This window comes from Nerophis lumbriciformis, linkage group LG32 (genome assembly GCF_033978685.3).
Source record: "Nerophis lumbriciformis linkage group LG32, RoL_Nlum_v2.1, whole genome shotgun sequence".
In the NCBI taxonomy this organism is placed as follows: Eukaryota; Metazoa; Chordata; class Actinopteri; order Syngnathiformes; family Syngnathidae; genus Nerophis; species Nerophis lumbriciformis.
Genome location: NC_084579.2, coordinates 29,635,533 through 29,751,394, shown reverse-complemented (window position 1 = coordinate 29,751,394; position 115,862 = coordinate 29,635,533). Strand labels below are relative to the sequence as shown.

General features: G+C 40.0%; 1 protein-coding gene across 1 annotated transcript; it reads right to left on the bottom strand.

The window, feature by feature from the left end:
* Nucleotides 1-2,919: 2,919 nt before the first annotated feature.
* ntrk2b (neurotrophic tyrosine kinase, receptor, type 2b) lies at nucleotides 2,920-100,075 on the bottom strand. The gene is made up of 18 exons (XM_061927027.1): nucleotides 99,845-100,075; nucleotides 82,379-82,453; nucleotides 59,995-60,066; nucleotides 59,846-59,914; nucleotides 57,303-57,454; nucleotides 57,015-57,151; nucleotides 42,243-42,375; nucleotides 38,067-38,372; nucleotides 37,968-37,985; nucleotides 37,844-37,852; nucleotides 34,836-34,870; nucleotides 34,488-34,587; nucleotides 28,943-29,131; nucleotides 22,662-22,792; nucleotides 22,398-22,570; nucleotides 19,115-19,355; nucleotides 10,668-10,826; nucleotides 2,920-4,315 (listed from the first exon to the last, which is right to left on the bottom strand). The coding sequence occupies exons 1-18, from the start codon at nucleotides 100,033-100,035 to the stop codon at nucleotides 4,130-4,132; spliced, it is 2,376 nt and encodes a 791-aa protein (XP_061783011.1). The 5' UTR covers nucleotides 100,036-100,075; the 3' UTR covers nucleotides 2,920-4,129.
* Nucleotides 100,076-115,862: the final 15,787 nt, after the last annotated feature.

The window sequence follows — 115,862 nt, the reverse complement described above, 5'->3', positions numbered from 1 at the left end:
CGTGAGTTAACTCTGCGATTCCCATTTATAGAAATTGCTTCCAAATTTAGGAATTTAAAGTGTGCTTCTTTCCGATTTATCGATTAATATTTACTATGGTGTACCGGTAATTGCTTTATTGAGAGATAATCGTTCGCAGAATTGTTTCGTAATTTACTCTGCAATTCCCACTTTTAGAAATTGCGTTCAAGTTTAAGCAAATTAAGTGTCTCTTTCTGATATATCGATTAATACAGATTATCACGTACAGTAACTGCTATATGGTGAGATTATCGTAAGCAGAATTGTTTCGTGATTTACTCCACAATTCCCACGTTTGGAAATTCCGTCCAAATTTTGGTGATTACACCATTTTTTCCTATATATGGATTATCACGTTCAGAAACTGCTCTATGGTGGCATTATCGTTATCGTAATTATATCGTGAGTTAAACTCTGCGATTCCCATTTATAGAAATTGCTTCCAAATTTAGGAATTTAAAGTGTGCTTCTTTCCGATTTATCGATTCATATTTACTATGGTGTAGTTGCTTTATTGAGAGATTATCGTTCGCAGAATTGTTTCGTAATTTACTCTGCAATTCTCACTTCTAAAATTTGCTGCCAAGTTTTGGCGATTATGCATGTTTTTCTGATATATCAATTAATATAGATTATCACGTTCAGTAACTGCTCTATTGTGAGATTATCGTTATAGTTGGCGGAATTGTATCGTGAGTCACTCTGCGATTCCCACTTCTAAAAACTTGAGTCCAAGTCTATGCAATTACGCATAATTTTTTCCTGATATACAGTATCGAATAGTATGGATTATCATGTACAATAACTGCTCTGTTGTGGGAATACGATTATCATTGGCGGAATTGTATCGTCAGTTACTCTGCCATTCCCACGTTTGGAAATTCCGTCCAAATTTTGGTGATTACACCATTTTTTCCCGATATATGGATTATCACGTTCAGAAACTGCTCTATGGTGGCATTATCGTTATCGTAATTATATCGTGAGTTAACTCTGCGATTCCCATTTATAGAAATTGCTTCGAAATGTAGGAATTTAAAGTGTGCGTCTTTCCGATTTATCGATTAATATTTACTATGGTGTAATTGCTTTATTGAGAAATTATTGTTCGCAGAATTGTTTCGTAATTTACTCTGCAATTCCCACTTTTAGAAATTGCGTTCAAGTTTAAGCAAATTAAGTGTCTCTTTCTGATATATCGATTAATATAGATTATCACGTACAGTAACTGCTATATGGTGAGATTATCGTTAGCAGAATTGTTTCGTGATTTACTCCACAATTCCCACGTTTGGAAATTCCGTCCAAATTTTGGTGATTACACCATTTTTTCCCGATATATGGATTATCACGTTCAGAAACTGCTCTATGGTGGCATTATCGTTATCGTAATTATATCGTGAGTTGACTCTGCGATTCCCATTTATAGAAATTGCTTCCAAATTTAGGAATTTAAAGTGTGCGTCTTTCCGATTTATCGATTAATATTTACTATGATGTAATTGCTTTATTGAGAGATTATCGTTCGCAGAATTGTTTCGTAATTTACTCTGCAATTCCCACTTTTAAAAAATTGCGTTCAAGTTTAAGCAAATTAAGTGTCTCTTTCTGATATATCGATTAATATAGATTATCACGTACAGTAGCTGCTATATGGTGTGATTATCGTAAACAGAATTGTATCGTGGTTCACCCTGCGATTCCCACTTCTAGAATTTGCTTCCAACTCATGTTTTTCTGATGTATCAATTCGTAATATAGATTATCACGTTCATTCACTGCTCTATTGTGAGATTATTGTTATAGTTGGCTGAATTGTATATTGAGGTACTTTGCGACTACTATCCCCTAAAATGATTTTTAAAAAAAGTACAATAATATTGTTTTTACCAATATAGTGTCATTCTGCGATTCTCACCCCTAAGAGAGCGAACGACTCAGACATGGTGAGGTAATGTCAAAAAGCATCGAGCCAAAATGACAAAAAAATGACATCATATCATAGCAATCCCCTCATACCATACAAATAGGACCCATGTCGGGGAATGACATCAGAGCAATCCAATTGGATGCTTAGTTAAGTGCTTTGAGGCGATGCCGTGACATCATTGATTCATCATTGCTTTGATCTTTTTGCAAAAAAACAACAAAAAAAGTTAGTGTTTTTAAAAAACAAGTTTCAGGTCTTTTGTGTGGACAAAAGCGCTCAGGCAGCGTTACGCCCCCTCATTGCTACAAATGCCACAAAAGAAGTTCAAATTATTACCAGGTTTCTCTTCTTCTCACATGGACTTGCTTGAAAAGACACACAAATACGGGCCACTAATGACATAGAACAAATGCTGCTGGCTGATTCAAAACTTCGATCCATAATAAAAGAAATCATCTTTTTTTTCTTTATTTTAGGGAGCTCCTCGTCCTCATTTTCTGTGCTTTTCATTAAGTACATTAATTACAGCTAGTTGGAGGCCTCCCATCAACATTTCAAACACTTCTGGCAAGATTAAATAAATGACATGTACAAAGAGGGGCTCAAACATTAAAATACTTTAAATATTTGTACCCCCAGGAAGGTTTTATATAGTATATTATAAAAACTATGTTTTAAGTTGGTACATTTTAAATATTTTTAATAATTAAGATTGAATTCATTCAAAAAAACATCAGTATAATACAAATATTTTTTTTCTATTTATGATTTTTATTTAAATGAGATTTGATCTCACTTTGCTGAGGACATTTTGATTAAGTTAAGTTTAATTAGAGTTAAATTACTTAAAATAGACCCACGCATCTACATTTTTTGGGATAAAATTTGAATTATAAATAAGTAAAATGTATATATATATTTATATATTTATATATATATATATATATATATATATAAAGAAGGGGAGATATTATACACCATTTTGATAGTTGTCATATTTAAAAAGTGGACAATCATAAAAGTCCTCTAATGTATTCCAATTTTGTAAAGAGTTGACTTTTTGGAGGTATTTCAATAAGTGCCTTATAAATAAAAACTAATGTACCAAATATTCTTTACTTTTAGGGATTGATTTGAAATCAATCGGAATAACAGTAACTCATAAGTAATATATAAACATGTAATTTAGAGCTACATTTTGAGACTTAAAGCTGAAAGAAAAATATGAATGAAAAATAAATACTATAAAATAGTTATAAATATATACAGTTTTCATGAAATGCTATTATAATAAAACATTTGGAAGATGTCTCAAAAGTAATGTAATGTATTCAGGTAACTGTCAACAGTTCAAATGTCAGTACTCAGTATTTCACTGAAAATGAGTAAAATATTCATGACAATAACTTTCACTGATCTGATTAAAAAATAATTAATAAAATGTAATAAAATAAAATAATAATAAATAAATATTATATAATGAAAATAAATAGAATCAGGGATTACATTTCTCACAAACACGACAATATCACTGAGAAATAAATATGATATAATATAATCAGAGTAGAATATATATAATATATTTATTACATAACAATATTTAAATGATATTCTTAAAAAAATTATTATGAAAAAAGGTATTGTTCGAGCACACGGTTTGAATTTTTAAAATATTACAATAAATCTCACTGTGGGATATGTTTTAAAATTATGAAATTAATTGAGTCAACATTTGTAATTTTCTTGAAATATTCTTACGCACATAAAAAAACCCGGTAAATTCGTCAAATCCTTTTTGTTCATTTGCGGTAAATATGCATTAGGACTATGCCTTGGTATTTGTGTCATTGACGGTCTCGCGTCAGCCACAATGCATTTTGGCGCCCCTTGTTGACAAACGCATGACTTTTTAAACGGCCGACTGTAAACACCCCGAAGGGAAGCTAAAGCAAAGCAAAAATGAGTCCAAATTGAAGACTTTTCTCAATGAAATGAGGACAATTAACATTTACAAGAAACATTTACAGCCAGGCACTGTACACAGCCGCACGCCCCCCCTGCCTCATCTATTTTCTCTCTCTGTCACACACACACACACACACACACACACACACACACACACACGCACGCACGCACACACACACACGCACACACCCACACGTACTGTACAGCGCCTCCTCAGCCCAGTATGTCCAGATAGACGGGGGAGGCCTTAGCGAGGCTCTGGAGCATGGCGTGGATCTCCTTGATGTTGAGCCTCATGTAAGGCTCCCTCTGCCAGCAGCCAAGCATCAGGTCGTACACCTCCTTGGGACAGGTGCGGGGCCGCTGGAGCACACGTCCCTGCGTGATGCACTCGATCACCTGCAAGGTGCACGCCTTATCATCAAATTCACATTCAAGCTACGACTTTAGGTACAATCTTCTGGCATGAAATAATAAATAAATACAAATAATTACAAAACCCAAAACCAGTGAAAAACAGAATACAATGATTTGCAAATATTTTCCAACCTACATTCAATTGAATAGACTGCAAAGACAATATACTTAATGCTTGAACTGAGAAATGTTTTTGTTTTTTTCAAATAATCATCATCTTAAAATTTATTGGCAGCAACACGTTGCAAAAAAGTTGGCACAGGGGCATTTTTACCACTGTGTTACATGGCCTTTCCTTTTAACAACACTCAGTAAATGTTTAGGAACTGAGGAGACCAATTTTTGAAGCTTTCAGGTGGAATTCTTTCCCATTCTTGCTTGATGTACAGCTTAAGTTGTTCAACAGTCCGGGGTCTCCGTTGTGGCTTAATATTGCCACACATTTTCAATGGGAGATAGGTTTGGACTACAGGTAGGCCAGTCTAGTACCCGCACTCCTTTACTACAAAGCCACGCTGTTGTGCGGATGTTCTCCCGAAATGTGTTTGTCATTCTTGTTTGGTGTGGGTTCACAGTGTGGCGCATATTTGTAACAGTGTTAAAGTTGTTTATACGGCCACCCTCAGTGTGACCTGTATGGCTGTTGACCAAGTATGCCTTGCATTCACTTGTGTGTGTGAAAGGCCGTAGATATTATGTGATTGGGCCGGCACACAGGCAGTGCCTTTAAGGTTTATTGGTCTCTGTACCTCTCCCCTTAAAAAGTCATAAATTTTACTTTTTGAAACCGATACCAGCACGGTGGAAGAGGGGTTAGTGCATCTGCCTCACAATACGAAGGTCCTGAGTAGTCTTGGGTTCAATCCCGGGCTCGGGATCTTTCTGTGTGGAGTTTGCATGTTCTCCCCGTGACTGCGTGGGTTCCCTCCGGGTACTCCGGCTTCCACCCACTTCCAAAAACATGCACCTGGGGATAAGTTGATTGGCAACACTAAATTGGCCCTAGTGTGTGGATGTGAGTGTGAATGTTGTCTGTCTATCTGTGTTGGCCCTGCGATGAGGTGGCGACTTGTCCAGGGTGTACCCCGCCTTCCGCCCGATTGTAGCTGAGATAGGCTCCAGCGCCCCCCGCGACCCCAAAGGGAATAAGCGGTAGAAAATGGATGGATGTATTGGAAACCGATACCAATAATTTTGAAACTGATACCGATAATTTCCGATATTAACTTTTAAAGCATTTATTCATCTCTAATTTTTATGTATTTTTAAATCAGATTTAGTTAGTTAGCTGGTACTTAATAGTTAGCAGGCTACTTGGTAGTTAATTAGCAGTTCATTTGTTGTTAGCTTCTTCCTGGTTTATGTTGATGTAGGACTACTGGACCGTACCATTTTTCATTCAGGGATGAGGGGAACGGTTTCAATGTGACGCAGAACTACTAAAATATTTCAATTCCCACCTCATGGAAAGAAAAAAAATGTAAAAAGAAAAAAAATTTATTAAATTGTTATATGTATCCAGTCTCCTCTCTGAGCTGCCACCTTAACGTGGTAGAGGAGTTTGCGTGTCCCAATAATCTTAGGAGCTATGTTGTCCGGGGGCTTTATGCCCCCTGGTAGGGTCTCCCAAGACAAACTGGTCCTAGGTGAGGGATCAGACAAAGAGCGGCTCGAAGACCTCCATGAATAATAAAAAACAAGGACCCAGATTTCCCTCGCCCGGACGCGGGTCACCGGGGTCCCCCTCTGGAGCCAGGCCCGGAGGTGGGGCACGATGGCGAGCGCCTGGTGGCCGGGCCTGTCCCCATGGGGCCCGGCCGGGCACAGCCCGAAGAGGCAACGTGGGTCCCCCCTCCAATGGGCTCACCACCCATAGCAGGGGTCATAGAGGTCGGGTGCGATGTGAGCTGGGCGGCAGCCGAAGGCAGGGCACTTGGCGGTCCGATCCTCGGCTACAGAAGCTAGCTCTTGGGACGTGGAACGTCACCTCGCTGGGGGGGAAGGAGCCTGAGCTAGTGCGCGAAGTGGAGAAGTTCCGGCTAGATATAGTCGGACTCACTTCGACACACAGCAAGGGCTCTGGAACCAGTTCTCTCGAGAGGGGCTGGACTCTCTTCCACTCTGGCGTTGCCGGCAGTGAGAGGCGACGGGCTGGGGTGGCAATTCTTGTTTCCCCCCGGCTCAGAGCCTGTACGTTGGAGTTCAACCCGGTGGACGAGAGGGTAGCTTCCCTCCGCCTTCGGGTGGGGGAACGGGTCCTGACTGTTGTTTGCGCTTACGCGCCAAACCGCAGCTCAGAGTACCCACCCTTTTTGGATTCACTCGAGGGAGTACTTGAGAGTGCTCCCCCTGGTGATTCCCTCGTGCTACTGGGGGACTTCAATGCTCATGTTGGCAACGACAGTGAAACCTGGAGAGGCGTGATTGGGAAGAATGGCCGCCCGGATCTGAACCCGAGCGGTGTTTTGTTATTGGACTTTTGTGCCCGTCACAGATTGTCCATAACGAACACCATGTTCAAACATAAGGGTGTCCATATGTGCACTTGGCACCAGGACACCCTAGGCCGCAGTTCCATGATCGACTTTGTAGTTGTATCATCGGATTTGCAGCCTCATGTTTTGGACACTCGGGTGAAGAGAGGGGCGGAGCTTTCTACCGATCACCACCTGGTGGTGAGTTGGCTGCGATGGTGGGGGAGGATGCCGGACAGACCTGGCAGGCCCAAACGCATTGTGAGGGTTTGCTGGGAACGTCTGGCAGAGTCTCCTGTCAGAGAGAGTTTCAATTCCCACCTCCGGAAGAACTTTGAACATGTCACGAGGGAGGTGCTGGACATTGAGTCCGAATGGACCATGTTCCGCGCCTCTATTGTCGAGGCGGCTGATTGGAGCTGTGGCCGCAAGGTAGTTGGTGCCTGTCGTGGCGGTAATCCTAGAACCCGTTGGTGGACACCGGCGGTGAGGGATGCCGTCAAGCTGAAGAAGGAGTCCTATCGGGTTCTTTTGGCTCATAGGACTCCTGAGGCAGCGGAGGGGTACCGACAGGCCAAGCGGTGTGCGGCTTCAGCGGTCGCAGAGGCAAAAACTCGGACATGGGAGGAGTTCGGGGAAGCCATGGAAAACGACTTCCGGACGGCTTCGAAGCAATTCTGGACCACCATCCGCCGCCTCAGGAAGGGGAAGCAGTGCACTATCAACACCGTGTATGGCGGGGATGGTGTTCTGCTGACCTCGACTGCGGATGTTGTGGATCGGTGGAGGGAATACTTCGAAGACCTCCTCAATCCCACCAACACGTCTTCTTATGAGGAAGCAGTGCCTGGGGAGTCTGTGGTGGGCTCTCCTATTTCTGGGGCTGAGGTTGCTGAGGTAGTTAAAAAGCTCCTCGGTGGCAAGGCCCCAGGGGTAGATGAGATCCGCCCGGAGTTCCTTAAGGCTCTGGATGCTGTGGGGCTGTCTTGGTTGACAAGACTCTGCAGCATCGTGTGGACATCGGGGGCGGTACCTCTGGATTGGCAGACCGGGGTGGTGGTTCCTCTCTTTAAGAAGGGGAACCGGAGTGTGTGCTCTAACTATCGTGGGATCACACTCCTCAGCCTTCCCGGTAAGGTCTATTCAGGTGTACTGGAAAGGAGGCTACGCCGGATAGTCGAACCTCGGATTCAGGAGGAACAGTGTGGTTTTCGTCCTGGTCGTGGAACTGTGGACCAGCTCTATACTCTCGGCAGGGTCCTTGAGGGTGCATGGGAGTTTGCCCAACCAGTCTACATGTGTTTTGTGGACTTGGAGAAGGCATTCGACCGTGTCCCTCGGGAAGTCCTGTGGGGAGTGCTCGGAGAGTATGGGGTATCGGACTGTCTGATTATGGCAGTCCGCTCCCTGTATGCTCAGTGCCAGAGCTTGGTACGCATTGCCGGCAGTAAGTCGGACACGTTTCCAGTGAGGGTTGGACTCCGCCAAGGCTGCCCTTTGTCACCGATTCTGTTCATAACTTTTATGGACAGAATTTCTAGGCGCAGTCAAGGCGTTGAGGGGATCTGGTTTGGTGGCTGCAGGATTAGGTCTCTGCTTTTTGCAGATGATGTGGTCCTGATGGCTTCATCTGGCCAGGATCTTCAGCTCTCACTGGATCGTTTCGCAGCCGAGTGTGAAGCGACTGGGATGAGAATCAGCACCTCCAAGTCCGAGTCCATGGTTCTCGCCCGGAAAAGGGTGGAGTGCCATCTCCGGGTTGGGGAGGAGATCTTGCCCCAAGTGGAGGAGTTCAAGTACCTCGGAGTCTTGTTCTCGAGTGAGGGAAGAGTGGATCGTGAGATCGACAGGCGGATCGGTGCGGCGTCTTCAGTAATGCGGACGCTGTATCGATCCGTTGTGGTGAAGAAGGAGCTGAGCCGGAAGGCAAAGCTCTCAATTTACCGGTCGATCTACGTTCCCATCCTCACCTATGGTCATGAGCTTTGGGTTATGACCGAAAGGACAGGATCACGGGTACAAGCGGCCGAAATGAGTTTCCTCCACCGGGTGGCGGGGCTCTCCCTTAGAGATAGGGTGAGAAGCTCTGCCATCCGGGGGGAGCTCAAAGTAAAGCCGCTGCTCCTCCACATCGAGAGGAGCCAGATGAGGTGGTTCGGGCATTTGGTCAGGATGCCACCCGAACGCCTCCCTAGGGAGGTGTTTAGGGCACGTCCGACCGGTAGGAGGCCACGAGGAAGACCCAGGACACGTTGGGAAGACTATGTCTCCCGGCTGGCCTGGGAACGCCTCGGGGTCCCACAGGAAGAGCTGGACGAAGTGGCTGGGGAGAGGGAAGTCTGGGCTTCCCTGCTTAGGCTGCTGCCCCCGCGACCCGACCTCGGATAAGCGGAAGAAGATGGATGGATGGATGGATATGTATCCAGTGATTATACTATAAAGTTATTTTCCATTTAACTTCACCAGTTTTAGATTATTTTTATTCAAAATCGTTGAATTTTCACATTTGCCGTTCAAATACTGAGAAGAGACGGTGCGGTGCTCAGCAGCCAGTTGAGGCACGTCACTCAGTGCCTCAACATGGATTGCGGACTCGGCTAGCTGCTGGCCTGCTGTGCAGTGAGACCGTATTGCTATATGAACTATATTATACATTTCCATAGTTGAGTTAGCTGAGGTATATAATGTACAGTGTATTTTGTCAACAACTGTATGTGTGTAAAGTATTTCTTGTGCTGAGCAATCATAAAACTGCTGCGAAGACGCACTGTGTGAGGCTCGCAGTAATCCCGCCTTCTGGTGCCGGTTAATGCACCTCCCGCCGCAGAATGCACCTCCCGACGGTAGCGCCACACCAACCAAAGCCCACACCCAAACCCTCCACGTGCAAGACCGAATCCACCCAAAAAAAGTCGCTTAACAAGAAGCCAAAAAGTGCAAAGACAACAATGCTCGCGCCGGAGGAGCCGTGAACGACTGCAGGGACACAACATTAGGTACACGTGCAGACTGCAGCACGGAATTCATATTTCATTCATTCACAATTCGTCCAACACGAACACCACTGTTCCCGCACTTATAAGTAAAGGTAAAACCATAATAACGTTTTTTTTATTAAATGTGCTTTTTTGTGTGCTACAGTTTGTATGTGTAAAGTTAAAGTTTAGTTAAAGTACCAATGATTGTCACACACACACTAGGTGTGGTGAAATTTGTCCTCTGCATTTGACCCATCCCTTGATCACCCTCTGGGAGGTGAGGGAAGCAGTGGGCAGCAGCGGCGCCGCGCCCGGGAATCATTTTTGGTGATTTAACCCCCAATTCCAACCCTTGATGCTGAGTGCCAAGCAGGGAAGAATGCTGGTATGAGCTTTTAAACATAACCCGTTAACTGCTGCCAATCAAATGGTGAATAAGATACTCTTTAGGGTTCATATGTTTGTAAATCTGACTGTGATGAAGTCAGTGCCTCACCAGCCATCAACCTCACCCCACGTCACTGCTCCTGAGTATAAGTCGCACCCCTGGCTAAACTATGAAAAAAACTGCGACTTGTCGTCCGAAAAATACAGTACCATGAAACATGACTGGGCTATTTATTTTTTTATTATGGAGCGAGTAAATGGCTCCATCGTGACTCAAAAACAATTTTTTGTAACAGAAGCGGAAAATATTAAGGCATTCCGTGCTTGTTTTGGAGCTAGCTAGTTGTTAGCTTGTTCCTGGTTCATGAGGACAAACAGAAAATCACGGCACGCTAGAAAGCTTCGGTTTGTTAGTAAGCAGCTGGCTACATCCTGGTTTGATGACTCCGCAACTTAAATACTTGTGTATGAATGCATCTTTATTTGACAGCTAACCTCATTGTTGGAGAGCTGGTACCAGGGCTGCTTGCCGTAGGTGAAGATCTCCCAGAGGACCACGCCCAGACTCCACACGTCGCTCTCCGTGGTGAAGCGCCGGTACATGATGCTTTCTGGCGGCATCCAGCGGATGGGTAGCATCGTGTGACCGCCCACCTGCACAAAGATACACGGACGAGCGCGGCCATCAGGTATAAGAATAAGAATATACACTAGACCCCATTCACTTGTACAGTAAATTGACAAAAGTATGTGGACGTTCTTAGAATAATGATGTATATATTATCACACAACTCTTTTGCTTAAGGGACGCTGCTATGATTATTGTCAATTGTGCTGAAGTGGTATTTTTCTATGTCTGTGCAAAGCTGGCAATCCAAAATATTGCAAGCCAGTCTCGTATCAGTGTCTGTGTCCAGGAACACAAAAAAACTGACTGCCAAGGCCGAACACCGCCGTGACGCAGACGGAGCAGAGACAAGGCGATATCACCAGTGTCAATACATTTGCATTTCTTGTCTAACTGGAGCTGTCGAGATTAACCCCTCCCCTCAGCGACAGCTTCAGTGATGTAACCAGGGACCTCCCAAATAAATAGAGGAAGCACGTGGGCTAGACTTTAGAGCGAAGTTTGGATCTGTAACTAGAGTGCAGCCCAAATAACGTCTCACCTCAATTGAGCAAAATTTAACTCGGTCTCTGCATGATTCCTTGCTTCTCATCTGTTTTAATAGATGCCATCAGTGTTTGAACCTGACAGACGTATGCGGTCATTGACTTCATTATTCATTTAATTTTGGCAAGAAGAGATTCATTGAGATTGATCCCTCCATTAGGGAGGTGTAATCAGTACTGTAGTATACTTTTTCGCTTTGCGTGAGCTAGAAAAAAAACAATGGATTAAATAATTGATCAATTAAATAAACGTCTTTCTTATTTATGCTTGGAACTAAAATTAAAAAAATAATAATTGCGAGAATATGAGTGGCACTTCACAAAAACAAAAACGACAACTACAACATTTAAAAAAATCTAACTGAACAATAGCATTCAATAATAATTTTCTAATTACAAATAAATAAATACATCAAATAGTTGTTTTTTTAAATTAAAATTGCATTTCACCCTGTAATTAACTAACAGATATACATTAATACATTATTCCACTTTATAAAAATGGAATTTGGTTTTTATTAAATTTCAGCACAAGAAAATGTAAATGATTAATTGACTGATTAGGGTGGTTCTCAATTATTTTAGCTCTACAGAGTACTCATTCACTTTGCGTAAGCCAATAACAAATTTGAACGTGTCAATTCAATTTAAGACATCTTACTATTTCTAATTATGATTTTATTGATGTACCTATAATTTATATTTGTGTACAGTGAATATATTAAACCAAAACTGATGCCAAGTAATAGAAAATTACAGGCGTATCAGACAGGAAATCAATTAATGAGCATGTAAATAAACATATTAAACTAATTTAAAAAAAACTTTTAAAATAATTTTAAATGTTTTATATTTTATATAATTGACTTTAATATTAAGTTAATTTGACATAGAGAAATAGACTCCTGATTGACTCATTCATCTATTAAAGGTGCCATATGTAATACTTTCATGTCAAGTCATCATTAAATGGTTCTGATACGTCAAAAAGCATTAATACATCATGTTCTTTTCAAATACCTCTATAACTGATAACAGTAGTTCAGCCGGGATATGCTCACTTCAAAATTAGATTTACAGCCCCGATATCTTGTTATTGTTTTCATTTTGATGCCCCGCCCTCCACCGTTTGACCAATGAGAAAGTCTGTGAGTGTGTCATATGCAGGTTTCCAGTTACGCACCGCCACCTTCGTCTGGCTACTGCCACTGGTAAAGATACTAAACATGTCAGACCTTAGTAAATCTTTTTCTTTTTTTTTTTTCTTTTGTCCTTCTCAGGCAAATCATATAGTTGATGTTGATGCCCATATCGGCTGTTCAGATTTACTTTACAAAAGAGAAGTGTAGGATACTTCTCTTGTTGCCTTATTTGTATTTGACTTTATTAAATGTATTTATATTATCATTTGGTGCAGCCGGGCCGGAGCAGGAGGGGATAGAAAGAGAATAAAAAGAAGACAGAGGGGGAAATTGTGGGGACAAGAGGGGGATTAGACAGAGAGACAAAAACAACAACAGCAAACAACAACAATAGAGCAACATCAGCAAATATGACATGTACAAATATGATGGTAAAAGTGATAGAAAATAAGCAGTTAAAGAAAATAAAAAATAATACAGAAATGACAATGAGCATTATTACACTACAAATGGATCAATACAAATATCAATAGAAATAGCGCTATTGATAATGAACAATACCAATAATTTACCTCTTTTATCAACAATACAGTTGTTCAAATGCAACAATACATATACGTAATGATAACTTGAGATACGAAAGAATGCAGAAAAATGGAGGGGAAGAAAGAGAAGCAACCTACATTACCTTGTAGCTTGTTATAGTAACAATAGGTTAAGCTTTGTCAGTGTGCCATGTGTTATACCCAGTTTACCCTAGGGCAACATCGTTAATATATGTTTGATGAAACGTGATTATGTGCATGAGTGTATGTATGTATATGTACTTGTATATGTACAGAATGTGTATATGTGTTTGTACAATGAATGTATATGTACAGAATGTGTATATGTGTTTGTACAGTGAATGTATATGTACAGTATGTGTATATGTGTTTGTACAGTGAATGTATATGTACAGTATGTGTATATGTATGTTTGTATAATGAATGTGCGTGTGGATGTACGAACTTTGAGTATGTAAATATGTATTGTATTTGTGTATGTATGTGGGAGCGTAGATACCTATGTATGTATGTATGTGAGTATATGTGACTTTGTATGTACAATATATTTGACTCCCAGTGTACGTGGGAGCCAGAGTACGGCCCCAGCCTCTCCGAGAGCCCAACCCACAAACAGTAGGTGTGGTGCCCAGGGAACCAGGGACCACCGCCCCCACGCAGCCAGCGACAGGAACCTCAGAGCCCGCCCCACCGCGCCGTCCACAAGGGTCAGCAACAGGCCGCAGACAGACGCACCTGGCAGAGGACAAGGCACAAGAAAAGCAGGGGACAGCTAGACCCCAAGCCAGTGAGAAACCACACCCCACACGGGCAGAAAGGCGGGACGCCCCGCCGGGGTGGCCCAGAGACTCCCCACAACCAGACGGGAAGACCGCCCCTGCCCCACCAGCAACCGGGCCCCCACGAGCCCACCCCCCACCCCCGGAGAGCTGGCGAGGCCAGTCCCCGGCCACCCCACCCAAGTCGGCCGCCGCAGGACAACCCAGCACGGGGCCACGGGAACCACCCACCCCACCCGCAGGGACCCCAACGATAGAGATGGAACAACCAGCAACCGCCCCGCCGAGTACCCCCCCTGATGGAGGGGAAAAAAAAAAAATAATAATAATAATATTAATAAAATATATTAAAAAATAAATTAATTAATTAAAAAAAATAATTAAAAGAAGATCACAGACATACTGACACACAAGGTCACTACCCCAGCAACTGGCCTACTCGCAGCACCTCGGAATACCTTGCAGCACCAAGCTACCATAATAGACGCAGGGACTAGACCCAGCAGGCCCCAACCAAGACGGGCACCCGGAAGGGTTGGACGGTGGGACCCGGGAGCTCCAGACACGCAGTCCGGATGCCGTAGCCTGAGGCGCCGACCCCCACCTGACAGGCAGGCCCAGAGCATACATATACATACACTTACACATATACTGTATATATACATACATACACATACACACACATATACATACATATACACAGTTCGTTAGCCCCGACAACCACCACGCGTGCTCGCTGCCACCAGTCACAACATCAGCCACCCCCCTGCACCAGACCCAGCAGCCACGGGCGCCCACACCACAAACAAACGGCAGCAGAAACAGCAGCTGCAATACCCCCAGACAGCCAGTACCACCCAATCAAATCAAAGCAAATAAAAAAAAACTGCGACCGGCAACCACACGCCAACAGGATCACGGAGACCAGCCAGCGCCAGCCCGCCAGTCAGCCCAAACGCCAACACGCAAACAAGAGACACCAACACCCCCCCCACCAAAAGACCCCACCACCCCAGCCCAAACCCGCACAAACACACCACCGCCCAAACAACCGAGACACAGCATCCAGACCAGACATGGCGGCCGCACCGCCACCACATCAAGTCACCAACAGAGACCCCACAGCGCAAGGTCGGGCCACACAGGCACGGACTCCACCCAACAGGAAGTGAGACCCGCGCGACGCCACACACAAATAAATAATAAGATTTAAAAAATAATAAGAAAATAAAAAATAAAATAAAATAAGTAAATAATAAGAATAAAAATAATAAATACCTTAGTAAATCTAAAAGGCTTCGTTACGATTCTCAGCTTATTCATGACAAAGCCAAGAACAAAACAAGGATTTGTATCAGGGATGCCTTTGAAAGATGGAGACGATTGATAGGTAGGTAAGGTTTTCTCGTTTTCTTATTACTTGTAATAAATGGAAATTGACATTTCGTATGTAAACTATATTGTCCAATACAGTCTATGACCTTGTCTAACAAAGCTCGTATGTTCGTGCAACGAATGCTTAAGAGCGAAGCACCATCACTGCTTAACATGCTATGTCATCCAGCTGTCAGGGCAAAATAAATATTGCACAAATAAAAGCTATGTGGATATGGGTAGTGTCAGTGCCTATTTCCTTCTCAATATGCTGATACGCCGAGGAAATGCCTTCCAACATTAGCACGGCTATTTGCGGTTTCTGGTACTGTATGTGCATCAAACACATATGGGGTGGTATTTGCTTGGCACAATATAATGCATTACATGTAATGATGTTCTACTTTGTGCAATGACATGGTAGTAGGCTACATGATTTATGCGTAACGTGGTTTTTGCGTGACGTGGGTTGGCTGATAGAATCACACTCTGCACTGAAAGATGGTGATGTGCGTACATGGAAGAGAATGTAGTGCGTCAGGTTGGATGCAACGTGGAGTTATGCTGAACGAAATGTGGCGGTCATTTTACTGTTGGCCTCGGCTTGCCATTAAAGTAGGCCTATGCGATACATAACATATTATATATTAATATATATATAATTATTTCGATGGTGGTCCGTGCGGTCAAACTAGACATTTTAGCAAAGTAATGGCAACAATCTGTCCCGACTCCCGAGGAAAATATTGCTGCGTAACTTTACAAATACATTTGGCTAATCGACATCAGTAAAATGTGGCATAATTACTTAGTAAACCATCTTGCAAGAAGCATAAAATGTGGCATAATTACTTAGTAAACCATCTTGCAATAAGCATAAACAAGAGAAACCTACTCGTCGATTGCCATTTGAAGTTCCTTGGAGTAGGATTCGGATTCGGCTGCGTATCTGGCAACCTCAGTCACGGAGAGTCGGAGGGGACTACAGAATTTTGACCGTGATTGCAGTACCATTTCTGGCCACATTACTACATATGACACCTTTAAGTGGTGCAATTAATATATTGTACTTTTTCACTTTGCATGAATGAAAAACAATGGATTAACTAATTGATTGATTAAATCAGTGGTCCCCAACCTTTTTGTAGCTGCGGACCGGTCAACGCTTGAAAATTTGAAAATTTGTCCCACGGACCGGGGGGGTGGGGGGTTGGGGGGGTGAATGGTATTTTTTTTTTTTTTTTTTTTTGTCATAAAGAAATACAATCATGTGTGCTTACGGACTGTATCCCTGCAGACTGTATTGATCTATATTGATATATAATGTATATATTGTGTTTTTTTATGTTGATTTAATAAAAAATAAAACATGTTTTTTTATTTTATTTTTTTTATTTTTTTATTTATTTTTTTACATTTCTTGTGCGGCCGATACTAATCGGTCCACAGACCACTGGATTAAATAACATGGCAATTAATTACCAATATATTTACTTTGTACTTATATTTCCTATTTATACCTTGAATTATAACAAAAAATGCCATGATGTGAGTGACACTGGATGAAAACAAAAACGATGATGTATATATATATTTTATATCTAACTCAACAATTGTAGTGAATAATACTATTCTAATTACAAGTACATAAATAAATCAACTACCGGTACCTTCCGCCCGATTGTAGCTGAGATAGGCTCCAGCGCCCCCCGCGACCCCGAAGGGAATAAGCGGTAGGAAATGGATGGATGGATGGATTATTTAAAACATTTTTTACCTAACATACATACTTTAATATATTGTCCCACTTAATTAAAACAAATAAATGTAATCACATTTTAGTTATTTATCATTTAAAAGCTACTCCTGATTAGCGAATTGATGAAGGTGTGTCCCAATACGTTTAGCACTATAGTGTACTCCTTCATTTTGGGTAAACCAAAAACAATCGATTAACTAACTTGAACATTTCAATTCAATTAAAAAAATGTATTATTTCTTATTATGATCAATTATATTTTTATGTTATTTATATTTGTATATATATTTAACCAAAACTGTTGAAAATGACGAGAGTATCAGACATGGCATCAATTAATGAGAGAAAATACATGAATTATACTAGACTAATTAAACAACTATTTAATAAGTAATTAAACATTTTATGATGTTTTATATCATTGACATTAAAATTATTTTAATTCTAGCTAGAAGAGAATACTCCAGGTCCAATCCATATAGTGTACTTTCTCTCTTTACATGAGCCAAAAACAATGGATTTAATAACTTATTAAATAAATAAACATGCAAATTAAGACCCTAAATACTTATTACCATCATATATATATTTTTATTCATATTTCTTAATTATGCCTGGAACTAATACAGAAAATGTGAGAATATGAGTGACACTGCATTTAAGAAAAAATGTAATTATTCAAGATATAATTTCATGTTTTAAACAGAAATACTTTAAAACATTATTCCACTTTATTAAAACAATTATTACATTAATCACATGTTAGTTATTTCATTGACTTTAATATTTATCAAATGTTTGGCACATGATTGATTAATTGACTGATTAAGGTGTGTGACTGTGTCTCAATACTTTTAGCTGTACAATGTACTCTTTCACTTTGCATAAGCCAAAAATAATATTTCAACTTGATTGAAGATGTCAATTCAAATCAAGAAATCGTATTACTTTTTACTATGATCATATTTATATTATATATTTATATCTGCACCTTATTGCTCTTTTATCCTGCACTACCTTGAGCTAATGCAACAAAATTTCGTTCTTATCTGTACTGTAAAGTTAAAATTTGAATGACAATAAAAGGAAGTCTGAGTCTAAGTCATATTTGTTCATTTATAATCTATATGCGTACATATACTTAACCGAATTAATAGAAACGTATCAGACATGAAATTGATTAATGAGGAAATGTATTAAATATTAGACTGATTTAAAAACAATTTAATAAATAATTTGAAAACATATCATAATTTTAAAAATATCATAGTTTTGGCAAGAAGACATTAAGCCCTGACTGACTCAGGTGCAATCAAGATAGTGCACCTCTTTGCAAAAACAATTAATTAAATAATTGATTATTAATGTCAATCGAAACCTTAAATATTTATTACCATCATGTATGTTCTATTTATATTTCTTATTTATACTTGGAACTAAAGCAACAAAAAATGTATGAGTGACACTGCCGGAAAAACAATTTGTTATCTATATTTAACATGTCAATTTAATTCAAATGGACATATGATCATATTTATTCATGTATAATTTAAATGTGTATATTTATTGAACCTAATAAAATTATGGGAATTTGAGTGACTGGAATGTTTACAATTTATTATTATATATGAATAATTCGGATTACTTGATTAACTGTTCAAACTATTATTATAAATTATACACGTTCATTTCAATTCAGAAATTGTATATTTTTATTCCTACGCTGCAACCATGAACAATGAACAGCAGAGGGCGCCGTGGCACTGCATCTGGGAATGAGGCGCCCATAACAGTCTCTTGAAATTGTGGCCTATATACTTAACTGTGGTACTCTAGTAGTAGCATTAGGTGCTGGAATAAAGAAAGTGTAATCCCCTCATGGCATTACAGTTGAGGATAATAAACGTCTCTTTTGACGCATGCCTCGCCTCCACGATGAAGTCATTCTAATAAAAGAAGAATTAACTCACACTCTGGGAAAGAATAAGCTGCATTTTTGCACCGTTGGCCCTTATTACCATAGAGACTATAAATGTATGCAGATGATAGAATTTACATTTAAATGGTGTTAAAACAGACAGTTAGAATAGTCATTTCTGGGAGAATACAAATCATCTTTTAAATGAAAAAAGGCTCCCAATGGACTCACTCTGTAGTAGTCTGTGCTGTAGACGTCTCTGGACATGCCGAAATCTCCAATCTTGACCAGCAGGTTCTCCCCGACCAGGCAGTTCCTGGTGGCCAAGTCTCTGTGCACAAAGTGCTGAGAGGCCAAGTAGACCATGCCGGCCGCAATCTGCTGGGCGATGTGCAGCATTTGGGACTGGGTCAGCTCCACCAGGATGCTGTGTTGACCGTCGGCCATAAGAACCGCGTCGGGCCCGTGGGACCTGCATGCAAAAACAACACCAAGTCAACGGTCAATCCATCGACTGATTCATAAACAGCAACAACTATTAGGAATAATATAACAACATTTGTCATGTCTATGGATGTTCTCATTCATCCAAGTAAGCTTCATCAGTTCTTGCTCATAGACTTAGATTGGTCAGATCCAGTTAAGAAAAGAAAATATGAATCATGCCGAAAAAAGAAAAAAATACATACATAACAAAATAATCATTAATAATAATATTGTTCTTGTTAATTATTGCTTTCTTTTGCAATTTTTTTTTTTTTCGGTTTCTCTTTATTCACAACAACTACGTTATTTTTGGTAAATATTTGGAAAATCAATAATATTATTATTTAATTATATACATTAACTATATATGGATTAATGAATATAATAAATCATAGTAATTATATTATTATTAATACTATAAGTAAGAATGTTAATAATATCATAATAATAATGTTATTATCACTATTAATAATACTAATGTAGGAATTGTAAATATAGTCAAGAGAAACTGCCAAAAAAATACAATTAAAAAAGAGAGAAAGCAATAATCAACAACATTATTATTATTATTATTATATCATTATTTTTTAAATAATTTTTAAAATTTAGATTTAAACAGGTAATCAAAACTCAAATACAAACATGAATATTGTAGATGTAAAAAAGTAATGAAAGAATGAAATCATAATGACCAAAAACAGAAAGTATTGGAAAAATAACAACAAATAATATTATGAATAAAATTTAACATGTTCAAAAAAAATAGTGGGTCGGGACCCCCTGGTGGGTGGCAAGACGCAGGGGAGATTTTCATTATTTGCGTCTACACTCGAATATTCATGTTAGGACGATACACAAGACTGCAGCTAGGTGGCAGCAGTGCTCAATCTAATCAACAGGCTCTCTCCTGGTTCTACCCGGTAGAAGTAGAAAGTACACAGCAACACATGTGTACAGCGCTAACAGAGTCGAAGAGATGGCGAGAATGGAAAGAAAAAAGAAGTGGTCAGCGGCATATACAAGAATGTAACTTACAGTGTGTTGTACTGATATATAAACAAACATGGTCAAGTTGTCAATAGTAATTCAATGCAGGGGAGCTGCAGCAAAATTCTGTCCGTGAAGGAGAACTTGACAATTGATAATTGAGAGAAACTGGCGTATGAGGAATTTAATGGAAAAAATGGCAACAAAAAAAAAAAGGAAAAATATAATATTCTGTATTGCTTAAAAAGGTGACGCAAAAATTCTAAATGTATTTAGAATGTGGGAAAATGTGTGTAGTTCACCATTTATTGATTTATTTATTTTTGATGGCATGAAAACAGTAAAAATCTCCCAAATGTGTGTTTTTATTCCTCCTCTTATTATTAGTATTGTTTAAATATTTTATATATATATATATATATATATATATATATATATATATATATATATATATATATATATATATATATATATATATACATTATATATATATATATGCAATGTTTGGACACACCTTCTTATTTCAATGCCTTTTCTTTATTTTCAAGACAATTTACATTGTAGATTGTCACTGAAGGCATCAAGACTATGACACCTGTGAAGTGAAAACCATTTCAGGTGACTACCTCATGAAGCTCATCGAGAGAATGCCAAGAGTGTGCGAAAAAGTAATCAGAGCAAAGGGCGGATATTTTGAAGGAACTAGAATATAAAACATGTTTTCAGTTATTTCACCTTTTTTCGTTAAGTACATAACTCCACATGTGTTCATTCAAAGCTTTGATGCCTTCAGTGACAATCTACAATGTAAATAGTCATGAAAATAAAGAAAACACATTGAATGAGAAGGTGTGTCCAAACTTTTGGCCTGTACTGTATATATGAACATACTGTATACCATTATCATTTCCAAATTTAAAATGTGTTACATTTTTAATTTTCAAAAATGCCATAAAAAAATACAAAGGTGTATTTTAACATTTATTGATGTATTTTGTTGCTAATAAGATCAGTAAAACATCGCCAACATATGTACTATTATTATTCAGACAACTATTTATTTATTCTTTTAAACATTTATTTTATACCTTTCACAAACATAATTTATTTGATCACAGCAAAAATATTAAAATAATGTGATTGTTTTTCTTCTGTTACGCTTTAAACCAAAAATTACATTAAAAATTCAATTGTATATTTTATCGTTCATTTATATTTATGTTTACGTGGTCAGTGTCAGAAAACCTCCATTAGAATTTTTAAATACATTGTTACAACAAAAAGTGCAATGACGCATGATATCATGTAGGGATGTCCATTAATATCGGCCTGCCGATATCAGCCGATAAATGCGTTAAAATGTAATATCGGAAATTATCGGTATTGTTTTTTTATTATCGGTATCGTTTTGTTTTTTTAATTAAATCAACATAAAAAACACAAGATACACTTACAATTAGTGCACCAACCCAAAAAACCTCCCTAACCTATTCATTCACACAAAAGGGTTGTTTCTTTCTGTTATTAATATTCTGGTTCCTACATTATATATCAATATATATCAATACAGTCTGCAAGGATACAGTCCGTAAGCACACATGATTGTACGTGCTGCTGGTCCACTAATAGTACTAACCTTTAACACTTCATTTGACTCATTTTCATTAATTACTAGTTTCTATGTAACTGTTTTTATATTGTTTTACTTTCTTTTTTATTCAAGAAAATGTTTTTAATTTATTTATCTTATTTTATTAATTTTTTTTAAAAGTACCTTATCTTCACCATACCTGGTTGTCCAAATTAGACATAATAATGTGTTAATTCCACGACTGCATATATCTGTTGATATCGGTATCGGTTGATATCGGTATCGGTAATTAAAGAGTAGGACAATATCCGAATATCGGCAAAAAGCCATTATCGAACATCCCTAATATCATGTGTTGTGTTCACTGACCCTTACCTGCAGCCTCTATCCTATCCAGAATTATTTCCCCCCTGTCTCTTTAACGTGCACGAGTGCAGCCCGGACGTATACCTGAGGAACTTGTTGAGGTCGCCATGTTTCATGTATTCAAAGACCATGATGAGAGGGTCGCTCTCCACACACACGCCATAGAAGGTGACGATGTGCTCGTGCTGCAGGTTGGTGAGCAGCTCCGCCTCTCGGTAGAAGTCTGCTCGCCCGCTCTCGCTGGCCTCCTTCAGCGTCTGCCACGCAGGAATCAATAGGGCTCGCTCACCGACTGACATGTGCATTGATCAGTCGTCAATAATTGGAGGAGAGAGCTGCTTCCGGTACCTTCACGGCCACATGGATCTTCTCGTAGTCAGGTGTCAAGTTGTAGCACTCAGCTAGAAAGACCTTGCCGAACGCACCTTCACCGAGCTCCCGCTTCAGCACGATGTTGTGTCTCTTGATGTGTTGGACGACTGGAATGCAGAAAAAGACACTTTAGCGCATGGGTGTCAAACTTGTTTTCATCGAGGGCCACATTGCAGTTATGGTTGCCCTAAGAGGGCCACTTTTAATGATGAGTACCGTATTTTTCGGACTATAAGTCGCAGTTTTTTTCATAGTTTGGCCGGGCTCCAGTGCGACTTATATATGTTTTTTTCCTTTTTTACTATGCATTTTCGGCAGGTGTGACTTATACTCTGGTGCGACTTATACTCCGAAAAATACGGTAATATATGAATATACATGTACGTTAGGTAAAAAAACCCCACAAGAGGCTGTATCATCCCTACAAGCCTGTTTCGCAGGTTTCCCTGCTCGTCAGGGGATTTGAATATACATGTGTGTATATATATATATATATATATATATATAATACATTAACAATATATTTTTTTATATAAGCCGCTAAAAAAATATTTAAATGTTACTTTAAAAACTGGCAGCTTAGTCACCAGAATTTTACAGTAAAAGCAGTTGGTTTTTTACAGCATACAAAAAATTGAATAAATGGAGAAACTATACCACTGTTTTTAGCAGTACAATTCAAGCAACAGAGATGCCTTTTTTTTTTTTTTTTTTTAACATAAAATCTTGTTGTTTTAATGTTGTTTTTATTTTCTGTTGTAGTGTCTTACTGTATATGAAAAAAAAAACAGTACCAAAGTTGATTTTACGGTAAAAAAAAACTTTAACCGTAAAATCTATTGTCAATTTTACAGTCTACAATTTGATTGATAATTTGTCAAGCAGATATTTAAGTAGTGTATTTATCTTTATTTGAACAAAAAATATTTTTGAGATACACGATAAGATAATATATTATGATTTTGATAATATTGAATTTTAAAAGATATGCAATTGCATGCAGTACATGATTTTTAATGTCAAAAGGGAAAGAACAAATGTATTTTGTAAGAAAAGATTAAGCATTTTATTAACGCATATTATTTCCAGGCTTTTGCGGGCCACATAAAATAATGTGGCGGGCCAGATTTGGCCCCCGGGCCTTGAGTTTGACACATGTGCTTTAGCACATCCTTTAAATGCTCCCAAAGGCATTCACAGCTATGGCTGCAGACAACCCCCTGATATAGTTTTTAGTAAGTCCACAGGAGGGCAGTAGCTGCATTTGAAGTATCATGAGTGGTCATCATCTGCTTTATCTACCCCTGGATGCAATTAAAAATGTGTTGCTACTCGGTCGTTAGCGTGAAACCAAAGCTTGTTACACCTAAACTTATCAGTGTTAATATTGTTGGCTGTTTGGCTACCATGTATTTAGAGATGGCCGATAAATGCGTTAAAATGTAATATCGGAAATTATCGGTATCGTTTTTTTTATTATCGGTATCGATTTTTTTTTACTTTTTTTTTTAAATTATTAAATCAACATGAAAAACACAATATACACTTACAATTAGTGCACCAACCCAAAAAACCTCCCTCCCCCATTCACACTCATTCACACAAAAGGGTTGTTTCTTTCTGTTATTAATATTCTGGTTCCTACATTATATATCAATATATATCAATACAGTCTGCAAGGGATACAGTCCGTAAGCACACATGATTGTGCGTGCTGCTGCTCCACTAATAGTACTAACCTTTAACAGTTAATTTTACTCATTTTCATTAATTACTAGTTTCTATGTAACTGTTTTTATATTGTTTTACTTTATTTTTTATTCAAGAATTTTTTTTTGATTTATTTATCTCATTTTATTAATTTTAAAAAAAAGTACCTTATCTTCACCATACCTGGTTGTCCAAATTAGGCATAATAATGTGTTAAGTCCACGACTGTATATATTGGTTGATATCGGTATCGGTAATTAAAGAGTTGGACAATATCGGAATATTGGGTATCGGCAAAAAGCCATTATCGGACATCCCTATATGTATTGATTTACTTGGACCCCGACTTAAACAAGTTGAAAAACTTATTTGGGTGTTACCATTTAGTGGTCAATTGTACGGAATATGTACTGTACGGTGCAATCTACTAATAAAAGTTTCAATTAATCAATCAATCAATGTTTGCTCTTTAACGCTATTACAACATTGGTTCTGTTATGGCTGTGTTGCACAACATACACTTGTCTTTCCAATTTTCATACATTCATGTCGTTATGTTTTTTTTGCAGTTTTGGTATATAAACACTTTAATTTTAATATTAATTTTGAGTGCATAAGAGAGTGGAAACAGTTCTCTTTGACCACATGGTCCCAAATACATTGCACAACATTTCAGCAACAGAACCAATGTTGTCATAGCAGTAAGATGAGGTCAATGTACACAGGTATGAGTTCACACCAACAGCTGCATTTTCAATGCTGAGTATTCATAATATTTCAAACGCAGCTGCTGTCATCTTGTGGAAGCAATACAAACTACACCGGGAAGTTGCCTACAGCCACAGCTGTGAATGCAAATATTTTTGACCTGGCACTTACACGAGACTTCAGTGGGTATTTTGGTTTGTAGGGGACTGAAATGAAGAGTTAATTTGAACAATAAGAAGTAGAGATGTCCGATAATATCGGGCTGCCAATATTATCGGCCGATAAATGCTTTAAAATTTAATATCGGAAATTATCGGTATCGGTTTCAAAAAGTAAAATGTATTACTTTTTAAAATGCCGCTGTACGGAGTGGTACACGGACGTAGGGAGAAGTACAGAGTAGGGATGTCCGATAATGGCTTTTTGCCGATATCCAATATTCCGATATTGTCCAACTCTTTAATTACCGATACTGATATCAACTGATACCGATATCAACCGATATATACAGTCGTGGAATTAACACATTATTATGCCTAATTTGGACAACCAGGAATGGTGAAGATAAGGTACTTAAAAAAAAAAAAAATAATAAAAAAAATAAGATAAATAAATTAAAAACATTTTCTTGAATAAAAAAGAATGTAAAACAATATAAAAACAGTTACATAGAAACTAGTAATTAATGAAAATGAGTAAAATTAACTGTTAAAGGTTAGTACTATTAGTGGACCAGCAGCACGCACAATCATGTGTGCTTACGGACTGTATCCCTTGCAGACTGTATTGATATATATTGATATATAATGTAGAAACCAGCATATTAATAACAGAAAGAAACAACCCTTTTGTGTGAATTAGTGTAAATGGGGGAGGAAGATTTTTTGGGTTGGTGCACAAATTGTAAGTGTATCTTGTGTTTTTTATGTTGATTTAATAAAAAAAAAAAAAAAAAAAACCCGATACCGATAATAAAAAAAAACGATACCGATAATTTCCGATATTACATTTTAACGCATTTATCGGACATCTCTCGTACAGAGCGCCAATAAACCTTAAAGGCACTGCCTTTGCGTGCCGGCCCAATCACATAATATCTACGGCTTTTCACACACACAAGTGAATGCAAGCATACTTGGTCAACAGCCATACAGGTCACACTGAGGGTGGCCGTATAAACAACTTTCACACTGTAACAAATATGCACCACACTGTGAACCCACACCAAACAAGAATAACAAACACATTTCAGAAGAACATCTGCACCCTAACACAACATAAACACAACAGAACAAATACCCAGAACCCCTTGCAGCACTAACTCTTCCGGGACGCTACAATATACACCCCCGCTAACCCCTACCTCCCCCCTCACCTCAACCCCCCCCTCCCCCCAAGCCCGCCCACCTCAACCTCCTCATGCTCTCTCAGGGAGAGCATGTCCCAAATTCCAAGCTGCTGTTTTGAGGCATGTTAAAAAAAAAAAATGCATTTTGTGACTTCAATAATAAATATGGCAGTGCCATGTTGGCATTTTTTTCCATAACTTGAGTTGATTTATTTTGGAAAACCTTGTTACATTGTTTAATGCATCCAGCGGGGCATCACAACAAAATTAGGCATAATAATGTGTTAATTCCACGACTGTATGCATCGGTATTGGTTGATATCGGAATCGGTAATTAAGAGTTGGACAATATCGGAATATCGGATATCAGCAAAAAAGCCATTATCGGACATCTCTAATAAGAAGTACACTACACTTTGTTGACCCCCTTTCCTGCATGGAGAGGTTACCAGGTGGCCACGGACAATCCCGAGAGAGGTACCAGTCTGGAAGCGACGCCAGCTGTTCTAAGTCGTGACCCGGTGTGGACCATTCCTCTATGATATGGAAGAAGACCCCCTACCCTCTCTGCTTGCCCCCAATGGACTGGACTCAAAATTATCAGGAATAATTCAATAACTGTACCGACTTGGCATCCATTGCAGCCCGTCACCCAGGAGGGGGATCCCCACATCTGCGGCCCCTTCCTAAGGTTTCTTCTTTTTGCCATGTTGGGCTTTTGGAGTTTTTCCTTTGCCCGTATGTGGGTTCAGATCAGGGGATGTCATTGTGGTTTGTGCAGACCTTCGAGGCACTTGTGATTTAGGGCTATTCAAATGAACTTTGATTGATTGATTGATTGATTGATACAGTCATAGTGGGGGGGGGGGGGGATTAAGGAGTATATTCGTAGCTATAATTCACTGACATTCAAGTATTTCTTTTCTATATATATATATATATATATATATATATATATAAATAAAATAAATACTTGACTTTCAGTGAATTCTAGCAATATATATATATATTTATTTTACTATATATATATATATATATATAAAATAAATACTTGAATTTCAGTGTTGATTTATGTGTAAATAAATGAACACTGAAATTTCAGTGTTCATTTATTTACACTTATACACACATATAACATTCCTCTACTCATTGTTGTATTTGAAAGTGCAATGCTTTGCAGCCAGTAGCACAACCTTTGAAGGAGCATAGGTATGGGCAGCATCTGGGGGAGGGTGTATATTGTAGCTGCAAGGGATTCTGGGTATTTGTTCTGTTGTGTTTATGTTGTGTTACGGTGCGGATGTTCTCCTGAAATGTGTTTGTCATTCTTGTTTGGTGTGGGTTCACAGTGTGGCACATATTTGTAACAGTGTTAAAGTTGTTTATATGGCCACCCTCAGTGTGACCTGTATGGCTGTTGATCTAGTATGCATTGCATTCACTTATGTGTGTGTAAAAGCCGCAAATATTATGTGACTGGGCCGGCACGCTGTTTGTATGGAGGAAAAGCGGACGTGACGACAGTTTGGAGAGGCATTGCCTTTAAGGCACGCCCCCAATATTGTTGTCTGGGTGAAAATCGGAAGAAATTCGGGAGAATGGTTGCCCCGGGAGATTTTCGGGAGGAGCACTGAAATTCGGGAGTCTCCTGGGAAAATCGGGAGGGTTGGCAAGTATGATACAGCATTATTCACATGTGAATAATATATATACAGTCTATTATACATACTACTGATGCTACTGTAGTATTGATATTTGTAGTTCATTTAGCCATTTCTATGCTTGAAAATGCATAATATAGGCAAAAGATTTTGTTGAATGTGCTTTAAAAATTACAAAAAAACAATACAAAGGTCCTGAGTAGTCTGGGGTTCGATCCTGGGCTCGGGATCTTTCTGTGTGGAGTTTGCATGTTCTCCCCGTGACTGCGTGGGTTCCCTCCGGGTACTCCAGCTTCCTCCCACCTCCAAAGACATGCACCTGGGGATAGGTTGATTGGCAACACTAAATGGTCCCTAGTGTGTGAATGTTGTCTGTCTATCTGTGTTGGCCCTGCGATGAGATGGCGACTTGTCCAGGGTGTACGCCGCCTTCCGCCCGATTGTAGCTGAGATAGGCTCCAGCGCCCCCCGCAACCCCGAAGGGAATAAGCGGTAGGAAATGGATGGATGGATAAAAGTGAAAATCAGCGGTGTGGTGAAGCTGCAATATTTGAAGTACAATGTGGCGAGGGACGTTAAAAAGTTAAGAAGTCAAACTGAGCTGCGTGGTTTTACAATTAATATAATTTAGGACGTGTTCAATTCTGCTGTCTAAAAAGCAGCTATTTTTGCCTTTCACAGCAGCCAACAGCGATTCCCGCTGAGTGAGCCTCCAGCATCCGGCCGGCATCAGACTAAATCCGGCGTCCAGCCCCCTTCATGCCGCCTATGGATTTATCCGAAAAGATGCGGGTTACCAGATACGTTTGCGGCGCAGTGCGGTGACTCACACGTGTCAGCTTTCAGCATGCTGCCCGATTTGCCGAAGTACTGCGGGTTCTCAATGACAGGAATCTTTGTCATCCCGATCATCACTGCGTCTGGACCCATTTCGGAGGACGACGGGGTGTTGTTGCCATTGGAGACGTGATGGAGAGGGCTCGCAGAGTCGTCGTCGTTGCTGATGACTGAGGAAGAGCCTGATGAGACGCAGAGGAGGAATAGGAGGCTGAGTGGGGCTTACAAATGTAAACATGCGGAAAAAAAACCTACAAACAACACAAGAGAGTAATACTGTAACAACTTAGCAACTAGCTTTTAAATACAAATATTGATGCATAGATGAGTTAGTTAGTATTTTATATTACATATTATATAGATTATATATTTGGTAACACTTTAGTATGGGGAACATATTCTAAGTAACAAAGACTTAGTTTAGAGTTATTTGGACTCTAGGGGAACATATAAGGGTTAGGGTTACTAATAAGCAATAATTCTGTGGTTACTGAGGGAAGACTCTTAGTTAATGGCTGTATAATAAGGCCATTGCAGAATAAGGCATTAATAAGTACTTAATAATGACTAATTAAGAGCCAATATGTTACTAATTTGCATGTTAATTAATGGTGAATATGTTCCCCATACTAAAGTGTTACCATTTTTTTTTTTTTTGATTGATTATTTACTTTATTTTTATTTTTTTAAACAATATCTAACATTTAAAAAGAAATTTAGCCCAACTGAAATAAAGTGAGTCTGTCAGTAGTTTAAAAAGTCATTACCTTTGTGAAATTTTGAGGCTTTTTAAATCTCATCACTGTGTTTTGTTTTTACATGCATTCAACAACTGGCCATAGATGTAAAACAGGGGTGTCAAACTCATTTTAGCTCAGCGGCCGCATGGAGGAAAATCTGTGCACACGCGGGCCGGACTATCATGGCATTAAAACTAAAAAAAATGAAGACAACTTCAGATTGTTGTCTTTGTCTTACTTTGGCCAAAAATAGAACAGACACTTTTTGAAAATATTACAATAAATATATAGAAAAAAACTACCGGCAGCGGTTAAGTATAGATCCATGTGTCATGACTGCGACCATGGCTTGGTTTGTTCTCCCGAGGTGCAAGTGAATTGGACCAGATGTGGCGTGAAGGTGAATACATGATTTATTTAAACACTATAACTACAAAAAAAAAGTACAAACGAAAAGCACGCACAGTGGCGGATAAACGACTTGGCTATGAAAACAAATACTTGCACAAAGGCAGAAACTATGAACAACAAAAAACACTAACTGTGGCTTAATAAACAAAAACTTACTTGGCATGGAACCGGCATGAAAAAAGAGCAGCAAGGGTCTTGAGGGTGTGTGGAGAGTGTGCAGAAGCATAAATGCGGGATGTCGTCAGAACGACAAACTGAAAACAATGAACTTAAATACTATAGACATGATTAGTGAAAGCAGGTGCGTGACTCAAAACGTGAAACAGGTGCGTGACGTGACAGGTGAAAACTAATGGTTGCTATGGTGACAAAACAAAACAAAAGTGCACAAAAAGTCCAAAAACAAAACCGAACATGACTAAAACAAAACATGATCACACAGACATGACAGAATCCCCCCTAACGGACAGATCCCAGATGTCCAAAAAGAAAAAAAATGAACAAGAATCATGGGAGGGCGGGGGGGGGAGACATGGCGGTGGGTCGCCAGACCAAGTGGCCCCGAATCCACCGAGGTATAGTCATGTGGCGGCGGCGAGTGGAACGCCGCTGCAGCAGGCGAGGTGGGCGACCCGGGACGGGCCACATCCGTGGCCGACGAGGAGGTGGGCGCACTTGGCGTGGCGGACGACCAGGTAGCGGCCATATCCGTGGCCGACGAGGAGGCAGGCGCATCGTCATCGTGGCAGGCGTGGAAGCTCGGCGTGGTGAGTCAGGCGGCGAAGTTTGGCGTGGCGCGTCAGGCGGCGAGCTCGGCGTGGCGCGTCAGGCGGCGAAGCTCGGCGTGGGTCTTGGTCTTGGTCTAGGCATGGCGGGTCTTGGTCTTGGTCTAGGCATGGCGAGTCTTGGTCTTCGTCTAGGCATGGCGGGTCTTGGTCTTGGTCTAGGCATGGCGGGTCTTGGCCTTGGTCTAGGCATGGCGGGTCTTGGTCTTGGCATGGCGGGTCTTGGTCTTGGTCTTGGCATGGCGGGTCTTGGTCTTGGTCTTGGCATGGCGGGTCTTGGTCTTGGCATGGCGGGTCTTGGTCTTGGTCTTGGCATGGCGGGTCTTGGTCTTGGCATCGTGGGGCTGCGACTGGCGGCACTTGACGTGGGGCTGCGACTGGCGGCACTTGACGTGGGCTGCGACTGGCGGTACTTGACGTGGGGCTACGACTGCCGGCACTTGACGTGGGGATGCGACTGGCGACACTTGACGTGGGGCTGCGACTGGCGGCACTTGACGTGGGGCTGCGACTGGCGGCACTTGACGTGGGGCTGCGACTGGCGGCACTTGACGTGGGGCTGCGACTGGCGGCACTTGACGTGGGGCTGCGACTGGCGGCACTTGACGTGGGGCTGCGACTGGCGGCACTTGACGTGGAGCTGAGACTGGCGGCACTTGACGTGGAGCTGCAACTGGCAGCACTGGAGCTTGGCGTGGAGCTGCTACTGGCAGCAGCTTTGGTGCAGGTGGAGGTGGCCTAGCTGGGGGTTGCGGCTTGGCAGGCCAAAAGACCGGTGGTGGTGGCCGAACTGGAGGCTGTGGCTTGGCAGGTCGAAAGACTGGTGGTGGCGGCCGTGCTGGAGGCTGTGGCTTGACATGGTGATGCTGAGCCACCCCACCAGCACAGCTCCCGACCCCAGCCCCCCCCCTCAAGGGGCGGATACCAGACGCGCTCCCTGCGGTCTGGAACTCTCTCTAGGGGTGGGCGGAGGGAGGTCAGGAGAGGGGCAGAAACTTCCCCTTTAAATTGTCCCAAATGTTTTTCTTTATCCCCCACCTGGGGTTGTGTGGGCGGAAAAAAAGAAAAAAATTGTGACGGGGGCGGGACTTGAGTCTTGGGGGGCGGGGCATGAAATCTGGGACGTGGCTTGGACTGATTAGATCTGATTTCTAAAAACATGTTTTGATAATGTTTTATCAAAGACATGGCATTAGAGTCTTTTGCTGGAGGCGGGTGATCAAAAGAATAAGTATTGAAAAAAAAATCCTGGTCTGTGGAGTCCTCTTGGAGCTGCCAGGCTGGCGGCCGTCTATTTCCGCCCGGAGGGGGAGGAGCTTGCGGGAGCGCCACGTGCTTTCCGCTCACGAAAGCTTCCGGGACAGGGATGACGCGTCAACGTCCCCGGGCCAAACGGAGCTGATCGGCACCAGTTTGCCGGTCGGACCCCACATGAGTTCCTTGCGCTCCGTGGGGGAATAGCGAAGCGTCTCGGCTTCCATGGCGCGCAGGACCTCCCACGTTCCTTCGTCCAATCTTGCGGGAGAACTTTTTTGCTGACGACATCTGTCATGACTGGGACCATGGCTTGGTTTGTTCTCCCGAGGTGCAAGTGAATTGGACCAGATGTGGCGTGAAGGTGAATACATGATTTATTTAAACACTATAACTACAAAAAAAAGTACAACGAAAAGCACGCACAGTGGCGGAGAAACGACTTGGCTATGAAAACAAATACTTGCACAAAGGCAGAAACTATGAACAACAAAAAACACTAACTGTGGCTTAATAAACAAAAACTTACTTGGCATGGAACCGGCATGAAAAAAGAGCAGCAAGGGTCATAAAGTTGTGTGGAGAGTGTGCAGAAGCATAAATGCGGGATGTCGTCAGAACGACAAACTGAAAACAATGAACTTAAATACTATAGACATGATTAGTGAAAGCAGGTGCGTGACTCAAAACGTGAAACAGGTGCGTGACGTGACAGGTGAAAACTAATGGTTGCTATGGTGACAAAACAAAACAAAACAAAAGTGCACAAAAAGTCCAAAAACAAAACCGAACATGACTAAAACAAAACATGATCACACAGACATGACACCATGAAGGAAAGAAGAAAGTGAATGAATGTTTATAACTGAATACATTTACATATGCATCAAAATGTGTTTTCTTTTGTATTTTTTTTTTTTTAATGAATTAAGTCACTGTTTTTCAACCACTGTGCCGCGGCACACTAGTGTGCCGTGACATACAGTCTGGTGTGCAGTGGGAGATTATCTAATTTTACCTATTTGGGTTAAAAATATTTTTTGCAAACCAGTAATTATAGTCTGCAAATGATGTGTTGTTGTTGAGTGTCGGTGCTGTCTAGAGCTTGGCAGAGTAACCATGTTATACTCTTCCATATCAGTAGGTGGCAGCCGGTAGCTAATTGCTTTGTAGATGTCGGAAACAGCGGGAGGCAGTGTGCAGGTAAAAAGGTGTCTAATGCTTTAACCAAAAATAAACAAAAGGTCAGTGCCCCTAAGAAAAGCTTAGGGAAGGCTATGCAGAACAAAACCAAAACCTAACCTACAAAGTAAACCAAAACAGAATGCTGGACGACAGCAAAGACTTACTGTGGAGCAAAGATGACGTCCACAATGTACATCCGTGCATGACATGACAATCAACAATTTCCACACAAAGAAGGATAAAAACAACTGAAATATTCTTGATTGCTAAAACAAAGTAGATGCGGGAAATATCACTCAAAGGAAGACGTGAAACTGCTACAGGAAAATACCAAAAAAGGAGAAAAAGCCACTAAAATAGGAGCGCAAGACAAGAACTAAAACACTACACACAGGAAAACAGCAAACAACTCCAAATAAGTCACGGTGTGATTTGACAGGTCGTGACAGTACACCTACTTTGAGACAAGAGCTATAGTGATGCATGGTTGGTAATGGTTTAAACGACTTTTTACTGTCAACTGAGTTTCGTTTTTTTAATGATTTCTGCTGGTGGTGTGCCTCCGGATTTTTTCAACGCAAAAAAATGTGCCTTGGCTCAAAAAAGGTTGGAAAAACACTGAATTAAGTAATGTTTATGACAACCTTTTTCCAAAACCCAATATAGATTGTGAGATATAACAGGATAATGCATACATTTATCATTTGTTTTCAAAACAGTTACAAAAAAGTGGGACCCCAAATGTTTACTGTGGGACCCCATTTCTATGACCTGATGGGGTCCCTGGGACCCCATTTTGTAAATTCCTAGCGCCAACACTGATGGAGTATTGGTGCATGCAAAACAGCAGCAGATGGCTGTGGCCTGCAGGCCGGTTCTAATACTAATCAAATATCATCCCGTAAGGTAAGGCCAATACCGGCCCGCGGGCCTTGACTTTGACACCCCTGATGTAAAACATTTGTTTTCTTTATTTTTTTATGCTACTCTGCATTGATGGTCTCTGTTGCACACTCCAGGGAGACAATATTCAATAAAGTAATTACTGGTAATAAAAAAATAATACCACATTTTTCGTTTGAAGTAATCAAAAGTCTTAATAGGTTTAATAAAACTTTACTCAATGCAAATGAAGCTAAACTCAAGCAATAAAACAAGCTCACCTTTTATTCCAAACTTGGAGTTTCTTCCATATTTGAGAATGATCACCATGAGAATGCAGCCAGTTAACGCCACTCCAGCAATTCCCACGATAACGTAAATCTGAAAGGGAAACGGATTAGCTATGTTGTAAACGTCACAATTGGCAAAATTGATTGATACAACAAATAATAATCAAATTAATCAATGCATTGCTTTTTAATGGGATGTTCTGAACTTCTATTTCGATATCAGTGTTGTATGGAGTGGACTAATGCCGCCTGCCTTTTACCTCATGTGCTTCAATTAATCAACAAAATTCTTAACGAGTGTGAATTATTATCTCCTCACAACGGATAAAAATCACTTACGGCGATACTGTCGTCCAGGGGGGGCAGCGGTGTGTCTGAAAGAAAAGAAAACCAAAGACAAAGATGGACGAGTGTTAAATTTGACAAAAAATATGCATAGAATTCAAATATAAATTATAAAATGCGTTGCGCTCTTTACAAGTATGCATACATTCTATATATATATATACATACATACATACATACATACATATATATATATATATATATATATATATATATATATATATATATATATATATATATATATATATATATATATATATATATATATATATATATACAGCTTTTGGTTCTATGACAAAAAAGTATGCATACATTTTATATATACATACATACATACATACATACATACATACATATATATATATATATATATATATATATATATATATATATATATATATATATATATATATATATATATATATATATACAGCTTTTGGTTCTATGACAAAAATACGAGTGTTTTTTTTTTTCTAAAGCAGTTAATTTTTCCATCCATCCATCCATTTTCTACCGCTTATTCCCTTTGGGGTCGCGGGGGGTGCTGGAGCCTATCTCAGCTACAATCGGGCAGAAGGCGGGGTACACCCTGGACAAGTCGCCACCTCATCGCAGGGCCAACACAGATAGACGGACAACATTCACACTCACATCCACACACTAGGGCCAATTTTAGTGTTGCCAATCAACTTATCCCCAGTTAATTTTTCATTTAGGAAATACATTATTATCATCATATAACCATTACATTTATTATAATATATATCTCCTATATGAAAAAATGTCATACAACATGCATTTTCTTGCATTTGGATCATTCCATGCGCAGGGATGCACTTCTGTTGTGATGGTCCACCGCCTCCCTGCAGAGCGTCAGCATGCTAAAATTAGTTTCTGTTGTCTAGAGCAGTGGTCCCCATCCTTTTTGTAACTGCGGACCGGTCAACGCTTGAAAATTTGGGGGGGGGGGGGGTAATGGTTTCTTTAATTTTTTTTTGTCATAAAAAAATACAATCATGCGTTCTTATGGACTGTATCCCTGCAGACTGTATTGATCTATATTGATACATAATGTAGGAACCAGAAATATTAATAACCGAAAGAAACAACCCTTTTGTGCAAATGAGTGTATATGGGGGAGGGAGGTTTTTGCACTAATTGTAAGTGTATCTTGTGTTTTTTATGTTGATTTAATAAAAAATAAATAAAATAAATACATTATTTTTTTATTTTATTTTTTTTATTTCTTGTGCGGCCCGGTACCAATCGATCCACGGACCGGTACCGGTAGTTGGGGACCCCTGGTCTAGAGCAGTGATTCTCAAATTCCCAAAAAACCTCCCTCCCCCATTCACACTCATTCACACAAAAGGGTTGTTTCTTTCTGTTATTAATATTCTGGTTCCTACATTATATATCAATATATATCAATACAGTCTGCAAGGGATACAGTCCGTAAGCACACATGATTGTGCGTGCTGCTGGTCCACTAATAGTACTAACCTTTAACAGTTAATTTCACTCATTTTCATTAATTACTAGTTTCTATGTAACTGTTTTTACATTGTTTTACTTTCTTTTTTATTCAAGAAAATGTTTTTAATTTATTTATCTTATTTTATTTTATTAATATTTTAAAAAAGGACCTTATCTTCACCATACCTGGTTGTCCAAATTAGGCATAATAATGTGTTAATTCCACGACTGTATGTATCAGTATCGGTTGATATCGGTATCGGTTGATATCAGTATCGGTAATTAAAGAGTTGGACAATATCGGAATATCGGCAAAAAGCCATTATCGGACATCCCTAATCATTATGCCTCATTTGTAGGTATATTTGAGCTCATTTATTATCCTTTACTTTTATCCTCTTTGTATATAATTTATTTTAGTATAATAAAAAAAAAAAGGCTATGAAATGAGCCTTATGATCCATGATAAGGTCCCATGATAAGGTCTTATCATGGACAAAGATAAGACCTTCTGGAGGAAAGTTCTGTGGTAAGATGAAACAAAAATTGAGCTGTTTGGCCACAATACGCAGCAAAATGTTTGGAGGAGAAAGGTGAGGCCTTTAATCCCAGGAACACCATCCCTACCGTTAAGCATGGTGGTGGTAGTATTATGCTATGGGCCTGTTTTGCTTCCAATGGAACTGGTGCTTTAAATGGGACAATGAAAAAGGAGGATTACCTCCAAATTCTTCAGGACATCCTAAAATCATCAGCCCGGAGTTTGGGTCTTGGGCGCAGTTGGGTGTTCCAACAGGACAATGACCCCAAACACACGTCAAAAGTGGTAAGGGAATGGCTAAATCAGGCTAGAATGAAGGTTTTAGAATGGCCTTCCCAAAGTCCTGACTTAAACGTGTGGACAATGCCGAAGAAACAAGTCCATGTCAGAAAACCAACACATTTAGCTGAACTGCACCAATTTTGTCAAGAGGAGTGGTCAATGTGGATGGCTACCAAAAGCGCCTTATTGTAGTGAAACTTGCCAAGGGACATGTAAGCAAATATTAACATTGCTGTATGTATACTTTTGACCCAGCAGATTCGGTCACATTTTCAGTAGACCTATAATAAATAAAATAAAAGAACCAAACTTCATGAATGTTTTTTGTGTTTTTGTGCTCCGATCACTCTATCACAAAAAAATAAGAGTTGTAGAAATTATTGGAAACTCAAGTCAGCCAAGTGTATGTATATATATCAAATATGAGCCCTCCTTTAAGGCAACACTTGAGTTAAAATTCGAGGCCTGTGTGTGTAATATTACACTAGCCAAAAAATAAATAAAACCTTTGCATTGTTTTTAATGAACATTTAGGCCTACTACACCACTGTATTTTAATATTGGTCATTATGGTGCTACTTGGACTGCCAAATGTTTTTTGAGGTGGTACTTGGTGAAAAAAGACTGAGAATCACTGATGTGGAGCTTCTGGCAAATGTTATTACTATTCATTTAATGGTAATAGTTTTTAAAAATGTCTTACCAGTCGCGTCTGGAGGAACCACGCACCCATCGATCCAATCAGTGTATGGACATGATTGATGGCATAGAAGAATTAATTTAAAGCTGTTAAAATGAAGCCATTTTAATAGTGAAAGGGTACTTACAATAGTAGGTATCGTCTTCTTCTGCAACAAAAAAACAAAACGTCCCGTTTGTAAATAGTTCAATACAGGCAAAGCAGTTCTATGAGGTTAAACAGCAACCTGTGTGGTCGAACGGTGGGTTGATAAACTGGGCCGAAACCTTCTTCTCGTCCCTCCCGTACTCGTTTTTGGCCACCAGCCTGTACACGCCGTTGTGGATGTGCGTGGGGTTGGTGAGCTGCAGGCAGCCGTGGTACTCGCTGTTGAAGGAATCGGGGTACATAGTGCGGATGTAGTTCTGCTCCTGGATGGTCCCGTTCTTAAAGTACCACTGCAGCTCCGGCTTAGGGTTGCCGGTCACGCTGAAGGGGATGCACCACTCATGGTCCTGCGTTGGCTCCGACAGGTGCACGATGACGGGGGCAACTGACGACGCAGGCAACCGGAACAGGAAGAGCAGTCAGGAAGTAAACAGAAAGAGGAGGAGCCAGGAGGAAAAAGGATAAGGATGGAGATGTTGATGAGGGACACCAACGTTAGCTACCGTATTTTTCAGACTATAAGACCCTTTTGATAGACACAATCCACACGTTTAGTCAGTGGCGGGCCGTGTGTTTCCCACCTAGGCCTTCAGTGATGTCCGACTTCAATGATTACCTCTCAAAATACCATAATTGATGTCACCACATGACCATTGCTGGATAAATACTATACAGAAACACATTTACGCACTACCGTGCATTGAATCACATCAACAGTGTACAAAACCGGTTATTTTCTGGTGCATTTAAAAATCAATTAAAACGCATCTGTCAGGTTTGTCACTGACAGTTTAGTTAGGTTTTGGTTTTTCCTGTCTTTGTTTCCTGTCAGCGCTCTTATTTTGGTTATTTCCTGATTATCTCCCTGAGTGCTTTGTCCCCTCAGCTGTGGCTGATTGGCACCTGGCCACACCTGGTGTCAATCAGCCAGCTGCTATTTGAACCTGCCTTCCTCTCAAGTCAGTGCTGGATTATTGTCACTACTACCTGTCATAATACTTGTCGTTGTAGCTCTGTCTACTTTTGTTCACTCTGCTCATGTCATAGTTCCTTCATGTCACAGTAAGTGTTTTTGTTTCTTGTCGACAGTTAGCCTTTGTGCTATTTTAGTTCATAGCCAAGTTTGTTCTCCACCTTGTGCGCACCTTTTGTTTGTACCCTTTTGGGGTTTTTTTTGCTATAGTGTTCAATTAAATCATGTTTTCCTGGACAAAGTCTGCCGTCTCTGCATCTTGGGGTTCGTCACCAACATACTCTGACAGCATCAGCAGTTAAAACGTATCTTATGTGGTACTGTCAAAATTAAAATTGCAAAAAACATATTAAACGTGTAAAAATAACATTTGAACTCACAACCAGTCGGACCTATTCGACGCCGTTCCCCATTTCATCGCTAGAACAGCTGAGCTAGATTCCGGGGTTGGCCGACATCGTCTCACCAGATGTGGTTTCTCTTTAAATATCCTTCTTGAAAATATATATCTGCCACCTAATCAACGTTTTGTTCTCCTTCTCTGCAATCCCGGTCTGGCTATGGCGCAACACTTCCCGCTTCCTGCTAAATTGAAACTTGTGATTGGATACTCACTTTGGAGTGACAAGTGAGTATCCAATCACAGTCTCGTTAACGTCAGGCTACTGTCAACAACTTGTGATCTGATTGGCTATCGCAACTGTCTCTCAACTATGTGTTCCCAAATTCATCCGCTGACGGTCCCGATGAGTAACCAATCACAGGACGCGTAAATGTCACGTTCAATGTGAGGCCATCTAGAAGCCCTTACTGACAACAACTCGTGATCTGATTGGCTATCGTAATTGTCTATCAACTGTATGTCCCCGTGCACTGTCAGTGAACGCATTGTTGATTCTGAAGGCCCCTGGCAGATTTGGTACAGCATGGCAACATAAGCTAGCTGAATTCTGATTGGATACAAACTACAACTAAAAACAACAGCACTGGAAGGAGCATAATATGACATGAAGAGAATATGAATAATTTTAGATATTTAGGGAAAGTAAATCAAAAAATTGTTTTTCTCTTTAATTATGATCATAATTTCTGGTTATGTTAGGCCAGCAGAGAAGGCCTTGCTGGCCCTGACGGCCCACCACTGCTTTTAATAGATCAGCTTTGCGTGTGCTATCATGTTTGCACATGTTTTAGTACATGCAAACTGTCAGAATAATTGTATCTAAGTTATCTAAGAATAAAAGCTGTCTTTGATCCGAGCAAGAAGAAGGCTTGTAAAACTCCACTGTGTAGGATGGGAAGCAACATGAAGGTGTTCTGTTTCTTTGATGTATTGTAATCCACAAAAAGATTTTGTCTTGACCTGAGAACTACAAAGCAGAAAGGAAGCAGGACCAGACTCCCCTCCAGGCGACCTTTTCTTTGAACTGTTTTTAATCAAAGGCGATGGCTGTTTACGACCCCCCTCCCTTAGAAACAGCTGTTGCCATGTAATCAGGGAAATTCCAAATAAAAGAGGAGGCGTACAATCTTTCGTCAGGAGCGTGGGACGACACTGTACAAGGGTACAGTGTCAACGCGTTTCTGCTCATTGAGACAAATTTAATTCGGTCTCTGTTTGATTCCTTGCTTCTTGTCTTGTTTAATAAATGTCATCAGTGTTTGAACCTGACACAAACCATAAGTAAATCAGGCCCTAAAACTAGCAAAGACTACAAATGGTGTTGGATATGATCAATTACGACGACAAACATTAGCACCTGCTAAGACATTTTTTATGGTTATCAAGTATTTGATTTTTGTAAGAGTGGGAATAATGGCGGTTCTTAGAAAGGAGGTGGACATTACCACCAGGACAACCATTTAAAATAACTAACAGTGTGGGTGTTTCCTGAGGTATCGAACACAAACATTAGTGCCAGAAAAATGGCTTAGAGTGGAGATGTTTCCTGGCGGTACCAATACGGAAACAAACATTATCAAGAGAAATGTTTAAAATGTTGGTAGAAATGTAAGTATTACCAATATAATGGTATATTGCGGTAACATTCTCGACGGTTAGTATTACCGTTTCAAATTTGAATAATCGTAAAACTGTGATTTTACCACACTCTCGGTGATACCGCTCATTTCCTGCAAAAGCGCCTAATCACTAGCTAGCATGAATACAAGACACAAACACATAACAAATGCCAAACTCAATCCAAAATAAGAAGATAAACATATGTAAATACTAAGAAGCCAGAACAATGTTCAATATTTTTGTGTTTGTGTTGTTTTTATTTGTTTTTATAAAACTTGGTTAAAATATTTGGTAACACTTTAGTATGGGGAACATATTCACCATTAATTAGTTTCTTATTAACATGCAAATTAGTAGCATATTGGCTCTTAATTAGTCATTATTAAGTACTTATCAATGCCTTATTCTGCATGGCCTTATATATAACCAGTAAGCCATTAATTAAGAGTCTTCCCTCAATAACCTCAGAATTATTGCTTATTAGTAACCCTAGCCCTAACCCTAACCCTTATATGTTCCCCTAGTGTCCACATAACTCTAAATTAAGTATTTGTTACTTAGAATATGTTCCCCATACTAAAGTGTTACCAAATTTAGTGTGTGTATAAGTACTTTTTGAGCACATTCAACAATATTGTGAAAATAATGATAACAGTAATAATTTTGGTCACCGTGATAACTGTTGTATGAAATGTTCATATCGTCAGGAAAGGTTGTACAAGTTGTTGAAGATGATCATATATAGTTGTAAACATTAGCAAAGATTGTAAATGTTATCCGAGGTTATGAAGAAACATTATTACTGGCAAATATTGGAAACGTTGGTTATCGAGTATGGGGACAGACATAGGGTACGAGTGGAAAAATCGTTAGGAGGTTCCAAGGATGATGACAACTTATGTTGTTACTAAAGTATTGAAATAAAATTGATGACTGGCTAAGTGTTGGCTGTGTTTTTGAACGGTATCGAGGTTTTGAGACAAACATCAGCACGAGCAAAACAAGGGAGAGAAAACATGTGGAAGCAGAGGAGCACGGCGAGGAAGAGTTATGGACAGGAAACATGGAGAAGTCAATAAGATCAGCAGTGGCAGTAATGAAAACAAACTGAGGAGCGCTCTGCTTCCACTGGAAAAAAAAAAAAAAATTCAACATTTACAAGACGACCTCAGAGGAAATTAAAACAAATGAAACTTGAAAATGCAATTTCCAAAAGACGTATGCAAATCTGGGTGAACGTTAACAGCAAACGGCCTTACAGAGAACATTCAGCTGTAGCATGGCCTCCGTCTGGCCGACCATGTTCTCCGCGCTGCACGCGATCAGCCTGCCGCTATCTTCGGGCGAAAGGTCTGAGAGGGTCAGGCTGAGCTTCATATCCATTGGCTTGATCTGTAAACATAGCATAGCGTTATTACTTTCTCCAAACATCCTCTAGTACCAAATTAATGTGATCTTTAGGAAACAATGACCGGTGGAATAAGCTACAGGTGCTTCTATTAGGCATTATGGCAGTGTTTTTTAACCACTGTGCTGTGGCACACTAGTGTGTCATGAGATACAGTCTGGTGTGCCGTGGGACATTATGTAATTTCACCGAATTGGGTTAAAAATATTTTTTTGCAAACCAGTAACCGCAAATGTGCCTTTGTTGAGTGTCGGTGCTGTCTAAAGCTTGGCAGAGTAACCGTGTAATACTCTTCCATGTCAGTAGGTGGCAGCAGGTAGCTAATTGCTTTGTAGATGTCGGCAACATGGTTTGTCGTGATCACAATGTGCGGGAGGCAGCGTGTAGGTAAAAAGGTATCTAACACGTAAACCAAAAATAAACAAAAGACAAGTGCCGCTAAGAAAAGGCATTGAAGCTTAGGGAAGGCAATGCAAAACAAAACTGAAACTGAACTGGCTGCAAAGTAAACAAAAACAGAATGCTGGACGACAGCAAAGACTTACAGAGTGTGGAGCAGACGGCGTCCACAAAGTACATCCGTACATGAAATGACAATCAACAATGTCCCCACAAAGAAGGATAGCGTCCACACAACTTAAATAGTTTTGATTGCTAAAACAAAGCAGGAATAGCGTTCAAGGAAGACATGAAACTGCAACAGGAAAATACCAACAAAAGAGGAAAAGCCACCAAAATAGGAGAACTAAAATACTAGACACATGAAAACAGCAAAAAACTCAAAATAAGTAACGGCGTGACGTGACAGGTCGTGACAGTACACCTACTTTGAGCTCTAGTGATGCATGGGTGGTTAGGATTTGAATTCATAACCAACAATTGCGAGAACAACTTTTTATCGTCAATATCGGCTGCTGAGTTTCATTTTTTTTATGTTTTCTGCTAGTGGTGTACCTCAGAATTTTTTCAATTACAAAAATGTGCCTTGGCTCAGAAAAGGTTGAAAAACACTGCAATAGGCTAATGCTAACTCACTACATTTCCCCTTTTAAGACAACATGTTACAGATCATTTTAGCCTGAAAAGGCCAAAATTGCTCTGCCTTGATCACGACATTACAATTGATATCTCAGTGAATGTCACAACCTAAAGAGCAAGGCTAGAATTAAGCAATTGCTTTCACTGTCTGGCACATGCTAAGGGAGTTAGCATTCTTAAATCAGCAAGCTTTCTGTTGTTATACTGCCCTCTGTCAGCAGTTTCTTTGAAGTTGCAGTTTGATGTTAGCGAACTCGCTATCAATAGTTGATGTTGTAATACAGTAGTTTCGCATTAGAAGAACAATTTAATTAATTATTGATTTTTTTGTGTTTTTACCGCAAGTTCCTTAATTTTACACTTTTTTTTCCTCTACGGTTTGCAGCTCAAGACTCGTGACTAGCATTCGCTAACGTCTCTGGAACTTTTTGGTAATGGTGTATTTTTACAACCAAATCTAAAATGTTGTAACCCATGAATATGATAAAGAGATTGTACATTATCCGACACTGAACGTTTTTTTTTAAACAAAGGCCCCATTTTTAAGTAGGGCATTTAGCCAGGACTATTTTTACCTGTGGATTTGTTACAAGTTTTGACACTCTGCTGTATTTTTGTCAGCAGGTTGCCGTTTGTCTACCGCCATAATGACCAACATCAAAATACAGTAGCGTAGAAGGCCTAAGTATTTGTTGAAAACAAGGCAGAGGTTTTATTTAACAACTATATTTAATATTTTGGCCACTGTAACATTACACACAGTTTGAACAGTAACACTGTGTTTGTATATATATCAAATGATTCTTTGGTGTACTACTAGTTGAAGCCCGCGTACCACCGTTTGAGAATCACTGGTTGAGACCATCCAAAACATATATTAACATTGTTGCCCTAGGGCAGGGGTGTCAAACTCAATACAGAGTGGGCCAAAATTTAAAACTGAACAAAGCCGTGGGCCAAGGTTGAACAAATTAACCTTTTAATAGGGACCCAAACAAGTTTTGCATTGAATATTGAACAAGCAAGGCTTATATAACTTTATAGTGACATGCAAAATCGAGTTTCAAATAATAATAAAAAAATATCAATGGCATATCAAATACAATTCAAATAAAAATTGTATTGAAAATAAAATAACAATGAATAAACCAACCATTCAGGGCTTTAAACTGCTCAGTTTGCAACACACTGATCTAATGTGCCCAAGCCAGATACCTGGCATCTTTTCTTGGATGCTAGTTCATTAATGTCAGGGCTCAGGCATTGAGCTGAGGCAACCTTCATTATCGAAAGAAGGTGTTCATCAGTCATTATATCTCGTAGTCCACTCGGACCACAGTCTTGGGGGCGTGCCTTAAAGGACTGCCTTTAACGTTCTCTATGAGCTGACGTCACGTCCGCTTTCATCCATTCTAACCATGTGCCGGCCCAGTCACAAGATATGTGCGGCTTCTGAATGAACACACACGGGAATGCAACGCATACTTGATCAACAACGATACAAGTTACACTGAGGGTGGCCGTATAAACAACTTTAAGTTTTGTTAGAAATATATGCCACACTGTGAACCCACACCAAACAAGAATGACAAACACATTTCGGGAGAACATCCGCACTGTAACACAACATAAACACAACAGAACAAATACCCAGAACCCTTTGCAGCACTAACTCTTCCGGGATGCTACAATATACACCAACAAACCCCCCCTCCCACCTTGTAGCGTCCTGGAAGAGTTAGTGCTGTTTGTTTGGTGTGGGTTCACAGTGTGGCGTATATTTCTAACAAAACTTAAAGTTGTTTATACAGCCACCCTCAGTGTAACTTGTATTGCTGTTGGTCAAGTATGCGTTGCATTCACTTGTGTATGCTTGCAGAACCCGCACATATTATGCGACTGGGCCAGCACTGTTGGACTGGATGAAAGGCGAATGTGACGATTTTTGGGAGGGGCACTGAGATCTGGGACTCTCCCGGGAGGGTTGGCAAGTATGAGAATTAGCGGTGAATGCGGTGTTACCGCGGCACCGCCGCTGAATATAATCGGCGGGCCAGCTCTAGTGTTAATTTGATATCGCCTCAAGGACCAAGTGAAATTACACGGCGGGCCAGAGTTTGACACCCATGCCCTAGGGGAAACTAAACTGGGTAACACATGGCACACTGACAAAGCTTAACCTATTGTTACTATAACAATCTACAAGGTTAATACAGTTGGTTTCTCTTTCTTCCCCTCCATTTTCTGCTTTCTTTTGCATTTCAAGTTGTTGGTTTCTCTTTCTTCCCCTCCATTTATCTGCTTTCTTTTGTATTTCAAGTTATCATTACATATACAGGTAAAAGCCAGTAAATTAGAATATTTTGAAAAACTTGATTTATTTCAGTAATTGCATTCAAAAGGTGTAACTTGTACATTATACTTATTCATTGCACACAGACTGATGCATTCAAATGTTTATTTCATTTAATTTTGATGATTTGAAGTGGCAACAAATGAAAATCCAAAATTCCGTGTGTCACAAAATTAGAATATTACTTAAGGCTAATACAAAAAAGGGATTTTTAGAAATGTTGGCCAACTGAAAAGTATGAAAATGAAAAATATGAGCATGTACAATACTCAATACTTGGTTGGAGCTCCTTTTGCCTCAATTACTGTGTTAATGCGGCGTGGCATGGAGTCGATGAGTTTCTGGCACTGCTCAGGTGTTATGAGAGCCCAGGTTGCTCTGATAGTGGCCTTCAACTCTTCTGCGTTTTTGGGTCTGGCATTCTGCATCTTCCTTTTCACAATACCCCACAGATTTTCTATGGGGCTAAGGTCAGGGGAGTTGGCGGGCCAATTTAGAACAGAAATACCATGGTCCGTAAACCAGGCACGGGTAGATTTTGCGCTGTGTGCACGCGCCAAGTCCTGTTGGAACTTGAAATCTCCATCTCCATAGAGCAGGTCAGCAGCAGGAAGCATGAAGTGCTCTAAAACTTGCTGGTAGACGGCTGCGTTGACCCTGGATCTCAGGAAACAGAGTGGACCGACACCAGCTGGACTGCTGCTGAGTGGTCCAAAGTCATGTTTTCTGACGAAAGCAAATTTTGCATTTCCTTTGGAAATCGAGGTCCCAGAGTCTGGAGGAAGACAGGAGAGGCACAGGATCCACGTTGCCTGAAGTCTAGTGTAAAGTTTCCACCATCAGTGATGGTTTGGGGTGCCATGTCATCTGCTGGTGTCGGTCCACTCTGTTTCCTGAGATCCAGGGTCAACGCAGCCGTCTACCAGCAAGTTTTAGAGCACTTCATGCTTCCTGCTGCTGACCTGCTCTATGGAGATGGAGATTTCAAGTTCCAACAGGACTTGGCGCCTGCACACAGCGCAAAATCTACCCGTGCCTGGTTTACGGACCATGGTATTTCTGTTCTAAATTGGCCCGCCAACTCCCCTGACCTTAGCCCCATAGAAAATCTGTGGGGTATTGTGAAAAGGAAGATGCAGAATGCCAGACCCAAAAACGCAGAAGAGTTGAAGGCCACTATCAGAGCAACCTGGGCTCTCATAACACCTGAGCAGTGCCAGAAACTCATGGACTCCATGCCACGCCGCATTAACGCAGTAATTGAGGCAAAAGGAGCTCCAACCAAGTATTGAGTATTGTACATGCTCATATTTTTCATTTTCATACTTTTCAGTTGGCCAACATTTCTAAAAATCCCTTTTTTGTATTAGCCTTAAGTAATATTCTAATTTTGTGACACACGGAATTTTGGATTTTCATTTGTTGCCACTTCAAATCATCAAAATTAAATGAAATAAACATTTGAATGCATCAGTCTGTGTGCAATGAATAAATATAATGTACAAGTTACACCTTTTGAATGCAATTACTGAAATAAATCAAGTTTTTCAAAATATTCTAATTTACTGGCTTTTACCTGTATGTATTGTTGCATTTGAAACAATTGTATTGTTGATAATAGAGGTAAATTATTATTATTCATTATCAATAGTTAGATAGATATATAACATATAATAGATATAAATAATAATGGAATTATAAATCTTTGTGTATAGTATATTATTGGTACAAATGTTTAACCAATGCGTGTACAGGGATGTTTCACAACTGTTTGTCTGTCTTTACTGTGTATATATTTGGACAGGGTTCATGTTGTGTAAAAGGTGTATTTATAATATGTTGTGTGAAGGAAATTTCATATTTCTATGAAGCACAAGATCAGAGCCCGATGTCTCCTGGTTTTACTACGTCTTGTATTTGAGATTGTTTATAGGGTTAGGCGAAATAAGTGCTCAACTTCAGCCTAAACCCTTTCGGTCTGTAAAACTGTCAATTTATGAATGTATAACTGCTTCTTTATTTTGTTGACCACTGACCGAAGAAATAATAAACTAACTAACTAATAGTGCTATTTCTATTTCTATTCTCCACTTGTAATGTAATAACGCTCACTGTAATTTCTGTATTAATATTTATTTCAATAACTGCTTCTTTGCTATCACTTTTACCATCATATTTGTACATATCCTATTTGCTGATGTTGTTCTGTTGTTGTTGTTATTGTTATTGTTGTGTTTGCTGTTGATGTTATCGTCTCTCTGTCTTATCCCCACAATTTCCCCCTCTGTCTTCCTTTTTTTCTCTTTCTATCCCCTCCTGCTCCGGCCCGACTGCACCAAATAATAATAATATAAATACATTTAAGAAAGTTAAATACAAATAAGGTAACAAGAGAAGTATCCCACACTTTTCTTTTGTCAAGTAAATTTGTACAGCCGATATGGGCATCTACAACAACTATGTGATTTGCCTGAGAAGCTGGACAGGACAAAAAAAAAAAAAAAAAAAATACAATCAAAGTGGTACTTTGAAAAGAGGCTTTGTTAGATGTAACGCATGGTGTGCTACAGAAAACTGTGGGTCAGGAGGTAAATATATATATATACAAACCCCCTTTCCATATGAGTTGGGAAATTGTGTTAGATGTAAATATAAACGGAATACAATGATTTGCAAATCCTTTTCAACCCATATTCAGTTGAATATGCTACAAAGACAAACTGATAAACATTTTTTTTTTGCAAATAATCATTAACTTTAGAATTTGATGCCAGCAACACGTGACAAAGAAGTTGGGAAAGGTGGCAATAAATACTGATAAAGTTGAGGAATGCTCATCAAACACTTATTTGGAACATCCCACAGGTGTGCAGGCTAATTGGGAACAGGTGGGTGCCATGATTAGGTACAAAAACAGCTTCCCAAAAAATGCTCAGTCTTTCACAAGAAAGGATGGGGCGAGGTACACCCCTTTGTCCACAACTGCGTGAGCAAATAGTCAAATAGTTTAAGAACAAAGTTTCTCAAAGTGCAATTGCAAGAAATGTAGGGATTTCAACATCTACGGTCCATAATATCATCAAAAGGTTCAGAGAATCTGGAGAAATCACTCCACGTAAGCGGCATGGCCGTGACCTTCGATCCCTCAGACGGCACTGTATCAAAAACCGACATCAATCTCTAAAGGATATCACCACATGGGCTCAGGAACACTTCAGAAAACCACTGTCACTAAATACAGTTCGTCGCTCCATCTGGAAGTGCAAGTTAAAGCTCTACTATGCAAAGCAAAAGCCATTTATCAACAACATCCAGAAACGCCGCCGGCTTCTCTGGGCCCGAGATCATCTAAGATGGACTCATGCAAAGTGGAAAAGTGTTCTGTGGTCTGACGAGTCCACATTTCAAATTGTTTTTGGAAATATTCGACATCGTGTCATCCGGACCAAAGGGGAAGCGAACCATCCAGACTGTTATCGACGCAAAGTTCAAAAGACAGCATCTGTGATGGTATGGGGGTGCATTAGTGCCCAAGGCATGGGTAACTTACACATCTGTGAAGGCACCATTAATGCTGAAAGGTACATACAGGTTTTGGAACAACATATGCTGCCATCTAAGTGCCGTCTTTTTCATGGACGCCCCTGCTTATTTCAGCAAGACAATGCCAAGCCACATTCAGCACGTGTTACAACAGCGTGGCTTCGTAAAAAAAGAGTGTGTGTACTTTCCTGGCTCGCCTGCAGTCCAGACCTGTCTCCCATCGAAAATGTGTGGCACTATGAAGCGTAAAATACGACAGCGGAGACCTCGGACTGTTGAACGACTGAAGCTCTACATAAAACAAGAATGGGAAAGAATTCCACTTTCAAGGCTTCAACAATTATTTTCCTCAGTTCCCAATCGTTTATTGAGTGTTGTTAAAAGAAAAGGTGATGTAACACAGTGGTGAACATGCCCTTTCCCAACTACTTTGGCATGTGTTGCAGCCATGAAATTCTAAGTTTATTATTTGCAAAAATAAATAAAGTTTATGAGTTTGAACATCAAATATATTGTCTTTGTAGTGCATTCAATTGAATATGGGTCGAAAAGGATTTGCAAATCATTGTATTCCATTTATATTTACATCCAACACAATTTCCCAACTCATATGGAAACGGGGTTTGTACATCACCTGCTAATTCTGAAGTCTTTTGTGGTCTTTATCATTAGTTTATGAACAGTGGATACCAAGAATATTTCTCATTTGGACATTGAGCTAAAAACATTTGGGAACTCCGGCCATTGAGTAATGTACTTTACTGAGTACTCAAGAAGAAAAAAGTGTCTGTAACTTCGTGGAGACCACACGTCTCAATGGAGACATTCACACTGCAGGGTATGATGCCTAGTTTTGATTGCTTTTGTTCAATCTGATTGTTTTGTGTTGTCGTTCACATTACCAAAAAAAAATATTTGTAATGTGAATGGAATGGGTCCCTGAAGTGACGTCACACACGCTCCAGCTGGGGTATTCAACTACATTGTATTGAACGGAAAGCTTAAGACCGAGGGGCCGGACTTCTCCCTTTACTATTAGTTTTATTTTGTATAGTTCGGAGAACCATCGTCCAATACAGTAGACATTTGATTCTGGTTTATTTTTTTGCCAGAGTTACAGGTGTGCTCTGCTCCGTTTTAGGACCTTCTGAAAAAATGTGAGTCTCTTAAAACACTTTTTGAACCTAATTTGTGGGCCACCAGTTGAGTAGCCCAAATGATGAAAAAGAGCGGACCTAAAATGGAACCTTGAGGAACACCACTAGTATAATTAAATAGGTTGAAAAAATGACTACTGACTGAATGTGAAGTAAACAAGCCACAGCAACATATTTCTTACACAAACCACATTACCAAAAAAATGTGTAACTACCAAAGAGGAGAGGACTTAAAGGGGTGCCTCGATGAACGCCTCAGTTATGTAACTCACAAGTTTGGACCCCAGTGTTCTATGTTTGCTAGCAAGGTTAAAATGTCAATGCAAGGATCCTGTTTACATTGGTTTAAAGTCAATACTACAGGAGCAATATAGTATTTTGGGGAATTTGCTGCAAAAATACGTCTCTCTGGGGCCAGTTTGGTGTCATTCCTGGGGCGAATTTGGCCCCTGGGCTGCCAGTTGAACAGCGCTGCGGTACAGCATGTTCTGTGTGTTTATGGAAGTAAACATGGCTCCACTCTGCTCAGCGGCCTTGTGGCTAGAGTGTCCGCCCTGAGATCGGTAGGTTGTGAGTTCAAACCCCGGCCAAGTCATACCAAAGACTATACAAATGGGACCCAATTACCTCCCTGCTTGGCACTTGGCATCAAGGGTTGGAAATGGGGGTTAAATCACCAAAATGATTCCCGAGTGTGGCCACCACTGCTGCTCACTGCTCCCCTCACCTCCCAGGGGGTGATCAAGGGTGATGGGTCAAATGCAGAGGATACTTTCACCACACCTAGTGTGTGTGTGACAATCGTTGGGACTTTAACTTCTAAGTCTCATTCCTGGCGCATTTGTGGCAATTTCAAGGATTCTGTGCAACAGGAGTCCACATTTTCTGAACTGAGTTATTCAATATAGGAGATTAAGAAGGAAGAGGGCAAGAATTATTAGCTCTTGCAGTTTGTGGTAGATTTGCTTCACTTTCTGTTCCGAGGAGCCTTTGGCCGAACAGTCGGAGAAGGAGTGATGGGACAGTGACTTGAGATATAAAACATCTTAATTTCGCCTCTTAAATGCCCCTTTTTTTTTTCTTTTTTTGCAATCGTGCATTTTGACAAATAATTTTGTCGTTTTTTTGATGACGTATAGGTCGAATGCAGTTGCACTGGATAAATATCGGCTTTATAGCCATATACAAAAGATCGGAATTGTACTGTACTTAAAACCTGAATCCATTTTTGGGGTTTTTTAATTAATATATTTTATAATGCCATTATCAACTTGGTCAGCGTGCATTATTCCTTTTGCTGTGACTTTGGTTTCTTTTTTAAGCCCCGCCTTCCTGCTCTGCCATTGGCTTCTTTTTAAGGCCTTTCACATCGGACTATATATAGTAGAACACTCAAAATAATTAATTAGAATAAGTAGTGTAAACTTAAAAAGTTGTTAAAAGTTGTACTTACTTAAAAATGTTGAGTGTGAGTAACATTTTCCTCCTTTTTAAGTTGATTAAACTTTTTATTTGTAATTAATATTAACTTGTTTGCAGATTATGTAGCTGCTACTTAAAATAATTAACTCAGTTACTTAAAACTCAGTGGATTGAACATAATTTTGTCTTATTTTGAAAGAACAAATCAATAAATCAAATCAAGAATAAATTAAGAATGAATCAATTGCATTATAGATTTGTATTATTATACTCTGTGTGTAAGTTGGTAATTGGTAAGTTTAATTCAATTATAATTTAAAAGTACATTTAACATAAAGTCCAAATATTTACAAATTGATATACTCAAATATTTGAGTTTATGAACTCAAAACATATGTGGCAACTGATTGCCTCACTTTTTTTTAGTTCTGCTTACTTATTCGGGTTTACAGTGTATAACTGTACCATTTTTAGGGACCAAAATTTAAAATAATTTTTCTACCACTTATTATGTTTAGCTGGAGCCTATTCCAGCTCCCATTTGTGTACTAGGCATGGAGTCATTTATTTACAGCACATCTGCTTCACAATCAGGATGCTTGGCTTTGAATCTCGGCTTGGACATCCCAGTCTGCACTTTACATCTTCTTTCTGTGCTTGTGTGGGTTTCCTCCGACAGTGCAGGTTCACTGGAGTCTCTAAATTGTCCTTAGCTGTGAGTGGTATACGGTTCAGGGCATATACCACGCATCTCACGCTAAAGTTGTCTGCGATAGGCTCGAGCTAACCCATCACCCTGAATAGGTTGAGCAGTGAAAAAAAAAAAAAAATATATATATATATATATATATATATACATATACACAGTTGTGGTCAAAAGTTTACATATACTTGTAAAGAACATAATGTTATGGCTGTCTTGAGTTTCCAATAATTTCTACAACTCTTATTTTTTTGTAATAGGGTGATTGGAGCACATACTTGAGCACAAAAATTTAGCTGTTTGGCCACAATACCAAGACATATGTTTGGAGGAGAAAAGGTGAGGCCTTTAATCCCAGGAACACCAAGCCGACCGTCAAGCATGGTGGTAGTAGTATTATGCTCTGGGCCTGTTTTGCTGCCAATGGAACTGGTGCTTTACAGAGAGTAAATGGGATAATAAAAAAGGAGGGTTACCTCCAAATTCTTCAGGACAACCTAAAATCATCAGCCCGGAGGTTGGGCCTTGGGAGCAGTTGAGTGTTCCAACAGGACAAAGACCCCAAACACACGTCAAAAGTGGTAAAGGAATGTCTAAATCAGGCTAGAATTAAGGTTTTAGAATGGCCTTCCCAAAGTCCTGACTTAAACATGTGGACAATGCTGAAGAAACAAGTCCATGTCAGAAAACCAACAAATTTAGCTGAACGGCACCAATTTTTTCAAGAGGAGTGGTCAAAAATTCAACCAGAAGCTTGTGGATGGCTATCAAAAGCGCCTTATTGCAGTGAAACTTGCAAAGGGACATGTAACCAAATATTAACATTGCTGTATGTATACTTTTGACCCAGCAGATTTGCTCACATTTTCAGTAGACACATTATAAATTCATAAAAGAACCATCCATCCATCCATTTTCTACCGCTTGTCCCTTTCAGGGTCGCGGGTGGTGCTGGAGCCGATCCCAGCTGCATTCGGGCGGAAGGCGGGGTAAACCCTGGACAAGTCGCCACCTCATCGCAGGGCCAACACGGATAGACAGACAACAGGGCCAATTGGTCATATTTTCAGTGGACCCATAATAAATTCATTAAAGAACCAAACTTCATGAATATTTTTTGTGACCAACAAATATGTGCTCCAATCACTCTACCACATAAAAAATAAGAGTTGTAGAAAATATTGGAAACTCAAGACAGCCATGACATTATGTTCTTTACAAGTGTATGTAAACTTTTGACCACGACTGTAAATATGGGAAAAACATCTCCTATTGATGCTTTATTTGTTTTATACCGCACAGACTTAAAAGTAGACATTAGATGGCAGTAAGAGCACATAGTCAGAGCTCAAATTACTGTTTTAATTCAATATAACTAGTAATAATAATAACTATAATTACAGAAAGACGTCAAGACGAGGCTTTCGCAGCTTACCGTGGGGTTCATTCTCCTGGGATGCAGACGGACCACTCCGGACAAAGCGTGCAGGTAAGAACATGATTTATTCTCAAAAATAACGCAAAGTACCAAAAACAGAAAACAAGCAAAAGGAATAATGTGCTGATCGCACTCGAAACTAAAGCTACCACTTAGCATGTACTAGAAACAAGCAAAACTTACGTAGACAAGGCTACCACTTAGCTTTGGCTCGGAGACAAGCGAAACTTACGTTGACAGGTTGCATGGAGCAAACAATGACGCCAGACTGAGCGTGGCGAGCAAGGTGAATAAATAGCTCTCTGATTACCGGTTGACAGCAGCTGAGCGTGGGACCACTAACCAGAGGCGGGTGAACCCAATTAATCCCCATGGTGACCAAAATAAACCCAGGAGTGCACAAAACAGGAACTGAAGCATTCCAAAACTAACAGAAAGTACAAAACATGATCCGGACCACGGATCATGACAAAAGAAACTCCACCAAAGGCTAAATTTATTGTCCGCTATCTGCTCTGTAGTCCACAAGTTGCAGACATTCTCCAAGTATGTTTTACGCATGAAACATTTTCATCCATTTGTGTTTCAACACATTTACGCGTGAAGAGCATCTATAAACTGTTAAGAGTAATATATAGCCCTAATTTTTGTTGGTAAATGTTGCGAGCATGCGCATAATTGGCGGGGGAATGGTTGGATTTGTATGGAGTGCCTAAAAAGTTTCCTGTGATTGACTGGCAACAGGTCCAGTTAGGGGTCGGTTGGTATAGGCTGCACATTGTCCTTTACCCAGAATGGTATAAGCAGGACAACAAATGGTTGTTTGTTTATTGATCAACTGGCAACGAGTAAAGGGTCAGTGACGTGCGGTGAAGTTCATGACTGGTGAGGCACTGACTTCAATACAGTCAGATTTACAAACATATGAACCCTAAAGAGTATCTTATTCACCATTTGATTGGCAGCAGTTAACGGGTTATGTTTAAAAGCTCATATCAGCATTCTTCCCTGCTTGGCACTCAGCATCAAGGGTTGGAATTGGGGGTTAAATCACCAACAATTATTCCCGGGCGCGGCGCCACTGCTGCCCACTGCTCCCCACTGCTCCCCTCACCTCCCAGGGGGTGATCAAGAGGATGGGTCAAATGCAGAGGACAAATTTCACCACACCTAGTGTGTGTGTGACAATCATTTGTACTTTAACTTAACTTTAACTTTACACATACAAACTGTAGCACACAAAAAAGCACATTTAATTTAAAAAAACGTTATTATGGTGTTACCTTTACTTATAAGTGCGGGAACACTGGTGTTCGTGTTGGAGGAGTTGTGAATGAATGAAATATGAAATCCGTGCTGCAGTCTGCAGGTGTACCTAATGTTGTGTCCCTGCAGTCGTTCACAGCTCCTCTGGCGCGAGCATTGTTGTTTTTGCACTTTTTGGCTTCTTGTTAAGTGACTTTTTTTGGGTGGATTCGGTCTTGCACGTGGAGGGTTTGGGTGTGGGCTTTGGTTGGTGTGGCGCTCCCGTCGGGGGGTGCAGTCTGCGGCGGAGGTGCGTTAACCGGCACCAGGAGGCGGGATTACGCGAGCCTCACACAGTGCGTCTTCGCAGCAGTTTTATGATTGCTCAGCACAAGAAATACGTTACACACATACAGTTGTTGACAAAATACACTGTACAATATATATACCTAAGCTAACTAAACTATGGAAATGTATAATATAATTCATATAGCAATACGGTCTCACTGCACAGCAGGCCAGCAGTTAGCCGAGTCCGCAATCCATGTTGAGGCACTGAGTGCGGGGCCTCACCTGCCTCTAGTGACCGCACGTCACTGACACCGCTGGGAAAGGCTCCAAGCTCACCTGTGACCCGCATGCACCTCCTGGTACCCTAGCACCTCCAAAACCCTCAAATCTAAACTCCAAACATCCCAGAACAAGCTAGTCAGATTACTTCTAGACCTCCACCCCAGATCCCACCTCACTCCTACCTACTTCTCCAAAGTGGGCTGGCTCAGGGTGGAGGACAGAGTAAAACAACTTGCACTGAGCCTAGTCTATAAAATCCGCTACACCTCCCTGATACCGAAGTACATGTCAAACTACTTCCTTAACGTAAATGACTGCCATAACCACAACACCAGGGGGAGCTCCACTAACCACGTTATACCCAGATTCCGATCTAACAAAGGTCTTAACTCATTCTCTTTCTATGCCACATCAATGTAGAATGCGCTCCCAACAGGTGTAAAAGAAAGGGCATCTCTATCCTCCTTCAAAACCGCAATAAAAGTACACCTCCAGGCAACTTCAACCCTAAACTAACACCCTCCCCGGATTGTTAATAATCAAATGTAAACAATCAAATGTAGATACTTTTCTTATGCCTTCTGATCTCTCTCTCTCTCTCTCTCTCTCACTATGTCCACTACTTGCTGTACATATCCTACCAAGTCAGACCTACACTGTTTCAATATCCATTTCTCTGTTCTCAATTGTTGATGACTGATGATAACAACCAAACCTAACCCCCCCCCCCCGTCCACACCCCGAATTGTAAATAATTCAATGTATACACCCTGATGATTATCTTGTGTGATGACTGTATTATGATGATAGTATATATCTGTATCATGAATCAATTTTAGTGGACCCCGACTTAAACAAGTTGAAAAACTTATTCGGGTGTTATCATTTAGTGGTCAATTGTACGGAAAATGTACTTCACTGTGCAACCTACTAATAAAAGTCTCAATCAATCAATCAATCAAACCCTGAACTGCATTAACGGTAGAAAATAATGACACGAGTACAAAGTTCAATGTAAAGTAGGCCTACTAGGGTACAGTGTTATTGTTGTTTCGGAATCTTTCAATATGTCCTCTGATCTTGTTTGCTTCTCGCCATATAGGACCAAAGTCCTAAAAAGTGATCGAAACCAAGAACCCAGAGCGACTCACCTCGTAGCGAGAGGAAATCATGTCAAGGTTCCAGTCGATCTCTGGCGAAGGTGAGCCCGATGCGCTGCACAACGCTTTGACACTACCCCCCTCTTTCTCGGTCACCACCGTGGGGGTGACCTCTACTTGGGGAGCCACTGCAGGAGACAAGCAAAGAGAGTCTTAAGAAGCTCATGTCGGAGGGAAATTTTAAACCACATCGATTGACTTCTAGCTTTCAGGAAGCGTCTGTCAGTGCCCCTGTATCGGATACACCGCGTTGCTTATTATAACGTGGTTTCATTTTACCGCAGTTGGGCGGGGTGAGCGTGGCGAAGGCCTTTGTTGCTCCTTTCTCGTCTTTACATTTCAACTCTTGGCCCTCCGGTTTCTCTTGGTTCCTAAGTTTGAGCCATACGTTGTCACACACACAATGCAGGGGGTTTCCAGACAGCATGAGCCTTTAGAATGAAAGAAAACAACACATGAGACGCAACGTAATAGTTTGAAACAAACGTGTAAGGCAAACTCAAGGCCCTGAATTTTACTGTAAAAAAACAGTGGTCCTGTTTTTCCCATTCCAATCACAGTAATATGCTGTAAAAAAACACTTTTACAGAATTGTCTGGATAAATTCTGGCGATTGAGCTGCCAGTTTTTACGGTAAAATCTCAAGATTATTTTTTACAGTGCACTCTAAAAAATATATAATAATCAAATGCATAGGCCTGTGATTCTCAAACTGTGGTATGTGGGTTCTATTAAGTGGTACGCCAAAGAATCACTTACATATTCAAACACAGTGTTACCATTCAAACTGTGTGTAATGTTACAGTGGCCAAATTATTAAATATAATTGTTAAATAAAACATTTGCCTTGTTTTTAATACATACTTAGGCCTACTATGCTACTGTATTTTAATGTTGATCATTATGGTGGTACTTGGAGTATTTTCTGAGGAGGTACTTGGTGAAAAAATGATCAGAACCATTGGCATGGGCAATTATATAATATCATTAGGCAAATCCTTATACATTTATGTTCATATATTACAAACCCCGTTTCCATATGAGTTGGGAAATTGTGTTAGATGTAAATATAAACAGAATACAATGATTTGCAAATCATTTTCAACCCATATTCAGTTGAATATACTACAAAGACAACATATTTGATGTTCAAACTGATAAACATTTGTTTGTTAGATGTAACGCATGGTGTACTACAGAAAACTGTCGGTCAGGAGGTAAATATCTATTACAAACCCCGTTTCCATATGAGTTGGGAAATTGTGTTAAATGTAAATATAAACGGAATACAATGATTTGCAAATCAGTTTCAACCCATATTCAGTTGAATATGCTACAAAGACAAACTGATAAACATTTTTATTTTTTGCAAATAATCATTAACTTTATAAATTGATGCCAGCAACACGTGACAAAGAAGTTGGGAAAGGTTGCAATAAATACTGATAAAGTTGAGGAATGCTCATCAAACACTTATTTGGAACATCCCACAGGTGAACAGGCTCATTGGGAACAGGTGGGTGCCATGATTGGGTATAAAAGTAGATTCCATGAAATGCTCAGTCATTCACAAACAAGGATGGGGCGAGGGTCACCACTCTGTCAACAAATGCGTGAGCAAATTGTTGAACAGTTTAAGAAAAACCTTTCTCAACCAGCTATTGCAAGGAATTTAGGGATTTCACCATCTACGGTCCGTAATATCATCAAAGGGTTCAGAGAATCTGGAGAAATCACTGCACGTAAGCAGCTAAGCCCATAACCTTTGATCCCTCAAACTGTACTGCATCAACAAGCGACATCAGTGTGTAAAGGATATCACTGCATGGGCTCAGGAACACTTCAGAAACCCACTGTCAGTAACTACAGTTGGTCGCTACATCTGTAAGTGCAAGTTAAAACTCCATCTAAGATGGACTGATACAAAGTGGAAAAGTGTTCTGTGGTCTGACAAGTCCACATTTCAAATTGTTTTTGGAAACTGTGGACGTCGTGTCCTCCGGACCAAAGAGGAAAAGAACCATCCGGATTGTTATAGTTGCAAAGTTGAAAAGCCAGCGTCTGTGATGGTATGGGGGTGTATTAGTGCCCAAGACATGGGTAACTTACACATCTGTGAAGGCGCCATTAATGCTGAAAGGTACATACAGGTTTTGGAGCAACATATGTTGCCATCCAAGCAACGTTACCATGGACGCCCCTTCTTATTTCAGCAAGACAATGTCAAGCCACGTGTTACATCAACGTGGCTTCATAGTAAAAGAGTGCGGGTACTAGACTGGCCTGCCTGTAGTCCAGACCTGTCTCCCATTGAAAATGTGTGGCGCATTATGAAGCCTAAAATACCACAACGGAGACCCCTGGACTGTTGAACAACTTAAGCTGTACATCAAGCAAGAATGGGAAAGAATTCCACCTGAGAAGCTTAAAAAATGTGTCTCCTCAGTTCCCAAACGTTTACTGAGTGTTGTTAAAAGGAAAGGCCATGTAACACAGTGGTGAACATACCCTTTCCCAACTACTTTGGCACGTGTTGCAGCCCTGAAATTCTAAGTTAATTATTATTTGCAAAAAAAAAATAAAGTTTATGAGTTTGAACATCAAATATCTTGTCTTTGTAGTGCATTCAATTGAATATGGGTTGAAAAGGATTTGCAAATCATTGTATTCCGTTTATATTTACATCTAACACAATTTCCCAACTCATATGGAAACAGGGTTTGTATTAACAGTTACATGCAGCCCTCTGAGGGCAATCACAACTGCGATGTGGGCCCTTAATTAAAATAAGTTTGACACGCCTGGTGTAAGGGGTCACTTACGAATAGTTGGCGTTCGAGTTCTGGAAAGTCCTCCATGACAGTATTGACAGGTTGTTGTCTCGCAGATTTCTAAGTGAAAAAAATAAGAGTCAGGCCAACAGTGTGAAGCAGTAAGGTAAAAAAAAAAGAATGTTTGTATGTTTTCTTACACGTATTGGAGTCTTGTGTTGTTGTAAAATGCGTCATAGGAGATAGCCATCAATCCGGTCTTTGTCACTGTTCTGTTGGAAGAGAAGTTCAATAAACATGTGATCGGGACAACATATACCAAACGGTGAAAAGTATTTGCAAGGCAGGCTACTTCCTAGTTTATAAACCGGTGGTGCCATCATAATTCTGGGCAATTAATGTATTCCTGTACCTTTACCCAGATCCTCACCACATGGGCTCTTTCATTGCAAATTTCGTGGAAATCCTTTCTTTTTAAAAACTGTTTCAATGCTACGACAATAGAACTTTCTTTAGTCGGCCCCGCTTATGTACACACCTTGTTTATATTGACCAACTCATCAAGTCCAGGCCCACCGTGTTCTTCTTAGAACTACACACTAAAAAATGTTCCATCCATCCATCCATCCATCTTCTTCCGCTTATCCGAGGTCGGGTCGCGGGGGGCAGCAGCCTAAGCAGGGAAGCCCAGACTTCCCTCTCCCCAGCCACTTCGTCCAGCTCCTCCCGGGGGATCCCGAGGCGTTCCCAGGCCAGCCGGGAGACATAGTCTTCCCAACGTGTCCTGGGTCTTCCTCGTGGCCTCCTACCGGTCGGACATGCCCTAAACACCTCCTTAGGGAGGCGCTCGGGTGGCATCCTGACCAGATGCCCGAACCACCTCATCTGGCTCCTCTCGATGCGGAGGAGCAGCGGCTTTACTTTGAGCTCCCCCCGGATGACAGAGCTTCTCACCCTATCTCTAAGGGAGAGCCCCGCCACCCGGCGGAGGAAACTCATTTCGGCCGCTTGTACCCGTGATCTTGTCCTTTCGGTCATAACCCAAAGCTCATGACCATAGGTGAGGATGGGAACGTAGATCGACCGGTAAATTGAGAGCTTTGCCTTCCGGCTCAGCTCCTTCTTCACCACAACGGATCGATACAGCGTCCGCATTACTGAAGACGCCGCACCGATCCGCCTGTCGATCTCACGATCCACTCTTCCCTCACTCGTGAACAAGACTCCGAGGTACTTGAACTCCTCCACTTGGGGCAAGATCTCCTCCCCAACCCGGAGATGGCACTCCACCCTTTTCCGGGCGAGAACCATGGACTCGGACTTGGAGGTGCTGATTCTCATCCCAGTCGCTTCACACTCAGCTGCGAACCGATCCAGTGAGAGCTGAAGATCCTGGCCAGATGAAGCCATCAGGACCAAATCATCTGCAAAAAGCAGAGACCTAATCCTGCAGCCACCAAACCGGATCCCCTCAACGCCTTGACTGCGCCTAGAAATTCTGTCCATAAAAGTTATGAACAGAATCGGTGACAAAGGGCAGCCTTGGCGGAGTCCAACCCTCACCGGAAACGTGTCCGACTTACTGCCGGCAATGCGAACCAAGCTCTGACACTGATCATACAGGGAGCGGACCGCCACAATCAGACAGTCCGAAACCCCATACTCTCTGAGCACTCCCCACAGGGCTTCCCGAGGGACACGGTCGAATGCCTTCTCCAAGTCCACAAAGCACATGTAGACTGGTTGGGCAAACTCCCATGCACCCTCAAGGACCCTGCCGAGAGTATAGAGCTGGTCCACAGTTCCACGACCAGGACGAAAACCACACTGTTCCTCCTGAATCCGAGGTTCGACTATCCGGCGTAGCCTCCTCTCCAGTACACCTGAATAGACCTTACCGGGAAGGCTGAGAAGTGTGATCCCACGATAGTTAGAACACACCCTCCGGTTCCCCTTTTTAAAGAGAGGAACCACCACCCCGGTCTGCCAATCCAGAGGTACTGCCCCCGATGTCCACGCGATGCTGCAGAGTCTTGTCAACCAAGACAGCCCTACAGCATCCAGAGCCTTAAGGAACTCCGGGCGGATCTCATCCACCCCCGGGGCCTTGCCACCGAGGAGCTTTTTAACTACCTCAGCAACCTCAGCCCCAGAAATAGGAGAGCCCACCACAGATTCCTCAGGCACTGCTTCCTCATAGGAAGACGTGTTGGTGGGATTGAGGAGGTCTTCGAAGTATTCCCTCCACCGATCCACAACTTCCGCAGTCGAGGTCAGCAGAACACCATCCGCACCATACACGGTGTTGGTAGTGCACTGCTTCCCCTTCCTGAGGCGGTGGATGGTGGTCCAGAATCGCTTCGAAGCCGTCCGGAAGTCGTTTTCCATGGCTTCCCCGAACTCCTCCCATGTCCGAGTTTTTGCCTCCGCGACCGCTGAAGCCGCACACCGCTTGGCCTGTCGGTACCTGTCCGCTGCCTCAGGAGTCCCATGAGCCAAAAGAACCCGATAGGACTCCTTCTTCAGCTTGACGGCATCCCTCACCGCCGGTGTCCACCAACGGGTTCTAGGATTACCGCCACGACAGGCACCAACTACCTTGCGGCCACAGCTCCAATCAGCCGCCTCGACAATAGAGGTGCGGAACATGGTCCACTCGGACTCAATGTCCAGCACCTCCCTCGTGACATGTTCAAAGTTCTTCCGGAGGTGGGAATTGAAACTCTCTCTGACAGGAGACTCTGCCAGACGTTCCCAGCAAACCCTCACAATGCGTTTGGGCCTGCCAGGTCTGTCCGGCATCCTCCCCCACCATCGCAGCCAACTCACCACCAGGTGGTGATCGGTAGAAAGCTCCGCCCCTCTCTTCACCCGAGTGTCCAAAACATGAGGCCGCAAATCCGATGACACAACTACAAAGTCGATCATAGAACTGCGGCCTAGGGTGTCCTGGTGCCAAGTGCACATATGGACACCCTTATGCTTGAACATGGTGTTCGTTATGGACAATCCGTGACGGGCACAAAAGTCCAATAACAAAACACCACTTGGGTTCAGATCCGGGCGGCCATTCTTCCCAATCATGCCTCTCCAGGTTTCACTGTCGTTGCCAATATGAGCGTTGAAGTCCCCCAGTAGAACGAGGGAATCACCCGGGGGAGCACTCTCAAGTACTCCCTCGAGTGAATCCAAAAAGGGTGGGTACTCTGAGCTGCTGTTTGGCGCGTAAGCGCAAACAACAGTCAGGACCCGTCCCCCCACCCGAAGGCGGAGGGAAGCTACCCTCTCGTCCACCGGGTTGAACTCCAACATGCAGGCTCTGAGCCGGGGGGCAACAAGAATTGCCACCCCAGCCCGTCGCCTCTCACTGCCGGCAACGCCAGAGTGGAAGAGAGTCCAGCCCCTCTCGAGAGAACTGGTTCCAGAGCCCTTGCTGTGCGTCGAGGTGAGTCTGACTATATCCAACCGGAACTTCTCTACCTCGCGCACTAGCTCAGGCTCCTTCCCCCCCAGCGAGGTGACGTTCCACGTCCCAAGAGCTAGCTTCTGTAGCCGAGGATCGGACCGCCAAGTGCCCTGCCTTCGGCTACCGCCCAGCTCACATTGCACCCGGCCTCTATGGCCCCTGCTATGGGTGGTGAGCCCATTGGAGGGGGGACCCACGTTGCCTCTTCGGGCTGTGCCCGGCCGGGCCCCATGGGGACAGGCCCGGCCACCAGGCGCTCGCCATCGTGCCCCAACTCCGGGCCTGGCTCCGGAGGGGGGCCCCGGTGACCCGCGTCCGGGCGAGGGAAATCTGAGTCTCGGTTCTTGCATTTCCATAGAAGTCTTCGAGCTGCTCTTTGTCTGATCCCTCACCTAGGACCTGTTTGTCTTGGGAGACCCTACCAGGGGGCATAGAAGCCCCCGGACAACATAGCTCCTAGGATCATTGGGACACGCAAACTCCTCTACCACGTTAAGGTGGCAGCTCAGAGAGGAGTCTAAAAAATGTTGGGTTAAAAAAATAACCCTATTTTACCCAACTGATGGTTCAGAAAAGAACAAACCCCTTATTTGAGTTATTTTAACTCAGTGGTTCTTAACCTGGGTTCGATCGAACCCTAGGGGTTCGGTGAGTCTGGCTCAGGGGTTCGGCGGAGGTCAAGACACACCCGACTTATCGTGTAAGTAAAAACTTCTCCCTATCGGCGTATAACGGATACGGCAACAGCAGAAGTCAGACTGATTTGCAGGTGTGTAATTTGTTGTGAGTTTATGCACTGTGTTGGTTTTGTTGTTTGAACAAGGTGATGTTCATGCAAGGTTAATTTTGTGCACCAGTAATAAAACATGGTAACACTTTAGTATGGCGAACATATTCACCATTAATTAGTTGCTTATTAACATGCAAATTAGTAACATATTGGCTCTTAACTAATCATTATTAAGTACTTATTAATGCCTTATTCGGCATGGCCTTATTATAACCCTAACCCTCTAACCCTGGCCCTAACCCTCTAACCCTAACCCTAACCAAATAACTCTAAATTAAGTCTTTGTTACTTAGAATATGTTCCCCATACTAAAGTGTTACCAAAAACATATAACTTTGTCTTGAATTTGAAAAAAAACATTTTATTTTTCACTAAAGAAGGGTTCGGTGAATGCGCATATGAAACTGGTGGGGTTCGGTACCTCCAACAAGGTTAAGAACCAATGTTTTAACTCAACATTTTGGGTTAATTTTTTCAACCCAACTTTTGCGTTGAATTATTTAACCAAAAAGTTGAGTTATGATAACTTAATGTTGGGTTATTCCCAACCAAACTATTGGGTTAAATAATTTAACCCAAAAGTTGATTTATGCTAACTCAATGTTGGTTGATTCATAACCCAACCATTGGGTTGAATGTATTTAACACAAAAGCTGAGTTATGCTCACTACAATGTTGGGTTATTCAAAACCCAACTATTGTGTTGCGCAATTTAGCGCTCCTTGACCCAATAGTTGGTTAAAAATTATACATTTTACTGCTGGTTTGTCCTACTCCTTTCCAACTACTGATCAAAATTACTTGCATTCCATTAAAATATACTCAAAAGCAAGATATGAGTGAATTTTTTTTTGCATTCCATTAAAATATACTCAAAAGCAAGATATGAGTGAAATTTTTTTTTACTAGAATTGTCATGTATGGTCATAGTTGTCATGGCTGGGTCGCATTTTACAGCGTGGATCGTTCTACCAGGATGCAGACGGGACTCTGGAGGCAAGGTGCAGGTAAGGAAATTATTTATTGTCCATAAATCATGCGGGATACAAACAACAGAGCACCAGCGTGCCGATAGCACGGGAAGCTAACGGAATAGGGAACAAGAAAAGCTTAGCATGTAAACAGGCAAACAAAAAGGCGAAGCTTAGCTCAGGAATCAAATTAGTAGCCGTCGTAACTGTTGTGTGGAAGCAAATAAGAAAGCCAGAATGAGTGTGGCGAAAAGCAGGGAATAAGTAGCTCTCTGATTAGTGCCCAGGAGCAGGTGAGTGTCCCGAACAGATTTTTCTTCATTTCTGTCCAAACATTTTTTGGGGGGATGTATTACTGGCTTGGTTCTGTTTTTTCTTTGTATACCACTACTTGATTGATTGGTGATATTTGCTTAATTTTTTGGTAATCTCATAGTTTTTTTCTCTCTCTTCTACTGTTTTACTTTTTAGCTTTCTCCTTCTCTTATGATTTTGTTTTCCCTTATCATTTTTTTCTCTCTCTAATTTATTTTACTTTCTTTAAGCATGTTTGTTTTGCAATTTAAATTATTAAATTTTGTGGTTAAGGGCAACGGGAGGGGGGAGGTAGGGTGATTGATAAGACAAAATAACCCAGTTAAAATATGCATTGAGAGGACACATTTACTAAATGTTATGTTTGATCATTTTTGTTACATTGTAAATGGTAAATGGGTTGTACTTGTATAGCGCTTTTCTACCTTTTTTTTTAAGAAACTCAAAGCGTTTTGACACTATTTCCACATTCACCCATTCACATTCACACATTCACACACTGATGGAAGAAGGAAGAAAACCAGTTAACACAAGCATAAGATATTGTAATGACTAGAAAATGTTTGAGAATTATATCTTTGAATGTAAAAGGCGCAAATGAACAGGTGAAACAAAGAAAAATTCTGAAGCATCTAAACAATCTTTCTACTGATATTGCTTTTCTACGGGAAACTGAACATTTGAAATATTTGAGAAAAGGATGGGTTGGTGAGATAGTTGGTGTTGGACTGTCCTCCAAAAGATCTGGTGTTGCTATAATGTTAAACAAAAAGGTTAACTATATTATAAATAGTATATTTTTAGATCCAGAGGGTAGATATATGATTATTAATTGCCATATAGATAATAACAATAGCACACTGGTAAACTTATATGCACCCAATGATGATAAACCTTCTTTCTTTGGTAACATGGAGCTCAAATTGGCAGATTATGTTGATTCTGATATTATTATGGGTGGAGATGTAAATTTAACAATAAATCCAAATATTGACAAAACTGGTAAGATTGTTAAACCCAAGAAATCATTTTTTTCTCTTCTGAAATTAATGCAAACTCTTAACCTAATAGATATTTGGAGAACCTTAAAGGCCTACTGAAACCCACTACTACCGACCACGCAGTCTGATAGTTTATACATCAATAATGAAATCTTAACATTGCAACACATGTCAATACGGCCGGGTTAGCTTACTAAAGTGCAATTTTAAATCGTGCGCAAAATATCCTGCTGAAAACGTCTCGGTATGATGACGTCAGCGCGTGACGTCACGGATTGTAGAGGACATTTTGGGACAGCATGGTGGCCAGCTATTAAGTCGTCTGTTTTCATCGCAAAATTCCACAGTATTCTGGACATCTGTGTTGGTGAATCTTTTGCAATTTGTTCAATGAACAATGGAGACAGCAAAGAAGAAAGCTGTAGGTGGGAAGCGGTGTATTGCGGCCGACTGCAGCAACACAAACACAGCCGGTGTTTCATTGTTTACATTCCCGGAAGATGACAGTCATGCTTTACCATTGGCCTGTGGAGAACTGGGACAACAGAGACTCTTACCAGGAGGACTTTGAGTTGGATGCGTAGACGCGGTACCGTGAGTACGCATGCAGCTGTGGCTTCCAAACATTTGATCGCTTGCCCGTACGTGCGTGCCGCTATGTGCATGTCATGTACGTAACTTTGGGGACTTTGGGGAAATATATGTGCTGTATGAACTTTGGGGAGGTGAACGGTACTTTGGGCTGTGGGATTGAGTGTGTTGTGCAGGTGTTTGAGTTGTATTGGCGGGTTATATGGACGGGAAGGGGGAGGTGTTTGTTATGCGGGATTAATTTGTGGCATATTAAATATAAGCCTGGTTGTGTTGTGGCTAATTGTTCATTTACTGTTTTAGTCATTCCCAGCTGAATATCAGGTCCCACCCGCCTCTCACAGCATCTTCCCTATCTGAATCGCTCCCACTGCCCTCTAGTCCTTCACTCTCACTTTCCTCATCCACGAATCTTTCATCCTCGCTCAAATTAATGGAGAAATCGTCGCTTTCTCGGTCTGAATCGCTCTCGCTGCTGGTGGCCATGATTGTAAACAATGTGCAGATGTGAGGAGCTCCACAACCGGTGACGTCACGCTACTCGTCTGCTACTTCCGGTACAGGCAAGGCTTTTTTTTTTATCAGCAACCAAAAGTTGCAAACTTTATCGTCGATGTTCTCTACTAAATCCTTTCAGCAAAAATATGGCAATATCGCGAAATGATCAAGTATGACACATAGAATGGACCTGCTATCCCCGTTTAAATAAGAAAATCGCGTTTCAGTAGGCCTTTAAATCCATATGAGAAGGATTTCACTTTTTATTCAAACAGACATCAGTCATTTTCAAGAATTGATATGTTCTTTGTTCCTAAGTCAATTGTAGAAAACGTGCAGGCTAAAATTCACCCAATAATTATTTCTGATCATAGTCCAATTCAAATTGACGTAAGCTTTCCTCCAGTTGCTTTCCAATTCAAACAATGGAAAATTAATAATTCTTTATTAGAAAGTGAGAAAATAAATTACAAATTAAAGATTTTATTTCATATTTTATCAAAAATAACCAGGATTCTGTCTCTGACATCTCCACAATATGTGAAGCACTTAAGTGTTGTGTAAGAGGAGAACTTATTAGGATTGCAAGCTTTAAGAATAAAAAACAACGTGCTGAAGAAAATGAATTATTGAATGGAATCAAACAATTGCAGGACACATTGTCCAAACAATATAATCAGGAAACATGGATCAAACTTTGCAAACAAAGAATGGAATCAAAAAAAATTAATACGGCAAAATTAAAGTTTCATGGATACGGTGAGCAAGCTGGAAAGCTCCTTGCGTTAAGATTAAAGAAGCAGATGACTAGAAATCATATATCTAATATTAAACTTTCAGATGGTAGTATTTCTGTTGATCCCAAGCAAATCAATGAAACGTTTAGAACATTTTATACAAATCTATATAAGCCTGAGAAAGATTGTAGCATAGAAGCTATGCAGTCATATTTATACGCAATACAACTCCCATCCTTCACTGAAAGAACCTATAAAATTAATGGAAATTCAAAAAGCTATAAATTCATTTGCAAAAAATAAATCTCCTGGCCCTGATGGCTACAATACAGAATTTTTATCAAATATTCAGTGAAGATTTGTCTCCTCTATTATTACAAATGTACCAATCTTCATTTAATAAACAATTGTTTTCTCCATCCATCCATCCATCCATCCATCCATCTTTTTCCGCTTATCCGAGGTCGGGTCGCGGGGGCAGCAACCTAAGCAGGGAAACCCAGACTTCCCTCTCCCCAGCCACTTCGTCCAGCTCTTCCTGTGGGACCCCGAGGCGTTCCCAGGCCAGCCGGGAGACATAGTCTTCCCAACGTGTCCTGGGTCTTCCCCGCGGCCTCCTACCGGTCGGACGTGCCCTAAACACCTCCCTAGGGAGGCGTTCGGGTGGCATCCTGACCAGATGCCCGAACCACCTCATCTGGCTCCTCTCGATGTGGAGGAGCAGCGGCTTTACTTTGAGCTCCCCCCGGATGACAGAGCTTCTCACCCTATCTCTAAGGGAGAGCCCCGCCACCCGGCGGAGGAAACTCATTTCGGCCGCTTGTACCCGTGATCTTGTCCTTTCGGTCATAACCCCAATTGTTTTCTCCAACCTTCAATTTTTGTCATATCTCATTGATACATAAAAAGGATAAAGACCCATTGATTTGCAGTAATTATCGTCCTGTATCCCAAGCCAATATGGACAATAAAATCTTGGCAAAAATTTTAGCCACACGATTCTCAAATGTAATAGGAAAATTAATACATAATGACCAAACTGGCTTCATGGAAGGTCGACAATCTTCAGACAATACAAGGAAATGATTTAATGTTATCTATTATGCGAGAAGTGTCCCTTATCCCACAGCAGTATGTACTGTTGATGCGGAGAAGGCCTTCGACCGCATAAACTGGTCATTTATGTTTTGCACATTACGTAAATTTGGATTTGGAGATAATTTTATACAATGGATTAAGATGCTTTATACAAGGCCCATGGCTTCAGTCAAAACCAATAATCACATATCAGAACCTTTTTTCGTTAAAAAGAGGAGTAAAACAGGTATGTCCTGCATCTGGATTATTATTTAATTTGGTTATTGAACCCTTAGCTGCAAAATTGGCTCTCAGTATAATAAGCCATGGATGTATTGTGACGACATAATTCTCTACCTGTCACATGTTGACTCCTCTCTTCACTATATCAATAATGTCATCACTGAATATGGCCGTTTATCAGGGTATAAAGTCATTTGGGACAAATGTGAAATATTACCACTTAATAAACACTGCAAGAAATCACAAGTTCAGAACTCCAAATTTAAATGGAAAGAGGCAGAAATCATTTATCTAGGACTACATATTACACCAAACCTTTATACAAGCAGAGATCTAAATCTTAAACATTTAAAGAATAAGATAGAATCCAAAATGGAACGCTGGTCACGTCTCCAAATATCACTTTGGGGTCGGGTGAACATAGTAAAAATGAGTATACTGTCAGCAGTTAATTATATACTGAAAATGATGCCTGTCCTAATGAATAAAAGTTGGTTTAAGAAAATACATACAATGATATCACATTTTATATGGTGTGGAAAGAAGGCCAGATGTTCATACTTAAGGTTGTCTTGTACACAAGATAAAGGAGGACTACAATTACCAAACTTCTTACATTATTATATCTCCTTCGGTTGTGAACAAGCAAGCCACTTATTCCATTCTTCTGCAGATGAGGATTGGATCAACATAGAAAAAAATATATTAATGAATTTGGACATTGATGTGGGGAGTTTACATTATATTACAAACCCCGTTTCCATATGAGTTGGGAAATTGTGTTAGATGTAAATATAAACGGAATACAATGATTTGCAAATCCTTTTCAACCCATATTCAATTGTATGCACTACAAAGACAAGATATTTGATGTTCAAACTCATAAACTTTATTTTTTTTTGCAAATAATAATTAACTTAGAATTTCATGGCTGCAACACGTGCCAAAGTAGTTGGGAAAGAGCATGTTTACCACTGTGTTACATGGCCTTTCCTTTTAACAACATTCAGTAAAGGTTTGGGAACTGAGGAGACACATTTTTTAAGCTTCTCAGGTGGAATTCTTTCCCATTCTTGCTTGATGTACAGCTTAAGATGTTCAACAATCCGGGGGTCTCTGTTGTGGTATTTTAGGCTTCATAATGCGCCACACATTTTCAATGGGAGACAGGTCTGGACTACAGGCAGGCCAGTCTATTACCCGCACACTTTAACTATGAAGCCACGTTGATGTAACACGTGGCTTGGCATTGTCTTGCTGAAATAAGCAGGGGCGTCCATGGTAACGTTGCTTAGATGGCAACATATGTTGCTCCAGAACCTGTATGTACCTTTCAGCATTAATGGCGCCTTCACAGATGTGTAAGTTTCCCATGTCTTGGGCACTAATACACCCCCATACCATCACAGATGCTGGCTTTTCAACTTTGCGCCTATAACAATCCGGATGGTTCTTTTCCTCTTTGGTCCGGAGGACACGACGTCCACAGTTTCCAAAAACAATTTGAAATGTGGACTCGTCAGACCACAGAACACTTTTCCACTTTGTATCAGTCCATCTTAGATGAGCTCAGGCCCAGCGAAGCCGACGGCTTTTCTGGGTGTTGTTGATAAACGGTTTTGGCCTTGCATAGGAGAGTTTTAACTTGCACTTACAGATGTAGCGACCAACTGTAGTTACTGACAGTGGGTTTCTGAAGTGTTCCTGAGCCCATGTGGTGAAATCCTTTACACACTGATGTCGCTTGTTGATGCAGTACAGCCTGAGGGATGGAAGGTCACGGGCTTAGCTGCTTACGTGCAGTGATTTCTCCAGATTCTCTGAACCCTTTGATGATATTACGAACCGTAGATGGTGAAATCCCTAAATTCCTTGCAACAGCTGGTTGAGAAAGGTTTTTCTTAAACTGTTCAACAATTTGCTCACGCATTTGTTGACAAAGTGGTGACCCTCGCCTCATCCTTGTTTGTGAATGACTGAGCATTTCATGGAATCTACTTTTATACCCAATCATGGCACCCACCTGTTCCCAATGTGCCTGTTCACCTGTGGGATGTTCCAAATAAGTGTTTGATGAGCATTCCTCAACTTTATCAGTATTTATTGCCACCTTTCTCAACTTCTTTGTCACGTGTTGCTGGCATCAAATTCTAAAGTTAATGATTATTTGCAAAAAAAAATCAGTTTGAACATCAAATATGTTGTCTTTGTAGCATATTCAACTGAATATGGGTTGGAAATGATTTGCAAATCATTGTATTCCGTTTATATTTACATTTAACACAATTTCCCAACTCATATGGAAACGGGGTTTGTAAAAAAATACCTAACAAATTGAGGCAGAGCCCCATAGAAGCCACCTTTAATCTTCTAAAACTGTGTCAGAAAATACTAGGAATCAACCCAATGACATCTGTAAATCAACCGCTTTGGTACAATCCTAATATCATAATTAATAAAAATGTGGTTAAATGGACAACATGGAAAGACAGAGGTATTACTAAACCTCATCATATTATTAATAAAAACTATTTTAAACCGTTCAATGGTTTAGTTGATCAATATAATGTACCCAGAAATCATTTTTAAAATGTTATCTCTTTAAAACACGCTGTAAATAAATGCATATCCTCTGAAAGTATGTATTTAAATAGCCATGAACTGGAAGATGCATTTTTTAATCAAGTTACAATTAAGAAATTCATTAAACTATTTTATGGAATAATAAACGAACACCACACTAGAAATGCAAATGATGCATGTGTTCGGAAATGGATGATGGACATAAACATTTTAGATGAAAGAGACATATCATGGAATGATATTTGGAAAAATGCCAATAAGCCCTTTAGAAGCATTAAAGATAAGCTGACTCAATTTAAGATATTGAATAGATTGTACTTTACATCTTCTCAGCTGTTTAAAATTGATGTAGTAGATAGCAAGTTATGTATGAAGTGTCGGGCAGATGAGGCAACTCTTGTTCATTTATTGTGGGAATGTCAGAGGATAAAAGAGTTATGGTTGAAAACAACAACAGAAGCAATCACATTTTTTAATATAAATATCCCAATGACACTACAAACTTGTATTGTTGGGGATCTCCATCACTTTAGTAACATGTCATCAAAGAGTAAAAATACATTTATTTCAATATGCATAATAACAAAAAGGGTAATACTAAAAAAAATGGATAGATGTTGATACTCCAACACATTCTGACTGGTACACACAAGCTATGGAGATGAAATCAGTAGAAAAAACTGCATTTAGTTTAGATAATAATGAGTCATATATTGGAATATGGGATCCATTATTTAAATGTGTAATAATTTTAAATGAACCAAAAATATGACTTATTATATCTTTGTGGAAAATATTGGACACCATGTGTTGTCAAGTTTATGAGATGCGATGCAAGTGTAAGCCACTGTGACACTATTGTTCTTTCTTTTTTTTTACTAATGTCTGTAATGATAATGTCAATGAGGGATTTTTAATCACTGCTATGTTGAAATTGTTACTAATATTGAGACTGTTGTTGATAATATTCATTTTTGTTTCACTACTTTTAGATTTTTATGTGTCATGTGTGCGTGTCCTCTCAATTGCTCTGTTGATTGCTATTCTGAATGTTGCTGGGTAGGGCTTGGTTTTGGAATTGGATTGCATTATTATGGTATTGTTGTGTATTGTTTTGTTTGATTGATTAATAAATTCTTTAAAAAAAAAGAAAGGGAAAAAAAAAAAAAAAAAAAAAAGGGCAGGTGAAAACAATCTGCAGTCATGGCAACTAAAACACAAACCCAGGAGTGCTGAAAAATGGAACAGAGGGAGTCAAAAACTAAACAAACATGAATGACCATGACATTAGTAGTTCTATACAGTATGCTCAAATATTTTCATGTACATAAGATGTGTGACTGTAAATAATGCTAATGAGATTAATCCTTAATACAATTCCCTCAAAGAAATAAAGTACCTTTTTAAAAAAAAAAAAAAAGCCTTTTACACAAAAATGCGTTACTCATTGAAAAACATCCCAAAAATTGTTCATAGTTTTATAACCCAGAAATTGAGTTAAAATAATACCCTTATAACCAAAAAAATTGATTGCTCTTCAAAAAAATAACTCCAAAAAGTAACCCAACTTGCAACTCATAAATTGGGTTATCAAAATAACCCGGCATTTTTAGTGTGTAAGGTGCCCACTTAAAGGGGCCTTTTGGAACATTTACAGAAATGTCTAGAGGGCGCTAACTTTCCAACTTTCCCAGGACGTAATGACGTAACTACGTACGTACGTAATTAGAAATGTCTGATAATATCGGACTGCCGATAATATCGGCCGATAAATGCTTTAAAATGTAATGTCGGAAATTATCGGTATCTGTTTCAAAAAGTAAAATTTATGACTTTTTAAAAAATTTATGACTTTAAAAAAAATAAAAATAAATAAATAAATAAAATTAAAAATAAATAATAATAAAATTTAAAAAAAAAACGCTGTACGGAGTGGCGTAGGGCGAAGTAGGGAGCGGCAATAAACCTTTAAGGCACTGCCTTTGCATGCTGGCTCAATCACATATTATCTACGGCTTTTCACACACACAAGTGAATGCAAATGCATACTTGGTCAATAGCCATACAGGTCACACTGAGGGTGGCCGTATAAACAACTTTAACACTGCTACAAATATGCGCCACACTGTGAACCCACACCAAACAAGAATGACAAACACATTTCGGGAGAACATCCGCACCGTAACACAACATAAACACAACAGAACCCCTTGCAGCACTAACTCTTCCGGGACGCTACACTATACACCACCCGCCCCTACCTCAACCCCCCCAACCCCGCCCACCTCAACCTCCTCATACTCTCTCAGGGAGAGCATGTCCCAAATTCCAAGCTGCTGTTTTGAGGCATGTTAAAAAAATAATAATGCACTTTGTGACTTCTATAATAAATATGGCAGTGCCATGTTGGCATTTCTTTAACTTGAGTTGATTTATTTTGGAAAACCTTGTTACATTGTTTAATGCATCCAGCGGGGCATCGCAACAAAATCAGGCATAATAATGTGTTCATTCCACGACTCTATCGGTATCGGTTGATATCGGAATCGGTAATTAAGAGATGTCGGCAAAAAAGCCATTATCGGACATCTCTATACGTAACACATGCACGTGCATTAGCTTTGGGTGTTGTTAGCTAATGATAGCGATTTGGATAGTTAGTGTTAACTGTCATTGAATGTATATTCTATCATAACAACATGACTGCAAATTGTTTGTTGCTTCTCTTGGCCTGCTTTTGTATGTGTGCACGCGCTCTCTGCGCGTACGTGTGGTCGAGACAGGGTGAGTGACAGCTGTAAAGAGCAATCATTTTATTGGGGCCGGTAACAAATTTTACTACACAAACTTGGTCATTGTGAAAAATATAGACCGTTTCAACACAAATGTGTTCTGTTAAACCATTAATGGTAATACAAGCTAGCCAATGGTGTTTTTGTTCTATTTTTTGCTCAGTAGAAGCATTTAAGTCCCATCTTAAAACTCATTTGTATACATTAACTTTTAAAATGACCGCCTTTTAGACCAGTTGATCTGCCGTCTCTTTTTCTGCTCTGCCCCCCTCTCCTGCGTGTAGAGGTTATTAGCTGACCACAGATGATGCGCTAGCTGTTCAAAGTCGGGACCCGGGGTGGACCACTCATCTGTGCATCAGTTGGGGACGTCTCTGCGCTGCTGACTTGTCTCCACTCAAGATGATCCCCTGCTGACCCCACTATGGACTGGACTCTCACATTTTAACTAGATCCACTCAACATCCATTGCACCGGTCACCCAGGGGTCGGGGGCGGGTCCCCACATCTGTGGTCCTCTCCAAGGTTTCTCATTGTATCCCATTGGGGTTGAGTTTTTTCTTGCCCTGATGTGGGATCTGAGCCAAGGATGTCGTTGTGTCTCGTGCAGCCCTTTGAGACACTTGTGATTAAGGGCTATATAAATACACTTTGATTGATGATTGATTGATTGATGCTTTGAAACATGTTACTGTGAGCAAGTTACAAACAGCCCATTTAAGCCGACGTCGACACAAAATGTGGGTAATTTGCGTGAAATATTTATAAGTTTATGTCAGTGCATCTCAAATTGTTAGTGGTAGCAGGGGGGGGGCACCCATGGGGCACACGCAAGGTCTCAGGGGGTAGCACAGTAGGCAGGGGGCGGTCTAGTATTAGCATCTTTATTAATACTTGAATGATATACTAGCCGACCATCGGCCGCATATGAGGCCTCTGCCTGCTATTGACAGGTCTTTTAGGCCAGAAATAAGTATTTTATTCTTTTTTTTTTTTTTTTTAAATCAATCAGTCCAACTAAATCAGGGGTGCTCATTACGTCGATCGCGGAGGGTGTGTCAGTCGATCGCCAGCCAGGCATTAAAAAAATAGTCCTAAAAATGAGCGATCATAAATCTTCACTATGACGTCACTTTCGTCACTTGATTGACATTCACGGCACCCGAGGGTCTTCTGAGATGACGCTGGCTGGTGCCAGCTCAGTAAAATTACCTGCGAGAAACACTTTATTTTAACAGACTCTGGCGCTGTACCTGTCGTCAAAACTCCAAAGACCGACTGCACAGTTGCACAATAAAAGCGCTGCTTCATCCTGCCTGCGCTAACAAAATAAGAGTCTCAGAAAGCTGGCATGCACAAGCTATAAAGCTACGGAGTTTGCCGCCAATGTATTTCTTGTAAAGTGTATACAAAGGAGTACGGAAGCTGGACAAATAAGATGCCAAAAACCAACCACTTTCATGTGGTATTGGACAGAAAGGAGGACTTTTTTTCTACTCCATTCGAAAATGCGGACGTTATCAGCACCACTGTCTGATTCCTATCAATGCAAGTCATCAAAATCAGGTAATACACCAACTTTTATTCTTGTCTTCATGAAAAAAAGGAATCTATATGTGTTAAACATGCTTATATTATCTTTAAACAGCTTTAACTTGTTAACAATATTAACTATACAGTATGTGTTAAACATGCTTGTATTATGTTTAAACACCTTTAACTTGTTAACAATATTAACTATATGTGTTAAACATGCTTGCATTATCGTTAAACACCTTTAACTTGTTAACAAAAACATATATTTCATAAATAAGTAAATATAAATTATATATATGAATGAGGTAGATCCCCACGACTTGATCAATTGAAAAGTAGCTCGCCTGCAGAAAAAGTGTGAGCACCCCTGAACTAAATGATGCACAATAATACCATAATAATACAATTCCAAAACCAAACCCGACTCAGCAACATTCAGAATAGCAATCAACAGAGCAATTGAGAGGACACGCAAACATGACACAAAACAATCCAAAAGTAGTCAAACAAAAATGAATAATATCAACAACAGTATCAATATTAATAAGAATTCCTACATAGCAGTGATTAGAAATTCCTCATTTACATTATCATCACAGTTGTCAGACCGCGGTGAGGGAAGTCTTGTCTTGGTTTTTTCTGTCTTGTGATTTGCATGTTTTATTTTGAAAAGCAACTCCTCTTGTTTCAGATCACGGGTCCTTCCTCTTGTGTCACCAGTCTGACGTCATCCCTGACCCTTGATTGTTTCCTCCTGTTTCCCATTACCCTCATGTTCCATATAAGCTCATGCCTCCCCTTGTTCTGTGCCAGATTGTCTCGAGCTTTCGTGCCTGTCCAGCATCCATGTTCATGTCCATGTCCAGCATCCATGTTCATGTTCATGTTCATGTCTTGCCTCGTCCCACGTCTACTTCCTTGTATCCAGAAATTCCCACGCTGTAATTTTGAATTAACTTTTTTTCCTCCCTCAGAGCGACTTTTATTATCTAGCCTTTTTTCAACCGCAGTGGTGAGCTATGATTTTTTCGTAATGATCTTCCTTCCTCAAAGTTTTTGAGCGTTTTTTTGTTTACATTTATTAGAATAAGATTAGAGTAGTAATTTTTATAGTCATTATTTTCTTCCTCCTGTTGGAGCGTTTTTTTGTTAAAGTTTTTATAGCAGATACGGCGCTAATTATAGTTCGTCTTTATTTTCATATTTCCTCCTTTTGGAGTGATTTTCGGTTTTTCCCTTTTTGGAACCTTTTTTCGCTGTCTGTTTTTGTGACTCTTAGTAATTGAATATACTCTGCTCTGGAGGTTTAAGAGTTTTCAAAATAAAAGCTTTATTTAGAATCCAGTGACGTGCGGTGAGGTTCATGGCTGGTGAGGCACTGACTTCATCACAGTCAAATTTACAAACATATGAACCCTAAAGAGTATCTTATTCACCATTTGATTGGCAGCAGTTAACGGGTTATGTTTAAAAGCTCATACCAGCATTCTTCCCTGCTTGGCACTCAGCATCAAGGGTTGGAATTGGGGGTTAAATCACCAAAAATGATTACCGGGCGCGGCGCCGCTGCTGCCCACTGCTCCCCTCACCTCCCAGGGGGTGAACAAGGGGATGGGTCAAATACAGACGACAAATTTCATTACACCTAGTGTGTGTGTGACAATCATTGGTACTTTAACTTAACTTTAACTTTACACATACAAACTGTAGCACACAAAAAAGCACATTTTATAAAAAAAACTTTATTATGGTCTTACCTTTACTTATTAATTAAGTCCATGCGCCACAACTAAAGCCCTCACTTAAACTTTCCACGTGCAAGATTGAATCTATTTAAAAAAGTGTAACCGTGGGTTTATAAATGTCGCCTATACTGTATGAAACTACAAAATAACAAACACGGAGGCTCCAGTTTACACGAGGACCACTTTATTTACCTTCTTTCAAAAACTTCCGCTCTTAGCGCCTTCAAACTAAGAGCTCAAGGCATATACTGTATAACAGCGCATAACAGGAACTTAACATCACAAAGAGGAAAGCCCATGAAAATAGGTTACAAAAGTTATTTAATAAGAAGCCAAAAAGTGCAAAAACAATAATGTTCGTGTTGGAGGAGTTGTGAATTAGGTACACCTGCAGTCTGCAGGTGTACCTAATGTTGTGGCCCTGCAGTCATTCACAACTCCTCCAACACGAACATTATTGTTTTTGCACTTTTTGGCTTCTTGTGAAATAACTTTTTTAAATAGATTCAATCTTGCACGTGGAAAGTTTAAGTGTGGGCTTTAGTTGATATAACAATTCTACGGCGGGGGTGCAGGAGGCAGGATTACTGGAGCCTCAGCCAGTGCGTCTTTTGCAGCAGTTTTATGATCGCTCAGCACAAGAAATACGTTACACACATACAGTTGTTGACAAAATACACTGTACATTAAATACCTCAGCTAACTAAACTATGGAAATGTATAATATAATTCATATAGCAATACAGTCTCACTGCACAGCAGGCCAGCAGTTAGCCGAGTCCGGAATCCATGTTGAGGCACTGAGTGACGTGCCTCAACTGGCTGCTGTTCACCGCACCGTCTCTTCTCAGTATTTGAACGGCAAATGTGAAAATTCAGCGATTTTGAATACAAATAATCTAAAACTGGTGAAGTTAAATGGAAAATAACTTTATAGTATAATCACTGGATACATAAAACAATTTAATTAATTTTTTTCTTTTTACATTTTTTTTCTTTCCATGATGGCAGGTGAGGCCCCGCCTCACCTGCCTCTAGTGACTGCACGTCACTGTTAGAATCCCATCTCTGCATCTGAGTCCCTTCCTTCGTCCAAGCCTGACAACGGCTATTTATAAAAAATACGATAAAAACATTTTGAAAAATGAACAAGTGGCTTACACTTGCATCGCATCTCATAAGTTTGACAGCCCATTGTGTCCAATATTTTCCACAAAGATAAAATAAGTCATATTTAATAGTTAAAACAAATTTAAATGATGGATCCCATGTTCCAATATAAAACTCATTATTATCTAAACTAAATGCAGTTTTTCTACTGATATCATCTCCACAGCTTGTGTATACCAGTCAGTATCAGTGTTTTATTCTGAAAACAAGCATTATTCAACTTGCAATTCTTAAATAAAGCACCCTCAACATTAAAATAATTTAAAAAAATGTTTTATCATTCTGTATAGTTATTTCCTCAATTTAAAAATGTTTAAACTAGAAAAGAAAACATCAAATTATTTATGCTAAAATTAGGATTTGTCAATGACTAAAAATAAATAAATAGCTTTTAAAACCGGGGAAATTTCTAGAAATTAAATTTTAAATCTTGGCAAGTGGAAAATCATTTGCAGTGTAGAGACTTGCGTGAATGCAAACTCTTGAAATGATGTCTGTTAGATAAGACTATTTAATATTACATAAAAACAGAAAAACGATGTCCACCGACGGCTGTTTGTTTTTTATGGGACTCCTTGAGAGCGAGATGCTGCATCTCAATGGGCTATCAGGGGTCGGCAACCCAAAATGTTGAAAAAGCCATATTGGACCAAAAATACCCCAAAAAATCTGTCTGGAGCTACAAAAGATTAAAAGCCTTATATAAGTCTTATAATGAAGGCAATGTAAGCGTCTATATTAGCCTACTATCAAAGGCTGACGCAAATCTTTGTTGACAGAAATGTTGCATTTTAATTTTTATTCTACACATTTTTACAACATTGGAAATCATTAGTAAAATGGAGACTTCTCACAGGATGAGATAACTTTTGGAAATTACTGGCTCAGAATGGCCAAAGGTATAGATGTGTGTTACGTGGAGGTCGCATCTTACTGTGCGGTCGTTCTCCCGGGATGCAGACGGACAACCCCGGACTTAAGCGTGAGGTAGGAGATGATTTATTTATCATTAATCGTAGCCAAACAGGAAACAAGCAAAAGGAAAAACGTGCCGATCGCACGGGAAGCTAAGGTAACCACTTAGCTCAGGAAGCATAAACTAGGAGTCAAGAAATACAAACGTAACTTGTTGCATGAAGCAAACAATGAAGCCAGACCGAGTGTGGCGAGCAACGTGAATAAATAGCTCTCTGATTAGTGGTCGACAGCAGGTGAGCGTGCCGACCACTAACCAGAGGCAGGTGAACCCAATTAATCCCCATGGAAAAAAAACAAACCAAGAGGTGCACAAAACAGGAACTAACGGAGTCCAAAACTAACAGAACATAACTAAACAAAACATGATCCGGGCCACGGATCATGACAGATGTGTGTCTCCAAATTAAAGGAAACGGCAGGCTGTCTTCTTCTAATGGATTTATTACAATCTTGCCAATCTGGGTAACGTTTGCTGTGGTCTGGAACAACATGGCACACAAACAACTATGAGAAATGCAGCCAATATTACATACATATGATATATCATGAGACATGCAAATACAAATTCAATACACAGAGGACATAAGTAAAGGAAATTAAATGAGCTCAAATATACCTACAAATGAGGCATAATGATGCAATATGTACATACCGCTCGCCTAAATAGCATGTTAGAATCGATTAGCTTGCAGTCATGGATTGACCAAATATGCCTGATAAGCACTCCAGCAAATCAATAAAATCAACAAAGCTCACCTTTGTGCATTCACACACAGCATAAAATGTTTGGTGAACAAAATGAGACAAAAAAGGAGTGGCATAAAACACGTCTTTATTTGGAAGCGTAGGGGAAAGTAGTACATGTAAACAAACTACGATGAGTTCAAAGGCCACCAAAATTAGTAGGACAAAACGGTGCTTCCCAAATACTCTCATCAGTGACTCATGTATAACATAAACATTGGGATTTCTAACAATTAGGAAGGTTTGTGTCGTGTTTGTTGTCCTACAGAAAATATACTAAAACACAATTTATTTATTTATTTTTATTCAAATTTTTCCATTTTCACACATCTCTGAAAGAGGTCCAGGGGGCCACTAAGGCAGGGGTCGGCAACCCAAAATGTTGAAAGAGCCATATTGGACCAAAAATACAAAAACAAATCTGTCTGGAGCCGCAAAAAATTAAAAGCCATATTACATACAGATAGTGTGTCATGAGATATAAATTGAATTAAGAGGACTTAAAGGAAACTAAATGACCTCAAATATAGCTACAAATGAGGCATAATGATGCAATATGTACATATAACTAGCTTAAATAGCATGTTAGCATCGATTAGCTTGCAGTCATGCAGTGACCAAATATGTCTGATTAGCACTCCACACAAGTCAATAACATCAACAAAACTCACCTTTGTGCATTCATGCACAACGTTAAAAGTTTGGTGGACAAAATGAGACAGAAAAAGAAGTGGCATAAAACACGTCCTCGAAAGTCAGAGAAAGTTATACATGTAAACAAACTACGGTGAGTTCAAGGACCGCCAACATTAGTAGGACAAAACGGCGCTCGCCAAATACTCGAATCAGTGAAGCATGTTTAATATAAACAGTGTGCTTTATAACAATTAGGGAGGTTTGTGTCATGTTTGTCCTCCTACAGAAACCATATTAACACAAAAAATATATATTTTTCCCCTCATCTTTTTCCATTTTTCATACATTTTTGAAAAAGCTCCAGAGAGCCACTAGGGCGGCGCTAAAGAGCCGCATGTGGCTCGAGAGCCGCGGGTTGCCGACCCCCGCACTAGGGCGACGCTAAAGAGCCGCATGCGGCTCAAGAGCCGCGGGTTGCTGACCACCGTGCTATCCTAAATAAAAATGAGATTATAACCCGCTCTCCTCACGTCTCTGGCAAAAACAAATGTGTAAGCAACGTTTAGTCGCTGCTTACGTCGACGTCATTCAGCCATAGCCATTCCAGGGGACGTCGACATTAACGTCATCATCAAACAACAAATCCAGTAGCAGCCCAAGACTTCCACACAATATCAAATATACGTGAACCACAACACTTGCAATACTTACAGGTTCCGTAGATTTATGTAGTGCCTCAAAGTGTCGCTGTTGAGTTTTAACAGCTGGTTTTGATTAGCGATGTATCTGTAAGAGAGAAGAACAAACGGTAAGTAAATGCTGTGCACTACACACACAAAAAATGTTGGGTTAAAAAATAACCCAATTTCAACCCGACTGCTGGTTCAAAAAAGGACGAACACCTTATTTGAGTTATTTTAACTCAACATTTTGGGTAAATTTTTTCAACCCAACTTTTGCGTTGAATTATTTAACCAAAAAGTTGTATTATTTAACCAAAAAGTAGAGTTATGATAACTTAATGTTGGGTTATTTCCAACCAAACTATTGGGTTGAGTTATTTAACCCAAAAGTTGATTTATGCTAACTCAATGTTGGTTGATTCATAACCCAACTATGGGGTTTAATTTATTTCATACAAAAGCTAAGTTATACTCACTACAATGTTGGGTTATTCCAGACCTAACTATTGGGTTGCACAATTTTACAAATAAATTATATTATAAATTATATGTATTATAAATTTTACTGCTAGTTTGTCCTACTCCTTCCCAACTACTGATCGAAATTATTTTTATTCCATTAAAATATACTCAAAAGCAAGATGTGAGTGACATTTTTTTTTACAAGAACAGTGTATGGTCATAGTCGGGGTCGCATTTTACTGCGTGGATCGTTCTCCCAGGATGGAGACGGGAATACGGAGGCAAGGTACAGGTAAGGAAATGATTTATTGTCCATAAATCGTGCGGGATACAAACAACAGAGCACCAGCGTGCTGATAGCGCGGGAAACTAACGGAATAGCGAACAAGAAAAGCTTAGCATGTAAACAGGCAAACTAAAAGGCGAAACTTAGCTCAGGAATCAAATTAGTAGCCGTCGTAACTGTTATGTGGAAGCAAATAAGAAAGCCAGACTGAGTGTGGCGAAAAGCAGGGAATAAGTAGCTCTCTGATTAGTGCCCAGGAGCAGGTGAGCATCCCGAACACTAATCAGAGGCAGGTGAAAACAATCTGCAGTCATGGCAACTAAAACACAAACCCAGGGGGTGAGGGCGGTCACATTTTTTACGCTCCCTTCTTTTCCTTGTCTACACTTTTTTGAAGCCTCTTTCTTTGCGCTGTCCTCCAAATCTAAACATCAGACATGGCGCGTAAAAACAAAAATCCTAATCTACGATTTGACTCCCTCGAATGGCCTTGACGCTGCGACAACAGGAGCAGGCTGTTCTGAAAACATCCCCCGAGGACTCCTCAACGATGGACGCTTTTGACCTCCCTCCCTCCTCAACGACACCTGGAGTCGAATTTTTGCTTGCATGCAGAACGGCCCCAGGCCTATGGACACTACATCAACACACCCAAGACAATGGGCATGTACACACACCCCCTCCCTCACCCACCCCACGCCTTCCCCACCGCTTGATTTCCCTTCGGGGTGATGGACCGCTGGCAGCGCTTCATAGCAGCAGTCGACCTCCGGGGTACCAACTCCCCCCCCTCTGTTGCGAGTTGTCGTGATTATATGTAACATGTTTATGTGTGCATAGCATGGAGGTTTTTTCCCACTCTAGACTGGGCACCCTTGTATTTTTTTTACTCATCTTCTTCCCCAGCGTTTGACCTTTTTCCCATCTTTTACGGGGCGCCTCGTGGCATTCCTGTTCTGTAACCCTGTACACTGTTTGTTTGTCTAATCTTGAACGGGTTTGTGCTGAAAAAAAATCGTTTTGTTGTACTTGTGGAATGACATTTAAGTCCTATCCTACCCTATCTTATCAGGGGTGCTGAAAACAGGAACTGAGGGAGTCAAAAACTAAACAAACTTAACAGATCATGACATTAGTAGTTCTATACAGCATGCTCAAATATTTTCATGTACATAAAATGTGTGATTGTAAATAATGTTAATGAGATTAATCCTTAATAAAATTCCCTTCAAGAAAAAAGTACTTTAAAAAAAAAAAAACCTTTAACCCAAAAATGCGTTACTCATTGAAAAACAACCCAAAAATGGTTCATAGTTTTGAAATCCCAGAAATTGAGTTAAAATAATACCCTTATAACCCAAAAAATGGATTTCTCTTCATAAAAATAACTCCAAAATTTAACCCAACACTCGCAACTCATAAATTGGGTTATCAAAATAACCCAGCATTTTTAGTGTGTACCGTATTTTTCGGACTATAAGTCGCAGTTTTTTTCATAGTTTGGCCGGGGGTGCGACTTATACTCAGGAGCGACTTATGTGTGAAATTATTAACACATTACCGTAAAATATCAAATAATATTATTTAGCTCATTCACGTAAGAGACTAGACGTATAAGATTTCATGGGATTTAGCGATTAGGAGTGACAGATTGTTTGGTAAACGTATAGCATGTTCTATATGTTATAGTTATTTGAATGACTCTTACCATAATATGTTACGTTAACATACCAGTTGGTTATTTATGCCTCATATAACGTACACTTATTCAGCCTGTTGTTCACTATTCTTTGTTTATTTTAAATTGCCTTTCAAATGTCTATTCTTGGTGTTGGATTTTATCAAATACATTTCCCCAAAAAATGCGACTTATACTCCAGTGCGACTTACAGTATATATGTTTTTTTCCTTCTTTATTATGCATTTTCGGCAGGTGCGACTTATACTCCGGTGTGACTTATACTCCGAAAAATGCGGTATATGCATGGCGCTGACAAATACCGGTTACTGCATGACGGCAGCCATCTTCAACAATTTTATATGCACTCCATTAGGAAGTCATTGATTATATTAACCACATAGCGACCTTGTTTGCACCCTTTGAAAAAATCTACAGAAAAGTGGCACAGCAACAGGAAGTCCAGCTGTGGTTATGGATGAGGTCATACTGGTAACCTCTTCACGCTTTAGTCAAGAATGTTAAAAAGCCCCGACTTTCTTCAACGTCATAAAAGGCTGAATCCATTTTTCATGCTGTAGTTAACTTCTAATTACACTTTTATGAACAGTCAAGAATGTAAAAAGGTTGACTTGTTGTGGTTGGTGAAGTTGGGCGAATATTTCGGCAAATCATGCGAGATCCTGGTGAGTGCACAATGAAAGGTAAAACAGTCAATACTTTTACTGTACAGTGGTCAGATTCTTTATGCACTTGTCAACAATTACAAGGTGAGTGTGCTGTACTTTCATCACAGAGGGGTTATTTGGGTATTTCTTTGGAAGGGGCGGAGCGGTGAGGTTATTGGTTAACGTTTGAATTAGGGGTGTCAAGTGATTAATTTTCTAATGCGATGAAGTGGCGACTTGTCCAGGGTGTACCTCACCTTCCGCCTGAGTGCAGCTGGGATAGGCCCCAGCATCACCCGCGACCCCGAAAGGGACAAACGGCAGAAAATGGATGGATGAATGGATCACGTTCTTGAATTGTGATTAATCATGATTATAAACACGGAATTTTTTGATTGTATACATACATTTTGCTTAAGAAAAGACCCAATTATTTGGACACAAATGCAATTTTGTTGTCAGAATGCCATACAGGAGCGTTTTTGCAAGTCACTGATTTGCTCAAAACTTGGTGAGAGTAAGCATTGTAAGAAATAAAGTTGCTGTTTGCAACTTCCTCACAGTAACATTTTTTTAAAGAAAAAATTCAACAAGAACGCCACCGGCTAGTTTATGTTACAATTAGTGGTTTAACCAAACACATTTGGCCGGGCTGTATATGTACTGTGTATATATATATATATATATATATATATATATATATATATATATATATATATATATATATATATATATATATATATATATGTATATATATAATGTTTATTCGCTCTACCCCAGTATTGAGCACTGTATAACAGATAAGCAACAGAAACCTTGACTATATATATATATATATATATATATATATATATATATATATATATATATACGTTAGGTCAGGTTTCCCTGCTCTTCAGGGGATTTTATTGAAGTATATAAAATCCCCTGAAGAGCAGGGAAACCTGAGAAACAGGCTTGTAGGGATGAAATAGCATCTGTGTTTTTTCCTGACCTAACGTATATTCCGCTCTATAGGTTCGACTATCCGGCGTAGCCTCCTCTTCAGTACACCTGAATACACCTTACCGGGAAGGCTGAGGAGTAATTAGTAAGTCGCAATTAGTAAGTCCATTACTAATTCAATTACAGTACTTTATTTTGTAATCTAACCAAAATACTTTTTAAAGTAATTTGCCCAACAGTAGTAGCAAACTTCTTTTTACACTGACTGTCAATAATGTAAAAGATCTCCACTTGCTTCAACGCAGAACTTCTCAATTATTTTCCATCACGACCCCCTTGGAGACAGAAATTATGCTACCCCTCTGAATTTAATTACTAATGAGAAATTTGATAATATTTTTTTATGTATCTGTACGACACACTGTGTGAGTTACATTCTTTATATATACACCACAGGCGTCTTTTTTATTTCATCCATGTCACAAACTATTGCATTGCTTTGCCTCTGTTATGTGTGTTCCTGTGTACTTAATAGTTCTACTTGGTATACGAAATCCAAAACCAGTAAATTTGGCACATTGTGTAATTCGTAAATAAAAACAAAATACAATGATTTGCAAATCCTTTTCAACTTATATTCAATTGAATAGACTGCAAAGACAAGATATTTAATGTTCGAACTGAGAAACATATTTTTTTTTTGCAAATAATCAATAACTTAGAATTTACTGGCAGCAACACATTGCAAAAAAGTTGGCATGGGGGCATTTTTACCACTGTGTTACATGGCCTTTCTTTTTAACAACACTCAGTAAACATTTGGGAACTGAGGAGACACATTTTTTAAGATTTTCAGGTGGAATTATTTCCCATTCTTGCTTGATGTACAGCTTAAGTTGTTCAACAGTCCGGGGTCTCTATTGAGGTATTTTAGGCTTCATAATGTGCCACACATTTTCAATGGCTGAAATAAGCAGGGGCGTCCATGATAATTTTGTTTGGATGGCAACATATGTTATTCCAAAACCTGTATGGACCTTTCAGCATTAATGGTGCCTTCAGAGATGTGTAAGTTACCCATGCCTTATGCACTAATACACCTCCATACCATCACAGATGCTGGATTTTGAACTTTGCGCCTATAAAAATCTGGATGATTATTTTCCTCTATGTTCCGGAGGACACAGTTTCCAAAAACAATTTAAAATGTGGACTCGTCAGACCACAGAACACTTTTACACTTTGCATCAGTCCATCTTAGATGGGCTCGGGCCCAGCAAAGCCGGCTGTGTTTCTGGGTGTTGTTGATAAATGACTTTCGCTTTGCATAGTAGAGTTTTAACTTGCACTTACAGATGTAGCGACCAACTGTAGTTACTGACAGTGGTTTTCTGAAGTGTTCCTGAGCCCATGTGGTGATATCCTTTACATACTGATGTCCCTTTTTGATGCAGTACCGCCTGAGGGATCGAATGTCCGTAATATCATCGCTTACAATTTGCTCACGCATTTGTTCACAAAGTGGTGACCCTCGCCCCATCCTTGTTTGTGAATGACTGAGCATTTCATGGAAGCTGCTTTTATACCCAATCATGGCACCCACCTGTTCCCAATTAGCCTGTTCACCTGTGGGATGTCCCAAATAAGTGTTTGATGAGCATTCCTCAACTTTCTCAGTCTTTTTTGCCACTTGTGCCAGCTTTTTTTAAACATGTTGCAGGCATCAAATCCCAAATGAGCTAATATTTGCAAAAAATAACAACGTTTTCCAAAGGTCCTTCAACAATCGCAATTTCTTCAGAATGAAAATATATATTCAAATATTACATATATCCTATTATTTGCGCACTATTAAGTAAGTGATACACAGAAAATGTGGTCGCCTTAAACAGAAACCACAACCGGGTGTTGTGATTAAATATCAATTTCCGCTGGCGACTGCGTCTTTACGGGGCACACGAATAACGTAGCTCGCCCAAAGCTGACAAAAAAAACTGATTCAGGTCGCATAGCGTTTAGACTGAAGTCACATTTGAAAAGATCAGACTCCAATCTGTCATGATCTGTTTTATCAGATAATGCCGTTTCATGGTATTTTTCTGTGTGCAGTTTTAGTTCCTGTTTTGCACTCTTATTTTGTGGTTTTTCACTTCCTGTTTTCTCCTTTCCTGCAGCAGCTTTACGCCTGCCTTTGAGCACTTTTCCCCTCACCTGGTTTCTGTTGGTAATTAACACCATATAAATTGAGCTTGCGACACTATTTGGTTGTCGGGACATTATTCACTGGTCACTGTTGATAATTCTTTCCATGCTGACCTCAAGTATGCACGTACTTTGTGGACGCCGTCTGCTCCACATTCTTTGTAAGTGTTTTTACTGTGTTCTAGCATTTCATTTTGTTTCCTTTATAGTCTATCCAGTCAGAGCACTTCCCTGTCGCTCTCACTTTTTGTTTAATCATTAAATACCCTTTTTTTACTGCATGCCGCCTCCTCGTTCATCTGCATTTAAAAATCACTACAACCTCCGTCGTCTCACACGACGCAGCCTTGACACAATCGTATTCAGAACTACCTCCTGATGTGGCCTGAATCTGATGCCATAAGAACAGATATAAAGCACTTTGGATCGTTTAGATTGGCAAAAAAATCAGATCTGTGTTACTTGAGGGCAAATCAAATCAGACTGGGAGTGCAGTGTAAACGGGGCCAAACTCATTTTAGCTCAGGGGCCGCATGGAGGTAAATCTATTCCCACGTGGGCCGGACTGGTAAAATCATGGCATAATAACTTAAAAATACAACTACTACAACTTCAGATTGTTTTCTTTGTTTTACTTCGGCCCAAAATAGAACAAGCACATTCTGACAATGTACATATCACAAATAATCATTTTGACAAAAACACTTCAAGTTAGTTGAAAATTCAGAGGAAAAAATTGGTGGGGTTTCAAAAACACCGTGAAGAACACAATGAACTCAGACTTAATCTCAGTGTATCTACAAAGCAATTAAACTTTAAGTCAAAGTTCATCTAGAATTTAACAAAAAACGCATAAATAAAAACTAGAAATATCGGCCGATAAATGCGCTAAAATGTAATATCGGAAATTGTCGGTATCGTTTTTTTTATTATCGGTATCCTTTTTTTTTTTTTTTTTTTTTTTTTTTTTAATTAAAACAACATAAAAAACACAAGATACACTTACAATTAGTGCACCAACCTAAAAAACCTCCCTCACACTCATTCACACAAAAGGGTTGTTTCTTTCTGTTATTAATATTCTGGTTCCTACATTATATATCAATATATATCAATACAGTCTGCAAGGGATACAGTCCGTAAGCACACATGATTGGTCCACTAATAGTACTAACCTTTAACTGTTAATTTTACTAATTGTCATTAATTACTAGTTTCTATGTAACTGTTTTGTATTGTTTTACTTTCTTTTTTATTCAAGAAAATGTTTTTAATTTATTTATCTTATTTTATTTTTATTTTATTTTTTTAAAGTACCTTATTTTCACCATACCTGGTTGTCCAAATTAGGCATAATAATGTGTTAATTTCACGACTGTATATATCGGTTGATATCGGTATCGGTTGATATCGGTATCGGTAATTAAAGAGTTGGACAATATCGGAATATCGGATATCGGCAAAAAGCCATTATCGGACATCCCTAATAAAAACTATTATATGTATCAACTACCTCATTTGCCATTTCCACATATTAATCCGGTGCTAACTCAACAAACCATACAAACTGTTCAAGAGGGTTGAGTTACTCCTCCCTGCCTTCAAGCCATCACTGTGTATCGATAGAAAAATAATGTTTCAATTGAAAATGAAACAGCTTCAACAAACCAAAATACAAACTTCAAAGACTGACAGTATTGCAGTGAAACACACACTGTTCACTTTCTTTAAATTTGCACAGAAGACAATCGTTTCTACAGAACTGTATCAATGTGCAGTGTCTCATGCAGCATTTTAAGTGGGGTTACCAATTGTTTATTGTGCTTAAGTTACCACTATAATGGAAAATCTATTTGCATCTATATCGAAGTTATCATATATATATATATATATGATTTATAACACCAAAAGACTTCCAAAGTTTATTAATTAATAGATATGATAAAAATAGTATCAAGCTCATGGAGATTCCCGAGCCATTTTCAGAAGATAATGAGCAAGCCAGTCACGTGATCCGTGACAAAGAGGGGGCAACCACAGATATCTTCCCCATCAACAACAATGCTACTCAAGCAGACTTTATGAGAGTCAAAAACGATTACTTGGGAAAATGATGATTCAGACCCTCATATATTTGAGACTGAATACAAGGAGGATGAGCAATACAGTTTAGAAGCCGAGTGCTAAACGGATGCAGCTTTATTGAAACACATCAGCAGCATTGCGAGAAGCTAAACATTCAAAATAACCGTAATAAACCATAATAAAACAAACACCTATCGAAGAATGCCGACCAAAGGGATTGTGGAGGGAGGAGTGGCCAGCGCACCATCGGATAGGGGCGGGGCATGGGCTGACGGCGAGACACAGCTGGCAGGTGATTAGATTTCACAGGTGGTACGTGTTAATCTAATCATCTGTTGTCTTTAACAGTAAGCGGCCGGGATCAGGAGGGGAGAGAGGATACCGACGTGGCTGAAAAGTCACGTCCTGCTGGAGGGGAAACTTGTGATAAAATCTATGTACATTAAAACCTGGTTAAAAACTGCACGCTTGGCTCCGGTGCTGTGTCTAACAGTGGAACTGCTGGGAAGCAACTTCTACAGGGATATTAACATAATCCTGTTTAGATGAAGAATCTATCAGAATCCTCACAAACAGTTAAAAAAAATTGCCGCAACAACAGCGCCTTTTTTGCCATCTCGATGGATGTTAAAGTCAACCAGCCTCTCGGTCCATGGCCACATTTGTCTACTACCAGGTGAGAGATGCATGAATTATAATCTCGAAATAACTTTTAACAAGTTTAAAATGAAACAAAAGCAGCCGCTGGCTTAGCGTGTCAATAATAGCAGCATAAGCTAGTAGTTAGCTTACTGCTATCAATGTGCAGCTAAAATAGGCTTAACGCTTATTAGAACAATATCGCTGATATTTGGTTCATTTTCAGGTCACCACATGTAAATGGAATATTGTTGACGGTTTGTGGATGTTTTTAGATGGTTTTATGGGCGCAATAGAGCAGTGTTTTTCAACCTTTTTCGAGCCAAGGCACATTTTTTGCATTGAAGAAATCCGGAGGCACACCACCAGCAGAAATCATTAAAAAACGAAACTCGGTTGACAGTAAAAAGTCGTTTAAACCATAACCAAGCATGCGTCACTATAGCTCTTGTCTCAAAGTAGGTGTACTGTCACGACCTGTCACATCACACCGTGACTTATTTGGAGTTTTTTTATGTTTTCCTGTGTGTACTGTTTTAGTTCTTGTCTTGCGCTCCTATTTTGGTGGCTTTTTCTCTTTTTTTGGTATTTTCCTGTAGCAGTTTCACGTCTTCCTTTGAGCGATATTTCCCGCATCTACTTTGTTTTAGCAATCAAGAATATTTCAGTTGTTTTTATCCTTCTTTGTGTGGACATTGTTGATTGTCATGTCATGTTCGGATGTACATTGTGGACGTCATCTTTGCTCCGCAGTAAGTCTTTGCTGTCGTCCAGCATTCTGTTTTTGTTTAATTTGTAGCCAGTTAGGTTTTAGTTTTGTTCTGCATAGCCTTCCCTAAGCTTCAATGCCTTTTCTTAGGGGCACTCACCTTTTTTTTTTTTTTTGGTTAAAGCATTAGACACCTTTTTACCTACACACTGCCTCTTCTCAGGCCCGGCCCTAACCAATCTGACGCCCTAGGCAAGATTTTAGGTGGCGCCCCCCCACATCGGCAGTGAAGTGTATATACTCACAAGAACCCGAATAGCTTTGTCTTTGACCTTTTTTTTTTACTTACAACTATACCTACTATATAAAGGGGTGGAAAAGTGACTATTACCTGCAGGGCAAACATTAGCTAACCAGAAGGCAATAACAATGTAAACAAAAAACACCTGCTTAAAAGATCTAATACAAACATTTATATGCATGTACAACACTTAGAACTTTTAGCATATCAGTATGTGGAATTAAATTATGGAATGGATTAAGTAAAAAAGTTAAAAAATGTACTGATATGATCCAGTTTAAGAGGTTGTTCAAAATAATAGTGCTTACAGAGTACAAAGAAGAAGAATCATGAGAAATACTTTCAACCTTATTGAAAATAAGATATTCTTCATCTCAGTATGTTAATAATGACTGAATTAATTAATTAATTACATAGTACAAAACTGTTGTATACTAACTCATAGATGTTATTTTATTATATAAAAAGGTCAGTAAATGATTCTATATATTTGTAAACGCTTTGAAGTGGGAAAGAGGTAGGATTAAATAAGCTTTGCTTCTTCCTACTCCTTTTTGGGCATGATGTCAAATGAAATGATATGAAATTGTGTGATGTATTATGATGTAAGTGTGTTCATGTTCCAAATAAACTAAAGAAAGAAAGAAATGTCCCTGAGGAATGTAAAGTGGGAGTACTGTAATTACCTAACGTTACATTATTATTTTCCATAACAATTTAGCCCCCTCCACAATATTAACCCGACGTTAAAACAGAACTAGCTATTTATTGATTAGCAATTGCCGAATCATGTAACATTAGCTTAATGCTAAAAAGCCAGGTTACTATCACATTCTGTAACAGACAAATCATTTCATGTAGGCTAACGTTACCTACCTGCTACCTCTGTCTTTTCTCGTTTCTCCTCCTCTTCTTTTCTCTTTTTTCTTCCCTGGGCACCTGACAGTTTTGGCATCTTGTGTTGATTTTTTGATGTGGGGACGTCCAAAAAGAGTCACGATACGGGAAGGGATCGAGGGGGGGGGGGGCGTAATGTTGTATCAAATAATATTTCTATTAAATAGGCTTTACTTTGCATTTTAATTAACGTGGGATTATTTTTTGTATTTAGAAATAATAGTACCAACTTTTTTTTTTTTTTTTTTTTCTCCCAACATTTGTGGCACTGGCGTGGCGCCCCCTGATGGACGGCGCCCTTGGCATTTGCCTATACGGCCTATGCCACGGGCCGGCCCTGCTCCCGCTGTTTCCGACATCTACAAAGCAATTAGTTACCTGCTGCTACCTACTGATATGGAAGAGTATTACACGGTTACTCTGCCGAGCTCAAGACAGCACCGACACTCAACAACAACACATCATTTGCAGACTATAATTACTGGTTTGCAAAAAATATTTTTAACCAAAATAGGTAAAATTAGATAATCTCCCACGGCACACCAGACTGTATCTCACAGCACATGAGTGTGCCGCGGCACAGTGGTTGAAAAACACTGCAATAGAGGCCCCTCGATCTGTTGACTCATTTGGTAGCTATTTATTTACGATTTCGAATGCATAAAAAAAACAAGCTTATGTGTTCTTGTTTTAAAAAGGATTGTGATTGATAAGACATCACATCTCTTTCCAATCTTTGCATATATCTAGTATGACTGATCTGATGATATGGTCAGAGAGCAGAAGAGTTCCTCCAATGACATCATCCGACCTCGAATCTACAGAAATTTCCAAAGATGTTTGGAGCAGGAAATTTAAAATGGCATTTTGTGATGTTTCGACGGTAAAATAAAATACAATTGGATATGGTTTAATGGATACAATGAAACACAATTAAGCATATAAAATCAACTTGTTTTTCCACTCTACTGGTACTTTAAGTTCTTTTTTTTTTTCTTTAACAGGTTCAAAACATGGCGCGAACATGCGGCATCATTAACTGTCACAATCGTGCGCATGATCGCTTCAGGAAAAAAAAAAAAAAAAGGATTCCGTGAGATTTTTCTCATTTCCAGCGTGAAAGCAAAGCCGAAGGAAGAGGGGTTATGAAGCTAACAAGAAGAGGGCGAAGAGCTTGAATAGCAGCCGTGAGACGATCAAACATAACTTTTAACGCCATCACCTGGTACATGTTGGTGTGTTCACCGCATTTTTTAGACTGGTACTGTCACGGCGCGGACTCGAACCCGCTTCCCTCCTGCAACTGAGTGTCACAGTTCCTCCTCTGGCTGCTCGCCCGGACACGCCCCCGCTCACGCTGAGCGCAACACGCCCACGCAGCGACACGCCTGCAGACAATCGGCAATCTGCACACCTGGGACTGATGAGGGTGAACTGGATAAAGGACAAGTGGACCCAAGGATCCATGCGGGAACATAGTTTACCTCTTTGTATACCTGCCTTCCCGAGTCTCCCCCTTTGTTATCTCCCGTTGTTTCCCCCGTGGTTTTGGACTGCCTTGCTCGATCCTCGACCCTCGCCTGAACACGGACTCTGACGCCTCTCTCTTGCCCTGGATCTTCTGCCTGCCCCATGGACTGCCTTTCCTGCCTCATTCCTTCTCCTTGTTTCAACATTTGGTAAGACTCAACAGCTAATTATTCATACACATAGCCTTCCACCATACACCCCTTCTGGATATTAGTTCACACTCCGTTTTGTGTAGTTATTATTATAATTGTTTGATTACTATATATATTTTAATATATATAATAAAATACATAGAGCTAGAACAAACCCTGGTGTCTTTGCCGTCATCTCCCCTCTGTAAACCATAACAGGTAAACTGGAATCAAACTTTTACTTTTTACTTTTAGTCATGGCTAAGGACAAAAATGAGTGAGTAATATTTTCGGAGTAGTAGCACAGTGATCAAAGTGTTTAAAAGTAATAAGGGGGTTGTTGTTTTTCGGGGAAAACTGCCTTTGAAATGAGGCTGGGCACCCTCACTCCATCTCGAACAAATAAGAGATGAAAGCCGTTGATTACACACAATTTGAGCGGAGGACAATGAGCTTTAACAGATTTTGCATTCTGAAATTCTAATAAAAACTGACTCCTTTAACAAAATACAAGTTTGGCTTCGACAATGGCGGTAGCTTACTCAAATCTCTTGTCCGTTGGACGTGCTCGTATGGGTCAATTCCACAGAGAGGTTCGGATTTTTCCCAGAAGTACCCCACAATGCATATCCGGAATCCATTTTGAAGGGCGAGCACCATCATGATACCAAGGAACTAGTCTGAAGAAAATAACCTTGCACAAGCTGTGATACGATGCAGAAATACTGCGTGTCATTGGATTAGAAGTCCCTTTGTTGTTACAAGGAGAAAACAGACGTAATTGGATGTAAAGATCTCTACCAGATCGACAAGTCTGAGTGGAGCAGAGACCACGACATATTCCCCGATGTCTCATACCCGGACTTTGTGAACGACTTAAATTTTCAACCCAGCCCATTTTACACTTTATATGACTTTCAAAACGATAAGAGCCTTGAAAGCTACGACCGCTTTGTTTGTGATGTTTGTGTTTTTCAGCACTAACCGAGTGGACATCGTGTCGTCAAGGCAAGAGTCAAGAACTCACAGAAATTATCGTAGCCAAGTTTGACACCCTGGATAATCACGGATGACAAATCTGAGGTCATCTCAGCTGACTGTGACTATAAGGCAGGATTGGGAGAATGATGTTCTCGTGTAGCTTCACTTTTGTTTTATGTGGAAGTCAATTTCTATCAGTACACCAACTATCAAAGTTCTTCGACCAAGCACATCAAGTTAATGCAAAGCGGGGCTGTCAAATTTATTTTACATTCATTTTTACCTATAGAACGTTCGTAACTACCGTATTTTCTGGACCATAGGGCGCAGCGGATTATAAGGCGCACTGCCGATGAATGGTCTTTTTTCATATATAAGGCGCACCGGATTATAAGGCGCATTAAAGGAGTCCTATTATATTTTTTTTCTAAAGTGAAAACACTTCCTTGTGGTCTACATAACATGTAATGGTAGTTCTTTGGTCAAAATGTTGCATAGATTATGTTTTACAGATCATATTCAAGCCGCTTTCTGACAGTCGCATCCAGATGCGTTGTTTTGTGGGCGGTCTCATTACCGTGGCTCACTTCCGGCAGCGTCTTCTCCCCGTCATCTTTGTTGTAGCGGTGTAGCGTGCAAGGACAGGAGTGGAAAAAGGGTCCAAAAATGGAGCTAACTGTTTTAATAACATTCAGACTTTACTTAAATCAATAACGGCGCAGCATCTCCTCATCTGGAAACAACAACAACGATGTGTCCCGTGAAAAAACGTCCGACTGGAACACTCTAATAACTAAAGTTCCTTGGGTGAATAATGTAAACCCACTACACCGGTATGTTTTAGCGCTTTCATGGCGAGTTTACTGACAGATATAAGTAAGAACTTTACACTACTTTATATTAGAAATGGCAACAGCGGAAGGTAGAGAAAAGGAAGAAGCTTATCGAGACGGACTACAAAGGCAGAAGCGCGCAATTTTTCAGGATTTATGCAGATCCCAAATGCAGATCAGCAGGTACCAGAAGGTAAGAAAAGTTGCTTTTGCATATTATTGCGAAACAAAACGCCAGATAATATGTCTTACCTTATACACACACCATAATAATACTTGTATGTTTTAATGCACCAACAATCCTTCAAGCGGTGCGGCTTCATAGCTTACCAAAGTTGTACTCAAATATTTTGATAGATTTTTGAGTGCCATGTGTAATGTTCTATATCTTCAATGGAACATATAAAATGTTGGTGATGTTTACTTGAGTCATATTGCCATCATATTGCAGTCCACACGTATCTCTTATGTTTGACTGCCATCTACTGGTCACACTCATCATTACACAGTGTACCAAATAAAATTGCTTCGAGGTCGGTAAGTAAAACCATAATTATTTCGTACATTAGGCGCACCGGGTTATAAGGCGCACTGTCGAGTTTTGAAGAAAAAAAAAATGATGCGCCTTACAGTCCGGAAAATACGGTACCTGAAATGAAATGAGCCCGACAAACACGAAGATGTTCATAGCACGTCACATTTGCTCGGTTAATTGTAGCAATCCATGCTCGCCTTTGACGTTCACTCTTCGTTTTAGTCATTTCTCCCTGTCCAGATATAACCTTAGGAATTCTATAAAAGCTAGTTTTATCCCTCCCACCTCGATTGTGACAGTAGACAATGGCACACTTATACAACACTTAAAACCTTTAGCATATTTAGAACTTTTACCATACTCGCCAACCCTCCCGAATTTTCCGGGAGACTCCCGAATTTCGGGACAACCATTCTCCCGAAAATCTCCCGATTTCCAGCCAGACAACTATATTGGTGGCGTGCCTTAAAGGCACTGCCTTTCGCGTCCTCTCTCACCTGAAAAGGAGACTATTATAAAGGTCTCCGTTATCGCTTTACAAAATATACTGGTTTATCTATAACCCATAAAGTAGGCAGGCACGGAGCTATTTCTCAGTGTATGTTTATTCCAGCCGGCACGTTAATACTGTAGCGGCTGGCTACAGTGTGTTAGCCAATGACTTTGGCTGGGAAGCGGGACTTCCGGGAGAGATAGGGAAGTGACGTTGTTAATAGGAAGTGGGTGTTCGAGTTTTGCCGGGGAAAGGGATAGACACACATTGGAGCTGTTGTGTGGTTGAATTACATCTTGTGCAATAAAGACAAGACAAACAAAGAAGTCGTATGAGCCTACATTCCTGGGATTATTACAATACACTGACACACAACATCCGGATTCCCATCATTCCGTTCTCATTTGCGGATGTTTTCAACAAATCTGTGAAGGATATGTTCCCGGATTCAGAGATCGCTCGCCAGTACTCAAATGGCAGAACAAAAGCTACTCAAATACTGAAAGGTAAGTGTTTGTTTTTTTTAAAGTAAGCAGCAAGTTCAGTACAGTTAATAGAACAACTGTGTTTTCATTACTGTTTACTGTAATATATATATACGAATATATATAATATAATATATATATAAGAAATACTTTGATTTCAGTGAATTCTAGCTATAAATATACTCCTTCCCCTTAACCCCACCCCCCGGCACCGCCCCCTCGACCCAGCCCAACCTCCACCCCCCACCCCTCCAATCTCCCGAATTCGGAGGTCTCAAGGTTGGCAAGTATGCTTTTACTGAAACAACGCAGCAATGTCAGTGGACGATCGATATCGCAAAACAGTTGCAATAACAGAATCAATGTCAGCACACGACTCCTCGCGGCGTGCCGCCATTGTTGTTTGAATCAAACAGTCGCTTCGGCGCTACGTCGCGTCTATGAAATCCCGCCCCGCGATCCTGATCAGTTCATTATTTTTTGCCATCTTGAAGGAGTTTGCAATGCCCTCAAGCCCAGATCCTTGTGTGGAGCTCAGCGAACTACAAGGATCTGGCGAGAACCAGGTTAGCAGGAACCCACAATGCACTGCGAAATCACGTGCCCTTTCGAGCCCTGTACAAACTTTTCAGTTTACGAACCGATTAAGTTCATAAATCGAAGTACTTCTGTTTAAACTTGCACCCCAGTCATGAGTATTACTTTTTGCATTGGTTGTACAGTTTATTATTACTGCAATATTTAAACTATTTCATGTCGGGCAAATTGTTTCCCACTCTACAAGAAATGAGAATATTGCCTGACCGTTAATGGTTTGGGTTAAAGAAATAAAAATTAGCTCGGTTGGTAGAGCGGCCGTGCCAGCAACTTGAGGGTTGTAGGTTCGATTCCCGCTTCCGCCATCCTAGTCACTGCTGTTGTGTCCTTGGGCAAGACACTTTATCCACCTGCTCCCAGTGCCACCCACACTGCTTTAAATGTAACTTAGATATTGGGTTTCACTATGTAAAGCGCTTTGAGTCACTAGAGAAAAGCGCTATATAAATATAATTCACTTCACTTCACTTCAAATCCAGTTTGAAATAGTGCATGTCTATACATGAATCTCTCACGCAACGTTTTTACTCGCCATGCGACACGTATGTCACGCTGTCTGCGCACGCCTCTGCACACACGCGCGCCCACACTGACGCACATGCACGGCGCTATATAGCCTTAGCCGCGCAATATCATGTGTCACCCTTTAAGCGGGGTGGAGATGCACGGTGTTCACTTTATTTATTTTTATTTTTATTTTTTTAAATAGCTGCTTAGTAAATGGGCGCGCACCGCACGACCATTACGCACGCGCGCTCCGCGCACACGCACGCGCGCAGCAGCAACATCGCCGCTAGTGGCACGCGCATCCCCACCAAACACCTCGCACGATTTCACGTGTCCGCCGTGACGACACGATCCACATTGCGTGGGATATTAGCAGAAAGAGGCGATAACGCGTCACGTGGTTTATCCTTTCCGACGTGCAATCATCGTCGTCGTCATCCCCCCCCCCCCCCCCCCCCCCCCCCCAAAAAAAAAGGTGGCGTCCTAATAACTTCACACGCACACGCACACACACACACACATGCACTCACATCTCGTTGATGTTCTCCATCTCGTCCAGCGTCAGCAGCGGGAAATCCTTGATGCCCGGTTCGGGATGGACGCAAACAATCGTGGAGACGGCGCAGGTGCAGGACTCCGGGCAGGCGGCGCTCAGTCCCCACATTCCATGCAGCAGAGCCCACAGGAAGAATCCGAGGCGAGCCATGCCATGCCAGTCCATCGCCGCGCCAAACCTCTTGCCCTCCCACCAAAAAAACAAACAAACCACAAAAAAAAAAAAAAAAAAAAAAAACACCCTCCCACCCCCGACTAAGTACCAAATTGGATTAAAATCCGCTCCTCCTCCTCGATTGCTGCTTTTATTCGATCCTTTGCGCCAGCCTCTGCACTGGATCAAGACGCCATAGATCGGCCTGCAGAGCCAGATTCGCACACACGACACACACCGTGGAAGGAAGGTGTCAAGTGCTCCGGCGGTGTCCTGCTTCTTGGTGCTGATGGTGATGCTGTCTCACTCCTCCATGCATGCAGAGCGATCGCCGAGCTCCCACCCCCCTCACCCGTTTTTTTTTTCTTTTTTTCTTTTTTTTTTTTTGCCTTGTAAAAACAAATATGACGTGTTCCAGATGTTTGGAGATCAATAGGCAGGCAGGATGGCTGGTTGCCCCCCTCCACCCCCTCCTCTCTCACTGCTTCACTCCCCCCCCCTCCCACCAAGAGAGCTCTCCCTCACATGCGAGGTGGTAATGATGACGATGATGATGATAACTATACCTTCATCGATTATCAACACACACCTTTCATGCAGCCATCAGATCACCTAAATATTAGGTACACCTGCACACCGCATCCAAAAGCATCAGTGCCATCTCAACTGAGGATGCAAACTTTTCTGTTGTACTACTACACACACACCCAAACAATAACAGTGCATGCTCAACTTACACACATGCACGCACACGTTGTGTGACGTCCACGTTGACGCACTAAAACTAAACTAAAACAGACCCATTAAAAAACACACACAACTAAAAGAGGCACGCTGAAGGAATTGCGTGTGAATGCTCCAATGCTGATAGAATGTAGTATGAATGTAAGAATAGTTTGAATGTTGAAGTGAAGTGAATTATATTTATATAGCGCTTTTCTCTAGTGACTCAAAGTGCTTTACATTGTAAAAAAAATCCTATTTTTATGGTTAATTTACTCACTCTATTTTTTTAAATGGTTTATAAAACTGTAGAATTGAAGACATTATCTGTAAATAAACAATCCGCCTGTTATTTTAAGTGATATGCCAGTAATGACAAACTATGTATATTTCTATTTTTTTTTTACAGAAAAATACCAAATTAATTATACATAGCATTTTCTGTTTTCTTAAATTACTTTCAGCACGGTGGTAGAGGGGTTACTGCGTCTGCTTCACAATACGAAAGTCCTGAGTAGTCCTGGGTTCAATCCCGGGTTCGGGATCTTTCTGTGTGGAGTTTGCATGTTCTCTCCGTGACTGCGTGGGTTCCCTCCGGGTACTCCGGCTTCCTCCCACCTCCAAAGACATGCACCTGGGGATAAGTTGATTGGCAACACTAAATTGGCCCTAGTGTGTGAATGTGAGTGTAAATGTTGTCTGTCTATCTGTGTTGGCCCTGCGATGAAGTGGTGACTTGTCCAGGGTGTACCCCGCCTTCCACCCGATTGTAGCTGAGATAGGCTCCAGCGCCCCTCGCGACCCCGAAGGGAATAAGCGGTAGAAAATGGATGGATGGATGGATGGACTTTCAAATTCATATAAAATTACAGTAATTATCTTTCATTAAATATGTAGCTTGTTATATAAAAGTCTATGTCCATACTAACAATCTAAAGCGGTGGTTCTTAACCTGGGTTCGATCGAACCCTAGGGGTTCGGTGAGTCGGCCTCAGGGGTTCGGCGCAGCGACTCATAGTGTAAATAAAAACTTCTTCCTATCGGCGTATTATGGATACCCCCAAAGAATGTTCCCTTTAATTTTCCATCTGATTTGCAGGTGTGTCATTTGTTGTGAGTTCATGCACTGTGTTGGTTTTGTTCTTTGAACAAGGTGATGTTCATGTACGGTTCATTTTGTGTAAAAAAACATATAACTTTGTCTTGAATTTGAAAAAAAACAAAAACATTTTATTTTTCACTAAAGAAGGGATGCACGAAACTGGTGGGGTTCGGTACCTCCAACAAGGTTAAGAACCACTGATCTAAAGGTATTTTTCTGCAGAACTTTATTAAAGGTGGTTGATCTTAACAATTCAGAAAAAATCTGTAAAATAATGGTATTTTTCTGTGGAACTGCCAGCATTGTCACTTCATTAAAGGCGTTTGATCGTAATAATTTGGAAAAACTCTGTAGAATAAAGGTATTTTTCTGCAGAACTGTTTGCATCGTCACTTTATTAAAGGTGGTTGATCTTAATAGTTTAGTAAAAATCTGTAAAATTACGATATTTTTCCGCAAAACGTTTCATGAAAATTTCTGTAAATATAATGTTTTTGATCATTATTTGGTTTACAATGTTTTACTTTAATTTTATGGTTTTCGTTTGGCAGCCGTAGCTGCCAGTAGATGACTGTTTTTTTACAGAATTTTTTTTTTACAGTGTAGTGAAACCCATTATCTGAGTTACATTTAAACCAGTGTGGGTGGCCACTGGGAGCTTGTGGGTAAAGTGTCTTGCCCAAGGACACAACGGCAGTGACTAGGAGGGCAGAAGCGGGGATCGAACCTGCAACCCCCAAGTTGCTTGCACAGCCGCTGTACCAACTGAGCCACGCTGCCCCGAAGAGTTTGAATTGCCGGGAAAGCCGGGATTTGGTTTGGAGTTTGGGAAAGTGTTAGTTTGAATGTCCAGGATGAGTGGAATGGGTTAATGTTGGAATGGTTTGAATAGGTTGAAAATGTGGGAATTGTGCAACTTGGAAAAATGTCCCATTCGTTTCAATGGGAAATTCCTGGAAATTTGGGGAAAAGTGGGATTTAAAAAATATATATATTAGGAGCATGAATGTCCTGGATGAGTTGAATTGGTTGGTGTTGAAATTGTTTAAATCGGTCAAGAAATGTTGAAGTAGTAAATGGTATTAGGGAATTTCGGGAAAATCTGAATTTTTTGGAAAATGGTAAAAACAAATTGGAATGGTCTGAATGAGTTGAAATGGTTGGTATTGGAATTTTTCAAATCGGTCAAGACATGTTGAAGTAGTAACATGTTGAATTGAGAAATGGTATGACGGAATTGCTGGAATTTTCGGGAATTTTTCCAGTTAAAAAAAACCCCAACGTTTTCGTTTTTTGTCCTGATTAAGAGGAATGTTTTGATGGTGGAACGGTTGAAGTGAGTTGAAAAATGTGGGAGGATTAGTCGCCAGAAAACAGGGTGGAAATAAGGCTTTGGAAAACCAGGAATTCTGGAATAACCTGGAATTTTTTTGAACTCGGGAAAAAAAGTAGTTTAAATTTCCAGGATGGTGGAATGTGTTGAAGGTGGAATGGTTTGAATCGGTTGAAAAATGTGGAAATGGTGGAAGTTTGGGAAGTGGCCAATTCATTTTGAATGGGAAAATGTCCCGATAAAAACCTGGAAATCTGGGAATTTTTGGAATTTGGTAAGGGAAAGCCCGCGATTCCCGAATAGGCTGAGCAGTTTGAGGTTGGAACGGTTTGACGGTAGAGATCGCCAAAATCTGGAGAAGAAGAAGAAGTTGAATAAATAGATGAATTTTGGTGTAGAAAACTTTTGGAGCTAGAAGAGGCAATTGCTGAAAGAATTGCGTGTGAACGCTCCAATGCTGAAGTTGAACTGGAATGCTGACAGAATGTTGTATGAATGTAAGAATAGTTTGAATGTTGAAGTGAAGTGAATTATATTTATATAGCGCTTTTCTCGAGTGACTCAAAGCGCTTTACATAATGAAACCCATTATCTGACTTACATTTAAACCAGTGTGGGTGGCCACTGGGAGCATGTGGGTAAAGTGTCTTGCCCAAGGACACAACGGCAGTGACTAGGAGGGCAGAAGCGGGGATCGAACCTGCAACCTTCAGGTTGCTCGCACAGCTACTGTACCAACTGAGCCACGCCGCCCCGAAGAGTTTGAATTGCCGGGAAAGCCGGAACTTGGTTTGGAACTTGGGAAAGTGTTACCGTAGTTTGAATGTCCAGGATGAGTGGAATGGGTTAATATTGGAATGGTTTGAATAGGTTAAAAAATGTGGGAATTGTGCAACTTGGAAAAATGTCCCATTCATTTCAATGGGAAATTCCTGGAAATTTGGGGAAAAGTGGGATTTAAAAATATATATATATTAGGAGCATGAATGTCCTGGATGAGCTGAATTGGTTGGTGTTGGAATTGTTTAAATCGGTCAAGAAATGTTGAAGTAGTAAATGGTATTAGGGAATTTCGGGAAAATTAGGAATTTTTGGGAAAATGGTAAAAAAAAACTTGAATGGTCTGAATGAGTTGAAATGCTTGGTGTTGCAATTTTTCAAATCGGTCGAGAAATGTTGAAGTAGTAACTGTCATGTTCTGTGATCATGTTTTGTTTAAGTTATGTTCTGTTTGGTTTTTGGACTCTTTTTAGTTCCTGTTTTCACTCCCTTGCTTTGTCACCATAGCAACCATTAGTTTCACCTGGTTCACATTTTCACTCATGCACCTGTTGTTAATCATGTCACTGTTATTTAAGCCTTTCTTTTTCTGTTGGTCGTCCTGGCGACATTTAACTCTGTTACCCCTGTTTACCTCTGATGACTTCTGCTACCCATGTTACCATAGTTCCATGCCAAGTGAGTTTTGTCTATTTTTATGTCTCAGTACGTGTTTTCGTTTTCATGTTCATAGCTTTTGCCCAAGTGCTAGTTTATTGTTTTCAAAGCCAAGTTTGTTCTTCCGCCTTGTGCGCGCTTTTTGTTTGTTCATTTTGTTAGTGTTAAAATAAATGATGTCTTTACCTTCACGCCATGTCCACTCCAACTTTACTTGCATCTCGGGAAAACAAACACCCGAAAGTCCACGTCCTGACAGTAACATGTTGAATTGAGAAATGGTATTATGGAATTCCTGGAATTTCTGGAAAAAGGGAATGTTTGCAGTTAAAAAAAATGTGGGGTTTTTTCTGATTGAGAGGAATGTTTTGACGGTGGAACAGTTGAAGTGAATTGAAAAATGTGGGAGGAGTAGTCGCCAGAAAAACGGGTGGAAAAAGGGCTTTGGAAAACCAGGAATTCTGGAAAAACCTGGAATCTTTTTTAACTTGGAAAAAAACAGTTTACATTTCCAGGATGGTGGAATGTGCTGAAGGTGGAATGGTTTGAATCGGTTGAAAAATGTGGAAATGGTGGACGTTTGGGAAGTGGCCAATTCATTCTGAATGGGAAAATGTCCCGATAAAAACCTGTAAATCTGGGAATTTTTGGAATTTGGTAAGGGAAAGCCCGCGATTCCCGAATAGGCTGAGCAGTTTGAAGTTGGAACGGTTTGAATCGGGTGAAAAACATGGACGGTGTCCAAAATCTGGCCTGCGCGTAGTCCCGAGTAAAAAAAATAAAAAAAATTTAATTTAATTTTATTTATTTTTATATAATCAGTCCTTTCTAGCCCATCCATCAATCAATTTCCTACCGCTTGTTACTCTCAGGGTCTCCGAGCCACTCAGGCAAATCATATTGTCTAAAAATGCATTTTACCATCGATAACGTGACTAATTATACTTTCACAACGTAAAAGCATTTTTATTGTAGGTTTATCAGCTGGAGTATGTTTAGAACTACCAGTGAAGTGAAGTGAAGTGAATTACATTTATATAGCGCTTTTTCTCAAGTGACTCAAAGCGCTTTACATAGTGAAACCCAATATCTAAGTTACATTTAAAGCAGTGTGGGTGGCACTGGGAGCAAGTGGGTAAAGTGTCTTGCCCAAGGACACAACGGCAGTGACTAGGATGGCGGAAGCGGGGATCGAACCTGCAACCCTCAAGTTGCTGGCATGGCCGCTCTACCAACCGAGCTATACCGCCCCAGTAGATATAGATTTTTTTTAGGTTTATTTCGTCAGAAAAACTGATGTCAAAATGACAGCACTTGCATGCATCCGGGCATAGCCACACACGTTCTTGGTAGCAGTCATGGCGCCTGGCCATACTCTCTTTATACACAACTCTACACCTGCAGGCTCCATATAGTGGTGTACCAAAGAATCACTTAATCAAATATTCAAACACAGTGTCATTGTTCAAACTGTGTGTAATGTTACAGTGGCCAAAAATATGAAATATACATGTTAAATAAAACCTCTGCCTTATTTCCAATTAATACTTAGGCCTACTACGCTACTGCATTCTAATGTTGGTCATTACAGTGGTACTTGGTGAAAAAAAGTTAAAGAACCACTGCTGAAAGGAATAATGCAATTACATGATTGCTGTTCATTTTTTCAAATTATAGCTGCAGAAGTTTCATACTACAGTGGTACCTCAACATAAGAGTGCCCCAAGGTAAGTGTGTTTTGAGATAAGAGCTAATTATCATAAGGGAAACTGGACTTGTTTTCTTTTAATTTAGCCTATTATTCACAATCCCCATGTGAGATAAGAACACATATAGGACATTTAGGAATTTCACCATCTACGGTGCGTAATATCATCAAAAGGTTCAGAGAATCTGGAGAAATAACTGCACGTAAGCAATGATGTTAGGGACCTTCGATCCCTCAGGCGGTACTGCATCAAAAAGCGACATCAATGTGTAAAGGATATCACCACATGGGGTCAAGAAAACTTCAGAAAACCACTGTCAGTAACTACAGTTTGTCGCTACATCTGTAAGTGCAAGTTAAATCTCTACTATGCAAAGTGAAAGCCATTTATCAACAACACCCAAGAACCGCCGCCGGCTTCGCTGGGCCCGAGCTCATCTAAGATGGACTGATGCAAAGTGTAAAAGTGTTCTGTGGTCTAATGAGTTTACATTTCAAATTGTTTATGGAAACTGTGGACGTTGTGTCCTACGGAACAAAGAGGAAAATAACCATCTGGATTGTTATGGGCGCAAGGTTCAAAAGCCAGCATGGTATGGGGGTGTATTAATACCCACTTACACATCTGTGAAGGCACCATTAATGCTAAAAGGTACATACATGCTGAAAGGAGCAACATATGTTGCCATCAAAGCAACGTTATCATGGACACCCCTGCTTATTTCAGCAAGACAATGCCAAGCCACGTGTTACATCAACGTGGCTTCATAGTAAAAGAGTGCGGGTACTAGACTGGCCTGCCTGTAGTCCAGACCTGTCTCCCATTGAAAATGTGTGGCGTAATATTAAGCCTAAAATACGACAACGGAAACCCCGGACTGTTGAACAACTTAAGCTGTACATCAAGCAAGAATGGGAAATAATTCCACCTGAAAAGCTTCAAAAATTGGTTTCCTCAATTCCCAAACGTTCACTGAGTGTTGTTAAAAAAAAAAAGGCCATGTGGTAAAAATGCCCCTGTGCCAACTTTTCTGGCAATGTGTTGCTGCCATTAAATTCTAAGTTAATGATTATTTCCCAAAAAGAAAAATATTTTCTCAGTTCCAACATTAAATATCTTGTCTTTGCAGTCTATTCAATTGAATTTAAGTTGAAAAGGATTTGCAAATCATTGTATTCTGTATTTATTTACACAACGTGCCAACTTCACTGGTTTTAGGTTTTGTATAACATTTCTTCATAAAACTATTGGAGTTGTTAGTAGTGCATTGTATTGTAATGTTTTTAATACTGTATTGCTGGTTTAAAAGTTTGTATTTATTTTTAAAAGGCATGCAACATGTTAAAATCATCCGTTTTGGGGGAGGAGGGGGCGAGCAACAATTACATTGATTTCAATTTATTTCATTGGAAGATGTTGATTTGAGATGCAAGCGTTTTGAGTTAACGGCTTCCTCACAAAACCAATTAAGCCTGTAAGTTGAGGTACTACTGCGTATGCCTTTATCAACCATGAGTGGGGCTGTTCAACTGTACAACTGTTCCATCAGACCAGGCCCATGACTAATATTTTAGTAGCAGAGCATTTTTGTCATATGGAGCATTTCTGACTTTTGCAGTAGATCTCTGAAAGCTTTTGAAACAGCACAATGTAGTGCTCTGCTGTTGTGAAGACCTACACAAATGAAAAACCTTGAGGATATTTGACTTGTGTCATAGGTCCTCACAAACAACAGAGCGCTGCTGTCATACAGTGCATCTGGAAAGTATTCACAGCGCTTCACTTTTTCCACGTTTTGTTATGTTACAGCCTTGTTCCAAAATCGAATAAATACATTTTTGTCTTCAAAATTGAACACACGCCATAATGATATTATTTTTTTTTTTTTTAAGAATTTTTTTAATTGGCCTTTGCCATGAAGCTCAAACGTGAGGTCAGGTGCATCCTGTGTCAACTGGATCACCCTTAAATGCATTCCAACTGTGGTACATTCAGTTGACTGGACATGATTTGGAAAGGCACACACCTGTCTATATATAAGGTCCCATACTTGACAGTGTATGGCAGAGCACAAACCAAGAATAAAGTTGCAGGAATTGTATGTAGATCTCTGAGACAGGATTGTCTTGAGGCAGAAATCTGGGGAAGAGAACAGAAAAGTATCTGCTGCCTTCAAGGTCCCAATGATCACAGTGGCCTCCATCTATCCATCCATCCGGTAGCGGGAGGTGCTGGAGACTATCTCAGCTGTATTCGGGCAGAAGGCGGGGTACACCCTGGACAAGTCGCCACCTCATCGCAGAGAAAATACAAATAAACAGACAACACACACACACACACGCACACATACATATACATGTATATACATATGCATACACACACATACACATATATATATATATATATATATATATATATATATATATATATATATATATATATATATATATATATATATATATATATACATATATACACACATACACGTATACATATGTATATATATACAGGTAAAAGCCAGTAAATTAGAATATTTTTAAAAACTTGATTTATTTCAGTAATTGCATTCAAAAGGTGTAACTTGTACATTATATTTATTCATTGCACACAGACTGATGCATTCAAATGTTTATTTCATTTAATTTTGATGATTTGAAGTGGCAACAAATGAAAATCCAAAATTCCGTGTGTCACAAAATTAGAATATTACTTAAGGCTAAAACAAAAAAGGGATTTTTAGAAATGTTGGCCAACTGAAAAGTATGAAAATTAAAAATATGAGCATGTACAATACTCAATACTTGGTTGGAGCTCCTTTTGCCTCAATTACTGCGTTAATGCGGCGTGGCATGGAGTCGATGAGTTTCTGGCACTGCTCAGGTGTTATGAGAGCCCAGGTTGCTCTGATAGTGGCCTTCAACTCTTCTGCGTTTTTGGGTCTGGCATTCTGCATCTTCCTTTTCACAATACCCCACAGATTTTCTATGGGGCTAAGGTCAGGGGAGTTGGCGGGCCAATTTAGAACAGAAATACCATGGTCCGTAAACCAGGCACGGGTAGATTTTGCACTGTGTGCAGGCGCCAAGTCCTGTTGGAACTTGAAATCTCCATCTCCATAGAGCAGGTCAGCAGCAGGAAGCATGAAGTGCTCTAAAACTTGCTGGTAGACGGCTGCGTTGACCCTGGATCTCAGGAAACAGAGTGGACCGACACCAGCAGATGACATGGCACCCCAAACCATCACTGATGGTGGAAACTTTACACTAGACTTCAGGCAACGTGGATCATGTGCCTCTCCTGTCTTCCTCCAGACTCTGGGACCTCGATTTCCAAAGGAAATGCAAAATTTGCATGGTTGGGTGATGGTTTGGGGTGCCATGTCATCTGCTGGTGTCAGTCCACTCTGTTTCCTGAGATCCAGGGTCAACGCAGCCGTCTACCAGCAAGTTTTAGAGCACTTCATGCTTCCTGCTGCTGACCTGCTCTATGGAGATGGAGATTTCAAGTTCCAACAGGACTTGGCGCCTGCACACAGCGCAAAATCTACCCGTGCCTGGTTTACGGACCATGGTATTTCTGTTCTAAATTGGCCCGCCAACTCCCCTGACCTTAGCCCCATAGAAAATCTGTGGGGTATTGTGAAAAGGAAGATGCAGAATGCCAGACCCAAAAACGCAGAAGAGTTGAAGGCCACCATCAGAGCAACCTGGGCTCTCATAACACCTGAGCAGTGCCAGAAACTCATCGACTCCATGCCACGCCGCATTAACGCAGTAATTGAGGCAAAAGGAGCTCCAACCAAGTATTGAGTATTGTACATGCTCATATTTTTCATTTTCATACTTTTCAGTTGGCCAACATTTCTAAAAATCCCTTTTTTGTATTAGCCTTAAGTAATATTCAAATTTTGTGACACACGGAATTTTGGATTTTCATTTGTTGCCACTTCAAATCATCAAAATTAAATGAAATAAACATTTGAATGCATCAGTCTGTGTGCAATGAACAAATATAATGTACAAGTTACACCTTTTGAATGCAATTACTGAAATAAATCAAGTTTTTCAAAATATTCTAATTTACTGGCTTTTACCTGTATATATATATATATATATATATACATATATACACACATACACGTATACATATGTATATACAAAACCCAAAACCAGTGAAGTTGGCACGTTGTGTAAATCGTAAATAAAAACAGAATACAATGATTTGCAAATCCTTTTCAACTTATAGTCAATTATATTGCCTGCAAAGACAAGATATTTAATGTTGGAACTGAGAAACTTTTTTTTTTTTTTTTGCAAATAATTTTTAACTTAGAATTTATTGGCAGTAACACATTGCAAAAAAGTTGGCACAGGGGCATTTTTACCACTGTGTTACATGGCCTTTCCTTTTAACAACACTCAGTAAATGTTTGGGAACTGAGGAGACCAATTTTTGAAGCTTTTCAGGTGGAATTCTTTCCCATTCCTGCTTGATGTCCGGGGTCTTCGTTGTCGTATTTGACGCTTCATAATGCGTCACAGATTTTCAATGGAGGACAGGTCTGGACTACAGGCAAGTCAGTCTAGTACCCGTGCTATTTTACTACGAAGCCACGCTGTTGTAACATGTGCAGAATGTGGCTTTGCATTGTCTTGCTGAAATAATCAGGGGCGTCCAGGAAAAAGACGTTGCTTGGATGGCAACATATGTTGCTCCAAAACCTGTATGTACCTATTTTGCCACTTGTGCCAGATTTTTTGAAACATGTTGCAGGCATCAAATTCCAAATGAGCTAATATTTGCAAAAATAACAAAGTTTACCAGTTCGAACATTAAGTATCTGGTTTTTGCAGTCTTTTCAATTGAATATAGGTTGAAAAGGATTTGAAAATCATTGTATTCTGTTTTTATTTACGATTTACACAACGTACCAACTTCACTGATTTGGGGTTTTGTACAAACATACACACACACATATACACATATGTATACATATATACATATCTATATATATATATATATACACATATACATATATAAAGATACAAATAAACATATGTACATATATACACACACAAATTTATATACATATATATACACGCACACATATATATATATATACATATCAATATTTACATATATACCCATATATTTGCATATACAGGGTTTCCACTAGATTGCCACTATATATGTGGCGGTGGGGGCGACAATTATATATATGACATGTTAATTTGGATTTGCAATGATGCATATATTTTCTTTATAAAGGCTAAACACATGTTATGTATATTTAAAAACAAATACTAGTGTTATTCAGTTATTTAGAAAATTATAAAAAATTATTTAAAACATTTTCAATATTATAAAGTTCAAACGCTTTAAAAATAATAACTGCAAAAACCGTCTGAGCCTTTATTTGGTGTTTTTGTCTTAAGTCAGGGGTCGGCAACCCGCGGCTCTAGAGCCGCATGCGGCTCTTTAGCGCCGCCCTAGTGGCTCTCTGGAGCTTTTTCAAAAAATTTATGAAAAATGGAAAAAGATGAGGGGAAAAAAATATATTTTTGTTTTAATATGGTTTCTGTAAGAGGACAAACATGACACAAACCTCCCTAATTGTTACCAAGCACACTGTTTATATTAAACATGCTTCACTGATTCGAGTATTTGGCGAGCGCCGTTTTGTCCTACTAATTTTGGCGGTCCTTGAACTCACCGTAGTTTGTTTACATGTATAACTTTCTCCGACTTTCTAGGACGTGTTTTATGCCACTTCTTTTTCTGTCTCATTTTGTCCACCAAACTTTTAAGGTTGTGCATGAAAGGTGAGTTTTGTTGATGTTATTGACTTGTGTGGAGTGCTAATCAGACATATTTGGTCACTGCATGACTGCAAGCTAATCGATGCTAACATGCTATTTAGGCTAGCTAAATGTACATATCGCATCATTATGCCTCATTTGTAGCTATATTTGAGCTCATTTAGTTTCATTTAAGTCCTCTTAATTCCATGACACACTATCTATATGTAATATGGCTTTTAATTTTTTGCGGCTCCAGACAGATTTGTTTTTGTATTTTTGGTCCATTATGGCTCTTTCAACATTTTGGGTTGCCGACCCCTGTCTAAAGTGGACTCCTAAAATCAAACAATTTTTGTATAATTTCTAATGTATCGGGATACGAAAATGTTGTTTGTTTATATACAGAATTTTGTTTGTGGCCCCATTTTGGTCTATAATATTACTTATTTCTCATTAGATTCCCGAGGGCCCCCAAACCACATTAGACCTAACATCACCGCCCCACATACACCCATTCATTATGTTCACATTCCCCCAAAAACCTAATCATTGACCTAATTTGGTTATTGTTACCTTTATTATATCCGGCGTTCTGCGCATGTGTCAGTCTTCCCAACGTGATAAACTGGAAGCACAGTAGATGGTGCACTCTATAAGAAACCACAATATATACATCTTAGTTTAATCAATAGTGTTTTTCATCATGCGTTGGAACCGGTAGCATCATTTGGCCTTTTTAGCGGGGCTAAAAGCTACAAAAAAAATCCCTAAATTATGCTGTTGTTTTAATTTTGAAAAAATGTTGTTGTATTATTTATTTATATTTTCCAGAATGTGAGTTTTAACAATCACACAACCTGCCATTATTCACTTGAATATAATTATAAATCTGTCAAGTTTCCCATTAAGACAAGTATTGAGATTTGCTGATACACATATGATTATCATTAGTGGATACTAATAATGATAATAATGAATATAATAAGTATTATAACTATTAATATTGGTGCATCTCCTGTCTTTAATAACCAGTGAGGCCCCTTAGTTCCTTAATTGATTGCACCACAATTATGTGCTATGTGATGCAAAAGTGAACTTAAACATGACTTTGTCCAATGCTGCCAAAAATATGTTTATCACATTTTTAAATTTCTTCTATTACCTCATATTGGTTTCCAATTGTTGAGGCTGTTTGTGAAACAAATACAAAAAAACAACAACTATACCATAAGCAAAAGTGAGGGAGCGTATCAAGCACGACACATGATCTTTGGTTAATGTCGCTATGGTGACTTGCTTTCTTTTGGTAATTTAGTTTTTGGGTTGCTTTTGTTCTCCTACTAAATATTTAAACACTTTTAATATAAAGTAGTCACAATGTTAGTTTTATCAATCATACAACCTGTAATTATTCACACACATTAAATCTGATTATAAATCTGTCAAGTTTCCCTTTAAAACTTGTGTAAGGTAGAGATTAGCTGATTCATGTAGGATTACCAACAGTGAATACTAAAAATCAGAATAAAACATTGTGGTGCTTTTCAGCAATGGTCTTTCGTCTGTGACAATCCTGCTCTCGCTCTCGTTCTCTCTCGTGCTCCAACTCCAGCCACCATCAACAACAACCCTCCCTCTCCTTCCCGGCTGCTGCCTTTAACAGAGCGACAGGTGATTAGATAAACGCGTCCAGGTGGGCCATCTACTCACCTGTCGCTGATCTCGAAGCCGGTCCTGGCACATCCCGCTTCGCCGCAGGCCCGCAGGCCACTCCCCTCCACAAACATTATTATTAAAAATTATTATTAGTGCATTTCCTGAAGGTTTAGCCTCCCTTGCCTTTAAAAACTAGTGATGTCTCTGTTTTGAACTTTAATCCATTAATCCACTATTATGTGCTTTGTGAAGCATAGGGGAAACTTAAACACAACTTCGTCCAATGCTACCACAAATATCCCATTTTTACTTTTCTTCAATCCCCTCATCCTGGTCTCCAAATGTTGGTGCGGAGTGTGAATGCATAAAATGAGCTTTCATGAAGTTATGACGTCTGTGTTGTTTGTTAAACATTTCAAATTTGATTAAAAAAAACCTATTTAACTTTGTCAGCAAATCGGATTTCATCCCAACTTTTATAAATGACAGATTTAAATGAAAGAAAAAAAAACTTAAAATCTTAAGAAAAGCCCAGGCCATGAGCATGTGGTCCCTCCTTGTGGTTGTGGCCTCAAACAACCGCATAAGGTGTTTGTGCCAAAAGAGTAAAAACGACTCGCAACTGCAAACAGTTCTCATCGTTCACTAAACGAGCCGTTCAAAAGACTCAACTCATTTGCAAACAACTCTTGACTTACGAAAACATTTTTTTTAACAATTTCTCTTGTGGATCATTAAAGTTTGTCTAAGTCTAAAACTTTTGGGCCGGGATCCACCAGTTGAGAAAACCACTGATACGGAAGATCCTTGACTAGCGTATTGCAGTAGGTCTTTCTGCAGTCTAGATCAATTTAGTACAATATACCAACATGGCCTAAATCAGTGTTTCTCAAACTTTTTCCACCAAGTACCACCTCAGAAAAAACTTGGCTCTCCAAGTACCACCATAATGACCAACATTAAAATACAGTAGCATAGTAGGCCTAAGTATTCACTAAAACACAGGCTGAGGTTTTATTAACAAGTCTATTTAATATGTTGGCCAATGTAACATTACAGTTTGAACAGTAACACTGTGTTTGAATATTGAAAAATAAAAAACTGTCCTTTAATTAAGTGATTATTTGGCGTACCAATAGTATCATTGCCCTAAATGTTTTAAAAGTGTGGCACAGCAAGCCTCCCCTGTAGAGAAGATGGTTATTCTGAAGGGGCCTCCCCCCAAAAATAGTACCCAAAAATCGTAATTATATTTTGTGGAAGGACAACCATATCTGCATCAATCCACCAATCTGGTAGAGTGGCCAGATGGATTTCTTAGTAAAAAAGTGTGCTAAAATGCATCTGAAAAACTCTGACCATGAGAAACAAGATTTTTGATGAGACAGAGATTGAACTCTTTGGCGTAAATGCAAGGCGACATGTTTGGGGGAAACCAGGCTCCGCTCTCACCAGGCCAATACCATCCCGACCATGAAGCATGGTGGTGGCAGCATCATGCTGCGGGGATGTTTTTCAGCGGCATTTTGGAATAAAGCTGTCCAAAATAAAATGTGGTAAAAGTGATGCACTTATTTTGTATAATTGGGTGATTGTATGGAGAATACTGGTGCCAGCAATCGCAGTGGTTTGTATAGATAAATAAGTCAATATCAGGTTCTCACATATACAGTATTTTAATTCACAGAAGGCGTGACAAGAAAAACCTACAGGGGTGGGGGCGTGACAGAAAATAATTGAGAATCACTGCTTCAAAGAAGTCTCACTGTCAATATCATTATCAATAATATTGACTAGAAAATGTATTATTCAATATCTGAAATTTGGTTAGAATTTTTTTTCTTTGAGGTAATTTATGTTAAACCAATTAGTATCAGTATATGAAGTGAAGTGAATTGTATTTATATAGCGCTTTTTCTCTAGTGACTCAAAGCGCTTTACAAAGTGAAACCCAATATCTATGTTACATTTAAACCAGTGTGGGTGGCACTGGGAGCAGGTGTGTAAAGTGTCTTGCCCAAGGACACAACGGCAGTGACTAGGATGGCGGAAGCGGGGATCGAACCTGCAACCCTCAA

Coding starts and splice junctions, on each gene's coding strand:
- ntrk2b (XM_061927027.1), bottom strand. CDS start 100,035: ATGGACTGGCATGGCATGGCTCGCCTCGGATTCTTCCTGTGGGCTCTG. Junction 59,915..59,994: donor AACACAAGACTCCAATACGT/GTAAGAAAACAT, acceptor TTTTTCACTTAG/AAATCTGCGAGACAACAACC. Junction 57,152..57,302: donor GCTCACCCCGCCCAACTGCG/GTAAAATGAAAC, acceptor TGTCTCCTGCAG/TGGCTCCCCAAGTAGAGGTC.